The sequence below is a fragment of the Leopardus geoffroyi genome, chromosome C3 (genome assembly GCF_018350155.1).
Source record: "Leopardus geoffroyi isolate Oge1 chromosome C3, O.geoffroyi_Oge1_pat1.0, whole genome shotgun sequence".
Classification (NCBI taxonomy): Eukaryota; Metazoa; Chordata; class Mammalia; order Carnivora; family Felidae; genus Leopardus; species Leopardus geoffroyi.
The window spans coordinates 87,008,075-87,152,253 of record NC_059338.1 but is presented as its reverse complement, the minus strand read 5'-3'; the positions used below and the strand labels follow the sequence as shown (position 1 = coordinate 87,152,253).

Genomic DNA, 144,179 nt, shown 5'->3' with positions numbered 1-144,179 from the left:
TTGCTGATCACAAACGTCACCCTAAGTGTATATTATGCTTTGAGATATTAACTAATGATAGGATGTAGTCATCATAATAATTTTTGAGATGTAAAGAAAATCTTTTCTTTGTGGACCTCTTCAAACATATGCAAAAAAGAAAATATAATATTGAAACTCCATGTGCCTATTGCTCAGCCTCAATGATTATCAGCATTTCGTCAGGACAAAACTTTAAAAAACACTTTCAGGGGCGTCTGGGTGGCTCAGTCGGTTAAATGTCTGACTTCAGCTCAGGTCATGATCTCATGGTTCGTGGGTTCGAGCCCCGCGTCAGGCTCTGTGCTGACAGCTCAGAGCCTGGAGCCTGCTTCTGATTCTGTGTCTCCCTCTCTCTCTGCCCCTCCCCCGCTCACTTTCTGTCTCTCTGTCTCTCTCTCAAAATTAAGTAAACATTAAATTTTTTTTAAAAAAACCGTTTTCATCATTAACTCCCTTTTAAAAATTTCTGCGTTTGTAGGTTTTATAACGTACATGAGCTCTACAGTGTATACAAATATATAGTATATAAATTTACACAAATCAAAAGCGTGTACTCAAAACATTTTCACTCATGAGGACTCATGTAATCAAATGTTGAGAGAAGGCTGCTCCCCGATGCAGTCAGATCTTTTCGACACCCCTTAATGGCTTCTCATTGTTTTTAAGGAAAGCTCTACAAGGATCCACCTAAATCTCTTGCCTCACTCCCCTCCTGCCCTCCTTCGCTCTCTCTACTCTGGCGCCAGGACCAGTTTACGGTGCGGACTTTGTGCAGTGCACATATTGAGCCATGTATCCTTTTGCCGGGGGCCTTTACACATTTTTCCTCTGATTCCCTTCTCAGCTCCAGTTCTACTTTCTTTGGGAATCCTTTCCTTCCTTCCAGCCCAGGCTGACTTTCCTGAAGGTGATCCATTCTCATGGAATTAAATGATTTTCCTGCACTTGTTTCTGTCTGTAATAAATAACTATAGGCTCATTATATAACCATATAGACTCTATGTAATGATAGGCTCCTTTGAATGATGGCTAATGTCTGTCTCTCCCTATAGACTAAAATCCCCAAGAAGGCTTACTCCCTAGTATTTAATGCAGTGCCCAGCATGCGGTAGATAGTCAACAAATTGTGGACTAAATGAAGTCTATCTTATAATGCAAGTTTTAAAAGAGCACAAGGGTGAGAGGTGATCCCTATAGACCAGTTGGTAGATGAATCATCTACCAGTTCAACATTGCAAGAGAAAAGGAACAATGCAAAACAATAACATGAGTTCACAGGCAGTGCGTGGTTAACTGCCAAACAAGAGTAGTGGATGTCAAATGCATCAAGTTCAAAGAGAGAACACTCTCCATGGGGTGGGCTGGGCTGGGCTTCAGACAGTATTATCCTTTGGAATATAAAAGCCACATGTGAACAAACATACTGACATCCTGGAAGCTGCAACTCTTGCTTGTGATACTGTTAATTTCAATTTACAAGAGTCTCCAATTCAACCCTGAAGTCATAATGATAATGTCATCTTCCTAGATCATTTCGACATGAATGAACCTGCCCTTTTCTCAGGCTCTGCCTTCTTTATAGCCTTGGAGATAGAGCTGTGATTTATTAGCAGGAACATCTTTCCTTAGGTCTTGCAACAGTTTCTTCCAGTCTGACTTTTGACTGGGCTCTCACCTGGTATTTGTTGTGGTTTTGTAATAAAGGACTTGTTTTAATATAATCTGGTAAATGGAGAACCAACTTTTGTTATTAATTTAGAAGACTGTAGGCTGATTTGTGAAGCCAAGCCTGACATTCATATGATCTGATTTTCTTTTTGTCCAAGAGAAGCTCTGTTTGCATCTGTTTTAGTTTCAACACACACTTGTTTATTTTTCTTTATAGTTTCTTACTTGTCTCTCATCATTAGAATATAAGCTTCATGAGGGCAAGGGCCTTAACTGTTTGGTCTCTATTAAAACCTCAGCACCTAGGACAGGGCCTGACACAGAACAGGCATGCAATAAATGTTGTGTTTTCAAAATCTCTAGACCTACCCTATGACCCAGCAGTAGCACTGCTAGGAATTAACCCAAGGGATACAGGAGTACTGATGCATAGGGGAACTTGTACCCCAATGTTTATAGCAGCAGTCTCAACAATAGCCAAATTATGGAAAGAGCCTAAATGTCCATCAACTGATGAATGGATAAAAAAATTGTGGTTTATATACACAATGGAGTACTACGTGGCAATGAGAAAGAATGAAATATGGCCCTTTGTAGCAACATGGATGGAACTGGAGAGTGTGATGCTAAGTGAAATAAGCCATGCAGAGAAAGACAGATACCATATGTTTTCACTCTTATGTGGATCCTGAGAAACTTAACAGAAACCCATGGGGGAGGGGAAGGAAAAAAAAAGTTTAGAGAGGGAGGGAGCCAAACCATAAGAGACTCCTAAAAACTGAGAACAAACTGAGGGTTGATGGGGGCTGGGAGGGAGGGGAGGGTAGGTGATGGGTATTGAAGAGGGCATCTTTTGGGATGAGCACTGGGTGTTGTATGGAAACCAATTTGACAATAAATTTCATATATTAAAAAAACAAAAACAAAAACAAAACCCCCAAGAACAAAATCTCTAAAGCTTGTAAGTAACTTGAGGAGAGAGGACATTTTTTTTCTATCCCTTTATTTCTTATGACATTGCCTAATACCACATACTTGTTCATGGTAGGTGCTCAGAGGACATTGGCTAAATGGAATCAAAGAGTTTCTGCTTAGTTATTTGACTGTGGTAGAGAAGAGAAGGAAGGACAGGTGGGAGAGGACTGGCTTTAAAATGGATGGACCTACCATGGAATCAAGTTCCCTTCTCATTCACTGAGTGACCTTGGGTGTATCACAGGGTGTTTCAGCCTCAGTTTACTCATCTGTATAACAGGATTGTTAACACCAGTAGTCCTCGTCCCAGGGCTCTTGTGAGACATTTTGTCTGGGAAAGGTTCTGTAAACAGTGAAATGCCTAGAGATATGAGTTGGGTGGACTCTGGCCAAGGCGATTAGGAAATGCTGGAGATTCCCATAGGGCTCTTGGCAGTGTCCTTGGCCTTCAGACAGACAGTGGCCTCAGAAGCTGAACCTGCTGGGTCCAGATTTCCAGGTCCCTACCTCCCTAAGCTTCTCTTGTCATCACCTTCCCTTCTACCCTGCTCTCCCCTGTGGCCTTTTCCTCCTCCCCCCACCTCCAGTCTCCCTTTATGCTGGCTCATCCAGCCTGTCTGGATTGCCAGATGAAATGTAACTCGATAGCCTGAGTTATCTAGAATTACATTCCAAAAACATCTCTGCACTTCCTCAGGGGAGAAAGGAAAACAGGGACCAGGGCAAAAGAGGGCATAGAGGATACTCTAACCATGTTCTTCTTTTTCTCTTGTGAAATTTGGCTTGTGGTCTCCTAAAGAAATTTCCCCAATCAATGCCAGCCCTGCAGGTGGAATGAGTCTCCTGCTTGGTGTGATTTGAGGGGAAGTTGGAGATCCAGCCCCAATCTCTCTTACTGGCATGGGATTCTCCCATTACCTGCACTTTTGGTTTTGAAGCCAATATATTTTCATTGAAGATCATCATTAACTGTTATCACTTGAGCTCCAATTAGGGTTATGTCAGACTCTAAAGGCCTGGGACACAGAAGACCGAAAAGGCACAATCAGAAAAGGAAACCTTGAAAGGAAAACATGGACAAGAGCCCAGAGTAGCTGAGGGAATATGAAGCCTCATGAACTAAGTTGGAGGAGGATGGAAAAATGGAGATGGGCTATAGGGAGAAAGGGGTGGAGATCTGGTTGTGCCATGGATCTGTGCAGAGTAATTCCACTCTCCCTTTAAAATTTTAAGCCTCAGTGAGCTGGCTCATTATTGTTCAATTATTATTAACTAAGGTTAGTGGAAGTGTGGGTTTGTTTTTTGTTTTTTGTCTTTTGGGGTTTTTTTTGGTTTTTTTTTTTTTTTGCATAAATTTCAGGGTACTCTTTATTTCGTCCAAATGAAAACAGTCCTATTGACGTTTTGGATTTTCACAATATCTCATTATCATTATATCATAGGTTCATTATCATGAAACAATACAGAGAAGAGTGAGAGCTCCCTGAGAATTGCATCTGGCTTCTGTGCCTTATATTCTGTCTTTGTGCCCATGGTCCTGCTCCCTGTCCTGGTCTAGCTCACCTCTATACCTTCTCCTGGTCTTTTCTGTCTCCCTGGAACTCCCTCATTCTCTCTCCACCAGTACCTGTTGGAATCCCTCAAAGCCAAACCCAGACTTTCTCAGCCCATGAAGTTTCTCATGATTTCTGTGCCAGGCTCTGAGCTGTGCTTATGAATTTGCCTCTCATGCACCCATTTTACTCTCTCCGTCAGAGGTGAGAGTGGTGTACTTCCTTTTCCACTCGACTCCCTGCCCCATCCCTCTGGCGGGGTGAGGTGCATAAGAGACTGTCGTCCTCATCTTGTAGGGCCTCAAAGGGTGCTTTGTAATGTCTGTTGAGTTGATGGTAGGCAGCTGGTGCACAATGAATTTCGATAGTGGTTTCAGAAGCTCCAGATGGAAAGCATCCCACTCCCTGTCTGATGACTGAAATCCCCCTTACAACTCATGTAAGGCTTTCATTTCACTTCAAGCAGTGTTTACTTACGAAAAGGGCTACCAGGTTTTTCAGCTCTCCTGGAAGATCTGAATTATAGGTAAACATCCTAATCACAGAGGTCTGAGGTGTTCTATACTGAAACATATACTGTTCATCGGGGCACCTGGGTGGCTCAGTTGGTTAAGCGTCTGACTTCGGCTTAAATCATAAACTCATAGTCTGTGGGTTCGAGCCCTTTGTTGGGCTCGTGCTAACAGCTCAGGGCCTGGAGCCTGCCTCAGAATCTGTGCCTCCCTCTCTCTCTGCCCCTCCCCCACTCACACTTTGTTTCTGTCTCTCTCTCCCAAAAATAAGTAAACATTAAAAACAAACATATACTGTTTATCTAAAAATATACACTGTATTCCATATGCTATGCTGAGAGGTTGTATAGTGTATCAATCAGTCAAGTTCATTTCTGGGACCAGTCCCTCTGGGTTCAAGTAAATTACTTATCTGTACAGTTCCTACCACATAGGATGTTGTCATATTAAAAGGGTTAATGGTTGAGTTTGTAAAGCTGAGTAGAGCAGTGCTGACACACGGTTGGTGCTCAGCCAGTGAGGTTGTTATTGTTGTGGTGGTATTATTGTTATTTTTCCTCTAATCTGAATGTGACTGTGTTCCTTTGGGCAGCCCCTTCTGTCACTTTTTACCCACCTTGAGACCAAATGTAGCACCTTACTGGATTCCCTCCTTCAAATCAAATTGAACTATAGAAGTTTTGGCGAGAAACACAGATTTTACTGAAGAATTACTTGGGGAAATCTGGATCATAATACTGTATATAACCAGCAAAACTTGCAAAAAAATTCTTTTTAAACGTTCCTGTTCTTTCCTGAAAGTTCCTCTCTCAACACTAGCAACCCTATTTCTCCCCTCGCCCCCCCACCCCTCAAAAAATTTTTCCCACCTCTTCTGGTAGCTTGTCCTGCTATCTGGACACATCCTCTTTAGGACTCACCCTTCTTGGAAGACAGATAATCTTTTCCCTTCTCATGTCTAGAATGTTACTTAACAGAAAATGCTATTTATTACCTATGTCAGACTAAGTGTGAATGCTAGATGCCCAGAGTTCCTGGGTGATCCCGACCTATAGAACTCATTCGGGTTACCTACTAAGGTCAGTGGTATGCTGGAGCCGGTTCACATCAGCTCAGAATGCCAACTGTGAGCATCTCTTCCCAGCTCTGCTTGCAGCGATGTTTACACAGGTAACTTGAGATTGGCCTTGGTGGGAGTATTTACACCATGGAAATGGGCGAATGCTATAAACCAGGGCTTTCTGCTGAGAATGGGTTGGTAAACATTTATCAGCACACCACTACTGCTACACCTTTCTCTGGCTCTCACACAAGGCCTCAGGGGAGCCCTGGCTTGGCTTTCTGCCTCCGAGTTCCTGGTATTCTGTAATAGGCAGGGAGTCTAGAGGGCTAAGGAGACTTGTTTTCAGTTCTGTGTGCTCTACCTCATCTGGTCGTCTTCCCTCCTTCTCTTTCTTGGCTTTATCTCTCCTTGTTTTCCCTGGAATCTGAGCTCTTCTTGTTTCCTGGTAAATGAGTCTAGATCACACCTCAGGCTGGTTCAGGGTCTCTCTCTCTCTCTCTCTCTCTCTTTCTTTTTTTTGTCTAAGTTGCTGGCAAGCTACATGTCAGGAGTCTTATCAGTTATGACATAGAGGGTGCAAGATTTGATCACAGGAAGGAGTGGGTTGGTGAGTCCAGAGAACAGGCATGAGTGCAAAGATTTGGGCTTCTAGGAAGTCATGATTTTGCTGTCTGCTGGGCTCTCACTGCAGGCCATGATTCAGTGGTTCTCCACTGTAGCTGCACATCAGAGCCACCTGAAGAGTTAAAAACTCCCAGTGCTCAAGTATAGTCCCAGCCAATTAAATCAGATGGACCCACGTGTCACTGTGCCTCTTCAGATCTAGATGAGATTGAGGGCCCAGGCTCCTCCCTCTTACTATTAATTTTATATTCTTTTTTTTTTTATTTTATTTATTTTAAAAAAAAAATTTTTTTTTTCAACGTTTATTTATTTTTGGGACAGAGAGAGACAGAGCATGAACGGGGGAGGGGCAGAGAGAGAGGGAGACACAGAATCGGAAACAGGCTCCAGGCTCTGAGCCATCAGCCCAGAGCCCGACGCGGGGCTCGAACTCACGGACTGCGAGATTGTGACCTGGCTGAAGTCGGACGCTTAACCGACTGCGCCACCCAGGCGCCCCTTAATTTTATATTCTGATGGCCACTTCTGTTCCTGAAGCCCTGCCTCTGCTGTGTTGGTTTGGTTTAGGAATCATCTTACCAGCCTACAGGATCTTCTCTGTACATCTGAGAAGTACATCTGAAGCTTCAAAGTACATCTGAATACCACTCTCTCAGGGAAGCCTTCCTTAATTCTCCAGACCAGGTCAGGTCTTTTTGTTACATATATATATATATATATATATATATATATATATATATATATTTGTTACATATATATATATATATATACACGCACATATATATATGTTATATATATATATCATATATTATATACATATATATCATATATATGTATGATATATATGATATATATGTATATAATATGTATATGTATGATATATATGATATATATGTATATATGTGTATATATATATACATCTATCTATATCTATGTATCTATCTATATCTATATATCTCACTCTGCACTTTTCACTTTTCTGCACTATATATATCACTCTGTACTTTTCCTTCATAGCAGTTAAATCAGTTTGTGATTCAATATTTAGTTTTGCATTATTTGATTGATTAGACTGTACACTCTATGAGGGCAGAGATTATGTTTCTTTTTTCCCAACACTTAGGCCAAGTGCTTAGACCCTCATGCTTGACACACAGTAGGTGCTCAGTGGATAATTGTTGAATGTCAGAGAGGTATGTGTGGGAGAGAAAAAGACTGGGCCTTAGGAAGGGGCTGCAACAAGGAACAGAAAGGCCAATCCAGATGTCTCAACGTAATGTCTTTGGTTGCTTCTCCTTTCTCTGAAGACCAGACCTCTATGCTTCCCTGTCTACTTAGTAGGTAAGAGGAGGCCACCAGACAGCTGCTTAATTTACATCACTTCCATTTAAGAGACCAACTCAGACTGAGTTAGACTCTGTTAGTCCCAGTTCCCAGGTGAAAGAATGTGTTAGCTGCAGTTGGTTCAGGGGTCCAATCCTGGTCCAGTCAATACTGGTGAGGGGCTGGAGTATGAGGTATGCTGGTAAGTGGTATGCCTAAGGAGTCACATAAACTGGGCAGCTACCCCAAAATATGTCCCCCATAGCCTATACATAGAGTCACTGTCAAAAATAAAAATTAACCTGCAAAATGTGCTAAAAAGAGAGAAGAGACAGGTGGGGCCAGGTAGCTCAGTGAAAGCAAAGAATCCTCACCAAGCAATAGGGGAATGGGTTGTTAGCTTGTCTCCCTGGATCAGATTTTTAGACTCTAATCCCAAGGGCCTGAAAAGGCCAAACATTCCCAAGACTGATTTCCTGGCTGGCTTTGGATGTCTCATGCCAGTGGAGGGGAGAAAATCAGATGGACCAGTGCCCAGTCTGCAGAGAGGAGCTGGCTGGCTCCGGTATGGGTTGGCATTATCCAGATCTCCTCTGACTAACATGGAGTTGTTGACAATGAGGGAGGGAAGAAATTCCTAAAAGAGAGAGACAGGGAGCCCGAAGAGGCATGGAGCTCTCAGGATGAGAGTCTGCCATGGAACGAACCTCCTGGGCCATGGGTGTCCCTACTACTCTGTGAGCTCTGAGAGAGCAGGGATCTGTCCCTGTTCCTGATTCTATAAATGACAACTTATGAGGCCAGAAGATATAACAGCAGACACAACACGAGCTCTGCCATCATGGGACATAGTCTAATGGGGGAGAGAGAGACAAAATCAAGTTGTTATAGGACAGTGTGGTTGGTGACTGATCTGAGAGGCAGCAGGTGCTGAAGAGGCACAGGGATGGGGGAGAAGGCTCCCTGGAAGAGGTGATATTTAAGTTGGAACAAAATGCATTGGATTTTTCCAGGTGAATGTGGGTCATGGTGGGGAGAGGAGTGAGGAATGGGATTTCAGGCTGAGGAAATAGTATTTACAAAAGCCTACAGATGAAAGGAGCATGGTGTCATGCAGAAATTACAAGTTGTTCAGAAGTCCGGAGCACTGACCAACGGGCCTTCCTGCCGTGGTGCTATGTGTGTTGTGCTATTCTCTCATCGTGTCATGGATGGGAACCTACAAATGGAAGGCATCCCAAATATCATGGGCTTTGGTTTCTATGAGCACAGAGCATGAGGGAGTCACATCTCAGTTACTTCCTCTGTAAACTGCCTCGACAAAGGCAGTTTTCCATTTTCAAATGGCAAGGAGTATCACTGCTTCTCTTGGGCTCCTCTGAGTGCTGTGCTGGAGGCTGCACTGTCAACACGCTTTGGATGGTTGAGTTGTTCATTTGACCAGATCTGTTTTGTAGAGCTATTCTCACGTCCTGCCCTGGTGTGTACCTGACCTGCTCATCAGTGCCCCTGGTGGTGCTAATGCCATGGCCTTCTTTCTGTCCCCACAACCTGCCCAAAACTACTTCTGGTGGTTCTGAAAATCTAGGTGCACGGAGCTTCACTTCTCTGGGTACGGGGGGTAGTCCATTCTGTCATTGGTGACTGTGGATCAGCAGGGTTGGTTGGCAGGGTGGGTCTCCCCTCTCTCCTGCTGCTCTGGGCATGCCACCCCTGGAGCTGCAGGACAGACGTAGAGAGGGCCAAGATGGAAGAAGACAACCTTCTCTGCTCTGGGAAGTGCACTCTTTGTCAACGCTGAGGAAGTAATTGTGTTCTTTGCTAGAATCTCATCATCTCCCCGGGCTCCAGTTTCCTTATCTATAAAACAGGGAGATTAGATAGATGCCCTTTGACTTGTTTCCTGACCTCCTGCTCAAGAGTCCAGGAGGCAGCCTGGGCACAGGGAAGGGAGGCACATGGGTAGGGTGGGCTGACAGGAAGGCTATGTGTAGGCCAGGATGGTCCTCAAGTCACAAGAATCAGAGTAATTGAGGGAAGCAGAGCGAGCCCCAGCTGCTCCTTCTAGATGGAACATGAGCTCTTCAGTTTTCCATGGTCTCCTCCACAGGTTCCCCCCTCCCCAGACACCCCCTCCCCGCCATGCCTCCTTTGTTCCATCTGGCCTCCATGGTTGAGGCTCTACAGTTGATTCTCTGGCTCCAATTTCCTCCCTGATGTCCTTGCCATTCCCTCTCCCAGCTTCCTCATCGTCTGACTCCGGGAACTTTTCCAAGCCCTCTGAATCATAATGGCTACCTACACTTGTTGAGCAACTTACATCTGTTTTGTCTGGTACTGCACTAAGATTTTCCGTACTTTATATCATGGGGTCCTTATGAAATACCCTCTCCCCATCTTTGCGTGGCTGGTTTGTTTCCATCATCGGCTATCAGCTCATTTGTTTCTCCTAATGTTTCACCACCCCCCTTCCCCCATCAATTTCCCTTATACTATCCTGTTTTATTTTCTTTGTAGCATTTCTTATGGAATTTATCCTACACATTTCTTTATTGCTTATCACTCTTCCCTAGGATGTAAACCCCCCAAGAGCAGTGACCACGAATGTTTTGCTCACCACTGCCCCGCCCCCACCCCCAGCATCTAGCAGAGCACCTGGCATATACTAGGCATTCGTCAACATTCGTTCAGTGACTCAATGCCATCATCACCATTTCAAATATGAGAAAATTGAAGCAGAGAGAGGCTGAGTAACTTGCAGTTAATACAATAGCAGAGCTGGGGTTCAAACCCAAGCTGCCTGTCTCCCAAACAGACACCCTAACCCTGATGCATTACTGGCCTCATAGTGCTGTGACCTTTCCCTGTCAGATTTCTTCTTCCGGACTAAAATGAGTCAGATTACTTTTCTGCTCGGCATGCTACCTAATTGGTGCTGGGCCTTATTTTTCTTAACATGGAACACTATCTCCCTGAGCTGTGCCTCTCATCTCTCCCTGCCCCCCTCTGTGTAAATAGTCCCTGGCAAGGCCGAGCGGTTTTGCCATGGGCCTGGAAAGGGCAGGAACCAACACCATGTCTATCTCTCCAGAAACCTTTCAAGAGGGCTTCAAATTTGCCATCACGTTGGGTCTTCCCTCCTTAGATATGGTGGTGCTGAAGATGAATAGGAAAAGATAGGCATTTGAGTCCTTGAAAAATAGAGAAGAAAAGAGTGAAAATCCAGAGCCCATTTCTCTTGGTCGTTTTTAGAGGAAAATGTAAAAATAGAAAAACTTGTTCTGCTAAAGAGCTATTTAAGGACAAAAGTGCAACAGGATCACGTATAGAATTGGGTAAGGGAGGCAACCACAGAACATGGAAGCCCGTCCCAGTTCTGGGAAGAATCAGAGGAAAGGGCTGTGTGTAGTTCTGTCCTTTCTCACGTTTGGTATTTCTGGCATATAAATAAAGAGGGGGTTAGAAGGGAAGAGACGGGAATAAGGAAAGAATGCAGGCTCCCAAAAGATACTGAAATGAGATTTATGAAATCCTGACTGCAACCCCAGAAGTGTTTGTGCCTCAGAAAATCCTAGACCTATCCCAGTACAGCGGGATCCATCGCTGGGACCTCAGAACCGACGTGGGAAGGAAGCTCCGTGTTTCTTGGGCACCTCCCACCATGTCTTCTACTTATGAGTCCTCTGTCCCCGACACATTCAGGCCTGATACGTGCTTTACATGAGCCATGATTGAAACAGGCTTCTTTATTTCAAAATCCCATCCCCACTGAAACATGAAATCCCTTAAATAAGAGCAAATAAAATCCAAGGGAAGTCTGATTTAGAAATGGGTACTCCCACGCGTTTTTACCCCAATTTCTCTTTTGCTAAGACAAATTCCTTTAAAAAATAAAATCTCAAGAAGCTATATGGTTTGAAAGCAAAATGAGCCATGGGATTGTTTTAACTGAAAGTCTGCCGGAGACAGTGGAGGCCTGGCCCATCACTCACTCTTCGGTGTTGCTGCCCGAACTCAGCTTGGGCACAGGCTGTGAGCTCCTCAGTGCCTGTGGCTGGCAAAGGGTGTCTTTTAGACCCTGGGAGTGTAAACCGTGCACTGGAGGAGATTGGGTAGACACAGGAGGCACCCTAGAGAAAGATGATTCTCCAAAGAACTTCTTGGAACATTTTTCAAGCTCAGGGAAATACTCTCCACGGACAAGATGAAGGAATTGCAGGAAGCTGTTCTTTGTATTGTGGAACATGCCTGGGAGGACAGGGAGCCAGAGGATAAACTGGCATATCCTCCCAAAGTTTGCTCTTTAGGATTTGGGAAATTTACCTGCTTTTTGTTAAAATAAATATAAATGTATAGTATAGAGCAGAAGGCAAAATCACGTGGACTTTTAAGGTAAGAGACGTCTTCAAAAACAGGCACTGGGGCTTTGCCTCTCCCAGGGGTCACCAGCTTCCATGGCTTTACGCTCTTCTGCAGCTCGAGGCCGCTGGCGTGTTTGAGAAGTGTTAACACAATGGACGACATTGGTGTCTCTGGGGAAAAAAAGTGTCTGTCAGAATGGGAACCGTTAATCGGCGTGGGCCAGAGGGGAAGGGGCTGGCAGCATCCAACCAGGGATTTTCCTGATGTGAGGGTGGTGCCCCAGTCTTTCCCAGGCTACAGCCATCAAATATTTAAACTACATATATGTTTATTTTTTTCTTCAAAAAACTGCCTTTGTTCTGACTTCTTACTCTCCCAGCAACCTCCTGTTGTAATTTGGTCGTCCCTGTCATTTTCCTGCAGGGATAGCAGTGACGGCATCTGGTTTTCTTGGCAGTTACATTTCTCACTGTAAATCAGTGGTTTCAACCAGGGACATTTCTGGCAACATTTGGCAATAACTGGAGACATTTTTGGTTGTCACGATGGGGGGAGGGACGTGATACTGGCATCTGGTGAGTAGAGGCCAGGGAGGCTGCGAAACATCTCACAATACCCCCATCACAGGCCGGCCCAAATGTCAATAGGTTGATAGCGCAGAGGTTGAGAAACCCTGCTGTAAATGATAAATGGTTATCTCTCCCTCCATCTCTTGTAAGCTTAGCTTGAATTGAATTCAAGTTAGCTTGAATTCGCTGCTGAGACACTAAACAACTCTCGGTGTGATATAAGCATGTCTCTTAGCCTGTCAGGCTGGAGACCAACACCTGGACTCTGCCACGACTCACCAGTTAGAGCTCTGGGCCTCTCCCTTGTCTCCCTTGACTTAAAAGTTCTTTCAACTGCCTGTTTTAAAGCACTTTTATTTTTCTGTCACTTCCAAAAAATTTAGTGAGTGAAGTATGAACACACGTTGCAAACTTCCAGACAACAGATAGGCAACCACTGTCTCTTATACATTTGCATTCCCACAATGCAGAAAAAATTTTAAAACATTCGTAAGATCACACTCTGTTCTATTATGAAACTTGCATCCTTCATTTATCCTTGTGTCTATGACTAGATGAAGAGATTCGCCGCCTTCTTTCTAACTTTGCACATGGTGGTATTCTCTAGTATGGATACATTCGGCTCATCTCACCATTTCTTGATGGATGGGCATTTTGGTTGTTTACAGTTTTCTGCTACTGTACACATCTGTGTGAGCATTTTGTCCATACGTTTCTGTGCAAGGATGCATTTACGCATATATCCTTGTGGAGTCGCACGTTGAGGCTTTGAATTCCTTCCAGCTGCCCCCTACAGGAGTTTAAGCTGGGTCATACTCCAACCAGTGGTGAAGGAGCGCGTCTCTGTCCTCACATCCTCAGCCTCACTGGATTTTCTCCGCCTTCAGGAATTTTGCCAATCTGACGAGTGAAAAACGGAAGCATGAGGTTGCTATTTCAATGGTAACCAGGGAGCTTTCCTACGCATAGGACCATTTGCATGCCTCTTGTATTCAGAAGCCCTCAGTTCATGAGAAAGAATAGGACTCACTTGTCCGGTTAGACTGCCAGGGATCTAGGTGTTAGGAAGACTAAAAATGTCCGTTAGTTGTCTGACTCCTAAAATAGCCTGGCTCTAGGGAAGCAGGGGCAGGGAAAGGATTTCTGTCTGTGTCTGGACCCTGGGCTCTGCCTCAGCCTCGATCTGGCTGGAGTAGGATGACACATGGGAAGAATTGAGGGGAGACTTTAGGGTCCCAAACCTCTGGACAAGTGGAAGTAACTTCAAATTCCCTGCCTTCCAGAACATCCCTCCCCATCGAGGAAGAGCTCACACCTGTGATTGGTTCTACTTTCTGCGGTCTTGGGTGATTGCCTTTTACCTGCTTCTCCACTCACTGCATTTGTGTTGTGTTGTAGCCAGCCATCGACATTTTTGTCCCTGATCTTGACCAGAAGCCCTTGGAGTTATTCGTCTCTCTGTCTCAAGGCCTCACACCGTGTCTTGTGGTACTTGTAGCTGCTCCATAGCTATTAGTGGGATGGGTGTTTTTCTCTCTCCACCTACAACCTCTTTGACTAGAGGTTCTCAGAGTCACTGGTTTTGTTTTGTTTTTTGAAAGCATACAGATCTTGATTAAAAAGACAGCATTCGCTGTCTGAAAATAGACACCCAGAGGGGTTTTACAAACACCCTCAGAGAAAAAAATATATCGGAAAGGATGGTTGTGTGTGTGTGCATATTCATGTGTATGCTTGTATCCATGTACACATGTGTATGGACATTTGCACACATGGATAGATAGATTTATGTTTAAATACATTAAGTTTTGGCCTTTTAATATTTCTATTATAGTAATAGTACATATTCTCTGATTTAAGAATTCAAGTAGTATAGTAGGGTGTATGGAAAATTAAAAAGCTTTCTGTTCTCCTCTCAACCCACCACTCCATTTCCTAGAGGGACACATTACCCCACCTCCTGATATGAATTTTTACAAATTAATGTTATGGCTACAACCATAAACCTATATGTTATTATACTCTTATTTTTTTAAGTTTTCTTTCTTTATTTTGAGAGAGACAGAGACAATGTGAGTGGGGAAGGAGCAGAGAGGGAGAGAGAGAGAATCCAAAGCAGGCTCTGCTCTGCCTGTGTAGAGCCTGATGTGGGGCTCCATCTCACAAAGTGTGAGATCATGACCTGAGCCAAAACCAAGAGTCAGACACTTAACCAACTGAGCCACCCAGGCACCCCTATACCTTTATTCTTTGATCTGTCAATATTATTTTAACAACTGGACAATATCTTGTGGCATCTTAACAATTGTAGCTGAAATTTAGCACAGTTATATGACCTGCTTCTCTCTCTCTCTTTCTTTCTTTCTTTCTTTCTTTCTTTCTTTCTTTCTTTCTTTCTTTCTTTCTTTCTTTTTCTCCCTTCCTTCCTCTCTCCCTTCCTTCCTTCCTAGACAAAGAGAGCATGAGCAGGGGAGGGGCAGATAGAGAGGGAGACACAGAATCCCAAATAGGCTACATGCCTTCAGTGTGCAGAGCCCGATGTGGGGCTCAAACTCACGAATCGTGAGATCATTACCTGAGCCAAAATCAAGAGTCGGATGCTTAACTGACTGAGCCACCCAGACACCCCATACTTCCTACTACTTCTATTTTTTTTCTCCTTTCTCTGCCACAATTTTTTTTTTTTTTCAGAGACACTTCTTGATGGTTGCCATCCACACCACAGCCAGACTCAGGAAGACAACTCTCTGAAAGCAGGCAAATTCCTGGCAGGCCAGATCATTAGGTAGAAATTTTACTGGGTTCCCATTTCCCTCTTCCCAAGAAGAGTAGTTTTTGCTTGATATATTGTACTTCTGGTGGAAGATGATCTAACCCAAAATGTCTTCTTCATCGGACTGTTGACAACAAATCAAATTCCACCCTTAGGCATGCAAGCTCTCAGCTTCATTGAAATAATTTTCCTTTATTTATATACTATCATTCATTTGCCCATGTAACCAGCTCCTACTAATGATATACTCTGCTTCCCCTCCATAGGTTTTCTAAAATATAAAAATATTTTAAGAGAGGGAGGTTTGGCACTTTAAAAAGTTTCTAAAAAAAAAAAAGCAACCTAAAAGTACTGATCAAGAATCACATTAGAGGGACAGCTGGGTGTCTCAGTCAGTTAAGGGTCCGACTTCGGCACAGGACATGATCTCATGGTTCATGAGTTCGAGCCCCATGTCGGGCTCTGCGCTGACAACTCAGAGCCTGGAGCCTGCTTTGGGTTCTGTGTCTCCCTCTCTCTCTGACCCTCCCCCGCTCTCTCTCTCTCTTTCTCTCTCTCTCTCTCTCAAAGATGAAATAAACATTAAAATTTTTTTAAAAAGTAGATTCTACAGATACTCAAGTTGAATAGATAAAAGCACCATGGTCAGAGACATGAAGGCATAAAGTTTTAGAGCAGTTAATTTTGGATCACAAGACAGAATTTAAAGATGCTGACAGATGTTCCAAAGTGGTTATTTGTTAGGGGTTATTAAGAATCATTTCTCCTTTGACGACACAGCCGGAGCTATGAGACAGAGCCATAGGTATAGCAAAGGGCGTATGCAGGGTGCTCTGAGCAAGCTCTACCATTATTAGCTGAGTGATTTGGGGCAGGTTATTCAGCCTTTCTGTGCCTTGGTTCCGTGTGCGTCCTTGTAAATATAAAGGAAATAATGAGTTTAACAACAGTGCTTGGCACAAAATAAGCTGCTATGTTTATTAATATTGTTATTGTTCTTATTACCTTTGAGGCAATTAACACCAACAGTCTATTTTATGTAAGATTCAGAACAGGCTGGACTAGACCCGAGAATTAGTTGAACTTGGCTGTATAGTAGTATAGTGATAGGGTATTTAAGTTACTTCTCTGAGCTTTGTTCTAACATTTATTATATTGTTGCAAGAAGAAGCTGAGATTAATAAAAAGGATGCATTATTCCATGAATGGACAGCAGCTCTATATTTGGTTAGAAAGTATATTAATTCAGAGATAGGATGCACATCCCTATTTCTCAGTGTTAGAGGTGTCAAGATGCTGGATGTATTAACAAATGCGCCTATCGTGACTACTCAGAACTCAGAGAGTCTAAGTGGAATTAATGAGTCTTGGAAAGTCATGGGTTGTCATCCTAAACTTTTCAAGTGGTGGATGACCCAAACACATCCCATATATCCTATTCATTGAACATGAATTACTTTGTCACATTCTTTCAGATACATACCCACCTGAGAGAGTAGCTCTGTAGAAGCATCACCCATGGGTCAGGTGTGATGGATCCAGCCTAGGACTCTGTGGAGAGGTTGGCAGAGGTGGGTGGGGGGGGGTTGGAGTAAGAGAAAGGAACTAGAACTGGGGAGGGGTGGGAGAGAAGGAGGAGATAGGATTCCTGGGACCTTTATTTTATTTATTTATTTTTTTTAAACTTTTTTTCAACGTTTATTTATTTTTGGGACAGAGAGAGACAGAGCATGAACGGGGGAGGGGCAGAGAGAGAGGGAGACACAGAATCGGAAACAGGCTCCAGGCTCCGAGCCATCAGTCCAGAGCCTGACGCGGGGCTCGAACTCACGGACCGCGAGATCGTGACCTGGCTGAAGTCGGACGCTTAACCGACTGCGCCACCCAGGCGCCCCCTGGGACCTTTATTTTTAATCTCATCTGAGGAGGAAGGAGGCGGGTGGAATGTAAAATGATTGGAGCAGAATGTAAGGTTTCTTTAGACTCAGAAGTAACCAGAAAACCTGTGAACTCAAAACTAAGATATGACAGTTCCTATACAAGTTGGCATCAGATAATTTAAATTTTTGCTCTTACATTTTACTGTTGTTTTTCCTTTTTATTGATCATCCAATTAAAGTTGACTCATTATAGAAAACTATAGAAAAGTTACTAAAAGGAAAAAATTTATAACCTTACCATGTAGACAAGCCTTGCAAACTGTCTGATAGTTTGTTTCCAGCTTCTGTTCTAATATAAACATTTTTTATCTGTTTGTGATCACTTTTTTTGCATAACATTATGTCACTACATTTTCCTATAGCTTTATGATCTCTTTGTGAACATTATTTTTAATGGCTGCCTAATATTCCATCGTATCAATGAGACATGTTTTACTCAGTTATTTCCTTAGTGTTGAACCTCAAGTTGCTTCCAATTTTTTTCCTGGTTATAAATAACATTAACATGGGTATTTTTATACATAAATTGTTGTCCATATTTCCCATTGCTTGCTTAAAAGATGCTTAGAGTGGAATTACTGGGTCAAAGGGAATCCAGAGTAATTTTCAGAAAACTTATACCAATTTGTGCTCTCAGCTGGTTTTTATAAAGCATGGGAATTTTACAGGCTCTATTTATGTGTCTCCTCAGATTCTCAGCTCCCAACTGCATCTCTCCTTCCAAAATCACTCAAACCCTGCTCCTTTCTTCCCTTGCTTTCCCTGCCCTGCCTGGGAGACATTTCGGAGTCATTGTCCTCCTACAACATAAAGCTTGGCTCCTACTGATTTCTTAAAGCTTGGGATTATGGTATATTTTCTCACATTCCCTAAGGACCTCCAGATGCAGCCAGTGAAGAAGGAGGGAGGGTTCTCATGACCCTGAAGCTTGTATACATATAGTTGTCCTAATTTTGCAAACTTTCTCTCCTTACTTTCAAGTTCATCTGAGAAGTAGTCAAAGGTCACAAAAGAATGAGAATGCTGTCTTTCCTCCCTTCCATACCTCTTTCCCTCCCTCCTTCCTTCTTTTCCTTCCTTTTTTCATTTATTCATTCACACACTGATTATCTATTAGATGCTGCGTACCCTGCTGGATGCTGAGGTTAAGAGACAGATGAGAACAGATGTCACTCAGAGTTCCTAGTTATAGCCCAGAATCTGACTTGAGCTAAACTTATTTATAAAAGGGATGTGTCAGAAGGATACTGGTCACTTCTCAGAGTTGATGGGGAGCTGGAGAGCAGGGTTAGGCACCAGGCAGGGATCAAGGAAGCCAGGCTGCTAAGAACACAGCCAAGGGCTCACCAGGGACAGTCTGCTGGTTACGACTCACTGCCAGCACCACTCTGCTGGGCAGCTGACACCAATGTCTGGAGCGTGAATAAACTCTGAGTGAGCCTGCGCCTTTGTTTTCCTCCCTCTGATTGGGTAAGGCCGGGTCATGTGGTTATAACTTCAAGGGAGGGTCTGTCTGGCTCTCTTGGCTTTTGCAGGGGGAGTCAAAGGCCCTGCCTTTCACCAATTCTCACTCAATGGAGGATCTTCCCAAAATAACAAGAGAGTATTCAGATTCTGGAAATTACCTCCTTCTTCTCCCTCCACACACACACACAGATAGGTGTCAATATCTCAGGTCTTTGCCATCATATGACTTGTTGTTTAGTTGGAGAAGCAGAAAAGTAAATCGATGACTGTAATACAACAGGAATGACGGGTGCCACATTCCTCAATCCAGGTGGGGAAAGAGAAAACTGAACAGGTAAGAGATAATAAGGAGATAGGACTTGGAGATTCATTGAAAGTGGGAAGCATTGGAGAGCAAAGGAAAATAGATATGACACCCAGATTTTGGGACTAAGTAAGGCAATGGACGGTGGAGTGAATCAGCAAACTGGAGAACACAGGTTTTGAAGGGAAGATTGAGTGTTTGGTTTTATACTTTCTGAGTCCAAGAAAGCCCAAGTGAAAATGTCTAAAGGCCGCTGGAGGCAGGTTTATTTATTGATTCGACAGATATTTATTTTATTTTATTTAAAAAAAAAATTTTTTTTTTCAACGTTTATTTTTTATTTTTGGGACAGAGAGAGACAGAGCATGAATAGGGGAGGGGCAGAGAGAGAGGGAGACACAGAATCGGAAACAGGCTCCAGGCTCTGAGCCATCAGCCCAGAGCCTGACGCGGGGCTCGAACTCACGGACCGCGAGATCGTGACCTGGCTGAAGTCGGACGCTTAACCGACTGCGCCACCCAGGCGCCCCTCAACACGGTTATGTTCCAGGCACTATTTCAGGTACTGGAGATGCAGCAGACAACAAGAGGTAACCATCCTTGCTCCACAGAGCTTATGTTTTGGGGGAGCTCAGGTCAGAAGCACAGGAGAACAGAAGAGCTGGATGTCTAGATTTGGGGTTCATCCACACAGGGGTGGTAATGGACACGTTGGGCATGAATGGGACAACCATCCATGTATAATGTAGAATGTAGGATGTAGAATGGAAGAGAAGAGGGCCTTGGACAGAACATGGGACACGTAGGACTTAGGGAGGACGAAGAAACAACAAAGGAGTATGAGAAGGAGCCACCATCTTCCATCTGTGGCCTCTCTAGTTCTGAAAGCTGTGGCTGGGATCTGCTTGAAATATTTTAAAGGAGAGACATGCAAGGGTCCTGGTGCTTCTGGACAATAGATGGTGTGGGGCAGACTCTTGTGAGTTGCTGTGGTCCTTGCATGGATTTCAATATCAGCCTGTTCCCGCTCTCCCTCCCTCCTCCTTTCCCCCAAACTGTGTTTTGCAGAGACAGTCTCCTCATCTCTTCAGCAGCAGATGATCTGATCTTTAGCAACACCTCATCAATCATGAGCAAAAACCCTCTTCCTGCCTCAGGGATCACAGTTTTATAATGTGGCAAGTAGCTGGGGAGGTCCCAACAGAAGATGGCAAACCTCGTGGAATGTGAAGCTGTCTTTATAACCTCCCATTTTGGATTTCCTCTTGGCTGCATTCATATCAACTTATCTCTCTCCATACCCCCAGAGTACTTGGTGTACCAGTTCTGGAACTACTGGTATTTATTGCTGTGCTGAGGAGTCCCATTGCATAAGTTCTCCTGAAAGAGGACATTGTCCTGATCACTTTGACATCCCTGCCCTGGGGAGCTGCAGACTGAAAATGGACCTAACCTTCCCCTCTGCTACCATTCAGACTTCTGGCATCTTAAAATTGGAAAGGTGTTTGGGGGTTGTATTAGTCAAGGCTCTCCAGAGAAATAGAACCAATAGGATGTGCACACACACACACACACACACTTTTTTTTTTTTAAAGCAATTTTCTCCTGCAATTGTGGAGGCCTGGTAAGTCCAAAATGAATCTGCAGGGTAGGTTCGGCTGCAGGCAGGAGACCCAGAGATGAGGTGCAGTTCAAGTCCAAAGGTTGTCTGTTGGCAGAATTCCCTCTTGCCCAGGGTAAGTCAATCTTTGTCTATTCAGGCCTTCAGTGGATTGGATGAGGCCCATCTAAATGGTGGAGGGCAATCTGTTTTATTTAAAGCCCACAGATTATATGTCCAAAATCCCCTTACAGAAACATCCGGAAGAATGTTTCACCACATACCTGGGCAGTGTGACCAGCCAAGTTGACACATGAAATTAACCATCATAGGAGTCATTGAGTCCAGCCCCCTCGCCTAATGGATGGGGAAACAGGGATCAGGGAGGTCCAGTGATGTGCTTGGAGTCATGCAGCGATTCAGTGGAGGGGGCAGCACGGAAATGCAGGCCCCCTGGCTGCAGTCTTGCACGCCCGTACAGCACCATTCACTGGGACATCTCCCCACTGGGGCTGAGGGGAAATAACAAGGAGATTGCTTGTTGCTTCGGCACCAAGTAAAGGAAGTCTCACCACAGCGTTATTCAAACGTGTTAGACTGGCTTGTTTATAGAGTTGCAGCGTGTGTTTTACAGGAGAGCTCTTTGGAAAGCTCAGTGTGTGTCTTTCGGGATCTGTCAGCTTGGTACCTCAGTCCAAATGCCAGGAAATTAAGTAACTGAAACCTGAGAGTGTTTTTCTGAAATGAATGCTTTTAATCAAGCCATAAATCGCCTCTGCAGTGTATATCCCATTGTCTCCCTTATTTTCAAGGGGAATTTTACAGTACAGTTTTGAGCCATATACCTTGATACATACCTGTTGGGTGATGAATAATGTAAAATCGGTCTTGACTTTCAGCCCAAGTTGGGAAGACAGGGTGTGATTCTCTACCACAGTCCTGACTCATCTTCTGAATGGTGAATCTAAGTTCTGCCTCTTTCTCCATGTAACCTACCAGACACCTGCTTCTTTACTAGAACCTGCCATTCCCCATCCCACTCTGGGAGCATACCAAGCCAGAAGGAGTGTAGTCCCTAAGTCAATGAAGGTGAGTGGACTGAGAAGTACAGGGTCTGTCTATGCCCTTGTGGAAGAGCTGAACTTAGAAGCAACAACAACTGTGTCATATAATGATAATAGCCACCTTTCATTGAGGAACTAATAGGTATCAGCCACTGTGCTAAGTATTTTCTATTTATATGTTGACAGGTTCCAATCTCTCCTTTGCCTTTATGGGCAATTGTGAAAATGGGTTCTCAGAATCAGGGGAAGTTTTTTCACTGAAGCAGAGCAGAATGCCCAGGACACAACCCAAAATGGTGTTAATACAACATATTAGAGATATGAATCATGGGTTGGCCAAGGGGGGCTGTAAATATGGTGTTGAACTGGAGGAATCTATGAGAAGCATTTTCTGAGCCATGCTGGGCTAAAGGCCCTTCATTTGTGAATTGTGTTGGCATCCTTTGTAGAAGAGACTTTCTGGAAAATAGTAGAGGGACTCAACTTTACTGTGTATGTCCTAATCCAAAGTAATACACTCATAAAGTACCCAGAGATGTGGCTCCCTGCTCCAAGTCATGGAAAGAACAATCACAGGAGCTTGGAGTAAATGTAACAATAATTAATATTGTTGACTCAATTAGGGATGCTTTGGGTTGTGAGTGGTATTTGATCAACAGTAAATGAAATACTCAAGCATTTATTATCTCACTTAAGAACTCTGGAGGAAGGCATTCTGAAGTTGGTTTATCAGCTCTAGGGTCTCATCAAGAATCTAGGGTCATTTAACATTTTGCTTCTCTATCTTTAGCTTTTGAACATTGCCTTCATGCTTGCCACTTCATGGTCACAGGATGGCTACCACAGCTCCAGGCATGACATCTGAATTCAAGGAAGAAGGATGAGAGATAGAGTATGTGTTTACATGTGTGGGGTGGGAGCACTTATGTGTATTATCTCATTGCTGTCCCCTTATAGGAAAGCAAAAAATTTTCCGGAAGCTCCCAGATGACTTCTTTTAATTTCTCATTGGCCAGAATTTGGCCATTGGTCAGATGAACATTCCCAGGCGCAAGAGGGTCTGGGAAGGTGAATCTGGAAGAGAGGATTAGGATCATCATGACCATATCAGATCAATTTTAATTCATAGCCTGGGGCAAGCACAGTGCTTTCTTGAACAAAACTGGGGTTTTGTTCCCCACAAGGGGAGTGTCTGTGTGGAGATATCTTCCATAATAATAGTTAGAATCATCTCATTAAATCCTCACAATAATCTTTGTATTGGTGATTATTGCTATCCCCATTTCACCACAAGGAAGCTGAGAGTTAGAAGGTGATGATTTGTCTGAGGTCACACAGGATATCAGGATGTCCTTATGGGGTGTCTTCATGTCCTTCAGGGCCAGCCTCTATACTTCCTCTGCACTCCTCTTAGTGCCTATGTAGCTTGGCAAGCACTCACTCAAAGCTTGCTGGTTGAATAATGGAATGATGGCACATCCACTTAAATTAGAGGGTCATGTATTAGGATCATATACTGGGAATATGGGATCATCAGACTTTTGTTTCACTGGAGAGAGAAGTTGCTTCCCTTGAGGAAGATCCCCTGGGCTTCAGAGAAATAACTAGATAAGGACCTTCCTTGGGAAGGGGTTTCTGACCATACACAGAGGCTCTGAGAGAGGCTCCTAGATCCTGAGGCCATTCTGTATTTGCTACTGCTGACTTCCCCAATGGTCCCCATGGTGTGAGGGGTACAGTTTCCTGGTGTGATCCACAACTCTGGAGAGTCTCTGTTTCATTTGAGGGAAACTGTCCTGCAGTAGAGGAGTTGACTTCCTCTGGGTCCTTCCTGAGAAGAGAATTAGAATAAATCAGAATGAGAACCAACTTTTCAAGAAGAAGAGTATTTTATTGGGCAAAAAGCATAGATGTTGGCAGCAGAAAGATCTGGATCAAATTAAGGTTGTCCAAGTATAGAATAGAATGTCAATGAGATTGAGATCTCCTTATTACCCAAGCACTTAAACATTTAACCCATTATTCAGCAACCACCAACACCAACCAAATCAGCCAACAGTTATTGAGTACTAATTCTAAGCAACTCTGTCTTTTACTGAATATTTATTTTGTGCTGGACACCGTGCTATGCATGAACTTTCTCACTTGATTCTTTACAGGATGCCAAGAAGTAGATACTATTGTTATAGATATTTTACAGATGAGAAGACGGAGGTTAAAAGAGGCCAAGAAAACTAGCCAAAGTCAGTTGGTGATGGAGATGGGGTTTGACGCCAGATTTCTTGTCATGGCTGTATTGTTAATCAGCAGCACACGTGGTTCTCTGAAATGGACCCTTACATGGATAAGGATTGCATAAGATAGTGGTTCCCAGGCGTTCCTATGTCTTATCAGTTATTCTGTCAAACACCAGGAGCCTATCATGACAGATCCAAAAAGTCCAGTTTCCCCAAGGACTTTCATATCTTTATAGACATTAGAAAATATATTCAAAAGAAGATAAAATACTATGCCTTATTGAGGCAAACTCTATTGCTATGCTTTAAAACACAAATGAAAAGAATAATTGCATTGGTAGTTGAAAATGGTGATAACAGTGAATGTGAAGGTTGCTACTCTCTGTGCTCCCCTCCTTGCACAGCTCAGAGCCCATGGTCTGCTGTGGCGGCCACCCCCTTGCACCTTCACCCCCTGTTAAATTCAGCTGATTAAGCTCCAGCTCTCCTCTGGTTCTTTACCTGCATCAAATAGCTGAACAAGCCTGGAGGAAAGCACTCAGTATGTTGACCAACCTCAACTTAAATTGGGGACCCTAATTTTTAAGAGGGCCCTCAGGCATCCATAGTCATTCTACTGTATTTCTCTGGTCACTTTCCATCCCATTCACCCAGAGGGCTATTTTGCCACTTCCCCCTCCAATCTCAAACACCCCCTTTCTCACTCTCTGAGAAAATAGAACAATTGCAAGAGAACTTCCTCTTCCTTCCATTACCAAACCTATGACCTCCTGGCCATTGTCCCCATGTGCTCCGCCTTTGCTCCCTATGGTCCTTGCTTCTTGGCCCAGGTGCAGCCTTGCAGTCATGCATTGACACCTGCTCCCATCACCTTCTCCAGAATGTAGCCTTTCCAATCATTTTCTCTTCCTGCTAGATCACCACATTTCCCTCTCCCTTCCAGATGATTTCCTTCACCATATATATACACCATAACATATAGCATCTTAAAAAAGAAAAAAACTATCTCCCTTGACTCATCATCTGTCTCTTGCTACGTTTCTATTCTTCCCTGAACAAAAATCATGGGAATAGGTGTTTACCTCCACTGGCTCCATTTCTGCTCTTCCCATTCTCCTTTTTCCTCCATGGTGAAGATAGGCTATTGCCAAGTAAAAGGTGAATGATCATGATGCTTTAATATAGTGAGAAAAACTACAGAGGAATAGAAGCGATGAACTTGGGCTAGTTTAGCCTGAGTGGTTCCAGAGGTCTCATGAGGCAGTGACTTCTGACTGTGTTCCAGCCAGTGATGGCATAGGATGTGGCCAGTCATAACCATACTTAAGAAAGGTTTTTAATTGCTCTTCCTCATTTCTTTTTTAAACGGTAAGAATAGCATGCATGAGTCCTTAAAATCTATATACGACATACACACACATGCACACACACATGCACACACAATTCAAATAATAATAATATAAAGCCACCCTTTATGTTACCAAAAGCCAGGTAAAAAAATAAGACATTGCCAGCATCTCTGAGTCACCCCATACACTTGCAATATACTCCTTCCTTTCTAGGGCTGATAGCTATCTGGGTTTTTTTTTTTTTTTTAATATAATAACTTCCTTGGTTTTCTTTCTGAGTTATATCACTTAGGCATGAACCCTTTAAACAATACAGTTTGGTTTTTCCTGTTTTAAAACTTTCTATGAGTTGAGTTGCATTCTTTTTATCTCATTTATTTTTATTTTATTTTATTTTTTTAATGTTTATTTATTTTTGAAGGAGAGAGAGAGCATGAGCAGGGGATGGGCAGAGAGAGAGGGAGACACAGAATCCCAAGCAGGCTCCAGGCTCTGAGCTATCAGCACAGAGCCCAATGTGGGGCTCAAACTCACAAGCCATGAGATCATGACCTGAGCCGAAGTCAGACACTTAACCAACTGAGTCACTCAGGCACCCCTGTATCTTATTTATTTTAAATGTTTAGCATTATGATCGTGGTGTTTTTCCGTGTTGTCTCTGATAGTCTATTCATTTTCATTGCTGCCCATTATCCCATTGTGTCAATATACTCCAGTGTGTTATCTATTCTACTATTGATGAACACTGGGTTGTTTTCAGTCTGGGGCCATTATGAACATTCTTATATATGTTTTGTGGTACATGTGTACTACATTTCCTCTGTGGTAGGTCTTAGAAATGAAATTGCTGGATTATGTGTTATGAGAATCCACAGCTTAGCTAGTAGTGCCAACTTTCCCCCATTCTTTCTGTCTTGAAACTACTCTTTTAAGAGTATTTTCTATCTTTTTTTAAATGTTTATTTATTTATTTTGAGAGAGAGAGAGCGAGCATGAGTGGGGGAGGGTGAGAGAGAGAGAGAGAGAGAGAGAGAGAGAGAGAGAGAATCCCAAGCATGGAGTACCATGCAGGCCTCCATCTCACGACCACGAGATCGTGACCTGAGCTGAAATCAAGAATTGGTAGCTTAACCAACTGAGCCACCCAAGTGCCCCTAGAGTATTTTCAATCTTAAAACACTCTCTTCAGGATCACCAGCTGCCTCCACATTGCCAAATCTATTCTGAGTCTTCATCTTGACCTATTAGCAGCTTTTGACACAAACACATCCTTCACCTGGACTCCGGATGATTCTTTTGCCTATTTGCTGGACTAATGTCCTGCTCCCAACCTGTAAAGTCTCACGTGGGAATGCCAGGCTAGTATTGTCCAGTCTTCCAATTATTCCAGGAAGCTAGAAGCCTTATATTTGAGTGAAATTTCTCAATTTTTAATGTTGGAAATGAATTTACAAAATTTTAAAAACACTACCCAGGTCAAACAAAATGTATCTGTTGGCCAAGAACCTCTTTGAAATGATTGGAAGAAGGAGACAGAGAAGAAGTGGTCAGACAGGTAGGAGGAGAACCAGGAGATTTTAGTGTCATTAAAATCAAGGGAATGGAGAGTTTCTAGGAGGAGGCTATGAGCACGAGTCAAATATGAGAGGGAAGTTGAGTCAGCTAAGGTCTAAAGATTTACCAGTGGATCTCTTTTTTAGGGGGACACTGGGGATTGAAGAAAGAATGGACTCAGTGGCATTTGGGGCATGCACAATCCAAACTGCAGTGTGTTTAGGGGTAAATGGGTATCAAGGTAAGGAAGACATCAAAATGTCTGTATCAGGATGTTTTCAGCTATAAACAATAGAGAACCTTACTTAAAGTGCCTTTAAAAATTAGGGATAGTTATTAACTCCTATAACAAAAGTCCTAAAAAAGGGGCCATTTCTGGATTGGTTAATTCTATGGCTCCATATTATTATTGTCGACCCAGATTTTGCCTGCCTTTTGGCTTTGCTACCCTTAGTGCATATCACTCAATCCAACTGACATCCACGTTACAAGATGGACACCACTTTCAGAAAACACATCCATATACACCAATAGTCAGAATCAGAAATCCAGTGTCTCTTCCTCTTCTCTTCCTTCCAGTGTGTCTTTCTAGGAGCTAAGATATTTTTTTCCATAAGTTACTTCTCTCTATATCTCATTGGTCAGAATTATGGCATGTGCCCATGGCTAAACCAAGACTGGCAAGGGCAATAAGATCCCCCTGACATGCTTGGACCAATCCTGACTCCTAGCTTGGGCCTGCCCCCCGCCCCTGGCCATCTGGGGGCAGATACCTGGAAATCAGCTACTGTGTTCAGGGAAGGGGAACATGGCTACTGTGTAGATGAGTCCTCTTAAGGTCCTCATAGGACCTTCAGGAGGCAGTGCCATATTCCAAGGGAATGATTTTCATAGCACTTGCTGAACTTGGGGAAGAGCTATTTTGAAGTCGGAATACGTTTTGTCTCCTTCAGCTCACACCATTTGTTATGGTAGGGTGGCCTCCCCCACCTTTTTATCAGGCTAATTCTGGGAGAACTTAGCATAAGCAAATAGCCCATTTTATTTTATTTAAAAATTGGCTTTTAAAGTCCATACTCACATGTGTTTTATCCCCTTGAATTGTCTGTGGATGGTGGTTGTCTGATCGAAATGTTCTTCCTAGTGATTCAGTCTTGGTTGGTGGGGGGGGGGGCGGGGGAGGTTGGGGAGAATGATATGTCTACCATGGGGAAGGTCAAATCCAGCCAAGTCAGATGTATTTGTTCCTTTCCAAACTCACAAAGGGAAATGAAAAGCTAGGGACAATTATTTCAGGAGAACCAGTCTCTGAATCCTAGTTCACAAGGAAGAGAAATCCCTTATTTATTTATTTTTAAAGACTGAATTGGTCCCAGGTGTTTTCCACATTTTTTGAAACTCACTAAATAATTTCTCTGCTGCTGACAGAGCCACCCTGTCATTTTAGTTTAGAGGCTTCCTTACCTTCCTTAGATTTGGAACTGATCTCCAGTAGCAATGATTTTTTCTTTGCTCTCTGATTGGGGGTGTTTGTTTTAAAATTCACACCTATGAATCCCAGATCACCTGCACCCTGAACCCCAGGTTGCCTGTACTCTTAATCCCAGGTCAGCTGTACCCCGAACCCCAGATTATCTGTATTTTGCATCCCAGGTCACCTGTATTCTGGGACCACTTCCTGCCTCAACAGGTTTAAAAGATTCTCTAGGCTCAAGCCTTAATGTAGCCCTTGGCCTTTGTCCATGTTGTTCCTCTGCCTAGAGTGTCTTTCCCCTTATTTGGAGGTGCTCTCCTATTCATCCTTTAAGGCCAAATGCATTTGCTCTTTGCACACTCTGCCAAGGCACCTGGCCCAGAGGGTGAGTGGTGCCTGAAATCTGGCCCATGTTCCTCTCACCAAGAGTTGACTCTGTGTCAACCCATAAGTAGGAGCCTCTTTTCTAATTTGTCTCCCTTTCCCAAATTTGTTCAGACCAGCTGAGGCCCTATAGATTGACCTCCGACATTGTCCCCCTGCACTGAGCCCTCCCTGACTGTCAGGCAGAGGATACTTCTCTTCTTGCTCATTCCTGGATCGGAGTCTTCAGGAAGTCGAATGATTTGGCCTGTACTCTTCTGTCTGTCTTATTCATCGTGACATTCCCAGCTCCTAAAATGTGGCCTGGACAGTAAGAGTTTGTTCCATATTTGAAACCTTTGTGTGCGTATCTCTGATTGCTGATGCTGGGACTCAGATGCCTGACTCCCTAAAATCCTGTCTGGTCATATCTTGGCCTGATTGTGACCCCCCATCTCCTCCTCTACTCTGGTATATATGCTTCACTTCTGTGGAGACTCTGTTCTTGAGCTGCCATTAACCTGAGGACTTGAGTTCATACAGACAAGCCCCCTTTGCCTGCAGACACTCAGGATATAGGATGAACATGACCTGGGACATCATAATGCAGATACATGATACAGGAAGCCTTCCCTGACTTCCTTCTTTGTTTTTCCATGAAACCAGTCTGGATCAGATATTTTTTTTTTCTGGGCTCCATAGCACCTGGTGCTTATCTATTATAGTGTTTTATGACCATATATGTAATAGGCACAGACAAAATTCAGATAGTAACTGATACATAACATTGTATTAGTTTAGGTGTACAGCATAATGATTCGATATTTGTATACATTGTGAAATGATCACCACAATAAATGTAGTTAACATCTATCACCTTACATAATAGTTACACAGTTTTTTTTCCCCCTGTGATGAGAACTTCTAAGCTCCACTCTGTTAGCAACTTTCAAATATGCGACACAGTATTGTTAACGATAGTCGCCATGCTTTATGTTACATCTCCATGACTGATTTATTTTTTAAATTTGGAATGACTGCCCCCCTTTTTTGTTTCATGAAGAATCATTAGAGTTGTCCTCTTATTTATGTGAATGTAAAGCTAGTGGGCACCCTTGGTCCAAAGAGCAGAGTGTAGGAGGACGCTTTAGCAAAAGCCGTCTTTTTCCTAAGACACAAAGTTCTGGGGGAAGAGGTGAGACACCTACTTGAGTAATGAGTGGGACCTTCAGGGAGGGAAGGAGTTGATATCTCAACTTCTGAAGTCTTGAGACTGGAAGTTAGGGAGCTCTCACAGAATAGACTGGGATTGCTCTGATCAAAGCTTGCAACAGAAAATGGAAGGGGCAATGTGGCTCTTGAAATAAAATTACCTCAAGCAAGGGGGCATCTAGGCTGGGCCTCCAGCTACATGCAGGATCTGAGGGTTGGTGTGGGAGAGATGGATCAGCACTGTCTTCCAGCTGATGCTGGCAGGTTCTCTAGACCAAGCAACCTGGGCTAGCCCTGGGCCTAGGCTTTGGAGAATAGTGGCTTAGCAGAGGTATGGAAACCATAGAGAGGCACCTGCTCAGAGGGCAGCCCTGTGGGGTGGGCAGGATCCATGAGTGCAGTACTGTGACAGCAGACAAGCACCATCTGTTCAGCTGTGTGGGCTCCGTGGTCCACAGCAACACCGGAAGGAGTGGGAAGTGGAGGGATGGCTTCAGTTCTTCTCTGCTTGATATGGAAAAGGATGGATTCTGCCTGCAAGATTCTGCCTCTTCCCCCCAACCTCTTTAGACTAAGTCATGTCCTGAAAGAGATACCACATTTTCTGCCAATATTGGCATGTGGGGGCTGAGTTACTAACTGGGAAAACAAAAGTACATGCGAGCATTTCACAACCCTAAGTTGATGAAGCAAGTTGTACTGAATAGAGATGTACATATTTATAATTACCTGCATCGGTGTCTTCTTCCTCCACTAGGCTAAGACTTTGGGAAGGCAGGAATCATGTCATTTACATCTCTGAATCCCAGCACCCAGTATGGTTCTTGCCCCTCAGTAGGCACTAAATAAATGTTTGTAGGACTAAGAGTAATTAAGAAATGTTAGCTTGATTTTTGCAGATTTAAAGCCAATGCATTTTAAGGCGGGGAGAATAACAGGAGTGTGCCAGGTGCTTGTAGTGCCAGGCACTGCGTGCCAGGTGCTTGTAGGTCCTACGGAGAATGGAGAGGTGAACCAGCTTTAGTTCTTCTTGACGCAGACTCTCCCTACTAAAGTATGATAATCTTATTTATTACTATAGTAATAAATCAAATTAAATATTATGGAATACAACAGGAGCAATTTATTTCCACCTGGGACTTATGGAAGCCTCCAGGGTTATTTTGAATAGGGCATTATAGGACGAACGTAATTTCAACATGTGGTGAGGAAAGGCATTTCAGGCAAGAAAATGGCCAAGCAAAGACGTGAAGATATTATTATTCAGAGGTATTTAAAGTGTATCTAGGAAGAATGAAAGGCAGGTGGCAGAATGCTATAACCAGATAACTAATAGACCAGTTGGGAGAAAGACTGGAATATCTGTCAGGAAAAGAGGGTGTATCAGTCAAGATAGGCTAAGTTATGCTGTAGTAACAAACAACCCCAAATCTCAGTGGCTTATAATAACAAAGGTTTATTTCTCACCCATATTATATGTATATCTACTGTGGATCACTTGGAGGCTTGGCATCCTGTCAACTCAGGATGCCAGAGAAGTCACCGATTTGGGTGTAGGTAATCAATGAGGCAGAAGGAAAGTGAACTTTGGAGAGTATCATCTGGTAATGTCTCCTGGAATATGTCACTTCAGGTTGCAACTGCTTGTCTGGAACTGGTCAAATGACTCTACTGCCCACAAGGGGGCCAGGAAGTACATTCCTCATGAACCCAGAAGGTGGAGAGCCAAAAATATCCAGTAAGCAGCACTAATGTTTACCCTGGATTACAAGAGGGTAGGGTCATGGGCCTAAAATTCCTTCTCTGTTGGTGGGGTGGTAATGGTGGAAGGTTTGTGTGTGTCGAGAAGATACAGTGCGCAAGTGTATGTGAGGGGAGAGGGAGGCTTGTCTCCTTTTTTAATTTTTACTTTTTAAAGATTTTACAGTTTCTTACTATGTTATATTTTTGTACCAATGCTAAGCAATACACCTGACTTCAGTTTCCTCATCATGGCCGTTCCTCATCTGAACTTACATACTATTTTCAGCTTTCCCTCCCTCCCTCCTTTCTTACTTTCTTCTCTCCCTTCTTTTCTTCCTTCCTTCAATTATTTATTTCAAACGAACCTTTTATTTTGGCATAATTTTATTTTATTTTTATTTATTTATTTATTTTTTAATATATGAAATTTATTGTCAAACTGGTTTCCATACAACACCCAGTGCTCATCCCAAAAGGTGATTTGGCATAATTTTAGATTTATAGGAAAGTTGCAAAGATAGTACAGAGAATCCCCATGTACCTCTTACTCAGTTTCAGTTTCCCCTAATGTTGTCATCTTACAATTCTGTGGTACTTCTTTAGGTTTTAAACCCACCAAGGACTCTATCTTGCAAGATCTATTATTTCCCTGTGTCTCTCAGAAAACTGTGGCTGTTGGTGGTCCTAACTTGAAGGTTAAGCATGTCTTCTGTTGACTGCAGACATGTCTAGGCTTGTCCAGAGGCCAGTAAGGCCCATCTTCCATGGGTCAGTGAATAGGAGGGATTGAGGGGCCCTTTGGGAATGAGAGAGAGGGAGGTGGAGGTGGCCAAACAGTTGACTCAAAGGCCACGGGTTGGTGTTGGAAGGAAGGAGGCTTCTGAGCTCAGCAGGAAGTATGTGGTTCAAGAGCTTTCTCTCTCTCCTGGCTCTTTGACCAGGGGGAGGGAGATTGTTGTATGACAGAGTCAGAATCTGACCCCGTGAAAAGCAGTGAGCACAAAGACTGTGAAGCAGAACTCAGTGGGGCACGGAAGTGGTGTGGGTGAGAGGACGCTATGCATCTGAGAATCAACAGGAGGAGAGTGGCCTGAACAGAGGGCCAGACCAGCCTGCATCTGGATGGAGAAGGAGTTTCAGGGCCATTACTTTGTCAGGAGACAGACCCCATAGGAGAGCCCCGAAGACAATGTTCTCTAGCTCACATGAGCACGTTCTTGAGGGCAGTCTGGGAAAGAGCTGGGTGGAGGTGGCAGTTTCAAGGAGTCACAAATTTCCCCCCCAAATTTTGTGTTACTGTTGTCGCCATTGGAACCCTGTTGCACTCTCAAGGCAGATTGGCTGGGCAAATATGAGTGACATGCATGTTGGAGTCTGGATGTTTGGTAATATTGTTGACTCACTGCCCATTACCCTTTCACGTAAGGGAAAGTCCCCAGAGGCCAGGGCCCAAAGAGGTGAGTGTTTCCTTAGCCTGTGCTCCTCAAAGATATAAGTCACTCACTTGAGACAGTTGGGCACCAACTGGAGGCCAGGAATACACACCAATGGTCTGACCCCAATGCTCTCTGACTGAGAAGAGGGGCTTTCATGTGGGAAGGGAACACCAGGCCCACCCAAAGGAGGAGCTCAGGAGATGGGGAGGTTTCGTGAACACCACCCTCAGGAATGAAAACAGAGATCCAGAGTTTCCAGGGACTTTCAGGGACTATCCCAGGGAGGAGTCAAAATTGGGTGAAATTTTGTATATTTTAGAAGATTATCTGTATTGTTGTCTGTTGCTTAGTGAAGCTGTGGGTTTGTCTTTGGGAGCAGCAAGGGGTCGGGACACAAACCCATTCTCAGGAGAAGGTAAATGTGTAGGGTTAACTGTGGCACAGCAGTGTGAAAGAAAGAAGTTACTATCTGAATAAAAAAACGTCTGTGCCTATTACATATATGGTTATAAAAAACTATAATAGATAAACACCAGGTGCTATGGAGCCCAGAAGAATGTGGCTATTGAAATTAGCTATGACCATTTATTGTTTACTGTCTGTCGGCCACTATGCAGTTGGAAAGTGCTTCACATGTGTTACCTAACAATGCTAGGAGCTGGATATTGATATTTTCTCATTTGGTTGATATAGGAACTGAGGTTTGGAGAAAACATTGAGTCACTTGTTTAAGGTCACACAGCTCATAGATATTGGAGTGAGAATTTAAATCCAGCCAATGGTACATAATGTTTAGTAGCTGTTTGACTCTCCTGCAGGATACTAAGTCTTGGGCTCAGCGAGGTCAACTCCCTCCTGATAGTTCTGGCTGAATGGATCAACTGAACTTTCAGCCATTTGACACTTACATTTAATTGATCCTGAGGCTCTGCTACATGCTGTGGGGCCCCCACAGGGTACGAAGAATTACTTTCTCTCAGATACAGGGTAATTAAGGAAATAACTCATTTGCAAGAAACTGTAATAACTCACATGGGATTGCTGGGAGTTTTGTTCTGTGGGCCCATGTGTGTGAGGCTATGTGTGAGTGTGCACATGTGTGTGTAATGGGAGAGGGTGCGGGAAGAGAAGGCAACACTATGGGGGAGGGGAGGTGATGTGGCTCTAGCACCTGGTTCAGAGGGCACACACAGGGAACTCAGTGTCCTGCCTGGATGGTGAGATAAGAGGATTCTATGAGCGATGGTGATGTTCAAAGTCAAGTGGCAGCACACTAGAATATCTTGGGAACTTTTAAAAATACCAATGCCTGGGCCCTGCCTGAAGAGACTGATTTAATTGGGCCAAGTGGGGGATTGGAGATAGACAAGTAGTTTCTAGACGTCTCCTTTGAGATTCTAATGAATATCTGGACTGAGAAGTGGGCAAATGCATGCTTCTTAGCATCTCCTGGGCTCTCCCTGCTTTGAATCCAAGCCACAGATCTTTCAACAGACTTCTTGGTGCCGGGCCTCCTTGTTCTCCCTTTCGTGTGACTGCGAGGTCAGATGACCACGTGTGTGCCTGCAAGGAGAGGCCACCACCTGTTGCTGTAAATCTGGTGCAATTTCATCATCTCTTTGCCCCATGTATTTTCAGTATCTCATAACTACATCTGGATGGATAATCTGTTGTTTTCTGCCTTGTAGCAGCTTGTGCAGTCACAAGGGGATGTGTGCTGGGGCTTTTGCCCTGTAAATATAGACTGGGTGAGTTTATTTATAGGAAATTACGAAGATTACCTTTGATTGTTATTGGCCAGAGAAGGTTTTCATGTATCTCATCTGTCCTTAATTTGTTGTTGGGACAAGACTTTCAAATAAATCACTTTTGTAAAGGCCAAGTAAATTCTAACTACTTTAGAGAAAATTCCCTATGTGGCAGCTTCAGTGAGGTCTGAGGGAATGGTCAGAAATCCTCCCAGAGCAATGAGAAAGATGGAAAAGCTGGGAGAGAAGAGCTTTGTCAATGTCTTTGACAATGCATGAAGGCAGTTGTCCTCAATCTTGGCGGTATGTCAGAATCTTCCAGGGGGTTTAAAAGCAAAAACAAAGACAACAAAAAGCCCAAACCTCAGGCTGTACCCTGGAATAATTGAATAAGGGTTTCTGGGACATAGGAGCTGACATCAATATTTTTTAAAGCCTCAGATGATTTCAATGTACAGCCAGGGTTAAGCACTGTGTGAAGGGATAAGAGAGGTTTAACGAATAAGAGGGTGCCCCTGTGAGTTGCAAGGAAGAAAGAAGAGTAAGAAGTCAAGGTTAGAGAATAGTCACATACTGCAGCTTTGGAATGTAATAGTTAAGTCCAGCCAGCTCCAAGAACTCAGCTTAGTCTTAAGAAACTGATGGCCCATCTCCAACCATCCTTGCAACCCCCAGGTCACGAGTCATTTGCATCACGAGGCCTGGGGTACATGTGACGGCTGATGATGAGAGCAACACCTCACTTCTGTGCCCCTTGGCCCCGGGGAGAGGGGCGAGGAGACTTCAAGATCATTCTGATTCTTTATGCAGCCAGTCACCCAAATGGATGACTGTCAGAGGGTTGGGAAAGTGCTGTGGGGTGGGGAGGGTATGGCTGAGAGAGCACTGGCAGACGGATCAAGGGACACAGACAAGGCACAAGTCCATCATCCAAGGCCCTAGTGAACAGGTATAGTCCGTTTGGTCAGGATGTAAGCAATCACCCAGGGACACTTTTAAAAGATGTTTTATTTTGACATAATTTCAAAGGTACAAAAGAGTTGCAAGATTCTCCTCTAAAGAACCACCCCCCACCCCCGACCTTCAGCTCAGATTCACTGCTTGTTAACTTATAACCACATTTACTTTATCACTCCCCCTCTCTGTCTAGATGCACACATATTTTTTCTGAACCTTTGCCCCTAAACACTTCAGCACATATTTCCTACGAACAAGGACATTTTCTCATTATAACCACAGAACTGTGGAAATAAAGGAAGACCCACCAAATGAGAAAAGCAAAGGCTCTTTATTCTGGCTATAGCAAGGGAGTTGGCCACCATCACTTGAATTTTGGCAGAGACTCAAAGGTAGGCAGAGGAATGGGAAAGCTTTATCGGAGACACAGCAGAAGGCTTCAGGTGTGCCCTGACTGGAGGCTGTGGGCACGAGGAAGGTGGAGATGGGCTAACGAGACATGGAGGACCTGTGTGGTTGGTCAGCGGAGCATGTTTGACTTTCCCTGCTTGGTCCTAAGTTGGAAGCAGGGACAAAAATCAGGGAAGCTGTCAGGTGTGAATCAAGTCCTCACCCTTTGGGGGCCAATGGTTACAGAAGTTATTGTTGGGTTTTCTGGATTGTCACTGGAGATGGCAATCTGGCTTCCTGCAAGTCTGGCTTCTAGGGCTGTTGCTGAAGATAAGGGGCTGGTTTCCCAGGCAGGTGGCTGCAGGCTGTCAATTGGAGTTCTATTTTTATTATTATTTTTTATTTTTTAACATTTATTTATTTTTGAGACAGAGAGAGACAGAGCATGAACGGGGGAGGGTCAGAGAGAGAGAGGGAGACACAGAATCTGAAACAGGTTCCAGGCTCTGAGCTGTCAGCACAGAGCCCGACGCGGGGCTTGAACTCACGAACCGCGAGATCATGACCTGAGCTGAAGTTGGATGCTTAACTGACTGAGCCACCCAGGCGCCCCTCAGAGTTCTATTTTTACATACAGTCTGGCCACTCTCCATTTGTATATTCAGTCTCACAATATAATGATTAGCTTCAGATTTAACTTTGGGTAAAACACTGTTATCTAGAATACACTCCAATATGCCAATAAGTTCCACAAAGAAAGAGTGGTCCTAATTATGGCCATTTAGTTGTAAATCTGTGTTTAATCCATTAACAAATAATTGATACCTAGCATATTTTAAAATAGAGCAAAATCTACAAGATACTGTAGAATTTCTTCATTCTGATAACTGTAGTGTAATTATATAATAGAAAGTAATTCCATAAGGGAATGTCCTGTTTTTTGGACATTTTGGATGTGCACAATGAAGTGTTCACAGGTAGAGGGGCCTGACATCTCAATTAAGTCACGAATGGTTCAGATAGGACAGCATGAGAGAAAGCTGATAATACATCAAAATGTAATCAAAAGTGAATCTGGATAAAGAGTGCACGGGAGTTCTTCCTACTTTTCTTACAACTTTTTGTAAGTTTAAAATTATATCGAAGTAAGAATTACACAGGCACATGTACACGTACAGGCATAACCAGGCAAATTGAATCTAAAATTCAATGTGAACATCGAATGCTAAAATTCAGGGTGATTGTTATCTTGGATGGCAAGAGTGGAATTGGAAGTAAATGGTGACAAGAAGGGAGAATTATGGAGTTTTCACGGGAAATCTCGATGTTCTATTTCTTAATCAGCATGCTGATTAACAAAAGTATCATTCACTTGATGAAATTTCATTAAGTTGTACATTGATGATCAGTATGTATGCGTTGCCATGTTTTCTGTATATATGTTATCCTTTAACATAAAGTTCAAGAAAAATACTACCAAGAGATGAAAAGTAGAATACACTCCGTATTCAAATTTTCTCAGTTGCCCTAGTCATATCCTTACTGGCGATTTCCCCTCCTAGTCCAAAATGCAACAGAAGATGATGCGTTGCATTTAGTGGTCATGCCTCTTTAATCCTCTCTAATCTGGAAGAGCTCCTCAGCTCTTTTTTTATCTTTCACAACACTGACTTTTTAGAAGTATACAGGCAGTTGTTTGTGGTGGGGAGACCCTTGAAGACACACGTGTCCCTGCTGACGGTGAAAATGTGTCCACGGCCAGAGGCCCTCCAGGTCTTGCTCCTTAGTCCTGTCCTGGAGACTCCAGGAATTGCTTGGGTTTCTGCAGCTGAGGTAACCAGCTAATGAGCCCTTTATCGAGGACATGGAAAGTCACGTCTCCAGGCAGGGCAGAGGAGAAGCTTGTAAACAGAGATTGGTACCCACGGTCATGTCCTTTAGCAGCTAATCCTTTGCAAGGCCAACAGCGTTTGTGAAATATGTTTTGGTTCCGTTTGCGGAAATATGTTCTTTCACTAGCTCAGCCTCCCTCTGCACTTTGCCTACATAGACACTGGGTTTTCCCCCTCTTCTAACCTCTCCCCTCCGTCTCCTCCTCGCTCCGGTTTCCCATCTCTGCAAAGATGCCAGAAACATTTTCCAGGCCCTGAGGGGAGAAGGTCAGGGTGCTGTTCCTGCAGGATGGGGTACAGTGGCAGCCATTTGTCCCAGGACAGTTGAAATTGGTGCGCACGTGCGTGCGTTTGTGTGTGTGTGTGTGTGTGTGTGTGTGTGTGTGTGTTTGAAGAACATCGAAGGTCTTGTTTAGGGCCTGAATAGCTTTGAGGGCAGGCCTGCCACTCTGAAAACATTCACCCCTCAGTCACTCCCAGCTGCTGTCAAAGAGTGATTTCTGGATCTGTCAACAGCCTGGATGGTAGTTAAAATTCCCTCTATCTTCATCCCTGCTAATACATTGAGCAATAACAAGCTTTTATTTATAGGGAATTGGACTAAAATAAGTGTGCTCTGTGTAGCCGTAAGATTATGGTCTTTGGTGTTTGATTGTCTGGCTTAACTCTTTTCTTTGACATCTCACCATGTGTCCCTGAACCAATTGCTCAACTTCAGGTTCCTGAGAAGTGAAATTGGGTGATATTAGTTCTTTCACAGTGTCACAGTAAGGATTAAATGTCATGATAAACGATGGCATTTAGCACAGTGGTTGGCAAATAATAGGCCCTCGTCAAACGTTAATTGTTATCATTACTTTGCTTATCACTTAAGTGGAAAGTTAAAACCCCTTTGCTAAAACTTATTTTCCATGGCCATTGTGGAAAGAATGTTTTGCTGTCACTGAGGTATGGATTTAAATCCTGGCTGTGCCCATCACTGGCTAGATGACCTTGGGCAAGTGACACTTCTCTGAGTCTCAGTGTCTCCCATATGGAATAGGAATAATGTCTTCCTTGCAAATAGGTCATATCTACCAAGAGAACCCAGCGCAGTGCTTGGTGCAGAGTGGATGCTTAATAAAGGTAACTGCTCGTTATTTTCTTCCTTCCTCTCCCCACTGCCCCCACATCAGCTGAGTCTCATTTCTCAAACAGGAAGGAGAACAGCTATTTTGACTTGTGTCAGGGTAGTGACCGGGCTAGAATTCCTTAGGTTCATCATTATTGGAGTTATTTACCACTTAATAAGCGTCTACGGGGGTCTAAAAGGCTCTCACCAGGACCAACGTCTTGCAGTTTTTCTTTAGGCCCAGCCAAGGGAAATAACGGGAAATGGGGAAAATTAGTTTTTTGTGCCTTGTTCCTGACTTTCTTTCCTTGTGATGCCTCCAGCCTGGGGGTCCGGAGTCTTATGCTTTCCTTTGGTCCAGCAGGGGCTTCCCACCAGATTCCTCTCCTTCCTTAAGAAACCCCCATCTCCTAGATCATTCCCTTCTTATCACCCTACTTAAATTACTGGTCTTTTGCAGTATCCTCTAGGACCTATGAGAAAATGGGTAAGCTAAGCCACGAGGCTCATTTGAGCTAAACGGTAGTGGGTAATTGTTGATTAATATGTTGATTTTGTTTTCAGGGTATTGTATTTTAAACAGAGGCCTTTAATCTTGGGTTCCTAGTTATTTTAGGATTAGAGACTTTTCCAGGTTTGTACTCCTCATTTTCCTGTGAAGGTCAAGACCCCACAGTTAACAGCAGAATGTGGGTCAGAAGTCAGGTTTTCTGATTTCTAGTCCAGATTTCTTCCTGCGAGAACAGAGTCACTATGGGAATCTTTGGTTCCAAGGTAGGTGAGCTGGGAAAAGAACTTTGGTCAGCTGGGCTGATGTAGTACCTCCTTCTTGATGAGCGAGGGCCAAGGGCTGTGACGTGCCTTGAACTTGAACCACCCACCAAAACTTTGCCAAGAATCAGCCAGTAACAGCTTGGAGGGATGAGTGTCAGACTTCCATTTTTTAATTTAATTTTTGAGGTGGTTTTATTTTCTGGATTAAAAAAGAAAACAACTTTTATTCATTTGCACAGGGAAAAATAAATAGATTCTAAGTTACCGGAAAGGTCATTTTTATTCCAAAATCTAGACATATTCAATTACACCCTCATTAAGAATGAAATCTCCCCTCCCCAGTAACTAAGTTTTTCTCAGGGGCTCCACTGTGGTACCTGTGACTCCTCTGAGCCTCTATGTGTGCCTGGCACCGAGAGGGGGCCATGCATTGCTTTAAACCCTCTCAACTCACTGCCAGTGAGCCTAAAGCTTCAATCACTTGGTGCCCCGAGGGATTGCATCTTTGCTGAAGGCTAATAATAAAATCATCACCTATTAGTGCAGTGGTGAGGCAGTGGGAAGGGTCCCTAGGGTATGGGAGATGGGAAGGGTAGGTTTTTTTTTTTTTTTTTCAACGTTTATTTATTTTGGGGACAGAGAGAGACAGAGCATGAATGGGGGAGGGGCAGAGAGAGAGGGAGACACAGAATCGGAAACAGGCTCCAGGCTCTGAGCCATCAGCCCAGAGCCCGACGCGGGGCTCGAACTCACGGACCGGACCTCGAGATCGTGACCTGGCTGAAGTCGGACGCCCAACCGACTGCGCCACCCAGGCGCCCCTTTTTTTTTTCAACGTTTATTTATTTTGGGGACAGAGAGAGACAGAGCATGAATGGGGGAGGGGCAGAGAGAGAGGGAGACACAGAATCGGAAACAAGAAGGGTAGGTTTTGATGGAAGGGATGGGTTGGTTAAAAAAAGAAAGAAGGGAAAGGAGAAAACACTTCTAGAACTTAAGTTATTTCCTGAATAAGCCACTTGTGGGTGGGGAACCTTAGTTTGCGGAACAAGCGAGGAATGGAAGGGCAGTATGAAGAACAAAGGCCAAGGAAGAGAGAGGTCTTACTAAGAACAAAGTTGAGAGAAGGCAGCCAAAGTGAATTTCACCCACTTCCGGAGTTTGCTGGCATTGCCTCCATGGTTGAAAGCTCCAGGCTCCTCCCTCTGAGACCCGTCAAATGCCCCCTTCCATAGTATTTGTTTTTGGGGCCGGCTGTGGGAAGAGATGAATAGTACACCAACTTAACTTGCAGAGATCTTTTTCCCTCTTTTCCTTGTTCCCAAATAAACCTTCAAGCAAGAAAGAACACACAGACCTTGACCCGATTCATGTCTCACCAAAGCAGGACTGTGGGAGTCCAGTGCCTATAAATCAGCTTCCCTCTCTGAACTCCTCAAAGAAAATCTTCCCCAAGGCAGTCGCCTCATGCCAGACTTCACACACACCGACCAGCCCTTTGAAATTCTGTCTGCAGATAATGGCAGTTACAGCCGGCCTGTCTTATTGAGAGAATCGTGTTGGCTGCGATATAATCCAGAAGAATCCCCAAGGTGGCTGATGAGATTTGCCTTTTGGAGGAAAAAATATAACAAGGACTATATTGCATTTAACATTGTAGTTTAAAGACGTCTTTAGTCTTGCAGCCCTAGATATTTCAAGTTTCTAAAATTAGGCAGGTGATTGTCTTCAAGCTCAATTTAGAAGTGAACTGGGGGTTAGTGAGGATTCAAGTACCATCTCCTCTACTGGGTTTTTTATTGATGTGGGCTTTTCTTTTTTTTTTTTTTTTTTTTTTAATTTTTTTTTTTTCAACGTTTATTTATTTTTGGGACAGAGAGAGACAGAGCATGAACGGGGGAGGGGCAGAGAGAGAGGGAGACACAGAACCGGAAACAGGCTCCAGGCTCTGAGCCATCAGCCCAGAGCCCGACGCGGGGCTCGAACTCACGGACCGCGAGATCATGACCTGGCTGAAGTCGGACGCCTAACCGACTGCGCCACCCAGGCGCCCCAGATGTGGGCTTTTCTTAACCTTGGGGTCCAGCCAGACTTCAGGCTACAAATAGCTAACACTGGATTGTCAGGGGCTCAAGTCAAGGCCAGTTTGGGGACACAGGGTGAGGGAAAGTCTAAGTATATATGTCTGTTAGCTCTCTGAGTTGTGTATCCAAATCATCGTTTTAGTCCATGATATCAGAATCACCTGGATGCTTGCTTAAAATGTTTGCTTAAAATATTACCAGGCTGTACCCAGTCTGACTGGTTCAGAAATTTGGGGGAAAGGTGACAGCCTGGAACTTTACATTTTATATAATTTCTCCATGTGACTCTAACGCACATCAAGGGTTGCTTTTATAAGATTCAACTCCTAAAAATTTGAATACCTGTTTACAACCTAAATTTCAAATTCTTGGGAGAGAAAAACCATGATTGGTTTCATGTTCCAATGATCTTTTGCTGAACAACAAATTACCCCCAAATTGTTTAAAAAACAATTCTATCTCATGATGTATGGGTAAGGAATTTAGGCAGGGCTCAGCTGATGGGGCTGATAGCAGGCTGAAGGATCCACTTCCAGACAGCACATTCCCATGACCAGCAGGTTGTTCCTAGTTGTTAGCTGGGAGTTCAGCCAGATCACCAATGGAGAGACCTCAGTCTCTTTCATATGGGTCTCTCCATGGGGCTGTTTGGCTTCCCCACAATACAGTCGCTGGGTTCTAAGAGCAAATGCTTCGAGGGACTAAGATGGAAGCTGCCAGCTTCTTCTGACATAGTGTTAGATGTCAGACAGCGTCACTCTACCATATACTGTAAGTCAAGAAATTAACTACTCCCAGCCCAGATTCAAGCATAGAATGAAACACACCTCCCCCACGATGATGTGAAGAATAGCATGTGCATAGAGAGAGGAAAGAAATCAAGGGTGCGCATCTTTGAAGACTTTTCTACTATACCTTGCTTGGCTCAGTTGTTGGCTCCTGCACCAATAAATCATGGACACAGGGATGGGGACATGATACAGATTTAGTCACTGGGGGCTCAACCTGGCATACTGAGGAGGGCACCCATTAAAACAGGCACTCTAAGGGATGTCTGAAGATTATAGAATCTTATAGATTATCTAGCTTGAGCATTTACTCAAATTAGGAACTGCCCTTAGGCATTGGCTATCCTTTCCATAAGGCACCCTGTTCCATTTTCAGACAGTTATAGCTATTTAAACCTGATTCTGGTTCTCTGTAATACCCATCTATTATCCATTAGAATAACACTCAACTATGGATTGTTTTTTTAGACTGCAAGTTTCTCCATCAGGCTTAAACTCTTTAAGGCCTGGGCCTGTGTATTTTATGTATACAGCCTCAGTCCCTGGCATACAGTAAGTGCTAAGTATATGCATGTTGAATGTTCTTGAATGAATAAAAACATTTACTTTCCCCATCTACATAGATAGAGTTGAGTTTGAGTTTGATGTGGATATTGAGTTCCTATCTAATAGTTCATTATTGCTCCCATATTTTTTTTTAAGCAAAAATCATCTGAAGTAATTTATGGTTAAAATGTAGGTGATAAATCAAGTGAACACTGTCCTAAATATTGGCAACTGAAGCTAAATTCTTTAAAATCATAGGGAAAAATTTATCATTTTGGAGCCAGGGTTGAAACAGCCATAAACAAAAGCATTATGTGCTTTGTTGTTGTTTAATTTAAAGGAAAGTCAGCAAACTGTACCCCCCACCCACCCTGGGCCAAATCCTGCTTGCTACTTGCTTTTGTAAGTAAAGTTTTATTGAAATACAGCCATGCCCATTTGTTTCCTTATTGTCTATGACTACTTTTGTGCTTCAACAGAGGAGTTGAGTAGTTGTGGCAAACTATGTATTCTCTCAAAGCCTAAAATATTTACTATCTGGCCTTTCACAGAAAAAGTTTGCTAACCTCTGATAAAGGGCTTGTTTTACTCCATTTGGTGTCATGAGAAAAATGCCATAAACTGGGTGACTAATAAGCAACAAACATTTATTTTTCACTTTCTGGAGGCTGGAAGTCTGAGATTAGGGTGACAGTGTAGTTGGTTTAGGGCTGTCTTCCGGGTCGTAGATTCTTACTGTATCCACATAAGATGAAAACTGGGCTAGGCAGTGATATGGGGTCTCTTTTATAAGACAATCCCATTCATAAGGGCTCCACCCTTAGGACCTAATTACCTCCCAAATGCCTCACCTTCTAATATTATCACATTGGGCATTAGGATTTCAACATGTAAATTTTGCAGGTGGGGGTAGGGACAAACATTCAGACCATTCTAGGGCTCTTCATGACCCTTTGATTTTGGTTATTTTACTTGGCAACTTTGAAGGAGTCTCCACATTTCACATTTCCAGACTTTTTTTTCCCAGCCAAAAAGAACTCTTCTCCAGCTTGTCCATGGTGGGGTCTCTAGTAATGCTGAACTTTCAGGTAAAAACAAAGTAATGGGATTTTAAAAAATTGCTTAACTTGGACAATTAATAAGGGTAGATCATGAACCAGCATAAGGAGCAGAAGCCTTTTAACTTAAGAGAATGGTTTTGGGACCCATCCAATTAAACCCTGTAATAGACATTTATTGTTTTTTGGTTGTCTAGGTTGCATTTCTCCTTTCTTTGGGTAATAGCAACTTATTTTTTTTTATTTTTTTTAGAGTTTATTTATTTTTGAGAGAGAAAAAGAGAGAGAATGAGGGGCAGAGAGAGAGAGAGGGAGACACAGAATCCGAAGCAGGCTTCAGGCTCTGAGCTGTTAGCACAGAGCCTGACGCAGGGCTTGACCTCAGGAATGGCGAGATCATGACCTAGGCTGAAGTTGGATGCTTAACCAACTGAGCCACCCAGGCACCCCAATAGCAACTTATTGACTTCCGGGTAATTATCTCTTTCCACTAAGTGCTGTCTTGGTTGAGTCAAAGTACCTCACCTTACCCTACCCAAAGTTAGATATATGACTCAAGCTAGGGCTCTTTGACCCAAAGATGAACAGAATGTTGAAATTGATGCATCCTAGTAATGGTGGCCTACAAGACATCCTTCTCTTTCTGTTGCCTAGGGTCCTGGGGATGCTCTGGTCCCTGCCAGATTTACCAAGCTTTCCTTTAATTCTGTGAACCACCTGTATTCTTTCAACACTTCCCTGTCTAATTAAAATTAGTCAAATTCTGTTTCTTACAACCAAAGACCCTAAATGATACAAATAGACAAATAATAAAAATTATATGAGAAAAAGAAATGTTCCAATAAATGCAAATCGAAATAAGTCTTTATAGCCTGTAAAATTAACAGAGATTCAAACAATTGTATCAAGGATGTAGTGAGATACATGTTCATGCAAACTTTCTCTGAGATTGTTAATTGGTGTTTCCTTTCTGGCAATTATTTTTTTATAATATGTGTCAAGAGAATTGAAAAAGTTCATGTCTTTTGACCTGGCAATTCTGCCTCTAGGCACTTGTGCCAATAAAAGAACAAGATATGGAGGTACAGATTTATGTAGAAAGTGTTCAATGTTGTTTATAGTAACAAGAAATAGGAATTTACTTAAATTCAATATATTAGGAGGATGGTTAAGTAAATGAAGGAGGTGATATTATGTAATAATTTAAAAAGTATGAACTCTGGAGTTGGTCAACCTGGATTTAAGTCCTATTCTGCATCTGACCAGCTGTGCAACCTTGGACCAATTGCTTAGATTTTCATCTGTAAAATGTAAACAAATGATTTTATCTAATTGTGGTTGCCAGCCTTCCAAGATGGTCCCCGTTGATAACTGCTTCCTGGTATTCATGTCCTTCCGTAGTTCCTTCTCACATTGGAGAGGCTGACCTGTGTAACCAGTAAGGTATTGTGAAAATGACAGAATGTGGTTTCTGAGTCCAGGCCATAAAAGACATGTGGCTTCCATCTTGCTCTGTTTTGGATTACTTGCTCTGGGGAAATTGAATTGCCATGTTGGGAGGGCACTTAAGCAGACCTCTGGAAAGGTCCGTGTGACAAGGAACTGAGGCCTCCTGCCAAAAGCCATGTGAGTGAGCCATCTTGGAAGTGGATCCTTCAGTCTTGATGAAACTTTCAGATAAAACATGCTGGATAACTGGTTGACATCTTGATGGCAATTTCACAAGAGACCTCTAGCCAGAACCACTCAACTGAGCTACTCTCAAATCCCTGGCTGTGAAGTAACAAACGTTTATTGTTGTTCCAAGCTACTAAGTTTTGGAGCAATTTGTTATACAGCAATAAATAACAGGTCATTTAACTTCCCCGAGCCTCAGTTAATTCATTTGATAAATGGGGACAATACTGCCTGCCCTAGCTTTTTGTGCAGAACAAATATGATTAGTGAAGAATTACAGGTCTACCATTATTATCTGAAATCTTAGGAACAAGATATGTTTGGGTATTAAGAATTTTTCAGCTTTTATTAAAGTGATAAGATGCATTATTTTTAAATTTTTTTTAATGTTTATTTATTTCTGAGACAGAGAGAAAGCACACCCACACATGTGTGGGGGAGGGGCAGAGAGAGAGGGAGACACAGAGTCTGAAGAAGGCTCCAGGCTCTGAGCTGTCACAGATGTCCACAGAGCCCCACACGGGGCTCGAACCCACAAACTGCAAGGTCATGACCTGAGCCAAAGTCAGTCACTCAACCAACTGAGCTACCCAGGCACCCCAAGATGCATTATATACTATATTCTGAAACAACCCATTGGGGTCTGATTCAGCACCTCATAATCCAACAGTGATATTCTGGCATGAAAATGTATGAGTATGCACCTGAAATGGAGAAATGAAGACTAAAAATAGCCTCATGTCAGTTTTTCCTGTCAGGATTTGCTGCCAAATGAATTCACTGCCAATATACAAAAAGGAACAGAGAGGCAGAATTGGTTTTCAGAGCTTTTTGGATTTCAGAAATGTGGTAGGAGACTGTGGATTTCTATGTTTTTTATCATCTAGGTTGATTTCTTTCCAAACACTAGCTCCCTATCTTACATAGTTGGTCTCTGGTTATTTTTCACCCATTTATTTAGATTAATGAGGAAGAGACCAAGGTGGCTTCCATCACTCTTTGGAAGTCCAAGGGGTGGTAGGTTGAAGCACTGGAAAAACCAGAGTTCCAACAAGAGCATCTCTCCCCTTATGAATTTAGTTCTCATTTCTGGGTGAACACCTGATAGTCATGACCCCAGAGGAGATCAGTGAATCATCCAGTCATGGGGTTTAGAGATGATTCAGCAAGATTGAAGTGGTATCAGGAGTGCTTTTGGCTGAAGATCTGGAAGGTACTGATTACACATCCAATTATGTAACTAGTCCTGAGGCTCACATTGTGGTACAACCTGATTCTCACCCAAACTAAGCATGAGACAGGGCCCTCACCTGGTAGGGCATGATTTCCTGGTAGATCCCAGGCCCTGGGAGTCCAGGGAGATTGTTCCTGCCAAGATAGTTCTCTTTTCTCTCTGTAGAGAATGGAAGATGGACTGAGAGTCAGCCCTGTCCATTTTAACCCTCTCAACATCGTCCTCTTTCTCTGAGGCAAGGCCAGGGGTGATTTTGGGGAACCAGAAACAATTCCCTTGTCATATCTTCTTGAAGTGTTGTCTTCAAAACAGGTCTATGAGTGGTATTGGAGGAGGGCTTCACTGTGCTGAATCAATTCCTAATGTCCAACATTCAATAATTAGAGACTCATTCAATTAAGACTTATTCCCTAGTTCTCATAGGTAGAATAATGTACTAGAACTAGAAGTCATGAGCTTGGGTTCAAACCCCATTTCTGCTGCTGACCATGAACTTGGCCAAGTCATTTTATCTTCCTGAGCTTCATTTTTATCAATCAAGTAGGGGGGAAAAGGAAGGGACTCTATTAACTTTAATATTCTATAATTATCTTTGGGAATCTATGTGTGAATCCCTTATGTGAACTCTCCATTCATCCCACAAATATTTGTTAAATACTTATGGTATGTTTTATTCTAGGCATTGAAGATATACTGTCTTGGCTGCTAATTTATATCCTAATATGATAAGGCAGAAAACACATAAATCTTAAAAGAAAAAGTAGAGGTTGTGATAAGTGCTACAAGTAAAATAAAGCAAGAGACTAGAGAGTGAATGTGGTGTGGTGTGAGGGAGTACTCATGACTACACTAGGCAGTGGTCAGGGAAGGATTCTTAGAGGGAGCTGAGATTTGAGAAGGAACCTGATTATCACTCGATAGTATTTGTTGAATGTATGAATGAACAAGAAGGAGATAGTCATGGGAATATTTGGAGGAAGAACGTTCCAGGCAGAGGAAACAGTCAGTGGTAAAGATCCTGAGTTGAGAATGACCTTGGCATATTTGAAGACTAGAAAGAAAGAGGTGGGGCTGAAACATAGTGAGTAGAGTGTCACTATGAAGTCAGCAAGAAAGCCAAGGTAACCAGGGTCTTGAAGGTTTTATTCTGAATGCTAAGGGAACCATTGGCAGAGTGACATAATCTGATTTACACTTTAAAAATATCATTCTGCAATGTGATACCAGTTCCCACCCACCAGAATGGCTAACATGAAAAAGAAAGACAATATCAAGTATTGTTAAAGATGTGTAGCAGCTGGAATTCTCATACACTGCTGGTGGAAGCAGAGACTGGTATGACAAGTTTGGAAACTGGCCATATCTATAAAGCTGAACATATCTACACCCCATGACCCAGCAATTTCATTCCTAGTTACATACTCAACAGATAGGTAAACATATGTTCACCAAAAGGTATGTACGAGAAAGTTTATAATAGCTTCAAGTGGGAAACTACATAAATGCCCATCAAGAGTAAAACAGAAACGTGGATTGTAATATCGTTGTATGGCTGAGTATTATAAGCAACAAGAATGAACAAACTATAACTACACATAACCACATGGATGCATTTCACAAAGTTAATGTTGAGCAAAAGAAGCTGTACTGAAGAGTTCAAACTATCTATTCCCATTTATATAAACTTCTTAAACAGGCACAATTAATCTGTGTTAGAAGTCCAAATAGTAGTTCTTTTTGGAGAGTCTAATGACTGGTAGAGTTGTGAAGGGGCCTTTTGGGGTGCTGTAATGTCCTGTTTCCTGACCTGGAAGCTGGTTATATGAGTGTGTTTGGTGGCTTTCTCTAGTCATCCCTTTATTCTTGCTTCCCCAGACTAAAAGGATGTTGAGCCTAGAGGGGTGGAGTGAAGAATGTGGGAGGGTATTTTTTGCTGGCCATCATAGAGCAATGTCTTCTTTTCCCTTTACAGTTGCGATTTTCTTCTTCTTATTTTTTTTAAATGTTTATTTTTGAGAGACAGAGACAGAGTGCGAGCAGGGGAGGGGCAGAGAGAGAGGGAGACACAGAATCTGAAGCAGGCTCCAGGCTCTGAGCTGTCAGCATAGAGCCCAATGCGGGGCTCGAACTCATCAGCTGTGAGATCATGACCTGAGCTGAAGTTGGACACTCAACCGACTGAGCCACCCAGGTGCCCTGCGATTTTTTTTATTAATTTTTTTAATGTTTATTTATTTTTGAGAGAGAGAGAGTGTGCACACGAGAGGGGGGGTGGGGAGGGGCAGAGAGAGAGACACACACAGAATCCAAAGCAGACTCCATGCTCTGAGCTGTCAGCACAGAGCCTGACGTGGGGCTTGAACCCACAAACTGTGAGATCATGATGTCAGTGGAAGTCGGACACCCAGGTGCCCCGATGTGATTTTCTTCTTTTTAAAAAATGTTTATTTATTTATTTTGAGAGAGAAGTGCTAGTGTGCGATCAATCAAGTAGGGGGAGAGGAAGAGAGAATCCCAAGCACCTTCTGGGCTGTCAGTGTAGAATCCAACACGAGGCTCAATCTCACAGTTAGATCATGACTGAGCTGAAATCAAGAGTCAGATGCTTAATTGACGGAGCCACCCCAATGCCCCAACTGTTGTGATTTTCTCAAGAGTGTTTGGCAGATGAGATTCATTCATTTTATAGGCAAGGACATTGTTGCTTAGTGACCTGCCTGAGGAATCCATCTCTCTACAGGGAGAGCCAAACCTCAAATCCAGGTCCTCAGATGTTTTTTCATGAAGCCCACTGCTGTTTCTGTTTCTCCATGTTGTCTCTCTGGATTGGACCAACTGGTCACCCAGGCCTCCTTCCAACTCTCTGACTCAGAAATGTTACATTTGCATTTGAGAATTTGAATCTTGAAACTAATCTAAGAAAGTACAGTGCTTCGACCATTATGTTTATTTATGGAGTCTTATATCTAATTATTTTTCAAAGCAATGTTTTTAATTAAGGAGATAAAAATATTATAAGTTAAAAAAAAGAGGTGGAGAGATCTGTTAAACTTTGGGGGAAGAAATGATGGTTTTCATCATTAGATTTTCTCAGCCCCACTGCACGGACATATGGAATTGTGTGTGACACATTTTTGCTTTAACCACAAAATTTCATGAATTTTCAGTCACTGAATAATGAAATGAATCATCATTCTAGATGAAAAGGAGGCAATTTTGAGGGCAAAAAAATATTTCCCTGAAGACATTTTGAGAAACTAAGGCCTTGACCACATTCATCAGGACTGAGCCCTTCTGGGATAAGTGTACTGTGCCTTTGGCATGGAAGAGCAGGTCACGGTGTCCCCATCGGATGAGGAGCTGGTGGCCAGGTATCTGAGATCTATTTAGTCTCTTTTTCTATGTATCTACAGCTATAGCTAATAGGTAAACATTCTTTGTTAATAGGCAAGTAAGAGTTTTCTTTTTGGCCAGTTGAACTGGGACTGTGGGGCAGCAAGGAGAATAGCACTTACTGAGTGCCTATTGGGTGGGTCCTCCACTACCATTTTATTTGTTACCTATTCTGGTGGAGGCTATTTATTCTTCCACATACAAAGACCTCATAGGTATGGAAGTGAAGCTTGAATTTTTTAAGGTGGGAGACCATTGAAGGGGTTTAAGCAAGAAAGACATCTGGCCAGGTTTATCTTTCAGAAAGATAAATGGATCTATTGATTTTCCCCAAGCCCGCTAGGATTGCCCTTAGCAGGGGATGGGGAGCTAGAAGAGGAGACTTTGGAGCCAAGAAGAGTGGTTAGGGGGCCTGTTGTATAGTCTGGTGAGAGATCATTGCATCCCTATGCAATACACCCATGAAGCTTTGCCACCTTCTCCCCCCCCATCCTTTCTGCTACCATTGTTATTTACAATGTCATTGTAAATTTAAATTTTAAGTGTCACTGACATTCAAAATGTCACTGTACACTTTACTTCTACATCTGTTATTACCCCCAGCGTTCATAGTGGCTACTGTTGCTTTAGACATTTATAAGGTCATCTCAGGTGCTTCCCCCTCATCAAGCCCTGAGAATGAGGAAAATATCATAATGCCTAAAATATAATTTGGCAACTATGTCCTAGTGGGGTAAGTGGTTTGCCTGGGGTCTTCTTTCACGTGGGAGGATTTAGAGGGTGACCGCTTAGGATTTTGTGTCTCATCATTATGTCCAGGGAGGAGATGGGTTACGGGCAAATGCCCACTGTCCTCTGTGACGGGCACAGACATGTGAAGACTTATAAACTGTTACATTAGTCGCCATACCTCATCATCCTTCCTGGCGATAGGAATAGCCTGCCATCTAAACTTTCTGGACTTCTCCATGCTTCCACTGGTTGCCGGCAGAGTGATCTTACAACACTCACCTGGATAAAGACCACTGTGCCCTCCCATGCCAGTCAACCACTTCCCCATATTTCTCCCCTTCTCCTGTGTCATTCCCCAAACTTACCTTCTCTCTCTTTTATGCTCATCCTAAATGCCTGGATTGCCATTCATTCAATTCATTCATTCATTCATTCATTCATTCATTCATTCATTCAACAAATCTTTGTTGATTGCCTTCTCTGTGTCAGGTACCAGGGAAACAGACGTGAACAGGGCAGCCATTCTCCATTCTCAGGGATCTTCCATTTGGGTGGGGATGTCAACTAAATAAACTCAGGAAAGCAAGTAAGACAATAAATAATTATGATTAAAAGGTATGAAGGGAAGAAATAAGGAGCGCAAGAGGACAATGCAGTGGGTGGGATGGGGGCTAGGTTAGGGTGGTCAGGAAGGGTGCTGAGGAGGTGTGAGAAGCTTCTTGTGTTAACTGAGCTGGGTAATGCAGGTTCAGTGCTTAGTAAATGGGCAAATCCATTAACAGCTTTAGTTTACTCTTCAGATAAGTAAGCCAAATCAATCTATACTCCAAGTGGGGATTAATTCTGTTTTTTCTTTTTTTCTCAAATACTCGACAAAAGATAAATGTCTCAGAGACTCTGCTAATGAATTCTGCTATTTTTGTCCTTGGTCTTATCTTGAGCATAGATGTCTCTGCATTGCTTCCCTCCCAATCCCTTTTGGAAGGTTCTGATTTTGCAGTTGTCCTGAGGTGGCCCTCTTGTCTCTGAATGTGCACAGTGCTGATGGGACTGTTGGGGAAACTACAAAGACAGCCTCTGATTCTGAATAGGACAGAATTTCCTGTCTGTATCTTTCTAACTTAGAAACACCTCACATTATTGAATCCCTGTCTGTGTCCTCAAAGCACCATTTTCCTGGACAGCTGGCTTGTTATGGGAGCATTACTGGGGAATTCTGGATTGCATGCCCTGGAATTCTAATTAAATCAAATAAGTGAAATCAGGAGGAAGAGAGACTCATGGATGTCTTTAGGGAAAGCAAAAAACCAAATTCCCCACATGAAGAGAATAGCGTGGCATTTGAACAGGAGCCTAGAATTCCTATAAGATTGCGTGAAAGCTGACATTTCAGAAAACAGACTTCCTTCTCCCCAGCATCCTTAGCATCGGATTCACTCTCATGACATCACCCCAAAGGCTTATGTTGGCAAGATCAAAAATAGGACATTATGGGTGACACTGTGCTAACAGATTAGTTCTCTCAGATAACTTCTTATGCCCGACCCTAATTCCTTCTTTTTTCTTTTACTATTTATTTATTTATTTTGAGAGGGAGAGCAGAAGAGGAGCAGAAAGGGGTAGAAAGGCTGGAGAATCCCAAACAGGCTCTGTGCTGTCAGTGTGGAACTTGATGTGGGGCTTGATCTCATGAATCATGAGATCAGGACCTGTGCCGAAATCAAGAGTTGGACGCTAAGCTGACTGAGCTCCCCTGCAACCCCCCTCCCCCACCAACCAATTCCTTCTTGATTGGCATTTGGAAGGTATCGTTCACCCTGTACTCTTGGGAAGCTGCTCAGAAGCTGTGTCTTGTGCACATTAGTCTCAGAGTCCATACAATGTTTGCTAGTCCCTGTGAAATGGTTGGATTTAGCTTATGCATGTTCACTGAGTGTCTTTGCAGTGCCAGGCCCTGTGGGGCTGCAGTGGGGGATACAGAGATGAAAGACACAGTCCCTTCCCAGGAGGTGCTCCTGATGAGATGGGGGGAGAGGAGGAGTCCGTGCCACATGGCTCCACCTGGGTTGAGGGGGTGGTGGTGGTGAGGGCTCATCAAGGATGTCTTCTTGTGGGAGATGGTATCTGAAACAGGCTGAATTGTGTCTCCCCACAAATGCATGACCACCTGGAACCCAGAACGTGACCTTATTTGGAAATAGGGTCTTTCAAGATGTAATGAAGGAAGGGATCAAGATGAGATCAAACTAATTTAGAGTGCGTCCTAAATCCAATAAGAGACAGAGGAGGACTTACACAGAAGGAAGCCATGTGATGCTGGAAGCAGAGACTGGGGTGAAATGCAGCTAAAAACTAGGGAATGGCAGTTTGCCTGATAATTAACTCCTTCTTTCCACCCAGAGCAGCCCATATACTCCAGTGATGTTTAGGGCCCTTTCACTTGTGCACCTGCTCATTCATTCTGCAGGCATGTCATCACTGTTTGTGTGCCAAGTACTGCCTGAACCTAGAGGTTCATAGGGACCAAGACTCTGTCTGCTCCTATGAAGAGCTTTCCTTCCAGTTCCTTTAACAAGTCTCTACGGTGCTATGATGTAGAAGGAGCTGGAATAAAGGGAGGGGGAGTGCAGAGGTGGGTAGAAAGGTTGGAGAAGGCTCCACAGAGGAGGTGAAGGCTGAGTAAGAGTTCACGAGGCAGGGCAGGGGAAGGCGTCATGGCAGAGGGAATGACGTGTGCAGAGGCACAGAGACATGGACAAGCATGGCATGTTGGAGGGGGGCAGTGTTGTGTCAGACATCCTGAGAAGGATAAAGGAAGTAAAACCAGTCATAGTCCTTGTCCTCTGGGACATCGCAGATTTTTGTTATAGGTGGCGAAGGTAAATTCAGCCACTTTCTTCCTGCCAACACTGTTTTCTCTGCTGGCTCCTCTCCAGCTCACTGATTTATGTTGGGACAGGGTGTTTGATATTTTTGTTAGCGTTTTCTTGCATAGCCCTTGTTCTGTCCACTTCATTTCCATCCCCCTCCCTTTTTGCCTGTTGCAATGATTAGTCAGGCTATCTGACATTTTTTACTTACAATGTTTTAGTTTAACTGCTGCTGGCTAAATATATTTTGACTTCAGCTCTGGATTGTGACTCTCTCCTTAGCCAGTGAGATGCACAAGCCTCATGCTAAAACCTCTTTCTTTTTGGACTGTGATTTCCTTAGCAGATTGCAAAGGGTCCCTTATGGCAGAAGGGCATTTCCTAACTCAGCTCAGATATGGGGTTTGGCCAGGCGGACGCCCAGGTATGTAAATGCACCTGCCACAGAGACCTCTTACTGGACGCACAAAGCGGCCTGCCGTGTGTGTCCCAATGTGTTTGGCCCTGGTGCCATCTTTCTTTATACATTCCAGGGGACAACTTACTTAGTGCTTCTGTGCCCCAGTGAGACTCATACAAGCTCCAAGTAGCCGCAGATGCCAGCAGCTTATTAAATTTTGGATTAAGATGAAGGGAGAGAAAGCTGAGGCATTAGCAAGTCTCTGACAGAAGGAATTTTGGAGGCTGCAGGAGTTTACAGATGGCAAGACTCTCACTACCAATTCCAGACAAACAGGACCCTCTAGGAGAAGCTCTCATCCTCTAGGCCTGACATAGGTAGGCCATGCTACATCTTCCCCAAGGTGGGAGAGAGAAAGAGGATAAAGGAAGGACACAGTGATCCCTTAGCAGAGGATCTGAGATGCTTGAACTAGGGCCTATCCACACTGACCTCTGAGTTTGAGGTGGATTTTAGAGACAGTGTAGATTCAGCAGCCTCATTCTTTTATCCATTCATGCTATATTTATTGAGGACCTACAATACATGTAGGCAATGCCAAGTCCAGCCCTGGGAATGCGGAAGAGATTGGACAGATATGAGCCTGGAGGGGAAGATAGTGATCAACTAATTACAAGTAGGATGAGGGTCTCAAAGAGGATGTATAGGGACAATGGAGACATTTAATAGGAGAGAGAGCTGACCCAGGCAAGGGTGAGGTGCATGGAAGTCCTCTGATGCAGTGATTTTTAATCTGGCCAGTAAGGTATGACTTGAAATTATGTCAGGTGAAGAGGTGAGAGATGTGTGTATTAGACCAGAGCAAAGACCCAGAGGCAAGAGAGAGGAGGGGAAATAATAAAGGCAGAGGCAGTGGTGGGCACTGTGGGGAGCAGCAAAAGGCAAGGTCAGAGACATGGATGGGTGCTGGGCAGCAGAAAGCCCTAGAGGCTAGATAAAGGATGGGGGGCTCTGTTCAAAGGTCTCTGGGAAGCTGTAAAGTCATTTAAGCAGGAGAGGAACATGAACAGTTTGTGTTTTTAAAAGATTAACCTGGCTGTTGTTTGGAGGGGACCCTGTGGGTGTGGTATCTGGGCCAAGCGTGTTTGGGTGGAGAGCACAGCAAGTGTGAACACAGACAGTGGAAACGATGTGTGAGCCTGGAGGCCAGTGTGGCTGATGCTGAGTTGGGGGACACGGTGCGGAGTGAGAGTAGGGGGGCAGCAGTGTGGGGTCGCAGAGCAATCTTGCAGGTGTCTGAAAGTTGTCTGAGAAAGCTGGGACGGCTTTGGAGAGTTTTTTTTTTTTTTTTTAATTAAAGACATTTTTTAAATTAAGTTTTCTACTTAAAAATTTTTTCTAACTTTTATTTATTGTTGAGAGGCAGAGAGAGACAGAGTGTTAGTGGGGGAGGAACAGAGAGAGAGAGGGAGACCCAGAACCCAAAGCAGGCTCCAAGCTCTGAGCTGTCAGCACAGAGCCTGATGCGGGACCTGATGCCACCCAATAGCATAGAGGATTGAACTCACGAGCCATGAGATCATGACCTGAGCCAAAGTCGGATGCTTAACCAACTGAGCCACCCAGGTGCCCCAACTTTTCTACTTTAATTCCAGTATAAGCTTTGCAGAATTTTAAACAAGGGAAGGATCTATTCTCACTTATAAATTTGTGAAAGATGCTCCAAGCTGATGGGTTGAGGGAGATTTGGGGGCAAAGGTGGAAGCAGAGGCACCAGTGATGAGTTCAGATGAGAGAAGGTGGCAGCTTGGACCATAGTAAGAGCTGTGGCTGGTGAGGCGACTGGGCTCTGTCACACCTGAAACAGATGGAGTTGGGTGTGAGAGACAAGAGCCAAGAGTAGCATCCAAGGCTTTGGGCCTGAGAAACTGGGACACAGGTGTTTCCCTCTCCCAGGATGGGGAAGCCTATCACGGGAGGAAAAAGTGTTCTTGAACATGTTTACATTGAGGTATTTCACACCCAAGTGGAAACATGGAGCAAGCTGTAGAGTCTGGAACTGGAGAACACTGGGAAGTCAGCAGCACATAGCTGGAATGATAAGCCCTACACTGGGGCGGGGGGGGGGGGTGTCTCTTACCTTGGGAGTGAGGGTAGATGCACAAAAGGTGTAAGGGCTGAGCACCGGAGTGCACCTCCATTTATTAGTTGGGAAAGAAAGAGAGAAGAATGAACTGCACGCAGTAGGAAGAGACAGTGAATGGTGTCCCAGAGGTGGAGTGAGGAACACATTTCCAGATGGAGAGAGAGTCATCTGTGTTGAATGGTCAAGTCAGATGAGAAATCAAAATGGACCTCCATTTAGGCACTGGAGGCATCACTGGAAGAGGTGGGATTGAGGGCCTGAATAGAGAGGTTCAAAGAGAATAGGTTATAGTAAGAGGCCAGCCAACTGCTAAGGTGACAGTGATCATGATCAAGAGTAGGGGCTGATAATCTGGGCCAGGTGTCTGGACCACAGCCAAGTGGTCTGGGGAGCAGAGCAGAGCTTCAGACCCCAGCAGGAAAAACTGAAGGGCAAAAAATACAAATTATGAAGAAAGGGTAAGTCCAGAACATGAGCCTGAAGAGCAGGGTAGGAGGAAGGCTCCAGCTTGGAGTCACTCTGGTGCCAGGTTCAGGGCAGTGAGACCCATTCCAGATGCTTCCATTGCTAGAGAGAAGACTTTACCTATGCTATTGGGTGGCGACAGGGCTGGCCAGAACATGCTGGGAAGCGGGTCAGCACACGAATGTTTCAGTACCTGCAGCCGAGCAGGACAGTGGTTCTTGTTTTTTTTTATTTGTTTAATTTTTAAAACGCTTATTTATTTATTTATTTATTTATTTATTTATTTATTTTTAAGAGAGAGAAAGCGAGAGAGAGCAGGGGAGGGGCAGAGAGAGAGAATCCCAAGCAGGCTCCACACTGTCAGCACAGAGCCTGACAAGGGGCTCGATCCCACAAACTGTGAGATCATGACCTGAGCCGAAACCAAGAGTTGGTCACTTCATGGACTAAGCCACCCAAGTGCCCAGGATGGTGGTTCTTAATCCTGACTGCACATTTCAATGATCTAGGCTCCACCTGAGAATCCCTGTCTGTCCCTCGGGAATGCGGCTCAGCCCCATTTTCAAACAGCTTCCCAGGTGATTATAATGTGTCACCATCTTCAGTTTATTCTTGAGCTTGGGATTGAGCCAGCTTGGGAAGAACTTTGAGATAAAAAGGGCTAGGGGATATTCAGCCCTGGCATGGAGAGGGCAATAATTGCTGGAATCTGTGAAGGAATTTGTTGGCTTGCCTCGGAAGAGCAATTCTCATAACATTTACCAAAATGAAAATCCTGATTAATTCTGCAGGTTTATAGCTCCCCAGAGGCTGGAGGAAAACATCCTTTGGCACTAGAAACAAACTTTATTCTGGCAGCATAGATAATTTTGCAAACCCTAGAAACTGAATTGACATATTTCCCTGGAATCCCAATGTACTACATCCATAGAATGCAAAGAAACAGGGTCACGGTCAATGTCTCACACTGCCACCTGGACCACCTGCTTCTAGGGACTCTTCCAGGTCTCTCAGCCCTTTAGTTCTGGATTTCCATGATGATCTGGGCAGATGTAGTTTTGGTCAGCCCAGCAGTTCTTCCTTTGGGGAAACTGCCTCTATCTCATCATGTGCAGTGGATAGACTGTCAGTGATAACAGTTAACATGACCTCAGCCTGTAGGGACATGATCTGGGATTACACAGTAGCACAAGCCCTGGAAACAGTGATTGACTCAAGAGGAAGCCATGGAATTAAAAAACGCCCAATTAGGATTATTTTCAGGATTAATATATGGATGATGGTCAAGTTCTGTCTTGAAGATGCAAAGTTAGAAAATGTGAGTCTGAGTTTATCAGTTACCATTGTCTTCATAATTTGTGGATCAAGAAACTTGTTTGTAGAATGAAATCTAGTAGAGATGAGGTAGAGAAGGAGGGGAAGTGAGGAGAAAGAGAAAGGGGGAGAGAGAGAGAGAGAGTTGCGGTGTGGACAGAGAGTTCTGGCAACAATATGTCTGGTTTCAGGCCTCCGGGCTCTGGAGCTTTCAGTCCTGTGGGCACTCCCTGCATCCTTTTAGGGTTAAGCTCCTTGGAATTGGGTTTCTGTCCCTTGCAACAGAAAGCATCTTGACTAAGACCAATAGTTTCTCGCCGACTTCATGAGAAGGTGGGAGTGTGAGGTATGCACTGGAGAGTGAGGCAGGCGTGATCAAAGAGTTTGTGAGGAAGCTGTCCCTGGGATGTCCAGGTATCCGTCTCAGGGTCGTAGCAGTCAAAGGAGGCCAAGTCCTCGATGTTGCAATCTGTGGTCAGCCGCCGCCCACCCGTTACATAGATCTTGTTCCCCATCACCGTGGCCCCATGGTGCATCCTGCGGTCTTTCATGTCCGCACACTTGACAAATTTGTTGGATTGAGGGTCATAAGCAAGAATCCTCCTCGTGTAACCTGAAAACCAAATGGCATATCGGCAAGCTCAGTGTTGCTCACTTGGGAATGGAAGGCTGCAGTCTGGAAACATGTCTGATCTCTGCCATTGCCCAGTATCAAGGCTGCACTCTGAACTAAGGTGTAGTATGCTTTGGTAACCTGCCCAAGGTGTGGGCACAGCTGGGGTTTGGACTCCAATCTGTCTGATTCTGGCCCCTGAATCCTTAGCCTCAAGTTAAGGCAGCATTATATTAGGAGCAGCCTCCTGATTCCAGTGGCTTTCTCAGCCTCAATGTCATTTTTGTTTCTTTTACACACTCCCCACCTTCCCCAAGAGCCTTAACAATCCAGAGAAAGAGACTTTGGGAATTCAGGAATGATTTCCACGACAGCCCTACCTGGTCCCTACCAGTCCCCACTTTTAAGATCCCCATTTTACAGATGTGCAAATGGAGGTACAGAAAAAAAAGATTAATAAATTGCCAGAGAGGATACAGCCAGTGGCAGAGTCAGGATTTGAACCCAGGTCTGACCCTAAAACCAGTCCTCTTAACCAAGACACTATACTGCAATTGCAGAGAACTTATCTCTTAATGGCTGTTATTATGAACAGTAGCAAACATTATTTTAGTATTTGCCATGTACCCGGGAGAGTGCTAAGTGCTTTAGATATATGAACACATTTTATTATCACAACAATTCTGTGAAATAGGTATTATTTCATTCCCTGTTTATAGATAAAGACAGGGAAAAACTTCTGGATGAGAAAAAAACTTTGCCAAGTCGTCCACACTCCCCTAGTTGGATGGATATGCTTTTAACAGCACTGTTTTGTAGAACAACATCTGTCTATTAGTGACCCGTTTTCCACGGGAGATGCCAAGTTTGTGTCCAGCCTCACGATCCTCTGTTCAAACTCACCTCCCACGATGACAATACGCTCCCCCAACACCACTGCAGGGGCGCACACATTCTTGATCATTCTTGTCTCCATTTTGAACCATGTGTTTCTGGAAATGTGGTAAACCTGAGGGAGAAATATAATCATGGTGCTGCATTGTAAAGGGATATATATTTTTAAAAAGATAGAAGTAGTAGTTAAGAGAGTGAAATAGCAGTGATTTTTTTCACTTTTTCCTAGTTTTTGAAATGTAGGTAGGTATAATACCTATTATACCAAGCAATATTGATATATTGGTATATACTAAGCAATACTGATATATTGCTATCAATAAGATATAATTAAATAACAGAAAGAATATATTACTAGAAATTGGTCTTTATGTGAGCCCATGAGATCCTTGGCTATGTGTCTATAGAATGGACCAAGAGTTAGGCATTGTAGTATGTGTTTTCTTACCTTGCTTGGAACATTTTTTTTTCTTTTAATGGGAAATGAAGCAACTTGGGTATTCATAAAACCAATGATTTTTCAATCATTTCTATTTCCGGCTCATGTTTAGGTTTCTAAATGTTCCAGTGTATCAGAGAGGGCCTTAGAGCCAAGAATACATTTGGGGCTAGGAGAGGAAGGCTTTCGAACAGTTTGTGCCTGAAAGTCATTAGAATCAGAGAGGAAGTATGAGAAAAGAAAAAAAGAGCATAGAGGTGGGGCAGGACTCCTTGGCCATGCTCTGAAATAGAGTCACAAATCATGATTTCCAGAACATGTTCCCCTCAGTTTAAATAAAGTTCAAATATCAAATATAAATTAATTCAATGTTAGCAAAATTTAACAGAAGAGATTTAGGATGGACTCATATAAGAAAAGAAGGGGCAAAACATTTACCTACAGAAGAAAATGGCAATTCTTTCTATATGAAGTATAATTCTTTGCTGGCAATTCTTTCTATATAAAATATAATTGCCACCATATGAAAGACTCTATGTTTTGTTAGTTCACCAAATTTGGTCTTCACAATCATCCTGTGAAGTAGGTACCATTACTTGCCTCCGTTTTTTTCAGATTAGATTGAGGCTTAGAGGGGTTAAGTGACATGTCCAAAGTCACACAGCTAGAGTGAGTGGAACAGCTAGTCTGGTTGACCCCACCCAGAGTCCATGTTCTTAACCACCACACTCATGGCTCTGCCTGGGGCCATGTAAGTGTTGCCTTTCTTGATGGAGCCTTTGAGACTGGAGACCTCTTAAGGTCTCTGTCAGTTCTTGAAGTTGGTGAAGCATAGAGGAGGCCATGTGCTAAAGACAGAGGCAGTCTTGATGGCTGTTAAGCCTCATGGTTTCATCTGAAAATACGTAGGTGATACTTTGGAAAGTAGGATCCTTGGAGCAAAAGCAAACACTGAATGAGTAACTGCCTCCTGACTTTCTGTTCTCTGTCAGCTTGGGGTATGGTTTCAAAGATAGATTAAACAGTTGCTCATAATCCTCATAATACCCCTAGAGAGGCTGGGGCAAGGATAACAAAAGATGGTCTTTGACCTGTGGAGGAAGTGATGTTATGGTGAAGGATTTGCTTAATGCCCTCCAGAAACAGAGGTAGAAAGAAGGCCAGGGAGAAAGGTACACATACCCACACAAAGTGCACAGTAACCCCACTGCAGTATAGTTCCTCAAAGAATGCATGCCCGCAGAAGAACCATCCATTAAAGAAAACTCTGAATCTGTGCCAGAAAATCCAACCTATTCCATCAAGCAACCCCCAGCATTGATTTTACACTCTATTTGAATGAATAAAAATTTCGTATCAAAGTTAATGCTAGGTAGACAATAAAGGTTTCCATGAATACTTTTTCCCTTTCCCCCTTCTCACTACTGCAGTATAAAAGGATCACTCATTTGTTAGTGGATTTTTTTCTGCCTTTGCAAGAGTCTTGCTTGATGGTACTATGCATTTTTTGACGTGCCAGCTTAAAAGCTTTTCTGAGCCTTGTATTTATTCTTAGGAAATCAATAACAATTTTGCAATGTGAAATACTTAGCATAGTTGTTGACTTTATTTTGAAAAATATTTTTTAAAAGAGGGAGAGGCTCTAGCTTTACATAGAAGCACTTTGTTACATCTGAATTGTGTGGCCAGAGCTTGGTGGAGAGCAAAACATGTCTCTCCTGGCTCAAATAAATCAGTGGGATTTGGAACAGACTCAGAATCTGCCTAGATGGTCAGGGAGGAGCTGAAAATATGGGCTGGAGAAGTGAAGGCAAGAAAAAAACAGAAATTAAATTGGAGATTTTCACTTTTCTCCATCTCCACTGGCACCAACTTAGCCCAAGCCACCAGTCACCCTGGCCTGGACCTCTAGAACAGTCCCCACCTCTCCTGCTGTTGTCCACTTAGACCAGTCCTGTCTCCCCAAGCCATCTAAAGGGAACTTCTAAAAATGTAAATATGATTACTTCAGCCACACTGTTACTCTCAGGCTACAACCCCAATTCCTTGACAAGGTCCAGAAAGCTGGCCAGGTCAGCCTCATCTGCACAAACACCCATCCCCTAAGAATGTTCCAGAATTTCTATAGTAGGGGGGCTCAGGGGCAGCAGTCTGGGTGGAGAGCACATGAGGGCTAACCCCCCCAGCCCTGCCTGGCATACCACCTTTCTCCTCCTGCTCTGTGTTGCAGCTACATTCTCAGGCTTTCAGTGTCTCCAGGCCAAGGGCTGTGCCCCTTTCTGCTTCAGGGCCTTTGAGCAGCTGCTCCCTTGCCCAGCTTCACCACCTTGCCCTCCACAGAGGACTCTGCCTCTGCTTAGAGAAGCTTCCCGTCTCCATCCATGTCAGATCCTTCCATCCACCCAGTGGTTCTCCCTCTTCATTTACTCCCCTTCTCTCTTGGCTCTCTGTTCAAGTCAGCAGACCAACCTCGAAAGTCACACCATCCCCGATTCCTTCTAGACTGGTTTAAGGAACTCCCCATGCTCTTAAAGCACCCCTCCATTTTGCACCTGAATTGCAATTGTCCAGCAAGCTCCTGGAGTGTAAGTGCACTTTCTTCCTCATGCCCACATTCCCAGGGCTCTTACCATGGCTGGGGCTCAATATAGCTCTTGAATAAAATAAATACTAGGAATTTCCATATCTTTAAAGATAGGCTCATTATTCAAGTTTTTCATATCATTAGGTAAACTGCAGAGATTAGAACTTGCATGAAACACTTCATATTCTGACATTTTGGCCTCTGTTAATAATACTTCTAAGAGAGCTTGCTAGTGATATTAGCATCTACTTATCATTTAAGGCAAGGTTCCCCAACGTGGCTGCAACTGAGAATCTCCTGGAGATGTCTCTGATGTGTAAATGTCAGGACCCCACACAAAGAGATTTTGATTCCGCTGATTTGAGGTTGGGTTCCCAGGGATTTGGTAATGGACTGTGGACCAATGCTTGGGAATCTTACAAGGCCTTGCTGAATTGTTAGAAGCATCTGCGAAATTCCTATAGAATTTCACTATCAGACATTCAGTGTGTTCTAGCTTGGACTTTTAGATATACTAATTTTTTCCTCCAATGAAGATAAACTCTTTGTGTACAGGGATTGTATTTGATTTCCTTTGTATGTGTTAATCTTATACAACAAGAATTCATAAATGGATGAAATCTTGCTGAATTTAAACTTTCTTCTTTCCTTCCTCCCTTCCATCCTTCCTTTCCTCCCTCCTTTACGCTTCCCCTGCAAATGATAATGTGTATATATGTATTATATGTATGCATGCATGTACTCATGCATGCATGTATACACATGTGTATATGCATGCATGTATATACATGTGTGTATGTATGTGTATATATGCATATGTGTATAAGTATGTGTGTGCATGCACTTGTGTGTATGTGTGGGTATACACTCATGCACTTACATGATGGGAAGGACCAGTCATTTACCTGGATAAGGCGCACAGGATTCTGCATGATGTCCTCTCCCCCAAAAAGGTAGAGTCTTTGGTCTTTCACAGCAACTGCAGGGTGGAGAACCCCCACTGGCATGCTGGCCATACTCTCCCAGATGTTCAAGATGCTGTTGTATCTCTCCATGGAGCCCATGACCTCCTGCCCTTCTCCAATCCCCCCAATGGAAAAGATGAAGTTCTTATGGGTAGTGCTTTTATGCGAGTAGCGGGCGACCAGCATGGGCTGCCCCAGCCTCCACTGATTGAGCTTCAGGGAGTAGATGTAGATGTTGTGGCTGGGCATGTTCTTCCCTGTGCCGACAGCCATGCCTCCCAGCACATAGATGCTGCGGTGCAAAGTGACAGCTGAGGCCTTGTACAGCCGGGTCGGGAGTTTGGCAAGATTCTGCCACTGGCCGGTCTGTCTGTTGTACAGCAGAACATCCCTGGTGGTCTGCTGGCTGTCCTTCCTTCCACCCAAGAGGACGAGGAAATCTTGGTAAGAGGTTCTTGGGGGGACATGCCATGGAGGTTGGAGGTCTGGGGCACTGGTGGCACTGTTCAAAGCAAACATCTGCCTCTTGGCTGTCTCCAGGATGGTCTGGCATGAGGGCGAGGACTGAAGGAGGGCATTGTTGGCGATGAAATGGTGGAAGAAGGCCGGGTGGATGTACTGAAGCCTGACTTGCTTGAACAGCTCCTGCACGTGTCGTTTCCGGGCCTGGAGGTCATGCTTGACCCAAACCATGAGGGCCTCAAACACCTTTTCCTCCTCCGCACAGAGCCCGTCGTCCCCCAGATAGTCTCTCAATTCCAAGACGCAGAGCTCCTTCAGGTCTGCCGATGCAGCCACCTCTGGAAAACACGTCAGGGCTACCTCCCTGGCTTTCTTCTTGAGGCTCTCACAACTTAAGATTTCAGAGAGTCTGATCATGCCCAGGCAGTTGCCGGGGGTCAGCTGGCTCTGGAGGTAGGAGGAGCAGGCCTCCAGAAGCTTGGGATACTGTAGCATGGAGGCTGCCTCCATCAAGGGCAGGACGTTCTCAGCCGTGATGTGCACCTCCCCAGTGTACACATACGAGATGATCTGGTCCAGAGTTGGGGGGTCGATGCCCCTCAGCTGGACTTTGGGCTCGCTTCTCTCCCGGAAGTTGCTGCAGAACATGGCCCTGAAGTAGGGGCTGCTGGAGGCCAGCACACTTCGGTGGCAGGGGACCTCCCAGGTCCCAGTACAGATGCTCACATCAGTCAGCATCCTGTTTTGCCTTAAGCCATTGAGCTGCCTCAGTAAGTCAGAGGAGAAGTCATGGTCTTTGAAGAGCAACTCATCTGGCAACTCCTCATCCATTCTACAAGGTGGGGAAGAGGTCCCAAGGGGAAGCATGTGCTGAAGTGTTTAACTGTGTTGGCTCCAAGACTTACAGCATCTATGTCTATTCACCAAGATGCTTGTGGATAACGCCAAGAATGTTGCTTAGTGAAGATTGGAAAGAGAGGCCACCTACACCCAAGACCTCACAGCCAACACCTCTCTTTTTGGTTGTGATTACTCTCAAAGGTAATAGGCAAACAGCATCTTCAGATAATCTGAGAAAAATGAAAAAGAACCACCAATGTTGTTGGAAGTTACTTGATTGTCAGGGGCTTAATTAAATGTGAGCCTGAAGCAAAGTGACAGTCCATGCATTTGACCAGCCGAATTCTGTGAGCTTCTCAGCATATGTGTTATTTAGTTAACCCATCTAAGCATCTTTCTGGGTGTTAGTCATTCCCAAAGGATGTCATTCTGGGGGCGTGGCCCTCGGGTAACTAGACAGTACTAAAGGATGAAAATGGGCCTTTGCAACTTATTTTTTAAAACATGATTTCACACAGTCTTTGGGGTTTTGTTTTAAACATGTGATAAACAGAAAGCAGAGACCAAACAGTACCCTGGGCAGGGTTTACTGGATGACATCTGGCAGTCTACCCACAGAAGAATTAAACATTAGAGATATTTACCTTCATTTGCTGCAGTGACATCCACTGATGATGCCTGGTCCGGCTGGTCCCTCCGGAGAGCTTCCACCTCTGGATCCAAGTGAGACCATAAACCCAAGCCTTTCCTTCAGTTGGCAGATGATTTGTCCTGGGAGAGTTCTGGATTTGTTTATGCTAACGGTACTTTCACAGTTTTCTAGAACTTCGGGAAAGAAGCACTGGGCAGGGAGACAGTGTATACATTCCAGGGCTAAGAATAGTTGCATATGTACTTTCCACTGTTATGACATGTGACTTTTCAGTTGCCTTTTGCAGCAACCCGAGGGACTGTGGGGCCGGCGCATGCCCACATGCCTTGTTTCCTTGGCAAGTGTTTACGTCGTCATAAATAGATCTGGAGGAACAGCTTCTCTTAGAGAAGACTTTGCTGCCCACTTGGACACATCCTGAGTCCCTTGTCCTAAAAGTGCCTGGGAATTCTAGATGTTTGTAAACAGGTTGCTGTGACCTGGGGAGAGTCACTGGAGATAGTTTGGGGCAAGCTGAAGGTGGTGGATGGCCTTAAGGAAGCTGGAACATGGGCCCAAGAGTACTGGTCGGTGGGTTTCTTATTTCCCATTGTCTGTTAGCAGGATTGTTGGAGAGGGCTATGATTTCCTCCTGCAGGCTCCGAGGTGATGGAATCTGTGACAAAAGTTGTTTTTAATATTTGTGGGGCACCCCGGAGTCTCCAGACTCTGGAAAACACAAAACTTTGTTGGTTTTCTGTTTTCTCCCATCAGGGAGTCTTGAGCTGGATGCAGGAGGCAAGGCACATCTCTCCAGGGTGTGCCAGAGAGGGAGGGGAAGGGAGGAGGGAGGAAAAGGAATAAGCAAGAAGAGAAGGAAGGAGGCAGAGAAGGGGGAGAAAGGGAGGGAGGGAGAAGAAAAAAGAAAGAGAGGAGGAGGCAGCCCCCAAATGTAAGAATCAGAGCCACAATGGACAGCTAAGGAACCACAAGGTTGATGCCAGCTCTGTCCTGCCTCTGCCCCCAGGGAGATACTGATTTGACTGCACCAGCAGTGAGTGGCAGGGGAGCCTGGTTTTCTCAGTCTTGCTCACACTGTGGCAACAGCCTCTCCATATTGACTTTTTCCTTTGCTCCCAGTCTCTCTTCCTCTAATACAATCACCTTGAATAACCAGCAGAGTAACCCCGAGGAAGGCAAACTGGAATCTGCCAGCCCCCTGCATCATGCCTTTCAGTGGCTCCCCGTGTTGGCAGGATGAAGCCCAGACTTTAGCAGGAATCAGATTGGTCTGCTGCCTCCCTGGAGAACCATCTCCTGCTGCGTCTCTCTCCCACGTACATTTTTTATTCTAGCTCTAGTAGACGAAGTGCAGATCTTTATATGTGCCCGGTCTCTGTTGGGGAGGCTGGGCGGGCCTGGCCTTTAGGGTACCACAGAGCATGGTGGAAGGAGGGGTATCTCTCCTTGTTAGTTGCAGATCACAGAGTGGATCCTACCCCGAAGAGTCTAGAAGATCAAGGTCAGGCAAGTAAAACCAGAACATGTCATTAGGGCCAGACGCCCAGAGGCCAGAACTAGGAGCAGAACACCTGAGCCAAGGGGGTCAGAGACCCATCGCGGTACATGCAGGGAGCTGGAGAGAAGAGCGGTTTAATAGCTATCAGAGCTGGTGGTTATTTCTGCACTTCTGAGCCAAGCCGGCGATATGACAGGCGAGTAGCCAAATTCCTTAAAAGGTCCGAGTGCCCTCTGTTTTGTGCTTCTGTGCCTTTGCTTGCTCTTCCCTTTGCCATCTCTTCCACTTTCACCTCTGAACTCCTAAGTCATCCTTCAAAATTTGATTTGTAGATCAGCCTCTCTGAAAGTCTTCCTTGACCCTCTCACATCATTAATTCCCCAGCCTTCTGTGTTATTTCCATTCCTATTGCATACTTCTAACATTACATGCCTCATTCCCTCAGTGCAGTCACGTTTACCTGACTGTGCCCCCCGTCTTAGAGTGGCAGTGTCTGGACAGCAAGAACCTTGTCTCAGTCGTCTCTCTATCCCTAGTGCCTAGCACGGTGGCTGACACATAGTGGGTAACTTATGTATAGTTCTTGAATTGAGCATAGCAGAATGGAGACTAGGGAAAGAGGGGGAGCACTGTTAGGTGGACTTCATACCCCTCCCCCGTCACCATACAGGTGTAGCAGGGCCTTCCACGTGCAGCTTGGCACATGTCCATTAGACCGCAATGTAAACAGTGCTCTGGAGCCATCTGGATGTCCCTCATTTCAATAAAATCCAATAACATGATAAAGAGAAAAGTAAAATAACTGCTTTATACCACAGAGCAAGAATTATGAAGCTCAAGGTTGGGAGCTGATCTTCCCAACCCCGTGCTAGTGCTTTAGTCCTTGGCCTCAGAGTCAGCACAAGGGAAAGATAACTTTTTATTGCTCTGAAATACCTGCATTATTTCTCTTCCAGCTAGTGATCAAGCCAAGGGTTTGTTGTGAGGGCAATAGGTAGGGATTTCTGGGAGTGAACAAATACGGCGCCATCCATGGCAAGCATCTTGGAGCTTCCTCTGTGTTCCCTAATTAATTAGAATTTCTGGAATCCAGCCCTGTCAAGAGTTCAAATGAGCCCTGGTGTGCCGTATCAAGGTCTGACCAACTTTAATAAATCCTTTGGATCCTAAGGTTTAGAAAAAAATAGGCCCATTCCATTGGCCTGGCCTACTAAGAGAATTCTGACTCTGCATTAAACGTCTGGAAAAGTCAGATTGAGTCTTGGTATTAACCTCATAGCAAACACACACAAATAACCCAAGTCCAATCCAAAAAGCATATCTACCACCCACATGTAACCCCAACCAACCCACTTTCAATTCATGAATCTATTTGTCTCTGAGAGTTCTATACTTTTTGTCTTAACTTTGTGTCTTGACTTTCTCTGGAACACATCTTAGTTTAGGGTCTGAACATATGGAAACCTAAAATAAATGAGGACATTCAGCTCCTTGCCCCTCCTTTTGATGGAAGTCAGTACCATAACGAGTCAAGATGCAGGCTTTGGGGGCAGAAAGACTCGGGAGAATCAACATTTCTTCTCAGCATCCGTATGGTCTTGGGCAAGTGATTTATAGTCTTCCAGCCTTAGTTTATCATCTGTTAAATGGGGATAACCAACCTTGTCACAAAGAAATAATGTATGGGAAGCATCCAGTAAAGTGGCTGGCATAGTGTGTAGGTTCACAGTAAATCATGCTTAGTATCATATTGTTACTCAGAAAATAATCTCATTAGATTCCTGTAGGTCTTGGTGCCTAGTTTTCAACATCTAATTTGATCTCCTTTCACTCTACCTCTTTCCTTTGCCTTGAACAGTTTGCTATGCTCCTCATTATCTACTCAGCCTTCAGGAATCCTGGATTTGTTCCAGTCCAGGTTCTGGCATGAACTGACTGTGTGTCTTTGGACAAGTCACTTAACCTCTCTGTACTTACTTTCTCACCTGGCTGTGATGGTATGGGCCAGGTGACATCTGAACCCTGCCTTTTCCAGTTCACCCTGTGGTTTGTGTCCTGATGTGGCCAGAGAAGAAACTGTTAGAGGTGGTGCCTCAGCAAAGGGACCTCCTCTGAGCTTCCGTACATCTCTGGCCTGAAGCCAGAAGCTCTGGCCTCAACGCCAGTCAGGCTGCCAGCTGGTATTCTTTATTATTTTGCCTTTTTAAGTAAATTCATAAAGCCTTCAGTTTCCTCATAGAGTTTTGCATTGACAATACAGGGCACTTTGCCTCAGGAGGCCTCTCTCCTGTCTGGGTGCCCTGGGCCTGGATTCCTGTGGAGAGGCAGGCTGATTCGAGTCAGCTACAGATCTGACAACTACAGTCTAGGAGGCCACAAAATGTGCTCCATCATGCCCAGGCCTCCTAACACCCTCTGGGGTCAGGCATCACTTTTACCAGCAAACCCTCGCTGTGGCAGTGCCCAGGAGCTGGGCTGCAAGAATGCACAAACGTGCATTTAAAGGCTTTGTGACAGCTTCTTGGTGACTGGAAGGCTGTCTCTGCTGGCACCAGAATATTTCCTGTTGCCACAGTCTGCAGATGAAGAGCAAAATGAGGTTTCGGTGAACTGGATCATTAAAAGCTGTAGGAAGGAACTTGACTCTTGCTATATGATTAAAAACTTTTCTGTGAATGTGAGTGCCTGTCTATCAGTGTCTGTATCTATCTGGCTGGATGTGTTTTTTTAAACCAGCTTGTGGAAAGCTGAACAGGGACTTTGTACTCCAGACAATGGCCAGAAGAGGATCTGCTCCCTGATCCCAAGGTTGCCATGACGACTGCCCTTTGAGAGCTACAAGTGCAACACTACTTTTACTAGGCCAGCAGTGCAAATGACTGCATCCACAACTCTTCCTCCACCCTGCCCTACCACCAGAAAATATATTTTTTCCCCCTGGGAGGTCAGAGACGAAGTCAGGGCTGTTGGTGGCTTATTGGTATATAACCCAGCTGTCTGCCCTGCCTTTTCCCCACAAACTGAAGTCTGACCTCACACAACATTTATGCCACAGATCAGCTTTCTGGGCTCTAAGTCAAATTGGGAAGAAAGAAATGTGATCAAGGATGCATTCTTACTCTCCCATTTTAGCACTGTGAGTCACAAAGAATAATACACTGCCTTGGCCTCTCTGCTCCCCAGGGCAGGTGCCCCCTGATGGTGAGAGAGGCATTTAGGCAGGAACATTACTCCCTCCAGGCTCCTCAGCCACGGTTTTGATTTGCTGCTGTGGTATAGAAGAAGGTGGGTGACCTGCAGAGGGAGGGTGAACTTTATTCCCTTAGAGGTAGGATTAATTAGGATCCCTAAGGGAAATGTAAATTGAGCAAGGTAAGGGTCTAATTAACTGAAGGTCCATTCATCTATCTGTCTGTCCATTTATCCATCCATCTGTCTGTCCATTTATCCATCCATCCATCCATCTATCCATCCATCCATCCAACATCCATCCATCCATCCAACATCCATCTATCCAACAATCTATCTAGTAAGACAGTAGGGAGACAAACAAGTCCCTGCCTTTGTGGAGCTTGAGTCAGTATAGAAGACAGATGAATAAGTAATTTAAATGTTCTAAGTGTTCTGAAGGAAAGCCTTACCCAGCCTTCCTCCTTCCCACCTCATGCACCACCCACCATGAATTCTAAGACCCCATAAATGGAGAAATTAAACATATATCTTTGAAAAGCTCTCATATCAGGCAAAATCGGTTTCCATCTCTCTCCTGTACCTCCTCGGGGGCAAGGATAAGTCTTAACTCCCTGCCTGCTTTTTAGGAAAGGTAGAGAAATATATATATATAATGGAATTGGTTGACAGAGACTGACGCTGGAGACTTTTTGCTTACTTTTGACTTTTTCAGACTATTTATATTTTTACTAGTGGCTTTCTTTTAATTTTTTCCAAAAACATTTTTTAACGTATGTTTTTCTGGTGATCATAAGTAAAAACAAAATAATGCTTGTTGACTCCCTGCTAGGTAGGAAAAAGAATCTGAAACCCATTTACTTCTTTCTTCCTGGCTTTTGTAAAGATGACCCGGAATTTAAGGCCCTGATTATTATCACCAAATTACTTTATATTCTATATCTTATCTTTTATGAATGGCTTTACTATTTGCTTTTGCATCCTATTTATAACAATTATTTAGACTTAGCTCTGTGTTTGGCTGGTTTACATTTTCACTGCCAGTTCCCCAATTTTTAAATGTTTAATTCTGACTCATATTTTGATCAACTTGAGTTCATTAACTTGCAATAGTTTTTTAGAGAGAATATGAGAGAGGTGCATTTTTCCAAATCCTTCCTTATCAAAGATTCTCTTTTCATTTCCTATCATCTACAAGCAACAACTTGGCTAGGTATATCATAGTCTAGGATCAAATATTTTTTTCTTCAAAAATTTCTGAAAACCACCCATTTTATTCTGGGAAGTCTACAGAGCTAGGGAGTAGAAACTTGATAATTGACTAATTTATATCTTTTTTTGTTTTTTAAACTCTTTTCTTCATCCTTTTAGTTAAAAAATGTTGCCGGGATATGCCCAGGTATATGTCCTTTTTAAAGCATATAAAATATAGCTGTTGATTTGCCTATAAATCATAGGCATTGATTTGTATACTTTGGCCTTCACTCAGCATAGGAAAATTTTCTTTATTTATATCATTGATTATTACTTCAATTGCATTTTGGTTTCTTCATGTACAACACCTATATATTTTTAAACGTGGCTTCCTCATGTAAATTTGTATCTCTTTAAATATTTACTTGCTTGTTCTTTTCCCTTACATTCTAGAACACATCCCAGATTTACCCTTTGTACTGTTGGTGTGCTTTTCACAGGGTTACTTTTTCTCTTTACTCGTCCTAATGCAGATTTGAAATATGTTATTGCATTTTTATTGCTCCAAAATAATCTCATGGCTCTTCTAGCTTTCTTTGTGGTTAACTTTGATCTTTATGGATTTCTGCCTATTTTACAGAAGAATGTCATTTTTCTTTCTATTGATGCTGAAGTTTTTGAAAACATTTCTTCTGGATATATACTTGGGTCTTCAGAATGGTGTTGTTTTCCTTTGTTCTGCAGTGTTTTTCCATAGTTTGCCTCTTTTCTTTATTCATTTTTTTAGTTAAAAAGACATAATTCTTTTATTTTATATTGCAATAAAAGAAATTAACATTACAGAAATGGAAGACTAGAAAGGGGAATTGAAGAATGCCGCTTGAAGAACAATTGAAGAAAAATTTCCTGGGCTGAGTAACGGCCAAAGTATACAAACCAATGGCCATATTTTATAGGCAAATCAACATCTTGTCTAGTCAGCCATTTTATCAAGGCACATGATCAATGGGGTAATACAATGGAAATGATGGCTATTGTGCCTTGTTTTACTTAATCATACATTAAACAGACCTGGAAATTAATGGAACTATTACTCTTAAATCCTATTTACATTGTATATTCCCAAAGATTAAGTTTTACTTCAAAAAGTAAGTGTTAATATTATTTTCATGTAGTATGGGAAAATACAAATAGGTTTAAATTACTGGGTGTTTAGAAGTGAGGAGTTTTACCTACTAATTCATCTTTGAATGAGAAGATTTATCCAGACTCAGTGATGGCCAACCAACAGGCTATATGTAGCTTGCTCCTGGAACCACTATCCATCCCTTTGGGTGCTACCAGAATATCCTTCTTATACTACCAGTTGGAGGGATGGCTGATTGTTCTTCCCACTCCCTCACTCCATTCTGAAGAATCTAGTGGCATCCATGTAGTTTGGCACTGCTGGATTGGGGTGTGATTTTATATCTCTACTGTATGAGAAACTGTAACCCTCAACTGTCTAACAAATATCTGCAGTAGGCTCTCCCAGTCATCCCCACAGCTTTTAAAACTTTATTTATACTGACTCCATTCCACCTTCAGGATCCAAAGGGACTCCTGGCAGGGACACTCCCCACCATTTTCCGCCTTTTACCCTGTTGCTTGTTTGAGAGTTGCCATCTGTGTACAGATAGGGAAAGATTTTTTGTGGTGTGTGTGTGTGTGTGTGCACAAACAAATGCACATGTGTGTATAAAACTGTACTCTGGCTGTTGTAAAAAAAATATCACCCCAACAGTAGAGGATAACCAGCTAGTTTTAAAACTAGAAGAGAGTTTTAGATCAATGTGTGTCTCAGTGTCTATGAGTCAAGGAGCAGGAATGTGGAAGAAATATCTTCTTGCTGACTTTCAGAGAATTAGGTTTCTTCTCTTCCACAGAATAAAGCATGAATAGATCAATCACTATTTCTCTCAAGTCAACTGCATCTGCTTCTGATATCAGGTTGGTTCTAATACTGGGTTGTAAGCAATCCTAGTCTTCCAAGATGTGGTAAATGTTCACCATTCCTTGTAAATCATTTTTGATGGGAAATAGAGGCTATAGGAGAGATACCGTTTTCTATTAACTTTATACATTGTTCTTGAGGTTTCAGTCCTCAGAGCCTACCAGAGGTTCGGGAGCCCCTGAGGTAGAGGCTTCCCTGTCACCTCTTTACTTTCTTCTACACCTGAATAATCAAATGGTAGAAAAAAAGTGTAGGCAAAGACAAACATGGTTGATTTGGCAACCCCCATTCCTAGGAAAGCTTGCCCATGTCCCCAAGGCTTTGAGTAAGGAAGTAGAGAGTATCTCGTGTTTTCCATTCCAATGGGCAGGCCAGCACAGGCCATGGAGTCTCAGACATGAGGACATGAGTTGGAGGTTGGAGAGTTGGCTATTTAAACTCCTTATAACACCTAGTGCATTGTCAGTTGTCCAAAAACATTGCACAATATTGGTAGTAATAATAGCAATCAGAAACCTGCCATTCCACTTGGGAGATGTGCACATTATTCCTATTGTCCTCTCCAGAATTCTCTTCAACACAAATGCCGGAAGGGGAACTTTCTCTCCTTGTGGCTCCCAAAGTAGATCATACAATGGATGTGGGGGGTGGTAACTGGTGACGTGACTCAGATTCCCAATTGTTATGGATGTTCCTCCAGAAATGCTTGTGTAAGAACAGCACTAAGGATGACCTTTTCTGATATCAGGAGAGCTACCAGGGCATGCTAATTGATTCTTTCATTCCAACACAAAACTATTGAACACCTACTACACACCTACTGTATTCCCTGCTCATGGAATGCATTTGGAGAGACACACAAAGATCTCATTTTTACCAGACCATACACTAGCCCTCTCTTCTGCTTGAAAAACATTCCCTCTCATGAGACAACAATTAGAAGGAAAATGAAGGGGAAAAGAAAAAAAGGTTGTTCTGGAAGGTGTTATCAAAATTTGAATTATCCCTAGAAAGCATGTTCCAGTCCTGTGATTAGTTTGTCAGATAAGCGGGTTGGGGTCTGAGAAGGGGCACCTTGGACAGGTAAATAGAACATGACAGACATGGGATATGGTGATGTATTAAGGTGGTGCTTTCCTTGGAATGATGTTTCTGAGATGTTGGGGGATTTCTTGACAGAGAGCTACTCAGACTTGGGATTAACCACTGACAGGACAGAGGGAACTTGTTTGCTTCCCACCTGTGCCTGAGGTTATTCGAGAAACTTTGAAAAGGTCCTCCTGCCCGTGCATCATGCAAGGTGCTCAGATGTTCTGATTTAGGAGGAACAGACCTTTCCCACTTGGCGTTTTCCCACAAGCTTTCTTCATGTGGTTTCCAAAGGCCCTATTTCCCTCAACTTTCCCCCTCACTATCTCCACATCTCATTTTCTCCTATTGTTCAGCAGAGTCATTTTTGTTTGCAAAACCATAGCTCATGAGAAACGTATCTAGACTTCACTGGTTTAGCCACCAGATTCCAGCCTGTCTCCTTTCTTTCTTTGGGGACAAGGAGAGAGCAGAGAGCCCCATATGCTGCGTGGGGGGTATGGTTTTTCTGGGCCCATTTTCTTATGGAACTGAGTCAGTAATCCACCATGGCCATTTTTCTAACCTGTGTAAGGGGGCAGAATTATTTCTTTTTGGCTGTTAGATAAAGGGAGAAAAGCAGTCTTTGAACAGACCTAACACTACCCCTTCAACCAAGTGCTGCCGACTCGCGAGTTAGGGACCTATGAGCACTTTTCATTTGGTGTGTTATTAACCCTCAGGATAATCCTGTGAGGCGGGTTTCATCAAGCCAAGTTTTCAGCACAGGTATGGCCCAAATATTCACAAGACGTACTTGTGCTAAAATATTTTTTTGTTCTATGAAATTCAAATTTAAGTATGTATCCTATATTTCTATTTATCTTTTTGTTGCTTCTTATTTTTGTTTCTGTTTCTAATGCATCCTGTATTTTTTATTACAATTTTTAAACGTTTATTTATTTTTGAGAGAGGGAGAGGGAGAGAATAAGTTGGGGAAGCGCAGAGAGAGAGGGAGACACAGAATCTGAAACAGGCTCCAGGTTCTGAGCTGTCAGCACAGAGCCCAGTGCAGGGCTCGAACCCGTGAACCGTGAGATCGTGACCTGAGTTGAAGTCGGACTCTTAACCGACTGAGCCACCCAGGTGCCCCTGGATCCTGTATTTTTTATTTGCTAAAGCTGGCAACCCTCCATTACACACTACAGGTAAGGTTATGTGACCTGCTCAGGGTGCTTTGATAAGTGTTAACTTCTTGCTCCTGTCCTTTCCTATCTCCACTATTCAAGCAGTTGAAAGAGGAAGAGGAAAGAAAGAAAATATTATTTAAAGTGAATGAATGTACTCCGGCTTTCTGCCCATTTGCCATTCCATTAGACATTTTCAGCTCTTGTCAGAAGCTCCCCGGCAGCACTAAATTCAGTAGAGGGCACAGTGATGATCTGATACTTTGGCTGAATCCTGACCAGAAATTTGACCTTTGTGAAAGGGGCAGGGCAGAGCAGAGAGCTCAGAGGCCTTGGCATCCAAGGCTGTGAATACCTGCCCTGGCTTTGGCACAGACTCAGCTTATGAACCAGACCACCTCTGTCAATTCTTTTGTGAGTTTTAGTTTCCTTCTTGAAAATTGAGATTGGGACTGCCGACCGTCATTCTTCAGGACATGTCATACAGCATCTGATACCAGATAGGCCTGGGTTTAAATCCCAGCTCTGCCACTTACTAGCTGTGTGACCTGGGGTAAGCAGCTAGATCTATGTGTGCCTTGGTTTCCTCATCTATAAATTGGAGATAATGCTAGTGCAAAACAGAATTAAGGCTGTGTGGTTTTGAGGCAAGGCTTACTGATTAATTCTTTCATTCACACAAACACTTAATTGACCACCTAGTCAACTCCTCGTATCAACAATTCTGATTAAGGGCTATGAATGAATGCCTAGCTCTGTTCTAGGAGCAATGAAGGATAGTTGCAGAAAACCGGATTGATGCCCTGAAGAGCCAGTGATCCCATAGGAGGAGACCAGTTGTACCCAGGTGAAACAACAAGACAATAAAATCAAGGGTGTGATGATTCAGTGCAGATTCAGGCTGGATGCTAAGGAGGCATGAATAGCACCAGTAATGTCTTGTGCTTTTATACTGACTTCAGTTTATCAAGGGCATTTACAGACATTTGAGGTGAGCTGAAGACTGGCCAGAATGAGGAGGGGATGGGTGCCGGAACCTTCTAGGAGGAGGAGCTTCTTGAAGAAGTAATAGGTTTGGGTGGAAAGATGGCATCTCTGATGGCACAAATCCAAAGGGCAGAGGCAGGGGAGATGGTGACACCCAGCAGGACAGCAGTGGAGCTGAGTTGGGGCTACCAGGAGACTGGGGCTGGGGCCTTTGTACTTGCTGTTCCCTCTGCTGGAATATTTTTCCCTCAAGTATTATGCTGGCTGCTCAACGTCCAGGATCCGGCTTGGATATTATTCCAGACCCTTCTCTGACCACCTGAAGTAGCCTGCATTTCCTTACCTGTCTCTCTAGGTCACATAACCCTGTTTTATTTGTTTTATTACACTTTTTGCTTTATGGAGTTATTCTATTTGTAATGTTTCATTGTTTATTCTCTGTCTCCCTTAACAGAATGAAAGCGTCATGACAACAAGAACATTGGGCATGTAGAAGGTGCCCAATAAGTATTTGTTGGAGGAATATATGAGCAGGTAGATGGAGACCTCAGAGTGCTAACCTTAGGAATTAGAAGTTCATAGAAAATGATGAGGTTCAATAAAACCTATAGCAGTATTCTGTATGTCCCAGAAGGACCCTTTTGTGACAAGAATCAGTGAATGGTTCTTCTCTTTCCTCTTTGCTTAAAAGGAGTCCAGAGGGTGATGGGCATGTCTAGGAGTGTCCGTGGATGAAAATGGAGGCTGGGTTTCAGAGCTTCCTCAACCTGTGTTAGGCAGTGGTGCTCACTTGGCTTCACATTAGAGTCCCTGGGAAAATTTTTAAGTGCCCAATTCCCAGGCTGCACCCCAGCCTAAGTCCAATAAAATCCAAATCTTCAGGGGTGGAGTCCAGGCAGCGGGATTCTGTAAGCTTGCCAGATTCCACTGCACAGCCAAGGGTGGGAACCATTATGCCAGACAATGCTCACATCTCTTATGGACTTCAGACATGATTAACTGGCGTATCTTATTCATAGTGAAAATAAAGTAGGAATCAATAACTTTTCTTCCTCAGAGGCACCCTGCTTCATGGTAAAGTGCAGCCAGCTGAGTTCTTGGGTGCATTTCTATATTTGATGACCTGTTTGGAATTAGCCAGACATTTCCCTGCACTGGGGTGGACCAGTTCTGGGCAGATCTCCATGCCATCCTGATGAAACCTTATTTCGGGGTTGGTTGTTGGCAGGCCTGAGCTGGCCTCTGTTCTGCTGGCCCCATCAGCAGGCTCATTCCCAGCATCCACTTTCGCTGCCCTTATGGTTGTCACATCACCCATGTCCTCAGCAATCCTGTGGACCTACAGTGACTTAACGTGGTTGGTATTATTTACATGTCACACGGAGATGCCAAGCTGACGTCACCAGCAAGTCTCATGCTCCTGCTCCCCAGCTGGCCCAGGTCAAGGGCCTGTAGAAGGTCTTCCTCTTGGAAAGGGACTTGTGAAACTCGTTTACTCTTGGAACTTGCATTTGAGACCTGTTTTGCTGGGTGTCATCTCTTCCCCCATCTCTGTATGCCAGTGTCTACGATAATCTTCTTGGGCTCCATATGCAATGCAACCTCTGATGAAATCGAACATCTGGGCAATTATCTCTGGACGTGTTTCTAATTGGACTAATTGGAATAGAATTACTAGAGCTGCAGAGAGACCTGCTGCTCCTGTCTGGACCTCTAAATGCCAAACAAAAGAAGCAACCAAGTAGTAATTCAGATGGTGGATGCCTCGGGCAGTTCAAGACCCATTTTCCTCATTAGCCAAATCTCTGTTGCCCTCTTTCCCCTCTCCTCTTCAACATTTGCTTCCTAGTGTGATATAATTTTCATGAATCACATCCATGTGTCTTGTTTTGGAAACTATGAGTAACTGCTGTAAACATAGCATTGCATCTCCCTACATTTGAGTACCCTGAGATTTATAGTGCTTGTGGTGGCTAATACATAAATTAGGCCTTCATTTAATAAACATGTCAAATGAGTCATTTGTAAACAAATCTTTATTAAGCACCTACTATGCGTCAACCACTGTTCTAGTCACTAAGGCTATAGGTAGAAGGCAGACAATAGATAATGCAGAACAAATAAATCAATAGAGATGAGATGATTTGAGATAATGATAAGTGCTATAAAGGTGGCAACATGACTGAGAAGGGAAAGACTATTTCACATTTAGTGGTCAGGGCAGGCAAGGTGGTTAGAGGTATAGAGAATTACTATGTGTGTTGGACTGGAAAACTAGGTAAGATGTGGCCCTTGGTCTCAGCTGGAGATATGGGTAAAGAGAACGATAAAGAATAATGCAGTATGTGCTCTGATGGAACTGTGTGAAAGGGAGAGCTTGGAGAGAGTAGCTAACTGCATGGGGAGAGGGGCAAGCAGGGCAAGGGGTGATGCTTGAGCCACAGCTGAAAGAGAAAATAGACTGGAGAAAGGGAGGAAGGAAATTGTGTTGGTAGTTCACCAATTCAACCACTTTTATTGAGCATCTACTATGTGTCAGGCATTGTTCTAGGTGCTGGGATTACATGGTAAACAACAGAGAGACAGTCCCTGACGCCCTAGAATTTATCTTCTGATGGTGGGGGCAGTGGGGGTAGACAATGAATAAGTAAAGAGATAAGATACTTTCAGATGGTGACAATTGCTATGAAGATAATACAGGATAAAGTTAAAGGGAGATTTGGGGCATGTTCTGAGGGGTGTGGTGGAGATGGGGCTTGATAGGTTGGCCAGTGTAAGCCTCTTGAGGGAGTGACATGTGTGATGATGTTGGATCATGGAGTGGTCTGGGAGAAGGGGAGTTCTAGGCAGAGGGAACTATGGTGCAGAAGTCTTGAGTCTGGAATAAGGGTGACAAGTTTGAGGAACAGAAAAAGCCCAGCACAGTCAGTGACTGGTAAGTGGGGAGGGAGGTGTATGCCTGAAGGACTCAGAGGTGAAGCAACTGGGGAAGTAGGAGACCAGTTATGAAGCTATATTGTAGGGGTCTAGGCTGGAGAGGATGGAGGCTTGACCTGGATTGACATCTATAGAGGTGGTGAGTCATGGAAACTTTAAGACGTTTGGAGACAGAGAGCTAGCAGAACTTCTGATAAATGGTCCTTGAGGATTGAGGAATAGAAGGAATCAAAGATGACTGTGGTTTGACCAGCTGACTGGCTGGGGGTGGTTACTGAGGGAAATGCAAGAAAGGAACTGGTTTTGTGGGGGAAATGAAGATTTTTCTTTGGATGCATTTAGTCTTAGATGCTAATTGGACATCCTAGTGGAGGAGAAGCAGCCCTGATAAAGGCTTGTGGTCTGAGTGGCCAAACCTTCACTGGGGACAGTGTGGGAGAGAGGTATCATTAGGGAAAGCAGTGCCAGCTGTGGGGTGGGAAATAGCCTGGAGGAGGATGTGATGGGAGGTAGTGGGGGGTGTCTGTCATGTTAGTCCAGGTGGGAAAGGGTGGGAGGCATGAATCTATTTGGCATCCACACCTTGGATTTGCCTCATCGTGCAAGAGACTGCTTCGTGATTCCATTTCAGGGTTGGCTACCCCAGCACAGATGGGGTGACTTGGTTAGACAACCAAACAGCAGGAGTGTAGGGAGCTCTTGGCATGGGTCCATGTCTGTGCTAAGGGCTTCTGATACTTTATTTCATTTAATGTGCACCAAGATCCTATAAGGTAGGTATGGCTCCTCCACTTATTTGTAAATGTAGTTATCATGCTGTTGTTTTTCATAAGCTCAAAATGACTGAATAAGTGACCTCTAAAAACATCTCTTGTTAGCAGGGAGAGCTTCCCTGTTTGTCCTGGAGGTGGTATTGTTCTCATGTATGAAGGCTTTTTAGCTTTTGGTCCTTAAGTGTGGGAGCTTCTGAACTATCACCATGCCCATTTAAAGATGAAGAAGCTGGGTCTCAGGAGAGCAAAGTGGTTTTCCAAAGTGACATGGCCTATGAGTGGAGCTGCCTGAAGCCTCTCCCTGGTCTTTCCTTCTCCTATTAATCACTGTGTGGAGGGTTAGGTATTGGGATATGTGGGAGGTGATGACAGTGACTTAGAGGTCTTTGACCTAAAAAAAAGCCTGTGTGATCATCATAGACAAATCAGTGTTTCAGAAGGAGGAAAAGATGTGTGCATCTTTTGCAAGATGGACCTTCAGAGTTGTCATTGATTCTTTTTATTTTAATCGCAACACACTTTTATTTAGTCTTTCCAAAGCTTTCAATTTAATGTTTATAGAAACAAGAAGTCCTTTTTTTTTTTTTTACTATCTAATTAAATTATGTAATTACCATAGTGAGAACAATAGATATGAACAAATTTGGGAACAAATACAGGGCACTCTTGCCAAATGCATGATCTACCATAAAACAAAGGACTTCCTATTCAATCCTGTGCCAGCCACCAGCCTTCAGAGTCTCCAGGACATCCACAAAATAAATTCCCTAGAGAGCATGGGGCACGTTGGTTAATCTGGCAAATAGGTTAAATGAGATTCAGTTAAAAGAGCTGCTACTGGTAGAAATACATATACAGTGCATATTTTTTTGTGCAGACATGTGAATGAAATACTTTTATGGAAGTGATTATGCTTTTCTTTTATCTTCTGGCTCAACCTTTTGCAAAGACTGGTTCCAGTTTCAACTGGTCCAGTAGGATTTCAAAAACAATAGCTTTGATTTTGTTTTCAGTTCAATAAAAAAAAAAAAAATCAATACTTGGGTTGGGTTCAGAGTTCAGTCAATTCGTGTGTCCATTTTGGTTTGTGAGTCATATTATCCTGGCCCACATTACAGTGAGGAATGATTCAGAATCAGTGCTTTTTGTCTTCTAGCTAAGAGTCTAAAAATGCCTCAGGCCTTTTTTGTCGTAAGACATCCTTGTTCTAAGCAATCCTGAAGTGACACTTATTGGGGACCAAAAATCATTAACAGGAAGAGAATGGCATAAGAACCCACGATTTCTTGATTTTGACACTGAAGGTGGTTGTCTTGCTCTCCATTTCCCCTTCATGGTATCAGTATTGGTTGAACACATTTTGGATTCATTGAAAGTTTGTTACCTTAGGAACAGAACACATCGGTATTTCTGACTTAGTCACAAAAGAGTCACGGAGCATTCTCTTCAAAACCTAAGGACAATTCCATGGGTGCCTGGTAGTGGAGGAGGTCAGAGGACCACTCAGCCATGGTCTACCCTTTCTTCCCAGACCTGGGCCAAACTTGGCCGTTCAGAATGGAAATACAACCAGCGGCACATGCAGGGGCACTGTATGGTTTGCTTTGATTCTCCCCATGGATCCTTTCTCTAGGAGCTTCCCTCCCACTATCTTGCCTCCTTGTGCTGTTCTTAAGGTGTCCAAATCCCCTTTTTTAGTGTGAACTATATGGTCCTGGATGAAAATTGACATAGTATGAACTTGTATGTAATTTAGTATAGATACAGATGGATCTATGTCTGTGTCTAAATCTATATCTATGTCATATGTCTATATATATATGGTACAAATATAGATATGTGTGTATACACATTTATATTTCCTAGCTCTGTCCACTGAGTGGGCTTAGAAGTAATGACACCCCAGTAGCAATGAGCACACCTAGTGCTCAGATCTTGGTTTCTAAAACCATTCTCCCATAAACAGAACCAGAGCTCCTTGGAGAAATGGCAGATTCTAGGGCTGGGAAAGGGAATATGCAAGATGAATGTGGAGCACCTAGCAATGCCAAAAGTTCAAGAAGTACTAAAAAAGCAAAGTGAGGGGGGTATGTCAAAGGGACACAGGAACCAACTGAAAGAACTCCCAATAGAAAAAGCTGGAACATTTTGAGTAACAAAATAAATAATATAGTATTGGATTTGTACCCAAAGTACAAAATAAATATTCCTAAGCCTATACTGATATAAATAAATTATTGAATAAATAAATAAAGGGAGAGAACAGACAAACCTCCTGAACAGAAGAATCCCAAATAATTTATGTAGATACTTCTCACTCAAAGAGGTGGAGCATAATTTCCTACCTCTTAAGTGTGGGCCATCACACTGACTTTCTTTTAATGAGCACAGTGGAGATACCTGACAAACTGCCTGAGCCAGATGGTCAACGTCAACGTCAACAGTGATAAGTCATGTTGATAGCATGTACCTTTGATATGATGTGGTAGGAATGGCACTTTCCCTCTGTGATCTTCCTCCCCAAATTCCCAGTCTATTCATGAGAAAAAAAAATCAGACAAACCGAAACTGAGGAACATTCTGCCTGCCCAGTACTCCCCCTAAACTGTCAAGCTCAACAAAAACAAGGGAAGTCTGGGGAACTGTCGCAGTCTAGAGGAGCTTAAGGGGCATGAAGACTAAATGTAATGTGATAGTCTCATGGCAATCTAGTACAGAAAAATGACATTAGGTAAAAACTACAGAAATGTGAATAAAGCTTTATTCAATTATAATGTATCCATGTTAGTTCATCAGTCATGACAAATGTTCCATATTAATGTTAGCACTATGAGACACTGGGAGTGGGGTATATGGGAACTCTGTAATATACTCACACCTTTTTCTGTAAGCCTAAAATGTACAGAAATAAAAATAAAATAAAAAGTTTATTTTGAGAGATCGCCCCAACCCCTGTTGCCACTTCTTTTCTTTCTCCTGAGCCTATGTTTCCCAACATATTAGTCTGCATCCTGTGCCTTGGTCATGCAATAAATTGCAGTGACACTAACAGGCAGCCTTCACATCTCTCTGAATTCAATGTGGTAGCTCTTGCTTGTTGGCATCAAGAGTTGAATACCACTTCTGGTTTTCCAGCACCCTTGTTTCTTGGCTTATCTAGTTTCTCGGGGCTTATCTGAGGCATTTTTATTGGCTATAATATGTCTGAGAAATAGTTGGTTTGCAGCTTAGTGGAGACTTGTGCATTGTCTCTTGCTGCTGGAGGAGACAGACTGCATTCCTAGGTCAGGGACACATTGCCCTCCACGTGAGGATGGCAGAATCTTCCGGGGCTGTCACATCTAATTCTGATGACGCTGACATCTTCCTGAAGGCAGCCTGGGTAGCCCTCTTCTGCTTCCTTGTGCTTCTTCACCATCTATCTCCTTGAATGTGATAAAACCTCTGTTTCATCTTCTGGAGCATTATTCCCATCTCCTTTTTCCTCTTAATCTTTGCTTTCAAGTATTCTCCTAAGAATAGATTTGCAACGGGGCACCTGGGTGACTCAGTTCGTTGGGTGTCTTACTCAGGTCGTGATCTCACAGTTCGTGGGTTTGAGCCCCACGTCGGGCTCTGTGCTGACAGCTCAGAGCCTGGAGCCTGCTTCGATTCTGTGTCTCCCTCTCTCTCTGCCCCTCGCCTGCTCACACTCTGTCTCCCTCTCTCTCTCAAAAATAAACATAAAAAAAATGTTTAAAAAATATTTAAAAAAAAGAATAGATTTGCGAGGATTGATTATATGGCGGTATAAGGTACCAAGAGGGGCAGAACTTAAAGTGCTTAGAATTAGAAGCTGATAACAAGGCATTCTGTCTAGGGAAGATCTCTTGAATGTCCCCTCTTAGGTAAAAGGGGTTACTTACCGTTCCAGGACCACTCCATATGGTAGCTGTGCAAATTAGCAGGAAGTACCCTCTCTAGGCAGCAGCTAGCTACCTCTTTAGTTTCAACCCTGCAGGCAAAATCTGATGGGGAAATTAGGACTGGATTTCAGGTCCCAAACGTCTCCTCAGCCAGTCACCCTTGTGCAGTAGACAGCATGAACAATTATTCATTATGACCCTGAATGTATGGTAGGTAATAATCCATTGCAGGGAAGAGTGTTCAGGATAACCACTTCTTATGTGAGTACCTGGAATCAGGGTTCAAATTGTCTTGGGAGTCCTCTGGAAGAAAGGGGTTAAGACCCATGCCAAGTGGAGTGCTGGACTTGGCTCCTATTGGTTCATGAGGTTTAATTATTAACTTTACAGGAGTTTTATGAGTTAGTTATTAAGCCTAGTGATTATTAAAAATTAAAGTATACAAACTTGCAATTAAATTATATTGATACAAATGTAGTGAAAACCCAAAATTTATTACTTCCTAATTATTTGCTATATTTTACTATCATCTATGCTCTTGAAGTTATTTACATCTATCGTATCTGTATGGTGGAGATAATACATACTGGTGTGCTACCACTCATCTCCTGACTCTGTTCAGTGACATCATGTCAATAGCTTGAAATTGACCGTGGTGGCCACAGAAATAAGCAAATGCTATAAATCAGCTCCCACTCCCCCAGAAAAGGGAAAAGCAGGGAGATGGGCTGGGACCCACAAATGTTAGGGGTGGGCCTACAGGACGAGAACCACTTGGGACTCCCAGAGATCCTGAGAGGAACTGGGAGGCTGGATCTCCCATGTTGGTTGGTCGGGGACTTCCTTTGCTCCTCAAAGGAACATTAGCTTCTGCAGTGGTTCACTCAAGCAAGCGCCCCCAAGGTCTATGTTTCCATGTCCGGGTGACTCAGGCTGGGTGAGCAGTGTTATGGAGCCCAATGGGGACTGGAACAGAATTTCATGGGGAAAAGTATGGCAGGTTACCACATGAACCCATGGGACCTGCTCCCTTCTGATGCAGCTCCACAGGTGGTGTTCAGACTCCTCCCCATCTATCCAAATATCTGGGGAGGAGCTGTGGCTCAGAAGGGTGAGGGGTGGGGGACAGTGTCACTCAGTGGGAGGGTGACAAGGTAATGTTGCTCTCACCCTCTCTCTTCTAACTTTGTCCTTTCTTTCTCCCCTGAAACCCCTCCACAGGCAAGCCCTGCCTTTTGACAGCTCTGGGAACAGGGGTCTTGGGTAACGGTGAGGTGGGACTTGCGCAGGGCAAGGGTGTGTGGAGAGGAGAAGCAGGAAATTCCTGGTCTGCCATGGGGTGGGGCATTCCTGGGACAGACCAGCTCAGACTTCTCCTGAGGCAGCCCCCAGCAAGCACACAGAAATGGTCTTCTGCTGTGAACAGTGAGCAGCTTTCAGCAGCTACAGGAAGAGGTACCCAATGCCTTGCTCAGCAAAATTTTGGAGAGAGCACTTGTGGACCTGAGCTAGTGTGGCAAAGGGCTCAGGCGTTAGAGTCAGAAGAACGCAGGTTTGAATGCCGGCATTTCCTGTGCGAGAACTTAAGCAAGTAAATGACATTTCCCCTCAGCCTTGCTCAGCCTGTTTCCTCGCCTGTGAAATACCTTCCTCTCCTTTGTGTGTGTGTGATGGCCTTCAACAATCTCCAACAGTGGCTGTTTTTAATAGATCTCCTTTCACTCTGTTGGTTTGTTTTTCTATCCTTACCGTGAGTTCAGAACCCAAGAACTGGTTGTCTTGTTTCTGTTTTTAAAAGCAGCTTTGGCAACAAATAAGTAAACATGAGTATGTTCTATCACTGAGCTTGGCTCTAGAAAACCTTTTTATGTGTTAAAGCTCATAATGACAACAATGACTGCTAGACTGATAAAGCAGCATGTGGAGGACACAGATGTTATCATAACTTCTTAATGTGTCAGTCACCATTTTATAGCCACTAGAAAGGCACACCATGACATATACTTTTATACTGAGAGTTTGGGCTATTTGCTATATGTTGATTGCACCACCAAGTCAATGGCTAAGGCCCCAAACTGATCATGTTCCTCACTCCTTAAACATTTCCAGTGACCCCCATTGCCCAAAGGACCGGGCCCACGCTTGGCAGGCAAAACCATTGCTAATGTGATCCAAATAAACTTTTCAGCAGCTTCATGGCCTGCCTCCCCAACCCTCTCCCTCCTTTCACCGCATCTATGCCCAGGAGAATGGATTTCACCACTTCCTGAACATATCCTGCTCCCTCATGCTTCTGAGCCTCTGCTTTTACCCTTCTTATTTTGTTCCTCTGGAGAACATTCTTCCACATTCTTCAACATCCAGCATTAATACATCTCTGTGAATTATTCCCCAATTCCTTCAGGCAGACCTGTGTGTACCGTCTTTTTGCTAATGGGAAGAGAGCTTTACCTGCCTATATTAACTTACTTACAACATTCTGTTGAATACAGAGGCATCGGTCTACATTACTGGCCTGGGAATGAACTCTCCAGTTTCTTCAACTGATACATGGGAGTAATAGTAACCTTATAGGGCTGTTGAGAGGATTAGACATGAAAGTGTGCTACTGAGCAGTGCCAGACACAAATAATCGCCCAATGAATGATAACTGTAATTATTGGATCAAAGTGTCCATGTTCTCTTGACAGACCCCTCTACGTCTAGTAACTCATGGCTGTGAGACAAACATCTTGAACAGAGATTCTATTGGTGTGGAACCAATCCATTTGAGAGTCAGACCATTGACCTTGATCCTGTTGGCACCATGCCCAGCCTAATTGTATTTGAAGATCAGAGGTAAGGCTCAAGTGGGTCAAATGTCTAGAGAAATAAGAAGAACCATTTATACAAGGTAGCCGTGAATCTTACCCCTAGTTACATTCCACACGGGCACCTCAATTGTTTCCTTACTGCTAGCCTTGATTGTTATCTTTGGTGGTTATTAATTAAAGTTGTTATATGCCTTTCCCACATATGTTTGAATTTCACAAGTCATATACTTCCAGGACAAGAGCCAAAACGAATCAACCCAGTCTTTGGAAAAGCAGCTGATGGGGGCATAATCCACTTTAATTAACATTGAGCATTTGAGATTGAACGCACAGAAGGAACACTGATGAATTGGTTAATTTTGTCTTCCCTGTACCTTAACCATTCCGTCTTTACCCGCCTCTATTTGATACATACTCTTCTGAATGTTTTATTACAAGTATAGTGTTTTCATCAGCTGCGAATTTCATTTGTGCTCAGGAAGCATTCAGGTTGCCATGCTAAAGGAAAGCTGAAAGGCAGCTCAGATACTTGCTAAGCCAGCATTCAGGGTGACCTGCACAAGTGTCTTGAGGCTGCTGCCCTTCACCTAAACAGCTTGGCCTGGCTACAGTATTCAAGCTGGCAAGAAAATAAGCCAGAACTCCTCAGTACTTTTTGTGCTGGAGTCACATTTGCAAATCTGGTTTGAAATGGGCTCTTGACAAAGGTGGCTCCTCCCTGTCCTTCCACTGCTCTGGCTCGCTTCAGTGCAAGAGGGCCACCAGCAGTTTCTGGAAGTCCCCAGACGTGTCTGAGCAAACCGTGTCAGACAGAGACTTCTGATACTTCTCTTGGAACTTTGCCTTTATCCCCTGAAGGTCCACCTGTAGGAGAAATGACGACAGCAGTGAGGACAAGAACATCTATAGGGTGTTCACTATGAATGCAGGTGGGCACTGTTCTGAATACATTACACTCATTTGCTCATGTATGCCTCAACACAACCCTTGGAGGTAGGGGCTATCACTATTATTACTATTATTTTATGGATGGGAAAAGGAAAGCCGAGTCCAGCTCCGGTTACAGAGGTGAATATATATATATATATATATATATATATATATATATATATATATATCCCAGTATAAATTTATTTATGGACACAAAAACTTGAGTTTCAAACGATTTTTATGTATTACAAAATATTTTTCCCTTGAGTTTTTTACAGTCATTTAAAAACGAATCATTCTTAGGTAGCAAGCCTATGTAAAAACAGGCCCGCCTGCAGGTCACAATTTGCTGACTCTTGGTATAGGGTTAAGAAAATTATCAACACAGAGATCTGAAATGAAGCTTTTTTTTTTTCCTTCTTGTACCCTGATCAGCAAGACCATTAATGCCAATCAATAAAATTCAAATCGATACCAATTTGTAGGACTTATTTTCGACCTAATTCATTGAAAGCTTGAAAAACCTGGGTGCTGGAAACGGGCAGAGGACTCAGAAGAAAAACAAATAAGAAGATTGTTCCGCTCCAGATATTCTTAGAACCTAGTGAGGGAGACAATACTGGCAACAGAACAGATGTAAGTACAGAGAGAACACAGTGTGTCTCGTAAAAGAAGCAGAGAGCTCTCTTTAACCAGGAGTTGTGTTCTTTTTATAATTTTTAAAACTTTAGACTCTATCGTGCATTCCAGACAGATCCACAACCCGTCATTCAGCCTTCTGGTTCTTTTTCCTCCTGCCCCAGTTGGAGGGATGAACTAAGAAAGAAGATGAGAGCAGAAGGCAGGGGAATGAAGGATTGTGCCAAGCGGATGCTGAGCAGGAGGGAGACTCCGGCAGGATGTTGCCTGTGCCCCCTCCCCGTCCCCCGACTTGTCCGCTACTTGGCTGGGGGAGGGGGCAGGATGGTGTGGGTCAGTGCGGGGGTGGGATGGGGCACACCGGGGTTCTGTTCTAGTATTATGGGGCTTTGGGGAGATTAGGGTATGGCCAATATATCTGGCTGGGCCTGAAGCATTCCAAGGAGATGCTTAGAGTCTCCTAAACTATTCCAGGACATGTGGCCAATACTAAGATGGGACAGAGCTCTGGTGGGCCCTCCAGAATGTTCCAACCCTCTGGGGTCTTTCAGAATCCCCACCCTGCTCCGTGTTGCACATGCTTCTATGAGCCTCAGAATCTCTTGAGACTTTGGCAGGAGCATGGGGGAATGGGGATGGTTTGCTAAGAGACAGAGAGACAGAGACCGTGGAGATCTGGAGAGACAGTGGAGGAGAGAACTCAGGAGAGTGGCAGAGAGATGGGGAAGGGAAGGAAGGGAGAGCAAGAGAAACAGACAGTAAGCCAGAAGAAAACTATGAACAGTGGAGGGGGAGGAGAAATTCCTGGAATAGAAATAAAAACGAAAGAACGGTCTTGTTGCTAAGTTATATTTAAAAATGGTGTCAGATGTTAAGTATTATTTGTCAAAGCCATGGGCCAGGATTTGGGTTGGGATCTGTCCCCCTTCATTTAACAATTTTTTTTTTTTTTTTTTTTTTTTGAGGGAAGATGTCTGTGGTTTTTCAAGTGCTCAGTTACACTTCATTCTCCAAGGCTTCTCCCACTGCGGTCGAGATGCCATTTCCCCTTCACTTGTCCCTCCTTCCCTCTGTGACCCGTGTGCCAGAGCATCGGTGCTGAATCTCGACAGCTGCTCACAGGCCGTGGGTGCTCATCTCCCTCTTTCTTACAGTCATGCATTCGCAAAGGTGGGCGATATCGCTCCCAACAGGGCAAAAATGCATTCTTAGAGGGTGAAAAGAACCTTAATCTTTTTATGTCAAAGCGCGCGCGTGCACACACACACGCGCGCACGCGCGCGCACATACATACAGAACAGAATCTATAGATGTGTTTACAGAACACAATATATACATACAGAATATGACAGAATATGTGTAAGCAGAACATAAACAGATACAAAGTCCCTCTGTGGTGTTCATGTTTTGGGGGAGTGGCAATTAGGAAAAAACTGGGCCCCAAAAGGCTCCTTAGTGGGACGATTACTACTAATAATTTTAAAAAAGGTTGAGGGACGCCTGGGTGGCTCAGTCGGTTAAGCGTCAGACTTCCGCTCAGGTCGTGATGTTGTGATTCGTGAGTTTGAGCCCCGCATCGGGCTCTGTGCTGACAGCTCGGAACCTGAGGCCTGTTTCAGGATCTCTCTCTCCCTCTCTCTCTCTCTCTCTCTCTCTCTCTCTCTCTCCCCCTCCCCTGCTCGTGCTTTGTCTCTCTCTCTCAAAAGTAAATAAACATTAAAAATTTTTTTTAAAAAGGTTGAGAAATACTGTCTTATACTGATGTGTCTTTTGTGCAAAGCTGTGCTTCTGTGGTGTGTTTAATTAAAGGCCTGGCTGGGGAGCGAGGCAGTCATTTGCTCATTGTCTCTGCTGCTGGGTGACCTCGTCCGTCCCCATCCTTTCAGTGTCTCTGGTTCGTCTTCCTTACAGTGGAGCCGAGCGTGGGCTGCACTCCCCCAGGTCCCCCTGCACAGGCCCGGAGCTCTCTGGAGCCACACATGGCAAAAATAGAAGCAACTATCATTATTGTATTTTTATAAAAAGAAACAGATTGAAGCATGGCACAAGGCCTTCCACAAAGTCTGGGAAGGTGAGGGCTGTCTCTGTTTCACTTTTTCTGTAAATAAACCCTTAAGAAAAACTTTGTTGATGACATCAGCGGTGGCCAAAAGAGAAGTGGTGGCCCACGTGCTGGGAGTGGAGTGTGTCTTACCTCAGCCCTGGTCACGATGATGTGAATTAGTGTCTCCTCATCGGTGCCTGCACCCTTCATGGACTTGTACAGACGGTCAGCAAAATAGCCCTCCTGGTCCCGGGCACACCTCACTGGGCAGGACGAGGGACAAGAGAAGGTGAGGCTTTTACATGTTGTTGAAGAACATGGAGACCCTCCGAAGGAACAGAGCTGGCCCCCCGTATCACCTGGCTGTCCTTGGAGCTGACTCAGTTGTGAGACAGGTGTTTGAAAGGAGCAGACTTCACACTCTAGTGGGATCTGGAAGATTCCCCCAGGTCAGGGCACCTGGGCTCTTCAACCAAGAACTGAGTCAAAACCCCTCTGCTGGTCCCTGAAGACCCTTCAGGGGAGGAGGAACGCTGCGGCCACCCTCAGGCTTTCCCTGCCAAGTTCATGGTTCTTACCAGCAGGAGTAACTTTTCTTATCTGAATGAAATCTCTGATGCTGGCGTTGGGTTCAGAGGGGAAATACAGATTGGCTGGGGACTCTGCTGTAATAAAACTTCAGAATCTCGAAGACTCACTCAACTGGACTGCCGCCAGGATGTGCTAAACATCTTTCCCGCCCTTTGTTTTTCCTCACTGGGTTTGCTCGGTGAGTTTCATCTTGGAATCTTTTCCAAGTGCCCCACAGTCTGAGCTCTCCATCTGGGATGCGGCCTCATGAAATGTTTGATGCTGTCTACAGGCCACCTTCCTGTGTTCTTGCTAGCTGCTCTTTTCTGGTCCTCCCCTTGCCTGCCAGCTTTGATCTAATCCACAGATTAGTGAAGCACAGTGCCTCTCTACTCCTGGGGAGAAATCATTGTTCCTCTCCCCTCCTCCCATGCTTAGGGGGGCCCATCAGGACAAACACTTTGGGGAAACGAACCACTTACTCTTTGGGTGTTGGCATTTACCTAGAACACTTAACATTTTTGATGTTAGTGATTGATAGCAAGTAATACATTGAGCGTAAGTGTGGGATGTGCATCCTTGATATGTCCTGGGATGGGAACTCTTGTTTTCTATGTAATTGCCTATATGATTGATGCTTCTGAGAATTGGAAGGGAACAGGATTAGGGAAGTAGCATCTAGGTTGGGGGTCTGTCTCTTTTATAGGCCATGTGGAAGCCACCAGAGTTTCAGGAGAACAGAAAAGCCCAGCCCCAGGTGTCTGACCTCTTTATCCTGAGAACAATCCAAAAAGCTGCTGGATTGGTGGTGGTTGGTGGGGGGAGCCTGTCAATTTGGGGAGTGGCATACTTGAGACTCACTTAAGACCCCCTCCAAGGCAGGACACATTGATGCTGAAATGCCTAATGTCCGTGTGTTCCAACCCTTCTCCCCTAGGTGTCTTCTCCCCTAACATTCCTTCTTCCTGATGTCCTGGGAAGAGAATTCTCAGCTTTTCTATTGTATGCAATCTATGCCTGGTGAATAAGGTCTGTTGTTAGCTGCCGAAGGAATCCCTCAAGAGTCTGGATGGGGCTAGCCAGGGAAAATGTGGGCATATACCCTGTGGTATCTGGAAGGCAGGATAGCCAGCCATCATGAGGAAAAGACAATCCCTTGGGGAGCTTGTAAAAGTGCGGCTTCTGGGCTCCATTCTTGGAGATTCTAATAGGGAGCCTGAGATGGGGCCCAGGAATCTGTATTTTCACACACCTCTCTATAGGTGATTCTGGTGCAGGTGGGCCCTGGAGCCCACTGGAAAAGTGCTGCCCCAGAGCATGCAAGTGGTAGGAGTCATTTGGTCTCAAATTTAACCGTAAACCGGCATCTTTATGAGTCAGGTATGAGTGGGGGTGGGAAGTGTCTCGAAAATACAACTGTAAAGTCATGCTCTACAGCTTGTGTGGTTTATACTTAAGGTCGTTTCTAATCACTTTGAAGTTTCCTACCACCAGAGCATACCTAAGTCCTGCATTTTATGTTCCCCGTCTCCAGGGATGTGGCCCTTCCTTCCTCTGTACCCTCCTCACTCTGGTTGTTTTTGTTTTTATCTTTACTGTAACCTAATCTGCTGATTTGTTTGTTTCCACCATGGACTTGAAACTTCCTAAGAGCAAGAACTGGACCTATTTACCTCTGATCCCCTCACCAAGCGCAACCCCCAGCCCGGGTAGGTGCTAACTAAATATTAAACAATTGAATGGCTTTGTTACTGTTAATAATATTGACAGTGGTTTATCATCGTTGGTATAATCTTCTGACTGAACTCTGGTATTTTCCTGATTCTTTGCACTGCCAGCACAGAAAGGGAGAATTTGGAGCCTTTGAATCAGGCTGTTAGTGGATCTCTCCATTTACTTAAGAGACTCATCTTTTAAGTCCCAAGGACAGTCGTCCATGTATGTCCAGTTGGGGTCAGGAGTGACACTAGGGATGTTTAGGCCTCTCTACATCATGGTAGAGGTCCAATTAGTAGAGGCCCTGCTAATTTGAATGCAAAATGAGGACGGACTAAAAAAAATCAATTGCTGACATTATTTAAAAAAATTTTTTAAAGCCCCCACAAAAAGCAAAACAAAAAGTTTGGCAGATAGAGCACATTTTTTAACTTCCAGGACTACTTTTTCAATTCTTCCTCTTCCGGGGACCCGTCTTTCCATTTCTTGTGCTATTTGAGATGGTGCCCTCGACTCCTCACCACAGGAGAGTATGGACAATGGACAATGGCTTCATTCCGGGGCTTGCAGAAAGGAAGAAAGGAGCCTGCCAGACACAGCCCCATGCCCGTCTCTCCGCTCTTTCCTGCCTATGGGCAACACCTGGAGAGAAGGTGCTGGTGTGCTCGCTTGGCACAATAAAGATCTGGTCTCCCTCCCCACTCTTTCTCAAGAGACCTCATTCATTCTAAATGTTGAAGGGAATCAAGTGGAAAAGAACACCCTCGAGCCATCAGGCATATGCAAAAACTTGTTCATAGGTTGGAAACCTGGCTGAACCACATATGGCTCCCTGAGACTAGACAATGCTGCAGCCTGTTGACAGATGCTCTTCTCGTCGACCCACGATCTTAATGAGACTGTAGTGGATGCCATGATGCATCGCCCAGAGGCCCTCTTTGGGACCAATGCACTCATTCCATCTGCGGCCTACTGGCTGCTCACAGCTGAGTCCCTCCCCAGGAATGGCCCTCCAAGGCCCTGCCTTACCCACCATTGCAAATGCTCCGGGGTTGTGGCCAGCATCCACCGGTTGCTTGGTGTGTGGTTTAAATACCTTGCCCCCTTGCCTCCTGGCTCCAGGGCTCCATGGGGGACCAGCAAAGCCCCCGCCCTCCATTACAGCTGCGTCATGCTTACTGTCTCCCTTACCCAATGCTGCTGAGGTGTGTTGTTCCCGAACTATTCCCTAAAGTCTTCCCACATGCAAACCTCCGACTCCGAGCCTGATTCCAGGGAGCCCACCCTAAGTCAGGGACTCTGCTAGGTTTACTTTACCAAGAGTTAAGTAGGCCTTCTGCACGTCTCCTGACGTTTCTGCTTCAATGGCCTCTTCAATGTCTTTGTTGATGAGCTGGAAGGACAATCAAAGGCCAGCCATTATCACAGGTCTTGCTCTTGGCTTTGGCACTCCTGGGGTCACTTCTCTACAAAAAGCACTAAACTCTTCCAGATTTGGTCACGTGACTTTAAGGAACCTATCCTGCTCCGTGCCTTACATTTGAGTGGGGGCTCTTATGGCTGATGACTTTTGACCCCTAATGGATTTGATCCCTTCCTTGGATCAGGACAATTCCCTTGGCCTCAGTTTCCTCACCTGTGAAATTGGGAGTGGAAGAACAATGAATATATATTGTAAAATAATTCTTTACATCTCTATAATAGTTTAGTTTCCAATGTGTTCTTAAAATTCTTTTCATTTCCAATTCTCTAGGAGGTTGTGGTTATTAATCATCTTACCCACACTTTTCTCATCTCCCATGTCCTGGGACTGGGGACTCAGCCACCCACAGTTTGGGTGACATAAGTGGTACAGGCTGTGAAGTTCACGGTAAGGACTTGGTCCAACGTTTTTGATAGAATGGGGCTGCGTGGGCTGGAAGCCAGGGGGCTGACCATGTCAAAACGTCACTTTCCTTCACTCTGGGGGTGATTCTAAATGATCCTATATTCACCACTGGCTCACATATCACTCTGCACAGCATTACACGCTGGGTTTCTTTCCAAATATTTACAGAAGCTGAAGTTCAGAGTGTATTGTGACAATGCTTAATGCAAGTACCACCTGGGCCAAACTCAGGGCAGGCAAATAAAAGAAAGGAGAACTCTTTGTTGGGTTTGGGGAAGTGCAGTTAAGCATTAAGAATACAGAAACTTCTTTCTTAGAAGTTATTTTTTGAGGCTATGACACAACGGTGGTTCCATAAATAGTTGGGGCCTTTGAGGACACACCAGTCAGAGTGTATGTAGTTTATTCTGAAAACACTAGTAAACAAAATATCCTTTGTGATGCAAGCACAATTCATGTGGGGGGGAGAGAGGTCGAGATGTAATGAGGTTTCTCGGTCTCCTTGTCGTGGTTTGACACCTAGAGGTCTGGTGTGGGTAAGGGACGTAGACGGTGGGGATTGGCTGGGGGCTTTCAGTTCTGTCCCTTCCTTAGTTGCTCCTGGCCTCTCTTGGGTTTGATGTGGGAGCTGGTGTTTCGAAAGGGACTGGTACCACTTTCCCATGAACAGCGTTCTTGTTCTGTAGGCTGAGATTGCATTTCAAGAGGACATCTTGTTCACACGGGTCTGCGTTTACTAAAAAGATAATCCTCACTTTAAACCGCTTTCTGTTTCTATTGTTAGTGCTGGGACAGCATTGCCAGGTTTCTGCTTTCTCAGTCTTTTTGCCACACAACTCCAGGGGGCACTGTTCACATTGCCCCCTCTTCTCTATCAACCTCCTGCCCACATTCCCCTCCTGGTAGCTACCAAGGCACCTCCAGGGGCTCCAGAGAACACAAATGGAAAACAATCGACTGGCCCAAGTGAATCTCCTTTGCAAATGGCAGGCTTTTCACTTCAGTTCCCGGAACACTTAATTCTTAGGGGGCTCTTTAGACAGATCAGGTTTTCTGATCTTAGTACAAAAAACATCACTGGGGTAGATTCCACACAAGCCTCAAAGGCCTCTCGTTACCAGGTAGCGTTGACCGTAGGGAGATTACTAGAAGAATAGGGGAGACATTTCTTTCTTTCAAAACCTATTCACCCATAGTGACAGCATTCTCATAGCAGAATCCTATGCCCTCTGGGTTTGGCCACAGAAGGTACAGGACTGGAGGCTCTGGAACAAGCTCAGGAACACATAGAGGACAGGAGAGAAGTGGTGACTGATGCGGTGGGGACACAGTGTGCCCGCCCTGTGGGTATGTGTACCTACAATTCATACTAAGCCCTGCGTAGGGAACTTCCTTCAGCTTTATAGCTGCACAAGCCTTTCATGTTTGGTCACCTTCGGGACGGTGATATTCCTGCCTGGTGTAGCAGGGCCTCAAACGCAGTTTCTTGGTGAGGATTTCTGGGAGCGTTAGTAGTTAAGACTCAAGCTTAGAGGGCAAAACCCTAACGTTTTCATGCCAAAAATAAAAATTCATCTCTATGCCAGGGCAAGCTACGCAACGTAATAGACTCCCATGATCTCATGCTAGCGGTTTATTGCTTTTAGCCAGAGACCCTTGTGAAAACTTATGAACTAGGGCCATGAGATCAGGGTGAACTCACAAAAATCAGTGATAAGAATCAAAACAGATGGTGTTCTGGGGAAGTTTTGGGAACAGAGGAACAGGTAGCATTTTAGAGCTAGTTTCATGTAAAGTCACTAAATCAGTAAATTATTTTATTGTCCATTTGGGCTTTGTTGGTTCACATAAGGAGACAACTAACAGTTGCTGGTGTTTACTGAACGCCTATGGCATGCCAGCACTTTATTTTTAGCACTTTATTTCTATTAATTCATTAATCTTTACTAACCCTATGAAGTCAGTACCATCGTTATCCCTGTTTGGCAGTTGGGGAAACTGAGGTCCGGAATCCTTAATGACTTGCTCTGGCTCATAGAGCTAGTGGTCTAGAGCAGGCCTTTGCGATTTTAACAGGCACCAGAATCACCGGAAAGACTTGTTGAAACATACACTCTAGGACTCCATCTGATTCAGTAGGTCCAGGGTGGGGGCTGAGAATTCCCTCTCTCTCTTTTTTTAAGTTTATTTATTTTGAGGGAGAGACAGCAGGGGAGGGGCAGAGTGAGAGGCTGAAAGAGAGAATCCCAAACAGACTCTGCACTGTTAGCATGGAGCCTAATGTGGGGGTCGAACCTACCAACCGTGACATCATGACCTGAGCCGAAATCAAGAGTTGGACTCTTAACCAACTGAACCACCCAGGTGCCTCTCTCTCTCTCTCTCTCTCTCTCTCTTTAAATAAGAGAATTCTCATTTTTAACATGTTCGCAAGTGATACTGATGCTGCTATTTGGGGATTAATTTTGAGAACAATTGGCCTGGAGAATATCCTTGTAGGTCGTTAGCAGTTCATGTATACACACACACACACACACACACGCACACACGCACACATGCACGCTAACATGTATGTGTGTTTCCACAGTGATCACCAATGGCAGCCATCCCCAGAAACTCCAATCATGGCCCCAGCCACGTGGGAAGAGGGTGTAGGTCATGGAGAAGTCTTCCAGCTCAGAGTCTACCCCGTGTTCCAGGAGCAGAGGCCAGAGGAACGCAGGGTCAGCTGGCTTTGATCATGACTCTGGGCATGATTTGAAAGCAAAAGGCCCTCCAGGCTTATATACAGTAATGATAAAATTCCCAAGCTTTATTGTCTTTTCATCTGCTGGCAACACATAGGAAATGCTATTTCAAGTGAGGAGTGGCCAGCTCCCGCCGAGGTAGAAGCTCGGGCTGGGGAATCTTGCTGTTCTCATCCACTTTCTGCTACCGGCTTGCTGTGTGGTCCTGATAAGTTACAGATGGCGCCTTACTCATAACAGACTTTCCTTGTCCAGCAGTTGTAGGTAACAATGGCTGCTTAGCCGACATTACCGTTACAGGATTGTTGTGAAATTGGAATGAGATACAGGGCACAGAAGTGCTTTGAATAGTTAAAAGCACTCTACAAATATAAAATAGGAGACCAAAAAAATCTGATACTCCACAAAAGGCTTCTTGCAATGAAAGACTGATTTTCAAGGAAGGACTCACCACTAAATGCTTTGAAGTAACTAACTCATCTTGTTGGCTTAAGATTATCATCAGATAAAAAATAATTGTAAACAGCAATTTATACACATCTTTTCAGGAGTATCTCTGAGGTATATCTCATCTGTCTTGGGAGTGGTAGGCACTCTGTTAACCCAACTGTAAACTGGAATAATAGTAAGAGAGAACATTTGTGTGCTTACCACACGCCAGGTACTATTCTGAGCCTTTTACATTTATTATTTAACTTTTTTTTTAATGTTTATTTTTGAGAGAAAGAGAGAGACAGAGCATGAGTAGGGGAGGGGCGGAGAGAGAGGGAGACACAGAATCGTAAGCAGGCTCCAGTCTCCGAGCTGTCAGCACAGAGCCCGACGCGGGGCCCCGAACTCATCATGAACAGTGAAATCGTGACCTGAGCTCAAGTCAGACGCTTAACCGACTGAGCCATTGGGGCTCCTCTATATCATTTAACTCTTGAAAGAAGCCCAAGAGGGTGTGACGATGAAGATTATTGTCCCATTTTACAAATGAGGACAGAGAGTCTGCCAGTGATAGGACATGGATTTGAACCTGGATGTTGACTCTAGGGCTTTGCTCTTCAGCTTGACACTCCTCTGTTTTCCTAGCCTCTGCTGTTAAGCAGGGGTTCCCAACCTTGGAACTACATTTGGGGCTGGATAAGCCTTTGTTGCGGGGCTGTCCTGTGCATTGTAGGATGTATAATAGCCTTGACCTACTAGAAGCTCTTAGCGTTGCCTCCCCAACACCCAAGGTGACAACCCAAATGTTTCCAGACATTACCAATTATTCCTTGAGGTGGGGAAGAAGCAAAATCATCTCTGATTAAGAGCTGCTGTTGTAAAACACCCCCACAGTTCCTTATCCATGATCTGGACTTCTTTTGGAAATAGTAGTTTTGGTGTGAACTCCATTGCCCTGGTGCTTGTTTACTTACAATCTGGTAGGCTTGAAAGGTGGCCCGTAATTGCTTGTGGCTCCTCTTGGCCAAGACTTCATTGAAGGCAAGCTCATCAGTGCCCCAGCGGTCCTCCCCTGCCTGCAGGACAAATGCAAACATTTTGGAAAAGCCTTTTGCGTAAAAGACTGAATATACTGTTCTATGACCAGGCCTTGCTTACAGGCAGTTAGAAAATATGCACTGAATAGAAGTCAAATCGATCAACTAAGCACTATACCTGAGAGTTTACTTCACACATCTATTTATAATATTTATACCTTCCTTGTTCCAAAATGGACCTGAAGCAGTAAACTCTGAAATGCAAGAATAGGAACAATTCTTTTTTTTTTCTTTAATTTTTATTTATTTTTGAGAGAGAGAGAGGGAGAGAGAGAGACAGACTGTGAGCCAGGGAGGGGCAGAGAGAGAGCGAGACAGAACCCGGAGCAGGCTCCAGGCTCTGAGCTGTCAGCACAGAGCCCGGCGCGGGGCTCGAACCCACAAACCGTGAGATCATGACCTGAGCCAAAGTCGGACACTTAACCGACTGAGCCACCAAGGCGCCCCAAGAATAGGAACAATTCTTACAGGTTCACAAAGACTGTATATATTGAAAATATTTTAAAGATCATACTTATTTCTCAAGAAACTCCCATTTGCATGAAACAGAGGAATATTTGTTGAAAATAGTGCTAAGAAACTTTAAAAAGGACAAAGAATTGGCAGGGACTGGTGCATCTGCACACTTACATCATACAGATCCTTGGCATCCCGACCAGCTAGATCTCTGTCCACCTCATCTCCTTCATCACGATTAGCCTAGAAAAATTGACACGTTGTTATTAACTTGAGTTCCCACTTGACCACAGAAAACAAAAAGAGAAAGTCCTGGAAAGCTGGGGGTGATTTCAGAAGGGTGGTCTGGAGGAGATGGAACCTGGCAAAGTGGCAGTGTTGCTCTTTGCTGCCATCTTTAGGCACAACTGATAAACAGGGTAGCTTCTGAAACAACACTTGAGTTTTTCTCGTAGAAACCAGGGTGGCTCATAAACCCCACTGACCTCTAAGCAGGCTGAAAGCAACCTCGTGATGTTCCCTAGGGTGACTCCATTGGAAAGCTAATAGTGATCCTTTCAAAATATCTTACTTCACCTCTCGGGGGTTCCCAGTGCTGAAGAACCCTGAAACTTGGTCATGGAAGGTTCTGAATTCTAACCTGAGCCCTGTGCAGCCAGCGGAATCCTGAGTGGTCCAACCCTTATATGAATGACCCCCTTCCCTTGAGTGCGGCTAAGACCTGTGAATATAAGCTGTCACTCCCACGATGTTATGTTATGTTAATATAAAAAGGAGATTTTACAGGTGCAGTTAAGGTCTGTAATTAGTTGCGTTGATCAAAGGAGATATTCCCCTTGGTGGGCTTGATCTTACCTGTAGCAGGGACACCAGAATTTTCTTTAGGGTTCCACTTGTATCAGCTTTGACATCTGATTCAAGGCTCCTGTCAAACACTTTCGAAGAAGAAAAAGGGAGGAGAGAAAGCAGATGATTTCATTTCCCAGAAGTATTTTGAAAGGAACATTCTTTATCCAAAGTCAGAACAAAAGGTCACTTACACCTTTGGTAGGCTTCTTTAATGGCCATGATCTCCTAGGAAGGGTAATAAAACAAAAATCAATACTCCAAGGTGGGGTTGATCAGTAGGAGACACAGAGATACACAGGGAAGTGGCCAGAACCTGTCTCCAGACACAGGATGCCTCCATGACTTCCTCCAAAGAGAGCCATCCGATGGCTCAGGGCCTAGGCCTGGGGCGGGTCCCTGGAGGTGTGAAGAAGCCCCCGGGTGCAAACATCTCAAACCACACACCAAACACACGCATACATTCTCCTTAGTTAAAAGCAAAACTACCCCAGCTAAGCTAATGTCTTATTTGCTGCCTCCTCACTCCGTCTCACGCTCCCATCTCTACTCAGGTGGCTAATGTCACACAGTGGGTATCTTCCCAAGCATTTGTCCTTGCATTTGTATACAGATAGGTGTGCTACTGAAAACATATAGAATTGTTTTGTGTATGTGTTTCCAAAGTGGAATACTGTATGTGTTGTTCTTGGACTTATTTTTTCACTCAGTAACGTGTCTTGGGGATCCAGCTACGCTTATCCGTAGTCACCTAGTGTTTTTTAGGTGGATACAAAACGTCCCGGCCTACGGCAAGCCACAGTTTATTTAGTGAGCCTCGGATGGATGTACATTCAGGTTGCTTCCAATTTTTTCCCTACTTGACACAAGGCTTCATGCAGTAAACAATGTGCTGCGTGCAGGGCTGCAAGTTTCTCTCTGGGGTGTGTACTGGGAAGATGTGCTTTGTGTTTCAATGACTCAGGCTGAGTGGCCCCGTCAGGAGCTGCCTCAGTTTACATTTAGGTCAGCAGTGTCTAGGAGCAGGTGTTCCCCAGATGTTCACTGGCAAACTGTTTAAGAGTTAGCAGCAGGCCAGGGAAAAGGCAGTGGGGACAGTGGGATGGGGGGAGCCTGGGGGGCCGGAGGATGTGGGAGTTGGTGGGGGCTGACCACTTGTGTCCATGAAGCTCTTTCTGTTCTTCTCCTTCTAACCCACTTCCAGGATGTGCCTGAACCCAAGGCCTGCTCTCTCCCTACTTTTCTTTTTATTGTCAGATCGATTTGATTGTGGGGGAGAAAAAGAGCTTGTTTGTTGTTTGAGAGCAGGGCTCGAAAGAAACTAGGCTGAGGGGGAACCACATGTGGTCAAGTGAGATTAGAAAAATAATGATCAGAACCTTCTTGCCAAGGCAGCCTGCCAATTACCCTAATATTGGACGTCTCCTGGCTGGGACTGTGGAGCTTCTGGAAGGTGGGGGACCTCGACCGGGAACCCTGTATAACTGCAGGACCGGACTGATAACATCCTCCTTCACTGACCCTTCCTGAACAAAAACTCCTTGAAATGGAGGGTTTTTATTATCTTGTGGAAAGAAAAGAAGTCCAGGGATGCTGAGGAAAGGGGTTCAGGGGCTTGGAGAAATGTGCTGGACCCCACAGACTGAGCAGAAGGAACCAACCCAAGGTCATCTACATGCAAGGCTTTTAAAGTATTGTTTTAGCATCAGAGATCTGTTGAAGTTTTTCCTTGCTGTTGGCTCCAAACACTGCTTCTGTTTCCTACCTGGAGGCCTCAAGGATGTTGGGGACTTTCTGGCTTTTTCCTTGCTGGACTTCCCCCATTCTACATGATGAGTGGTTGCAGCAGAGAGTGGGGGTCTCCAAATAATGATTTGTGGACCCTCTCTACTCGTGATGAATTCCTTGGCCCTCGTGGCTTCTGGAACCAAAGATGAATGAGCTTCGACTAAAGCCTTAACAAAGGCTCTTTTCAGCTCCTGAAATGGCAGCATGTGCCCAGGGACAGGCGGAGAGGTCTGCTGATAGAAGTAGATGGAAACCTCCAGGAAGGTGCTGGCAGCCACGAGAGGTGTTCACGGGGATCCCCTCTGCACCAACTGCTTCCCTGCCTCTTTATGGTCCTTTTTGTACTCTATGCTAGATGACAGCCATGGACAAGGCAGCTGCACAAACACGCTTAGCCCATTTATTGCATTATTTGTGCCGAAGACCTGCAAAGTCAGGCTGGGTGGAGGAAAGCAGAATCTTGCCTCCTGCATACAAAACTATGCATTCCTTTCAGAAATACAAAATCTGCGTTGACACAGCTGTTCTGGAAGGATCTATTCTGTCAAGCCAGAGGCGGAAACACGAAGACTGACAGCTGGAAGATTGGAAGAGGGATCTCTCCTGCACGTGCCAAACAGACATGTTTCTGTCCAGACACTTGCTCACCTCACGAATGGAATGTGAGGTGTAGTTTTCCTTCTGGCTGCTGCAATCCTCTCTGATGGGCATCTGGATGCTCCTTCAGGGGCTGGGGCTGAGGGCTTGGCTGGCACTCACCTTATTGGTTCTTGTGCACAGGACCTCGATGATCACTGCCTCATCTGTGCCCAGACCCTTCATGGCCTTTTGCAGCTGGCGGGCATCGTACTCGCTGGGGCGGTCCAGGAGGGCCAAGGCTGTCTTCTCAAAGCTTCCACTCAGTTCGCTCTTGAACACCTCCTCCAGGTCCTGGAGGAAGATAGCGGGAGCCCTGACTGGGGAATGGCCCAAAGCAGAGGACAGGCTTCCCGCTGCATGGCCTCAGGGTCAACAGGAAGATTGCCAAGGACACATGGGGAAGGGGAGTAAGCTGGGCAGAGCTCTAGTGACATGAGTGACCTGCTCTGGAGGACAGTCGTCACTGTGACTTCCTCTGGGACTGGCAGAGAGGCAGAGAAGATCCCTTGCTCAGGGCTGGAGACCCCCAAGATGAATCACAATAACAAACAGCATTTGCTGGATAGTTTAGGGTTCAGAGAGCCTTCTCGCTGAACTCCAGAATAGCCCTGGCAGGAGAGGGGAGAGGTATTGGCATCATTTCTATTTACTGAAAAATGAAGGACTCAAAAAAATGAAGGACTCCCCCCCCAAACACTTGTGCGACTAGAAAGGCCTGAAACATGAGTTTGTTGTCTCTGGGGGATCAGATCATTTGTCATCCAAATTTAAATGGTTCTTGTTTTGTTTTAGAGAGAGAGTGAGTGGAGGAGAGGGGCAGAAGGAGAATCTCAAGCAGGCTCCACGCTCAGCTTGGAGCCCAACGTAGGGCTTGATCCCACACCCTGGGATCATGACCTGAGCCAAAATCAAGAGTGAGATGCTCAACTGACTGAGCCACCCAGGCCCCCCTGAGGTGGTTTTGAGAGTGAATGGAGGAAATAATAAACTAGCAGTAATTACAGCGGCATAACACGAATAAACGAGGGCCACCCTGGGCAAACCAGATGTGTAGTCACTTTGGTTAACTTGTTAAATCTGGACAGGGACACACGTGGGAAAGCACTCAGGTAGGGAGAAGAAATGAAATACATTAAGGAAGAAATGAAGTATATGAAATGCCCGCTGGTGTCTGTTTTTAGCAAGTGTCCATCTTCAAGGATGTTTTTTGGGAGGTGCGGTCTTATAGGTGAACTGCCTGCTCCTACCTGTGTATCTCTGACATGATGGGTTAGTGACAAAAGGGACAAAAATTGGTGTTCAGTCTAACTAGTGTCGCCAATGTCCCAACTTTAGTGAAGGACCTTGAAGAGGGAACCTCGTGTCCAGATGTGGGTCAGACTGGGGACTCATGGAGCAGTTAGCAGCTTAGGAACTCAAATTACATCACGGAGTAGGTGTGGCCCCTCAGCAATGTGGCATGATGGCTAATGACACGATCACAGCAGCCGTGTGACCTTGGAAATGTACTTTAACCAATTGTCAGTTTCCTTCTCTGAAAAATGGGGGTCTGATGAGACTCACCTCTTTTTTTTTTAATGTTTATTTTTTGAGAGAGAGAGAGAGAAAGACAGAGCACGAGCAGGGGAGGGGCAGAGAGGGACGGAGACACAGAATCCAAAGCAGGCTCCAGGCTCTGAGCTGTCAGCACAGAGCCCAACTCTGGGCTTCAACCGACAAACCGTGAGATCATGACCTGAGGGGAAGTCCAACGCTCAACCGACTGAGCCACCCAGGCACCCCAATAGACTCAACTCAGGGTTGTTGGGAGAATTAACTGAGACAATCCATGTAAAGCCCAAGCCTGGAACACTTTAAATGTTCAGTAAGTGGGTATTACTATTATTCCACCCTGAAAGGAACTTTCTAAGAGAAGGCTAATCAACTGTTTCTTTTATGAACCTCTGAGCTCTGAGCCTGGGAAAAAAACCCGGAAGATTTTGCCTAATGAGTGGGGTTTGCAGTCTTATGTGGGGGCCGTGGTATCACTGCCTCTGTCTTCAGGCAGCTGCTCCATCTAACACTGCATCCTCTAAAGGCAGGACTTTGGTCAGTACTCTACAGTGTGGACCCATCCAAAGACTGGAAATGTTTTTTTTTCAGGTCAGATGGGCATTGCGTAGAACTTCAGAGAAGAGAAACCCCAGCTGCCTACTCTTACAAGCCACAAGCATGAAAACAGATCCTTGTGTGTTTACATTCTGTTTGGACACAGAAGCTGGCTCAGGATATCTCAGCTGTAATCCCGGTTTTCCGGCTCACTAGCGGTGTCACCTTGGGATGCGAGTTCTCTTTGGAGCTCGGTTGCCATGGGGACTTTGATTTGTCTGTTTCTAACATCTTTGAGCTTCAGATGTGATTCTAGACCACCTCCTTGGCAGTCTCAACTGTCTGAAACAGCCACGAACTGGAAAGTAAGCAAAGATTGGCACGTGTTGGTATTGCAAAGTTTGGTGCTAGAGCATGCCTACTTTATCTTTAGCAGAGCGCCTAAGTCCTCACCTCGAACTCATTTACTCTGCTTTACACTCAAGTTTAAGAAGCCTGTATCTGACTTTCCATGTCAGTAGGGTGGGGGTACACATAGCACTTGAGAGGCTGCTACAGTTAGGCGTGCTGACAAGCATAAAAGTTCAACGTCATTCAATTCAATTCCATGCAGCTGAGCTGAAGATTCACAGACTTTGATCAATGTCATCAAGGAATGACACTGACAAGCCTGATTCTGAAGAGAGAAGCAGAAAAACTATAAAAGTGCAGCCATGTGGGCCATTTAGTGTAGAAATAAATAGCTCCTCTCGTGGCAATGAGTTCTTCAGGAGTGGACATTGGCCCTGGAGTCAGAAGACTGGGATGGGAGTGTTGGTTCTTTTTGTTACTAAGTGTGTGATTTTGCTTGAGTCATGGAAACAGAGGAGCTCCAGGTTTCTTGTCTATAAAATGGAAACAATCGTACCTAGGATAGCTTCCCTTTACTGATATGTGCTGCCGTTAGCCTGTTCGATTCTCTCAGCAACCTGAGAATTACATTTCATTCTGTATGTGAGGACACGAAGGCCTAAAGAGATTATTGTCTGCCCAACGTCAAATAAGTAAGAAAACCCATCTCTATATCTATTTATACATGGAGGGATTGAAACTGTAAAGGTTTTATAAACATGTATTAGAATACAGCATGATAATTAATATTCATTTTGCACACTGATAATTCTAATGACAGTAAAAGGTGGTTAAATTGTAGGGGCACCTGGGTGGCTCAGTCGGTTAAGCATCCGACTCTTGATTTCAGCTCAGGTCATGATCTCATGGTTCATGAGTTCAAGCCTCCCATCAGGCTCTGTGCTGACAGTGTGGAGCCTGCTTAGGATCTCTCTCTCCCTCTCTTTCTGCCCCTCCCCTGCTCTCTCTCCTTCTCTCTGTGTCTCAAAAAAAAAAAAAAACCCTAAAAAAAAAGAAAAGGTTAAATTGTGTTCATCTTATATTAATAAAGAAAATAGAAAGCCTACTGCATACTTAAAAAAATCGATACATAACAGCATCAACAACAAAACAAATGAAAGAAAAGACACATAAAGAAAGAAAAAGGTGGTCATGCTTAATGAAATGGAGGTTTTTTTCAGTGTTCTATAACAATCACTTATGAAGAACATATCATTCTTGAAGACAGATGGATAAATGAAGAATTCTTGTATAAAGACCTACCTTTATACAAGGTGAAAACTGATTTTCAGTTATTGGCCTATCTGTAAGTTAGTATGTAGAATTATCAATGGGAAAATGACAGAGGGATTACTAGTAAAAGGAAGTCAGTTTTCAAAAGGAGTTAAAGAATACTGATTATATAGGCTATGAAGTTAACAAGGCAATTTCAGTTTTTCTGAATGCTCTTGAGCTAACTGATTAAAGCTTTAAAGATATTCTCTGCTGCCTTGGGAAGGTAGAGAAAGCAGAGACCTCCAAGGCCAAGGCTGTGTGCCCGTTTTCAAGGACGCTTGGAATCACCTTGCCATACGTTGTCTTGTACTTTTGCTTTATTTGTTGCCTCTCATCCGATGTCCTGCTTGATAAGATTTCAATGATGGCTGCTTCATCAGTTCCTAAAGTGCAGGAGAAAGAGACAAGGCCAAGAGTGAACAAGAAAGAAGATTTTGCTCAATTCCAAGGAAGCTGGGGCATTGGTTAGAGGCTTCAGTGGAGCCTAGATGCATCCCTTAGCTTTAATATCTCGTGGAGAAGTGTGTTCTTTTCACTCACTTGACAAATATCCATGGAGGCCTCACATGGCATGAAGCACAGTGCTAGACATTGCAGTGGAAAGAGAAACGAGTATGGCCTTAATTTCACTCCCAGTATTCAAGAGAAATGAAAACAAATGGCCACACAAAACTTGCACACAAATGTTTGTTGCTTCATCATTCATAGTAGCTGAAAGGTTTCTAACAACCTGAATGTCCATCAGTGAACAAACAGATAAACAAATGTGGTATATCCATACAACGGATTATTACGTGGCCAGAAAAATGAATGAAGTCCTGATACATGCTACAGTTTGAATGAACCTTGAAACATTATGCTAAGTGAAAGAATCCAGTCACAGAAGAACACATATATATATTATTCCATTCATATGAAAGTCAAGAATAGGGAAATCTATAAAGATAGAAAGGAGATTAGTGTCTGGGGATGGGCTGGGTAGGGAGGTGACAGCTAAAGAGTAGGAGGCTTCTTTTTTGAGGTGATGAAAATGTTCAAAGTTGACTGCAATGATGATTTCACATATCTGTGAGTATATTAAAAACCATTGAATTGTACATTTTAAATGGGTGAATTGTATGGGATGTGAATTTACACCTCAATAAAACTGAAAAATCTGAAAAAAAAAAAAGTATGGTCTGTTCCTTGGCCTCCAGGTACTTAAAACTGAGTAGAAGAGAATAAAATATAGGCCCGCATTGCTACAATATGAAGCCCACCCTTAAACTTGTCAATGTCAAGAGAGAAGTCCAAATTGGGACCATGATGGGTAATTGTCTCTTTAAGCTCCTGACTGTTACATTAAAATTTTTTTTATATTTATTTATTTTTGAGAGAGCATGAACAGGGGTGGGGAGAGAGGGAGAGAGAGAGAGAGAGAGAGAGAGAGAGAGAGAGAGAGAGAGAGAATCTGAAGCAGACTCCACGCCATCAGCACAGAGCCCCATGTAAGACTCAAACCCGTGAACCACAAGATCATGACCTGAGCCGAAGTCAGACACTCAACCAACTGAGCCACCCAGGTGCTCCCTGACTCTTACATTTTTAGATTACACTCTTTCTAAAAAGTTTTTTCCTCTGATGTTCCAAAAGTACCACATGCTCATTGTAGGCAATTTGATCAGTATCAAAAACTATAATGAATAAGAAATAAGGGGAGAATATCCTTTTTAAGAACATGGAGACAGGATTGGAAAGCTGATCCAGGGATTGCAGGTGTGGGAATGAGAAAGTCTATTTAGCCAGCAAACCCTGAATTAGATTCTTCAGCCTGGATTCAAGTAATTCTTCTACCCTTATGGACTATATGGCATTGACTGTATATACCATTGACCCTTGAATAATACGAGGATTGGGGTGCCAAGTCTCATTGAAGTACAATATTCATGTATAACTTTTGAGTCCCCCAGAACTTTAGTACTCAAGTAATAGTCTACTATTAACCAGAAGCCTTAGTGATAACATAAAGTCAATTAACACATCTTTGTATGTTTTGTGTATCATATATTATTATAGTAAACTAGAGAAAAGCAAATGTTACTGAGAAAATCATAAGGAAAATACATTTACAGTACTGTACTGTAAAATTCTGCATATAAGTGGACCTGTGTTGTTCAAGGGTCAAACCTGTTTTGTTCAAAGGTCAACTATATATAGATATCACTGAGTCATTAAACCCATGATTTTGCTGATATTTTGTAAAGGGCAGGGGTTGAATGAGTAGATTAACTCAGTAGTGCTCAGGTTGACAAAAATCATGGAAGGTGGTAGCTGAATGATTGGGGTTTGAAAGCCTGCTACAGAATGTAGACCTTTGGCAACAAAGGCACAGGGAGAGTGCCATGTGAGGACGGAGGACTGGAGAGATGCATCCATAAACCAAGGAACTCCTGAGGCCACCAGAAGCAGGGTAGAAGCCTGGAACAGGTCCTTCCTAGTGCCTTCAGGGGGGAGTATAGCCTACTGACTTCTTGACTTGAGACTCTGGCTTTCAGAACTGGGAGACAATAAATTTCTGCTGTTTTTAGCCACCTGGTATGTGGTACTTCGTTATGGCAGCCCTAGGAAGCTAACGTACCCATTATCCTCAGCAATGTCTCAAGACTTCAAGAAGGTCTTCACAGCCAGAGTCTGGAGAATCCTGCATTGGCCTTTTCCCAGCCCTACTCCTAATGGCCGCTCCCTGTGACTAACTAGCATGTGCTTGGTCATTTTTGATTGGAACTGACTTAGTTGAACTTGCGTGATCGCTCCTACCCAGCTGAGAGCTCAGAATCCCCAAGAAACAAGAGATGGTAGATGCATTTCATAGAAGAGTTGGGAGGAAGAAAAATCTGGGTCATGGGTGTGGGGAAACTGTGGAAGGGGGACATAACTACAGACAGAGGGACGGGAACAAAGAGACTCCCCTTATTTCTTTGCTGGTGAAGGCTTGAGGTGTTCTACCCCTGCCTCGACCCTGGTATCAGTCCTCACGGCAGTATTTGGGGAGACAGGGATAAGAGAGCTGCGTGCTTGTCCTGGCACAGCCATGAACTTTGTGTCCTCAGACTATTCACTTAGTCTCAGGGATTAGTTCCACCTTTATAATTCTGGGAAGACCTAGCTGTTTGATTCCAAATGGAGAAATAGAAAATTCTAGGATGAGCTCACCTATAAGAACAGCAGTGATTAATTGCCTGCCTCGTTCTGGTTCATTTCCAGCACTGTTATTTATGTTGTTCCTCTTAATTTTTTCCTGCTGTTTCAGCTTTACGAGGGATATCCAATTACTTCCTCTGTGACATTTTTTTTTTTTTTAAACTTTTGAGTGCCAGAAATCTCACCTCAGAAGGGGTTTCTTTTTCTGGTAAAAATCTCTTGAATCGGTCCCTTTCTTTCTGTGAGGGCTGCTCCTGCCCAGGTCCAGGGCCTCTGCATCTCAGGTCTGGATTCTTACAGGTGTCATCCCTAAAAGGAGCCTTCCTGCTTCCCAGGTGGCCCATTCGCTATATTGTGCCAGCCAGAATCTGGGGCTCATCCCTGGCTCACTCTTTCCCCTCACCCCATTCCAATTAGTTACCACTAAAACCTCACTATTCTACTTCCTTGATATCTCTCAGACCGACCCTTTTCTCTCCACCCTCACCTCTGTCACATTGCTCAGCAGAACTACTGATATCCAAATGGGGTTCCTGCATTATACACACCTTTCCAGCCGGCATGCACTGTCCCTAGAATGTGCTTGCTTATGGGCAGCTCACCTGTATCAAAGCTTGTAATAAAGGGCCCTACAAATCCAGAACAGAGTCTCAAGTCTTCAGTGGGGCGTATGAGGCCTCTTAGAGCAGCTCCTACTTGCCTCTCAAAGTCCTGTCCCTCCCACTCATGCTCTTTTGGGTTCTCCATAAAGCACGTGCAGCTCCTAGAACAGGCAACACTTTTCTTTCTCACCTCTGGCTCTTCCTTCTACCTGGAACACCTTTATCTTTGATCCTCACCTTCACTCCATTCCTCGTTCAGGACTCAACTCACTGGACTTTTCTGGAACGGAGGAGTCACTCCACCTTCTATGTCCCTCACATGGTCTGTTCTCCGTCCCATTTCTGCCATGCCACACTGCAAGTCCCATGGGACAGAGGAGGGATTTGCTCACTGCTGTATCCACATAGAAGCCTCTCAAAGTTCATCAGATGACTTGTTGAATGAATGGATATTTAAATTCATGCATATAAATGTGAATGATTGAATGAGTGGAGACGTTCGCATAGCATCATGACAGAACCTTGTCTCTGCATTCGCGTAAGCTGCGCCTGCTGCTTGGACCAATAGGAAATCTACTCTGATGCCAGAGTCAACCCATAGCAGGATAATTCAGGAAAATTGAATTAAAATTTTAAAAGTAATGTTTTTTAGATTTTCCTTCCTGGAATGCATTAGAAAGTGAGACCGGAGACCAACACCGTCCTGGGATGGCTTAGCATCACCCAGGAGGTTGGGGGGAGAGCCTGGAAATGACTAGATTTCCCTCAAGCTCTTTGAATCTGGTCTCAGGTTTTTGCTGGGAGCCCTTCCCACTACCCGACCAAGAAGCGATTTACTGAACAATGACCTCATTTTACATTTCACAATATGTGTGTCATATAAGCAGTCTGTGCTGCTGAACGGTTTCCTGTAAACATTTACAATGGTTTGAGGCACTGGGGCCAGTCCCCAGTAGTTCTGGGAAAGACTTTTTAGAAAACAAGAAGGAACCTCTGCCCCAACTGTACATTGGACACTGCAGAGTAATTATACAGTAGAGGTCAGGCCCAGGGCGATAATTAGCCTTGGGGGTGCCAGAGGGCCTCCTCGCTTTTGCTCTCCCAGCAATTTTCTGGGAGGAGACAGAGCTGAGTTTCAGCAGGATGGAGGCCGCTGGGTGTGAAATGCCCTCCGCTTCACACCGGGGGCCCATGTGCCACGTGAGTGATCTGAGTGGTGTGCGGGCGGCGGTGGGGGGGGGGGTCTCTGCTTTCCCCAGAGGCCCCTCATGCCAGCCCCAGGGGCCTGGCTGAGCTGCGGAGGGGGGAAGGCTGTGGGCTTCCCAGTCCCTCAGTGTCTCCTTTGAAAATGGGAGTGCAGGGAAGGCAGGGGAAGCAACGAGTGGGGGAGGATCTTGCGTGACAGGGAGGGTACTCGTCTACTGCGTTAGTTTCCTGAGGCTCCTATAATAATTACCACAAACCCTGTGACTTAAAACAGCAATATATTCCCTCACAATTCGGAGGCCAAACGTGTGAAATCATGTCGGCCACACTCCCACCAGAGGCTCCGGGGTCAAATCTGTGCCTTGCCTGTTCTAACATCCGGAGGCTGCAGACAGTCCTTTGCTCAGCGTCTGGAACATTGCTCCACTCTCTGCTTCTGCTTCACGCGGCCTCTTCCTGAGTGTTTGCTTCTGCCTCTCTTCCTCTCTTTCCTTTTAAAAATTTTATTTATTTATTTAAGTAATCTCTGTACCCTGTGTGGGGCTTGAACTCAGAACTCCGAGATCAAGAGTCTCGTGCTCCACTGACTGAGCCAGCCAGGTGACCCTCTCCTGTCTCCTTTAAGGACATTAGTCAATGGATTTAGGGCCCACCCAGGTAATCCAGCTTCATCCTTTCTCAAGTCCTTAACTTAATTACATCTGCCAAGATCCTTTTCTCAGTTAAGGTCACATTCACAGGTTCTGGGTGGATATATCTTTGGGGGGAGCACCATTCACCCTGGTACACTCTCAGTAATAAAGAGCTAAGGCCACTCCGGGGGTGGGGGTGCTCTTTGCTGCCCATACTGATCTAATTGGCTTTGTGGGGATTTTGGATCTGAGCTTATCCTTTAAAAGGAGCAGATTAGCATGTAATGAGGGCCAGAGTCGTGCTGAGACTGTGCTGCCTTCTGCCTCAGCACCTGTCTGCAAGGAGGCATTATTAGCCCATTCTGCAGTTGAAATGGGGCACCAGTAGGTAGCAGAGCAGGGGCTCAAACCCAGGTCCAAAGTTCATTCCCATGCCTGGTGAGGGGAAAGGGAACTGGGCTCAGGGTTACCAGATCCCAGTTCTAGGTCTGGTTCCACTCCGGTGTGGCTTGAGAAGCATTAAGCTCTGTGGCTCTCAGATGGACTAGACCTTGCTCCCAAAGCGTGGTCTCAGGATCTACAGCATCAGCATCACCTGGGAGCTTACTGGAAATGTAGGATCTCAGAAACCACTCGGAGCTACCAGTCAGAATCTGCGTGTTAACATCCTGGCGACTCAAAAGCACGTTACATTTTAGGAAGTCATGAACTAGAACTAAGGTAATCTTCATGGCAACTTTTCCTTCAGAGAGACTGTTTCTGTGTTTCTTTGAGGGAGAATGACAAGCATCCTTTTACATTTCAGAAAGGATAATGGGTGTTGGGTCCATACGCTGTCAGGTTTAAGGCATTCTCTTCAGAGAATAACCTCTGAGCTTCAGCATTCTCTGTTAAGTTGTTATAATACAACTTTATAAGGTTGTTGAAAGGGTTACACGAGGTGATGTGTTTGCAGTGCCCAGCTTAGCACGTGGCACATAGAAGGTGCTCTACAGCAGTAATCAATCAGCACAACAGTGGTCCCACCTTCAAGCCACATCCAAAAGGGAGAAGAAAACACCGGGTGGCTTTGGCATTCAGTAGGTACTCTATGTTGAATGCACTGAGTGGCTGAAAGCACAGGGACGTATCATTAACTGCAGCTGAGTTATTCCCACACCCACTTTGTTCCTGTCTCCAACCCACATCCAGGTGTCAGGACCTCACTTGAGAGGCAGCAGGGAAGCACCTGTGAGGCTGGCTCAGCCACTCAGTAAAACTCAGAACTATAAACATCCTGCCACTTCCAGGCAGACACGGCTCCCGGCAGCTGTTGTCCAAATACAACATGAGCCAGGTCAGGATATGAACAAGAAGCAGCTTCTCTCTGCTGAGCTTTTCTCTGATGCCCCCCCAAACCAAGCAAGCTAGTTGTCATCCTTCATTTCCAGCTCCCTCTCCCTCTGGTTTATTCCCAAACACTTACTATATAGAAATCCCTTTTACCACGCTCCTACAGGGTCTTCTCCAGCCCCAGCTCCCTTGGGACTTCTCCAACATTTCTTGGGCAAGACAGACTATTCTACATTCAGATAGTTCCTTATGTTGAAGCGAAATATGTCTTCTTCGAACTTAGTTCTTTCTGTGGAGTCTCAAAGAATTTATGGTCATATTTGTTCTACCACAAGTACCCATTCCTAGGAAAGTAAATCTTCACCGATTTACTTCTAAGTAAAAATCTAGCACTTGTTTTTGCAAAACAATATGCCAAGTGAAAGAAGCCAGACACAAAAAGGTCACATACTGCATGATTCCCTTTAGATGAAATGTCCAGAATAGGCAAATCCATAGAGACAGAAAGTAGATTATGATTGCCTGGGCCTGAAGGGAGTGGGGAGTGGGGAGTGGATGCTACTAGAAATAGGGTTTCGTTTGGGGGCAGTGAAAATGTTCTGGAATTAATAATGATTGTTATCGATCCTGTGAATATACTAAAGCCCAGATTTCTGGGACTAGGAAATTTTTCATCTGTGATCTCCTTGGGTCTCAGAGCCTCTCTTCATGGTCTTATTCCTAGATGCTCTTCCCTTCATCTTACCTTGTTACTGGGGTTACCTTATTCCTGATCTCTTTCTCAGTCTCCTATTCTTGGCTATGCACTTACCTGAGGCATTGATGTAAATAGTTTCCCTGGCCTTGACCCTTGATTCTTGACCTCGGCCACTGTTTTATGTTTACTCGATCTACTTCTAGATGACATTCCAGATCCCTAATCCAGCTTTCATCAGACCTAATTCCCTACCACCTCTCATGAGAGGGACCAGAGAGACGTGGATGACATTAGGATTGCATAACTACACTTCTCATGAAGTTTCCTCCACCTTAAGGTCAGATGCAATGTCATAGTATCCAGTTTTTAACTATCCTATTGGACCTTGAAAAGCATTAGGATCTGATTATAGTTTGGGTATCTTTTACAAAGAGAACCCTAGAGGTAATTAACTTGGGTTAGTTCGGAATGTACAAGATCAGTGGGAGGTCATCTTCCTAAGATCATGGGAAAGTTGGACAAGAGATCAAATATAATCAACTTCAAAAGTAAATTTAAAAACAAAATAGATTCCATACCCATTCCTTTGCAGGCTTCGTTCAGCATTTTGGCATCCTGATCCACATCAAAACCTTGATGACTTCTTGCTTTGGCCTGGAGAAAATAATTGAAAAGGTGAGTGGACAATATGGGCATTCTTGAATTATCTCTGGCTGATGTTGGCAGCTATTTAGAAGATGAAGAAGTCATCCAAATGAGGGACCAGCTGCCACTTTATACATAGGTACATGCGGAAATCAGCTTGGGAAACTCTGGCCCCAGAGAGACGACTGGTACTCCTTGGAGCCAGCTGGCCTTGGATGACCACTGAGAATGGGCCTCTCTGTTCATAAGGACAATCAGCCTGGCCATCTCTGGGTTGAGACATTTTGACATCAAGCCTACCTTTGTGTGACTGCCTCTGAAACAGAGAATAATACAGTGGGCCAATGTCCTGGAATGCTGGATCTACCCTCTTGTCATGAGACACAAGTGTGTCTAGGGAGTAAGTGTTGCCAGGCTGAGGGTTCTAAGATTTTATGACAGATCCATCCATTTGGTGACCTGGGCTAAAGCTTTGCCATCCACACAACGAGAGACATAACATTTAGTTTGCCAGAGACACCTACCGACCAGAAATAGCAGAGTTGCTGGTTTTTACTGTTCCTCGGGGAGAGAAAGTTCTGTTCGTATACTAAGTTAGGGTTTCTCCTTTTACTTCAGTCATTGGTATAATAGATGCACTAATTTGTCCACAGCTACCTAAGTCTATGTTATTATTATCTGCTTACAATTTTTCTTTCAGCTCACTTAGCTGGGTTTTACTTAAAGTTATTTTTAAAAGGAAATTTTCTATTAGCACTAAAATGGAAAAACAATATTGGTTGCCTAAACAAAAGCAACATAAAAATAAATGCATCACTATTAAAAATTTAAAGATGTGAGGTTAATTGCAGTGACACAACTATTAGCTTTGAACCTACCCTGTGTTTTTGCAATTCTTTGCCTTTCCTCACAGAGATTATCTTTGATGACACGTGTCACTTATTTCCCACCCTTCAATGAAGGAGTGATCATGCTGCTGTCTACACCACCTACCCAATTCCCCTCTCCCGCCTTTCGTTTTCCTTGGCCCCCATTGGGAAGGCATAATAAACCACATAAAGCACAGTAGACATATTGTACTTATTTGTCTGGCATTGCTATTCCTTTGGTGGGGGGGCTTCCCTTTCCCCCATTTTATATGTTTTCATGGGGGCTGTCAGTCATGAGGCTTGAGCCTCCTTGTCCCGCCCTTGGGTGGGCACAAACCCTGCCACTCTGGCAACTGTGACTGGTTCAGGAGTAGGAGTATAATCCAAGCAGTATCAGAGTCTTTTCTTTGGTTGATATTGAGATAGAGAAAGAGATGTCTTCTGACTGGGCTTGTTCAGCTGAAAGAGTGAGTCTAGGCCTGCTGGTTGCCATTTTATCCTCTGCATGAAGGGACATGAGTTCAGAGTGAAGCAAGGCAGAGACAAAAAGAGTGGAAATATGGAGAGAGAAAGAGAGACTGAATACCACTGTATAAATCCTCGGACGCAGCAATGCCTGTTTCCTAGCTCTTCCCATTTTCATTAATAAACTACGACTTTCTCGAAGTTAGTAAGTTGGGTTTCTGCCCTTGCAACCAAAAGTGTTCTGAGTAATATCCACAGAATAGAGGAGGGCTGACTTCTAGGCCTTTCTTAATAGAGATTCATGTAATCCTAGAGCCAAAGGGATCTTCTAGGGCCGCCAGTCATCTCTCTGCCTTATGGGATCCCTCCATTACACAGCCCATCTTGAAGTATCTCTTTCTGAAGCATGCTGGGAAGGGGACTTACATCTCTTGAGCACCTGCCACATGCCAGACAATTTCTTCGTTTACAGACCTTTCTTCATTATTAACCCAGAAGAGTAGCCATTAGGAGTCTAAACTTACAGAGAAGGACATCAGGCAGGTTAAGTAAGGAAGGTGTCTGAACACTTGCGGATATAGGCAAGCCCAGCATGGTTTGCCTCCTAAAGCCCATGCTCTCAGTCCCATGCACCATCCTGCCTCGTGCTCTAAGTAGGATGGGGGCCTTTATGTTCAGCATTTTTTTCTTTCCAAATCTCTTGTGTGGTGTGAGAAAGCTATCTGGTGCCGCTGAAGGCTTGCTGGCAGGACCATCGACAGAATTTTCAGGGCTCAATGCAAAATAAAAATGTAGGGTCCTTGTTCCAAATGGATTTAGAACTTCAAGATGGTGACATCAGAGCGTTAAAGCAAGCTCGAGGCCTTTCTGAGTGCTGGGTCTGTGCACCTGCACAGGCTGACACTATGGAGCCCGTCCTGCCTGTTGATCAAGTTCTCTGAGTGTGGGAGAGTGGCAAACGGCAATCTCAGAAGAGTGAATGGTGTCTTTGCTTTTCATTAGAAGGATTTTGTGGAAGGTTCGGGGAGTGAGGTGCCATTGGACCAGAGCAGCACACATCTCCTCTTAATAAGCTGTTCATAAACCGTTCTGATGTCATTTGAGCCTCATCAGGGCAAAGAATCTGGTGGGACACTTATATTTGCCCCACCTCACATAAATTGAAACAGAGGCACAGGGCTCTGTGAATAGCTAGGGAGGTTGTGCCCTGGCTGAGGGGCAGGGGGGCTGGAGTCCAGCTGGGATTACATTTGCTAAGCCAGCAGGGCTGCTTCTCCCCCAGAGAGACACATTTTTTCCTCAGTTGCACAGAGATGCAGCCAGGACTTGCAGAAGCCCTGTGGAGACTTGCTTAAGATCCCCTGGCCAGGTGATGGCTGCAGGGGAGCCAGGGGTAGACTCGTTCTGTCAAGTATGAAGAGACACTTCCGTCCTTCGTCCCCTTACTATTTTAGTGAGGTAGGTCCTTGATACAAAAATAGAGTTAGAGGAGCCAAAAATAAAGGGGGGGGGACCCTCTGAACATATCTAGTTTATCCAAGGCCAAAAGATGAAGTGTCATTTAGTCCCCAAATAACAGTGATATCGGGGGGGTGGGGGTGGGGAGGGCAGTGGGAGAATGTTGAACTACACGTTAGGAACAAAGATGACGTGGAGACAACTTTTTCTTTTTTGCTTAACTGAACATGCAGCATTGAGCTAGTGAGACCCTGTTGGACTTCCAACCTATAGAACTATAAGGCAATACGTTTATGTCATCTTTAAAAAATTCAGTGTACAAGTCTGCATCCGACACACTTCAATCTGCCATCAAGGCAGGTGGAAGTTAGGAGTTCCCAGGTTCCTTCTAAGGACCACTCTTAGCCATGTTGGTTATCTTTCCTAATCCAAAGAGTTTTGTTCCTCATAACAGCAGGCTATTTGATGTCAGAATAAAGAGATCACATGATGGGACTTATTTAAAGGCAGGGAGGGAGGCGAGAAAATAGGCTGTTAGGAATTTCCCCCTCTGCGTGGCTGGGACTGCCTCCACAAAGGACATATTATTCATCAGTGCCACCCAGTGTTGATGCAAGGGGTGTCCTTGGCTTGTTCTAATGAGCTGGGTAACCATCTTCTCTGGAATGTATACGGAGTGGACATTCCACCGTTCATTGTTCATTGTTAGAGATCCAGGCAGCTGACTTTGGGACCTCAGGCCCATTTGCCCATCAGATTTCATTTTGGAAACCTGAGGCCATGGAGCAGAACTTCCACATAAAGCAGGTCTGCAGGAATATGAGTCAGGCACAAAATGGGGGTACAGGGGACTCCAGTATGAGGACAGATAGGACTGTGATGATTTGAGCAAATACACAATGTTCCACTTGCTTTCAACTTTAGGCAAAATAGAGGCAGAACAACATTCCTTTTTTGTTTTCTTTTGATTTGTTGTTTAACAGCATTTACACTGACACTCAAGGGACACATTAAAAAGACAAGATGTCAGATGTTAATAAAAATGATTATAGAAGTCTGGGCTTTGAGCCCACATGAATCCAAGTTTGAATGTGGTTCTATCCCTTAGCAGCCATGTGAACTTGAGCCAATAACCTCTAAGTGATCATTTCCTCACCTGTGAAATGGGGACAATGTCTGCCTTGTAAGATTTGAGGCTTATGCGAGATAACATTTCAAAGGCCAGATAGATAAGGAGCCACAGAACTGCTAATTTTTCCCTCTGCTTCTTTGGGCCATCTCTTGTTTTTTTGCCTTACAGTGAGGTTAGGTTTTCAATTCTGCATATTTCCACTTGACAAGTTTGAAAGATTTACATCTATCTATCTATCTATCTATCTATCTATCTATCAATCTATATCTGAGAGATGTCTTCCAAACTTGAAATTGTAAGATGTAGATCTATCTCCAGTGCTCCAAACTGTATTTGAATCCCAGAATAATTGCTATTACTCATGTGACCTTCGGCAAGTTTGGGAGCCCCTCTGTGCTGTGGTTTTGTCATGGCAAAATGTGGCCAATAATAGTGTCCACTCATAGGTCTCTTACGAGAATTTAAATGAAGTCATTCATACCAAACATCTAAATGAAGCCTAGCAGAGAGCATGTGCTTAAAAAAATGTAAAGGATTAATAATGGAAGGCAGATCAGCAAAGAACCTTCTAGAGTATTTGAAACCGTCTCCTGCTCACAGGGTTTCTACCTTGTAAATGGTACTCTAAGGATCGGTTTTTCATTGATCACCGGCAGTTTGGATCTAAAGCTCCAGACACATATTTCACACCAGGCAGTGAAGTGGTTCACAATTCAGGCTGCACGGAGTCAGGTGACCTGGGATGACACCCAACACCACATTTTGTTAACTGCCTCATTTGATTAGTGTAATAATTGGCACCTCATGGAGTGTGAGGATCTCACTGAGATACAGCCCGGGTGGGTCACTTGCCAATGTACCAGTCAGGCTCACAATGGGAGCGAATACCATGAACTCTACAAGAGGCACTGCCTGGTGCAAAAATGAGCTGGGGACTTTCAGTCTTGTTTTTGCTTCCTTCCTTCCTTCCAGCATGTCTACATGTCACTTCTCTGTGTCTCCATGTTCCTGCATCTTAAACAAGGAAATGAATGATCCATTTTTCTGGAAGGAGGAGTTATACAAAATGAACTGAGATGCTATGAGCCTGGAAGCAGAATGAATGCCGAAAACACCCACTCTGTGAAATGACTCAGAGACAGGCCAACTTCAGCACATCGAGTGCCTAGGAGGGAGGTTGGCTGTTGTACCAAGTCAGATACCACGTCCCCTACCCTGCCCCACCAGCCACAAGGGCCAGAGTGGTGACACAGACAGCTGACCAAAGGCTTCTCTCCTGGTCCAGGTCAAGGAAAGCTTAACTCTTGGGATCAAAGGGAACATTTTAAGAAAATCTTCCTCCAGCTTGCAGCAAACTCTGGGGATGGAGTTTGTGAAAATTTAGCTGAGGGATATGATTGGCAGACTGTTGCTATGTATTACGTGGTAACCAGGATGTTCCAGGACCCAGCCTTAAGCACACTCCTATTTAAGGCCACTCCCACTCATCAGTCCTGGTGACCTGATGTATTTGGAGAGCATCAAGACTGGGAAATAAGAATATACTTCTCACAAGAGACATGGGAATTAATTAAAAAGCAATACACCACAGGCAAATTAGAATCTCCTCTGAATGGTTCCTCTTCTCTGCCCGCTTCCTTCTTCTTTCCTCCTCTTTTTTTCCTCCCTCCCCTTCCTTCAACAGACAAGTAGTGAGGGTCTGCTGTGGGGCCAGCACTGCCCTGGTGAGGGGGACTTGATCAATGAAGCGCAGGTCTTGTCCCCAGGGAAGTAAACATGCAAGCAGATCAATGACAATTCCATTTATAATGGGGCATGCATGTTGGGTGCAAATCGCTGAGAGGAAGAAGGGGAATTTTTAGGGAGAAGTTGACATCTGTGCTCGTTCATGAAATATGAGTTAGGCAAGCATAATACATACGTATGTACATACACACATATATACGTACATACATACATACGTACACACATAAGGAGGGGTGACCTGCCACTGAACTACTGCAGAACGGACATGATTGATCTAAACAATACACAACGATGTAATGTGGACTTGGGAGTGGGACCTACAGCGTTCAGTTATGCTTTGCTCCTTACTGGTTGTACGACCTCTGCCCCAGGCAAGCTGACCCATCTCTCTGAGCCTTTGTTGTCTCAGGTTTAAAGTCAAGGTGCACCTGTGCATGGGCAGCGTGAGGTTTGGATGCAGTCGTGTTGGGGATGTAGTGCCAGGTTACAGTGAGCACTTGGTTGGTGGCACGTAGGAGGTGCTCAGTGACATAAGGATGTAGGGGTCATTTGTAAGCCCTGAAGTATTATCAAAATGTAACGGGAGTGGCATTTTGTTTGTTCTTTCCAGTGCAGTTCCCCAGAAGCCCTGGCTTGCTGCAATTTGCTCGGTAAATATTTGAAAGTGGTTGCTTGGTATCCAGGCTCTGAGACAGGAGGGCTCTCAGGAAGCGCTGGAGAGCAGAGGGCTCATTGTTACACTGATCTCAATGGTGTTGCTTTTGGAGCCAACATGAAATCAGGAGGAGGCTGAGGAGATTAAAAATGAGAGCCAGGATTAGAACCAGGAGGTGGCCTGGGCATTTTAAACAGGAGCAAGGTGGAGGCAGGCAAGGGTTGTGCCCGGGAGAGCCTCAGACATGCCTGAATTCTCCCCAACATAAGCAGTGACCGTTGCCCCTGCTAGTTAATGGTACCTTGAGCCAGTGCTGGTGATTTGGGCTAAATCTGCATAGATTTTAGTCGTTAGAGAGTTAGGGAAACTGAGGTCCAGTTCGGGAAAGAGACTTCTTCGTGGTCACGTTGGTATCCATCCCCCCAAAGATGTCTACCCTTGAACCTGGCATGATGCTATTTTTCTCTCCTTACCCTTTCTAAGCGTCTCTTTTCCATCTGAAAGATAACAAGGTCTTGGGGGTTGTTACAAGGATATGCATCAAACATACTTGGCAGGAAGCTGGGCACATGGTGAGTGTTCAGTGTTATTTTTATTACTTCCTTCCATCTTGACCTGATTCCTATGGAGTGTTGAATGAGCCCCTGACATGTTGCTTTGTGTGGCACCTTTAAAATAACTGATTACATAATTTTGTCCTAAATCAGAAACCATTTTGTACTTAACAGATAAGTAGTAAGCTGGGCCAAGCGTTGAAGAGAAATTTAAGGGATTAACACGTAAAATTGAGAATGACAGCAAAATACAAAGTACCTACTATGTGCCAGGCACTGGCCCAAACAACTGAATCCTCACAAAAACTCTATGAGGTAAGTATTATTACCTCCTATTTTGCAGTTGACAAAACCAAAAAACAGAAAGGTTAATAAGTTATCTGAATCACACAGTTATTAACTGATGGAATTCAAACCTACACAATCTGGATCCAGAAATTCCACCATTGGCTTCTCATTAACTAATTTTTTTGTCTCTTTCAAAATTATCATTTTTAAATTTAATGGTAGAAAATCTCAGTCCAACCCTCAGAATGCTAGTATTTTATAGATACACCGGCTAAGACCTGTGATTTGTCCACTGATCAGGGAAGCCAAGGACCCCTTGCATAGCTGTGAGATCAGGAAATGTTCTTGATGAGACAATAGGAAGTGAAGTGGAAAATGAAGGCCAGCTACCACTATTTGCAAGGCAAAATGGATAGCCTCTCCCTGTGAGCAGAGCATATGTGCAGGAAAGGCACTGTTGTCAAATTCTGCTCTCAGTATCTTTTTGAGTCAAATGGAATCATGTGTTCTGCTTTTCATCTGTGAACTAAGACTAATACCTATGTAGCAAAATCTTGGGAAGATGAAATAAGACAATGTGATTCATTACAGCATTATTCACAATAGCCAATACAGGGAAATAACCTAAGTGTCCATCAACAGATGAATGGATAAAGAAGACGTGGTGCACACACACACACACACACACACACACACTTACACTTACACACAAAATGAATATCAAGCCAACTTACAGAAACAGAGACTAGAATGGGGGTGGGGGAGAGGGGAGATGTTGATCAAAGTGTACAAATTTCCAGTTATAAAATGAATACATTCTGGGAGCCTAATGTACAGCATAGTGATTATAGTAATAATACTGTACTATATACTTGAAAATTACTAAGAGAGTAGATCTTAAATGTTCTTACCACAAAAAGATGGTAGTTAAATGGTAGTTATGCATAATGCAGGCGTTAGCTAAGGTTATAGTGGTAATCATTTTGCAATATGTAAGTGTCTCACATCAACACACTGTTTGCCTTATATTTATGTGATGTTGTATGTCAATTATATCTCAACAAAGCCATATGAAAAGATATTGTGAGGGTTCTGGGCAGGGAGATTTCATTATGATGATCCAGAGCTGGCAGGGGAGAAATTGGCTTTTCTGCCCTTCTCTAGCAGGCTGTCAGGACACCTCCTCCTTTTCCTCCTTCCTTCCCCATCTTACCTCAAACCTTCCTGTTCCCTGTTTACTAAAACATCTTGCCCTTTGAGTAGTGGAGAGATCATAGCTAAGGGACTGTGGTGTGCCAAGGGGTTGAAATTTAGCAGAGGCAGTCTGAAGACAGAAAAGCATGAGGCCAGAAGGATGATCAAGGTTTCCAGCATGTTTATTCTTAGGGGTGACTGCTTTCCAGCCTGATAAACCGTCACATGTTTTCATAGGTAAAATTTCATTTCTCCCTACCTGCCGGAATCTGGGCAAAATGACTGCAGATTTACCTTATTAGGAAGGGTCCATGAATGTTCAGTGGGGGAAGAAGAGGAGGGGTACTATAAGCAGGCTCCTCACTGTAACTTCCCGAGTCCTCAGAGGGCCAAGGGGTTTGGGGGTTGACAGCACAGGTCTCATGCTCCTCCATTTCTTAAACACCTGGTTGCCCACTGTTGAGTCCACTGGCAACAGTGGAGAATGTATCTACTTAAGGGAATTTGCTGAAGCTGTATCTCCTCTCTGAAACCACTTATGACCCTCTTGGGAAGGATTGAGGACTTTCTGCCAGTTGGGCCTAAGGTGGCCAACTGATTGCCCAAGACTCAGGATTTCCTAGGATGTGAGATTTTCAGTGCTAAGACTGTGATGTTTCCAGGCTAATCAGGATGGTTGGTCACCCAAGCTGGAGCTGACTTTGAAAGCTTTCAAGAGACAATTGTGTGCATCTCTTCCCAACTCTGTGTTCAGTGAGGCCATGTTGGTAACTTGAAATCAGCTGTGATTTCATATTTATACTATGGAAATTGGCTCATGGCACAAATTGGGTTTTTGTCCTCCCCCGCCCCAAGAGCTGGTTGTGAAACATTTTCTGGCACACCAGTTTCTTTTTTGTGCTTATACTCCATTCTAGAGACTTCTATCAGATCTTCTTAAGATACATTATTATATTTATTCACTAATTTATCTCCCTCCCTAGGTTGTAAACCTCTTGGAACCAAGAACCATGTCATATTCCTTGTCATATCCAGCACCTATCATAATGCCTGGCACATTAAAGGCACTTGGTAAATGTTTACATATTGATGGAAGCTCATTTGAATTCTCTGCAGCTATAGGGTATTTCTCTTCCCTTCTAGAGGCGGAAGAATCTTCTTCCTTTGTATGTTACAGAATATGCCACATCTCTTTTCCTTTGCATCCTGGCCTTACTCTAGTTTGTATCAATGTCAGGGGTCAGTGGCAAGAGTGGAGACAGAAGAGGGGGAGAGTGGAGTTATCCAGTTAGACATCTTGAACTGATAATGATGTCAAGCCTCCTAGGGTAATGAAGCAGAGAGAATGATAAAAGGAACAGTAAACTTAATCAGGACACCTGGGAGAGCTCAACTGGACCTCACTTGGAGGCTTAACAAGAAACACAAATGAAAGTGAATGCCTAACGCTTTTAGGTCTGGAATAGTTTGAGCTAAATAGAATTTGATGCTCTTAGACTTAAGACCTATGGAGGAAATAGTGGACTCTGAGGAAGATGCCCTGAACACAGATGGATAGCTTTTCAACCCTGGATACACATCAGAATCATTTGAGATAGTTTTTTTTTTTTTTTTAATTATTTGAGAAAGAGAGAAAAAGCAGGGGAGGGTGCAGAGAGAGAGAGAGAGAGAGAGAGAGAGAGAGAGAGAATCTTAAGCAGGCTCCATGTTCAGTGTGGAAGCTGATGTGGGGTTCAATTCCATGACCCTAGGATCATAACCTGAGCTGAAATCAAGAGTCAGACACTCAACAGACTGAGCTACCCAGGCGCCCTGAGATGTTTTAAAATAGACAAATGACTGAGTCCCAACCTGATCCTATTAAATCAGAATCTCTGATATAAGTATTTGCAAAACTTACTAGATAATTCCAACGTGAAGCCAGGGTTAAGACCCACTGGTCTGACAGAAATTAGAAACTTTCCCATTGACATCCCAATGAATCAGAAAGACAACTTAAAAATGTGCTGAGGCTTTACACAAATAAGAAATCCTAGACTTTATTAAAGGAGCAAAAGATAAAGGGAAGAGGTTTATCATAGATTCTGAGGGTAGAAATTCAACCCAGGGTTTTCAAAATGGGTGACATGGAACACTGACTGTATTAAAGCCTGTTGGACTTTCAACTGAAAAAGGAATTCTTTTTAAAATTCTCTCTCAGTTCATCATATTAAGTCATTCTTTGCCTCGTGATAGTATGTCTTTCACACTCTTTCAACCCAGAGATTGGCAAACTATGGGCTATGGTCAAATTCTGGCCCATCATCTGTTTTTATAAATAAAGTTTTACTGGAACATAGCCAACCTACTCATATACATTTAGTCAAAGGCTGCTTTCACACTTCAGTGGCAGAGTTGAATAGTTGTAACAGAGGTTGTGTGGCACACAAAGGCTGAGATAATTATTTTCCCAACCCCTTCTCTTCTTTATGCAAATAGATTTTTTTAATCAGAAAACAGATGACAGAATCTGAGCCTTCAGCTGGCAGTAGTATTTAGTTAGAATTTAATATAGTCTTTTTGCCTTCATTTAGTTATCCACATTTATATCAACTGATAATTGATTTTCCATTTATGATACTAACATCAAGTTTCTTTTTAAGATTAATTTTTTATGTCAAAAATGAGTGAATTTAAAGAAAAGAGATAATAGAGCTATTAGCAGCATAGACAGCATATGTGTTTGGCAACATTCATGAAAGTCATATTTAAATCTGAAGTTTGGGAAACAATGAATGTATCCAGTCCCCTCATTTTACAGGTAAACTGAGGCCTAATTGTTGAGTCATCTGCACAGGGTCACTTACTTGCTTATGGAAAAATCTGGAGGCCTCCCTCTCAGGACAATGTTCTTTTACCTCTCACTGGTTACTCATTTGTACTTTGAAACTAATTAGCATGAATGCAAAGTATTGTACTATTCATGAATTCAGAAACAGAAAGATTCTGGCAACATTTCCACGGGCATGTTTAGTAGACATTGATGGGCAATTTGAAACACAACAGAGGGGCCATTCACATCTTTAAACATGAATCTTGGGTGATAGTGGCATATTGTTTCATTAAGTTGATTGTTTCTTAGGCATGGTTTCCTTGGAACAATACATTTGACTTTTTTTTAAGTCTTGCTTTTTTTTGTTGTTTTAAATCAAAATCTACTTAAATGCTTATAGAGCAAAAAGGAGACTACTAATTAGAAAAAATATGTATATTGCATTGTACTCTGTGGGGTCTATTTAAGCACAGTTTCAATCATATAAGAGTATTTGGTATTTCACCATGTCCTTATTGTTCTATTAGCATTCTCCATGGTCATAGCAAAGCTGATTCCTCCATTCTTAGATCGTCTGCCCACTTGGACCCTTTCAGAGATCTGTTAATCAAGGAGGTCGACAGGATAGCCAGTCAGTGTGTAGGAAGCCTGAGAGTTCTAGCTAACCTTAAAAGGTGATAAGAACACATAGAACTGTTACACTATTGATCTATCCTTTCAGAGATGCAATTTTAAAGTGACACATACGAGGGGCACCTTGGTGGCTCAGTCGGTTAAGCATCTGACTTCGACTCAGGTCATAATCTCATAGTTTGTGGGTTCAAGCCCCACATCAGGGCTGTGTTGACAGCTCAGCACCTGGAGCCTGCTTTGGATTTTGTGTGTCTCTCTATCCCTCCTCTGTTCACGCTGTCTGTCTTTCTCTCAAAATAAATAAACATTTAAAAAATTTTTAAAAAAAGTGACATGTATGAAATATGTGTTTGGCCATCATTCTAAATGGATAGGAATATTTGCATCATTTGGCAAATAAGTCTGAAAATAGAAAAAACATCCACTTGAATCAGATCTTGATATGATTTACATATGTATGCTGACTGTGTATTCTTGAAAAATGAGTGAAACTTTTCAGGTTAAAATAAATGACCTGTCTTCTAAACGTGGGATTATCTATATGTTGGCATTTTGAGAACACTTTTAATGAAGATTGATATTGTTAGATCATTTTCCAGAAAGACAAACTTTCTCAGGCTATGCTTTCTGCGTTATACATTGAGTTGGTGTGAGTTGAATTGGCATTATGCATTGAGTTCGTGTGATACACTGAGTTGGTCACCTATCAAAAGGTGACTAGAAGGTGGGGACCTGACCTTAAGGAGATCTGACCTTAAGACTCTCCAACATCTAGCGCCCTAAGGTGGTGGGCACCATCATTTCTGAAGGTACTGACAATATATTCAGAAGTACAAACAATGTGACTGGCCCACCATGCACTGAGCTCTGATATAGGGAGACTATATGGGGCAGTCCTTTCAGGGGCTACACTCAGAGGAGAGGTGAACAAATGGACTCATGATTGTTTCAATCAGTGACTTTCCATTGAGCACTGCTCATCTGGGCAGGAAAACTTAGCTCAGCTCAATGGCCTCAGTGCTGGATATTTCTGTAGAGAAGCCTTTCTCACTCTGGCCATCAGAGTTACTTATGGATTAACCGTCTTTTGGGGGGAAACCGCTGCCTCTCGCCTGCTGTTGTCACTACCAGGAGGACAAGGGTCAATCTTGAAGATGGATTGGCTCTACCCTGTGATAAGAAAGGCAATCAGTGTGAGGGAGTATCTAGGCCAGAGGGGCAGGAATACATGGTTGCTGGTAGAAGTTCAGTCAGATAAAGACATTATGGGGTCATCTCCTGCCCTATTGCCTTGCTTTCCCTAAGGTCTGTGTCTCAGAAGCAATTCTGTCTCTCTGGGGACATTTGGCAGTATCTAGAGACATTTTTTGTAGTCATAGGTAAGGGAGTGCTACTTATCTCTAATCCTAGAGATCAGCGATTCCTCTAAACCATCATAGAAGGCACAGAACATCCCCTCACAGAAGAATTTTCTGGTTCCAATATCAATAGTGCCAAGATCTAACATGATGAGTGTCTACCACCCTGGCCTAATGACTGCAACAATGCTATAAACATGTTTCTTTAAAAGGTCTTGAGAAGGCTGGGCTTCTGGTGCAAATGGCACATAGGTACTGACAAAGGCAAGGTCCCCAGTGACAAAGAGCAAATTGCTGTGGTTACATAAAAGGGAGGATTAGAAGTGGACCATGATGTCTTTCTTCCTTTAATTTTATTTCAAAGAAACTAGATGACAAATCTGAAAGGTAACTAGGTAACTAGGGGGAAGAATCTGACTTGAAGTTGGTCATCATCCTGTCATCATCCTCTGTTCTTTGTCTGCATCACAGTTGTAGGCTTCACAGCCTCAGCTGGCAGGGGCCTCATCAGGCAGCCTCAGCTGACTCATTCTTAGGGGCCCTTTAGTATTGTGGTGGGCTGGACAGCTCAGAGTTTCTACTAGAGGTGGAATTACATGCCCTGTATGGAAACAAGATCGCATCCTGGGGGAAAGTGACTGCTTTGAGGTTGTCCACAGATTGTTTTGGGAGTCAGAGACCTCTAAAGAGTGTTAAAACTCCAGATATCCAATTACTGCTGTATTGCATCAATGAAAATGAACTTGGAGGATAAGGTGATTGTGGGGAGATGATGGTCATTCCTCAAGCATGAAAGGAACCATGCCTTCAAGAGTTATGAAAAATGAAGCACTTTTCTCATTAGAAAAGAACTATCCATTTCCTTCTTCTATTGCCAAAGGCCGTTTTTCTGCCAATTCAATGAGAGTATAAACTTGGGATTCATTGCTTGCAGGAAAAAAAGAAGCAAGTGGACTCTGGGGTCCTCAAGAGTCAATGATAAGTGGGTAGACGGAATTGGAAAGAGAAAATACTGGGGGCTGAGCTGGGTCATTACAGCATTGAATGGTGCTGTGTAAAAGGCATAGCCAACAGTATGTGGACAAGTTTTGATTTGCTAAAAAGGAAACAAGGTAAAATAGCTAAATTTGCTTTGAGCAAATTTCTGTCTCCATCAGAATCAAAACAATGAATGTTATTCTTTCCCCTGGTAAGAGTTTAAATATGCATTGGATCCAATCCTATTAATTACTTCTTTAAAATTCTTTTAAACATTTTAATCTTCCTTTTCATTTCCACCACAACCATCCAAACCCCCATTACAGGAAGGGTGAATTATTTGACTGCCTTTCTATCTTATCTTTGAGTCATCATTCCCTTTCTATTTCAGTCCATCCAATATGGCAACAGACACAGCAGTAGTAATATTAATAAAAATCATAGTTATAAGAAAGCAATATGATAAAGCAATATCCCTAAACCCCAAGGATTGGTAAAGCCAACCTCTGCCACAGTGACAGTTCAAGGATTAGGTACATGACCCAAGTCAATCAGAATTTTCCCCTGACATGTGATAGAAACTTAGGGGGGAAAAAAACCTCTTTTCCTTGATGTTGTTAACGTGGAGCTACATGAGGCCATGGCCCTCTCTGTGGTGCCCAAACTATCTGTGGCCATGCCTCCCTCTCACCAACAACTTTTGCCTCCCACACCACTGGGGAAAAAGAAAAGGTTCATTTTCAGTGGGAGAGAATGAGCCCAACATGTAGAAAGAAGGAGAGAGAGCGAGAGAGTGAGATTGAGGAAGAATGTGCTAGTTGACAAGATGATATCTCCAGCCCCAGGGATGAATCACGATTCATGGCTGTCCTCTTCCCCTTGGCCAGTGATTGGTCTAGGGACAGGCTTTTGACCAACTCTGACTAATGAGATGGGATGTGATGCCTGCTTGGGGGCTTTCCAAAAAGATTATTCTGAGTGATAGGGGAGTGGTAAGAAGAAACGTACTTTTTTCTCTGTCCCCTTCCCTCTTACTTGTGATCCTATCACGTGTGATCATGAATTTAAACACAGACCACTATCTTGTACCCATGAGGGGAGCTGCTGCGAACACATCAAGGGTGGCAGAATGGAAAGGTAGACATGGCATGGGTCCTTAATGATGTGACTGAACCACTCAACCAACACTGGAATCCCCTCCTTTCAGACTTCGTGTGAAGGCTAATAATTAAATGTCTTTGTTACTTAAGCCACTCTTAGTCTTGTAGTCTACTACTTGTACTCACATACTGACTTGAAAACAAAACAACTATGAATTTGTACTCCTCCAATTACCTCAAGTGCAGCCTTCTCTCTTGAGTTTCAGATCCAGCTACCTGCTAGGTGTTAAACCCAGGTGTCCCACGGATATCTCAAACTCAGCAGATCCCAAAGCCAAATTCATCCTCGCATTGAGTAAACTTCCAGTTTGTTCTATTCCCAGGATGCACCCCATTCACCTGGGTACATAAGCCAGGTACCCGAATCACTCTGTAGTCCTCCTTGTCCCTCACCTACCTGTCCACTTAGCCAGTTACATCTATTTGACCTTCCCATCAGTCCTCTTCTCTCTGATCCCACTGCCACTGTTTAAGTTGGGAACACAGGCTCATCATCTTTCTCCAGGGCCACTGCCTCCTAAGTGTTTTATTTGCCTTTGGTCAGGAATCTCTCCAAAACTTTCTCTACTAGCTTCTAGCATGGTCCATCCAAAGTGCATCTCTGACCTTGTCATTCCCTTGTCTGAGATTAGTTATGGCTCCCCTATTGCCTAAGATACTAGTTCTCAAAGTGTAGCCCCTGGACCAGCAGCATTAGCATCATCAGGTAACTTGTGAGAAATGTAAAATTTGGGGCCCTGCTCTACTGAATCAGACACTCTGCAGATAGGGCCCAGCTCTCTGTTTAAACAAACCTTCCAAAGGAATCTGATGTACGTCGTTTAGAAAACACTACTGGCCTAAAGCAAAAAAACCCAATTTCCTTGGTGTAGTAGGTTGAATAGTATGCTCCCCGAATGCATGTCTACTTGGAACCTCAGAATGTGACCTTACTTGGAAATAGAGTTTTTGCTGATGTAATTAGTTAAGAATCATGGGTGAGATCATCCTGGATTTAGAATGGCTCCTAAATCCAGTGACTGGGGTCCTTAGAAGAAGAGAAATAGAGGGGAGGGCCATGGGAACATGGGAACATGAGATTGGGACTCTCCTGCCCTCAGCCAAGGACTGCAATGCCTGGGGCCACCAGAGGCTGAAAGAGGCAAGAAAGAATTCTTCCCTACAGTCTTCAGAGGAAACGGTGGCCCTGCTAACACCTTGATTTTAAATCCCTAGACACCAGAACATTGAAAGAATACATTTCCATTGCTTTCAGCCACCCAGTCTGTGGTCCTTTGCATATTAGCCCTAGGATACCAATACACTTTGCATAGCAAACAAGGGCCTTTAGGACACCCCTGTGCATCGCTGATCAGTGATCTATCAAAAATATGCGTGGTGTGCCTGTTATGTGTCAAGCCCCAGTGATGGAGCCGTGATGAGCGGTGGCAGTGCAGGCCCTGCAGAAGCTCCCGACCAGGGGGAGGGGCTAGCAGCTGCACAGGCAGGTGATGTTTGACGGATTCAGTGCTCTGCAGGGCAAGAGCCTTCTTGTACCTCTCTGCACCTACTCTGGCACCGTAAAGATTGCCCTTCTGCACCTTAGGAAGCCTCTCCCACTCCTTCCTCCCACACAGAATCACTCTCTCCCCTAAGTTTTGGACGTGTTTCTATTAGTGCAATCGTTGCACATCGTTGTAATCGTTTACTTGTTTGCCTCCCTTGCTAGACTGTGAGCCATTCAGAGGGCATGGACTGTGCTCTTTTATTCCTCTTTTTATCAGTGGTGCCTCAAACAGCACCTGGCTCATGGGAGTTTCTTTAAAAAAAATGTGTTGAACTGATAGCGAGGATGAAGAGTGGTTTCCTTCCTCTGTTGGCAGAGGGACTCGAGCTTACTTTTCTCCATGCAATGCTAGGATGAGTTGTGGGAGAGACTGCAGCCTGGGGTCAGTGGAAGGGGCAGAATGGGGCAGTTCCCTGGACTGCTTTTGGTGTCAAAGGCCCTGGAGGAGGGTGTGGGACTAAGTAGGCTTTAACAGCCATCATCCGGGCATCTCTGCAGGCTGAGTGATGGGAATGGTTCAGTCAAAGCTGGGGCACAGCTCCAGCCTACGCCTGTGAGAGGCTTTTGCTTCAAAGTTGATTTTCTTTCTTTCTTTTTTTCCCCAAAGTTTATGTATTTATTTTGAGAAGGAGCGAGGAGCGGGGGAGGGGCAGAGAGAGAGAGAGAGAGAGAGAGAGAGAGAAAGAGAGAGATTCCCAAGCAGGCCCCACACTATCAGCACAGAGCCCAATGTGGGGCTCGATCTCATGAGCTGTGAGATATGACCTGAGCCAAAATCAAGAGTCAGATGCTTAACTGATTGAGCCACCCAGGTGCCCCTCAACACTGATTTTTAAACTTGAGTGTACATCAGAATCACCCGGAAGGCTTGTTCAGGTGCAGTTGCTGGGCCTTCGCCCCAGAGGTTCTGATTCCATAGATCTGGAGTGGGGCCTGATAATTTGCATTCCTAACAGATCCTATGTTATTCCAGTGATGGCCTGGGGGCCACATTTGGGCACATCCCTGCACTAGAGGAACACGTGACATAAGACCCATGGTTCTCCACTTTGGGTACATTAGAAATTAGTTGTGGAGTTTTTAAAAAGTACAGATACAGCAGAACCTTACACATTGGTCGGGGCAGGGGGTGTAACTGGTCATAGGGATTTGGACTCCAAATGAGTAAAACATTGGTTTGAGTAAGCCTTTCCCGTAAAACATAATGAACTGATGAGGTGATCACACGTTTATTGAGCATTTGCTATGTGCCAGGGTTTGTGTCAGTAATGGGGATACAGAGATGAACAAGACACTGTCCTACCCCCAGTGAGCCATCAGTCCAGTCTGGGGAGGATGTGTGAACAGCTAGTTCTAAAATCCTGTGGGAGGGGAGTGATGACATTGTACACAGAGTAGCATGGAAACACTAAAGAGGAGCATCAGATCTAGGGGAAGAGGAGGAAGCTCAGGATCGGGGGTAAAGAGGAGATAATGGTCCAGTTCAACAGATTTAGAAATCCCAGTAGGTTAGCATCTAGTTGGTATAATGTGAAGAATTTCTACCTAAATCCAAATGCATGCTTCACCTCTCCTTGGTCAAATTACCTCATCTCTCCGTGCTTCACTTTCCCCAGATTGCAAAGGGGATAATAATCCTGTCTCCCTCACAGAGTTGTGTGGACCAAAGGACCAAAAGGACATGTGTACATGGGGGTCTTGGTAGAGTGAAGGGCTCAGAGTTCGTGCACACAGCCCGGGCCCCCAGAGCAGCTCACAGTCTAGCAAGCACTTGAGAAATGTCAGTTATCCTCATCATCCTTCCAGAAGGCCCCCTTGAAGCCTCCAGTTATGCCCACCATCACTGGGAATTTGAGTTCTGGCTGCTGTACAGCAGGGCAAGCATCTGCCTGATTCCATCCCCTACACCAAGTGGCCAACCGCCCCGCCCAGGCTCCTACAGCGTTAAAGCTCTTGTGTCAGTTTTTCAGTTTGCAAGTTCTTCCTTCCATTGGTATATTTGTCCTTGGCAAACTTTCCCCCCACCTTTAAGTGACTTTAAAATGGGGGCGCCTGGGTGGCTCAGTCGGTTAAGCATCCGACTTCGGCTCAGGTCATGATCTCACAGTTCATGAGTTTGAGCCCCACATCGGGCTCTGTGCTGACAGCTCAGAGCCTGGAGCCTGTTTCAGATTCTGTGTCTCCCTCTCTCTCTGCCCCTCCCCCATTCATGCTCTGTCTCTCTCTGTCTCAAAAACAAATAAACGTTAAAAAAAATTTAAATGACTTTCAAATGACTGCTTTTTATCTTCCAGAGACAAGAAACCCCTAAAGCCAACATTGTGTGTGATTGTGTCTCAAACGCAGCCAACTTTGAGTGGGAGGCTTGTTTTTAAAGGAAGAAGGTATGCTTAAGTGCATGTCCTGTTTTGACATCAGAGGTCCTTTTTGTTTCCTTCTATACCCACGGTGGTGGTCAGGACTAATTTGGGGGGATAAATGATTTCCTGATAGGAGAGGTAGGACTATGTGGTCTTAGTTTCTTTCGTGGTTTCTTTAGGGTTTGAGAATCACACTTCAATGCACACTTTTGGTTAAAGCCATACTTACTTTATCCCAAACTCCCAGTCACATTTTCACTTCCCTCCAGAGCCTACCTTCTTTTCCCAGGCATCTGGACCTATTCCCACCTCGTGTGTGGCTCCTGGGTGTTCCTAATCCACCTGCCTCGGAGCTTGCCTGTTCATCTGCTCCAAGTCCCAAACTGTTTTCCATTTTAGACAATATTTACATTGGCTAAATATTGGCACAAGCAAGTCATAAAATGTGGCATGCTCACAAACACCATGGCAGATCGCTGAGCAGATGTTCTAACATTTACAAGTCGGTTTTCACTTATGGACATTTATAATGACACCTGCTTTCCTTGGCGGTATGCTGATCTGTTCTTGTAAGAATAGTGTTATGCTCCAGTTCCGCGTTTCTCAAACACAGCTGCACATTTGGAACCACCTGGGGAGCATTTGCAAATCCCAGTGCCCAGACCAACCACCAGACTAAGTAATTCAGACTCTCTGGGGGTAGAACTCAGGATTCAGTGTTTTTTAAAACTCCCCCGGTGATTCCAATGTGCGGCCAACTGTGAGCACTCATTCCCCAGTTGAGTGCTTCTCAGACTGTACTGTGCATAAGAATCACTTGACGATCTTGCTAAAACGCAGATCTGATTCGGTAGGTCTTCAGGAGCTTTGGGTTCTGCATTTCTAACAAGCACCCAGACCATGTAGATGCTACTACTAGTTCAGAGACCACACTTGGAGTAGCAAGGCAAGTCGTGCCTAGTGCCTTGAAAATAATTTTCCAGAAATCATTTGTCCTCTTGAGTTTGTCCATGGCTCCCTCCCTATTGCTCTGCCCATACGCCACAGCCACACTCCAATGGCGAAGGGATTTCACTATTGATTTCAATTTTCTATTTTCCTCCAGGTAACGATTCTTCTGAAAACAACCCACACAAGAGAAGAGTCATCTAGCTAAATCTGAGCAGATTTTCCTGTGGATCTTACTTTTCTGTCTATGCACAAAGCTCACTGAGCACAAGGTCATGTCCTCTAGGCTAAGCAAACTCTTTGAATATTGCTTGATTAGCAAATGATAGTAATCGCGATTATTACTGCTCCAAATAGGTTAGTCACAAACACGATGTCTTCAGTTGAAAAGAATCATTAATGATTGCAAAGGGATTGGGGGAAAGCGCAAAACAAAAAAGTAAATTTTCAATCCTCAGAATTGGCTAGGAAGCCCTCTGTATCACAGCACCTTGGAAAATGTAATTTCCTGGCCAATATCCTACTGGCTTTGGAGTATTGTTTGTCAAGCATCTGTCTGGGCATCCTGGTCTGTGGACATATCCTTGGGACTTTGTAACTTTCCTAGTAGGCTTTTAAAATATGTATTTACTGCTGGTAATAACTTAAAAACTAAATATAAAGCATATTGAGTCATTAGGATGACCAAGGCTAGCACATGATTTCAACGCCTGCATTTGTGTTTCTATTTATGAATGTGTATATGCCGAATAGCCATATTTTAATTGTTGCAAGCAAATGATAAAAGAACAGAGAACAGAGGGAGGTTTAATACAAAAATCACACATTTTAGCCAAGAGAAGGCCCGATTGTTTTATAGGGAGTCTTACAAACAAAAGTTTCTCAGTTTTGGATAGAGAAACATAATAGTAGAACTAAGAAATCATGCACCACATCATATTTTAGACATGCTGCAACACAGAAGAAACCACATTATAGCCATCAGGACCATTTTAACATTGAGTGTAGTCATTTAATCCCGGCAAAATAACATCATCTATTATGCTAAATCAATAACATGCATCTATTTGCACATTAGCAACTTGTATTTTACTAGTATTTAATTTTATATATTTGTTTTGGTTATGTAACTGCTTCAAAACTACCAGCATTGTAGTTTGAAGCTTGTACATGTTCAAGTAACTTTCTAATACGAGTAATTCAAGTCATTACCAGGACAGTTTTCTGTCCAAAAAAGCTTTGCATTTACTTATTTTGAAACATAGTCTTAGAACATATTCATTCCTTGTGCAATGTTAAATTCCATTAGTATTTTCTAAAATGTCCTACTGGCCATGCTCTCCATTGTAAGGCACTGTTAAGGGGACACCGATGGGAATGGAAACTGAGCTCCTAGATTACATTTTTACATTAGCTACAAACATTGAAACAGACGTTTGTGTGGGGAAAGATTTCTTTGCTTGGAAGTAATGCCTGATGATGACATTTTCAGGCCAGAGGATTGTGGAGGATCCACTGTGACAAGTCATTGGTGAATAATACTGGGCCCACGAGAGAGCCCAGTCATACCTATGATTTGGAGGGAAAATCAGTGCTTACAGGCTGTTGGGCCTCTGGCTCTCCATTCCCTGGTGCGTGGCTGAGAGGCTTCACGGCTGCCGAGGGTTGGATGTCCCCTTTGGGCAAATGTTGACTACCTTCTGAGAGGGAGTAAGACTGGCTCTGAAGATTCAAAAAAGAGATACATAAAAATGCTAGACCACTCACACAAGCCAGAGGCCCCATGGGGTTGACATTCAAAAGATGAAAATGTCCTCCTGAACTGCTATGGCAGGGACCACTTATTCCTGAGGCCCTCTGTGGCTATCAGGAATATCTTAAAAGTAGGCTTCAGGGGCAGCTGGGTAGCTCAGTTGGTTAAGCGCCCGACTCTCAGTTTCAGCTTAGGTCACGATCTCACGGTTTCATGAGTTCGAGCCCTGCACTGGGCTCCTGCTGACAGTGCAGAGCCTGCTTGGGATTCTGTCTCCCTCTCTCTGTCTCTCTCCCACTCACGCTGTCTTTGCCTCTCTCAAAATAAATAAATAAACTTTAAAAAAAAGTAGGCTTCAGTTTCTCTGAAAGATATACTGAATGTAAGGCTCATAATCTTGACTAGCAAGAAAATGTTATCTACAGAAGATTTTAAATATAACACCTCCCCAAAGAAGATATTTGTAGGCTTGCAACCATTGAGTGCAAATTTCGTTTATAGCAAAGGGAAAAAAACCTTCATAAACAAAGCGATAGTTTACAGAACATTTTTGAATTTTTTTTGTTTTTGCTTCTAGTTTACATACAATAAGTCATTTCTTGCCAGGGGAAGCTACAGTTGGTACAGTAAAACCTCATTAAAATTTTTATTGCAACAGTTTTAGATATACATTTTTCAATGTAAAAAAAAAATCACAATTTAACTCAGACCTGCCTTGTGTGTCGTTGGTTTCAAATGGTAGTATTTTAGTCTATTTTTAGTCATTAATAGTTTATAGACACAGTATTCACATGAGCGTAGACATTTCAGAATAAAAACCTAAATATTAAGTCCGTTCCTTGGATATCTGCAAATATCTGAATATTTGATGCTGCTTAGAACTAATACTGCTTAGAAATAATATTTTCACTTTTCAGTCCAAGTTATATGGCCTTGGCCTCATAGGAGTACTTTTGCCTTGGTTTACGGATATTTGTAACATGAACCTGTCTTCCCCACAAAACCCTTATGGGCAGAGCCTACCAGATTTTATGCAACTTTGCTACAACTAACAGCTTTAATCATACATTCCACAAACACGTATTAACCATTTGCTCTCTGTGGGGCACTGTTTACTATCTTGTTTTAAATACTTCTCTTTAGCCTCTCCTAAGAGATTTTTGACCAATGGAGAAAAAAATATATTCCAAATGCATTTTAAAAGCATGGTATGCTGTTGTGAAAACCAACGGTAAGGAGTAATCACAATGGTATAGTGCAAAATTATTAATCATGATTTCACAGTTTAAATTTCTCCACATGCTAACTAAAATGAAAACTTTGTTTGATTCCCAAAAGGCAATAAATACTTACATGACGATTGCCCATTTTCGTTTTTCTAAGCTAGTTGTTCTGTATTTCATTAAGAGATCAGGTCTCCTTCAGGCCAAGTTTATAATAGTTTTCCCAGGGCGTAATATCTCTTGTGTTTAATAAGTAACTTTTGGCATTGAATTTGAATACATTATTGGGGATGGGTAGGGAGTGGTGATAGCTACAAATGAGCTTAAGCTTCCCAAGCTACTTTGTAGACCATCTTTTTAAAATAAAATATTTATTAACACATCAAGTATGGGCTTTTTAAGTTGAATAGAGAGCTGCTTTTCGACTAAAGGGCTAAACCTGTCTCACTTCTGGATTATTGAAAGGGTCATAATTTGTTTATTTTGGGTGTTTATTTAAAATTTTATAGCTTGTAATAATAAAAGCATTAACCAAACAAGACTGAAAAATCTTACCGTTTTACTAATACCACCATTATTATTACACAGAATCTTTTTTACACAGAATCTTTTTGAGGGCAACATTGAGTTATGTTAACATCATCTTTATAATCTAGCTGGTTTTTGAATTAAAAAGTAATATGTGCAGATGGTAGGTTTTTTTCTAATAGTGTGAAAAGGAAACCTACTGACTTCCCAGGCCCTCCTCCTGGTGGCTTCTTCTGAGTCCTTCCAGAAATTGTTTGCATACACAGCCATGTCTGCCTGTCTATTTACCTTTCTTTCTTTCTTTCTTTCTTTCTTTCTTTCTTTCTTTCTTCCTTCCTTCCTTCCTTCCTTTTTTCTTTCTTCCTTCCTTCCTTCCTTCCTTCCTTCCTTCCTTCCTTCCTTTTTTTCTTTCTTTCTTTCTTTCTTTCTTTCTTTCTTTCTTTCTTTCTTTCTTTCTTCCTTTCTTTCTTTCTCTGGACTGTGTTTTTTTGTTTGGTTTTGTTTTGCTTTGTTGTCAGCACATGGGTTTATACAATGCATTCTTTTCCATGCCTTGTATGCTTCATATACTAAAGACATAATATGACACGGACACATTTCTTTTTCAGTGACCACATAGTAGTTTACCATGAATACAAACCAAACCTTACATCATCAGTCCACTATTCAAGGTCATTTTGTGTTTTTTGTGTATTTTCATTTATACATCTTTGCCTGTGTGTGCGTGTTTATCTATAGAATAAAATCTAAAGATGTAATTGCTGGACAAAGAGTAAATGCATTTACAATTCTGACGGATCTTGCCCAGCTGTCCTCTGCACAGGTATTGAAACATTGAACTAGTCTCAAAGTCCAGCTAACCCATGAGCCTGACTTCATTTTTTAAAATTAATTAATTTAATTATTTTGTGAGACTGACTTTTTTATTTTTATTTTTTTTAAATGTTTATTTATTTTTGAGAGAGACAGAGACAGAATGCGAATGGGTTAGGGGCAGAGAGAGGGGAAGACACAGAACCCGAAGCAGGCTCCAGGCTCCGAGCTGTCAGCACAGAGCCCAACGCGGGGCTCGAACTCACCAGCTGTGAGATCATGACCTGAACCGAAGTCAGACGTTCAACAGACTGAGCCACCCAGGCACCCCAGAGACTGACTTTCTAAAGACAAAATGTATATCCCCCTAAAATAATATGCCAGTGTCCATATTTTTCTACATACTGGCCACACTAAATATTATGAGACTTTTTCATTTCTTCCAATTTCAAAGATGAAAAATGGTTATCTCAGTGTTTAATGTACATTCCTTTCTTTTGATATTCTTTTTGTTTCTACATAGCATCATTTTAATTTTTTTCTGTAAATTTTTACTTAAATTCTAGTTAGCTAGCATATAGTGTAATACTGTTTTCAGGAGCAGAATTTAGTCATTGATCACTACATTCTTTTGATATTCTTGATATTATATATCACTTCCCTTAAAAGTCATTTGCATGAATTTTTCTGTGGTCTGCTTATGTCCTTTATTTTTATTTTGAGTTATAAGTCTTTTCGTTATTTATTTATAACATTTTATAATAAGATCTAGGCCTTTGTCAATTGTAACAATTATTTCCCCCCAATTTGTTGTTCGTCTTTTGTTTCTGTTTGAGTGTGTTTTGTGCATATATGTGTGAGTGCAAAAAGCATTAGTTTTTATGGATGTATTGACTTGCTTAGAAAAACATCTCTACATTGAGATGATCAAAATTTCTTGTACATTTTCTTCAAGTTTTTTTAATGGCTTCTTTTTTAAAGGCTTACATCTTTGATCCATTGTAATTGACTTGATGTAGAATAAGGAAAGAATGGATTCAGATTTAGTTTTGGTTATTCAAGAAAGCCTAGATAGTTATTAAATAATTCATCGTTCCTCATCTAGCCCAAGATTCCATCTTTATTTATTTTTTTCAAGATTCCATTTTTTTATGCTAAATTCCCATATAATATAGTGTTAAAAATTCTGGTAGGTTTATTAAATTCTGATTGTATATATTTATACTTTTGTTCTTTCACCTTTATCTATTGAGTGCCTTGGATGTGCTAATTGGTAGGACTATAATGGGGAGCAAGATAGATTTGAATTTTCTCTTCCTAGAATATAGTCCAATGGAGGAGCTATTCAAAAAACAAACCATTACAACATATTGTACAGCCTGTGAAGAAAATCAACAGGATGCTATGATAGAGGATAGTGTGTGTGTGTGTGTGTGTGTGTGTGTGTGTGTGTGTGTGTGTAATTTACTTTAAAGAGAGGTAAGGCTCTTCAAGGAGATAACATTTAAGCTGTGAACAAAAGGATGAGAAGGAACCCATCATTTGAAAAGAGAGTGTTCTAAATCAGATGCTCGTAGTTTACGCTGAGGATCAGAAATAAGAAAGAGCTTTGCTAATTGCAGGAAAAGAGAGATGGTGAGTGAGGCTGGATTCTACAATGTGCCAGGTGGGAGGACGGGTGCAGGAGGCGAACAAGACAAAACCCTCCTCCAGGAATTTGCAGTGAATGTGGGGGGAGGGGAATGACAAGAAGACATGAATTAGCAACTTAGACTTTGACCATTCTCTATGATTTTGGCCTTGAAGTGTCTAATTTGGGCTCTGTAGCCCAAATTGGGACTCCCAGCCCCAGACTTTTCAGGGACAAGTTGTCTTGCTCCATATCTCTCTGCTGGTTTGGAACCACCCTCTGCGTCACTAACCCTTCCTAGAGTGCTTGATCAGTGAAGTCTCCCTCCCTCCCTTCCTCCCTTACCCCAGGCTGTCAAAGCTCAAAGTTCAGGAGGAACAGGGCAATTTCATGTGCAATGATCGAAGTGGAGATAAGTTCTGTTTAGGGCTCACAGGAACTGGTACAGTAGAGATATAGTTTATGGCCCCAGGGAGGTGAGATAGAAAGCTTAGAAGCCAAGGTGAGAAGTTGACAGACCCTTTTAGTTTTCTAGAATGCCACCACTATAGCCACCTCTTGATAATTTCACTTTGCCCATGGTCAAGTTTGGATCTGACTGGAACAGAGCTGTTCTAGTGTCATCTTCTTTCTGCTTCCCCAGCTGGATGGGCCCACAGGAAGGTGGCTGGAATAATTCCCAGCAAGAGCAGCAGGAGGAAGGAAAGGGAATTCCCTGTGACCCCAGGTCATTTCTGGGAGGTCGTCATGGTTGGGGGCCCAGCGGGAAAGGAGGGAATCTGCCTGGGAAAGAAGAGTAAGCAGACATTTTAGGAGAGAGGGCACAGAACAGTGAGGGAAGGGTTTTCGTTTGTTTGTTTGTTTTACTATCATCTTACAGATTTAGTGATTCCAAATTATTACAGGTGCCTCATATTTTTCTCTACTAGACCTCTACTAGGTCTGTTCATTTACATCTCTTGAACTTTGGTGGTTTTCTTTTTTTTTTTTTTTTAATGTTTATTTATTTGTGAGACAGAGAGAGACACAGCATGAGCAGGGAAGGGGCAGAGAGAGAGGGAGACACAGAATGTGAAGCAGGCTCCAGGCTCTGAGCGGTCAGCACAGAGCCCGACGCGGGGCTTGAACTCACGAACTGTGAGATCGTGACCTGAGCCGAAGTCGGACGCTTAACCCACTGAGCCACCCAGGCACCCTGAACTTTGGTGGTTTTCAAAGTGGTGATGTCAGCCAAAGTTCTAATCTCCTTCTAACCTTATGGGTCTCCATAGCAAGTCATAGATCCGTCTTGTCCAAGAAAGTCTCTCCTTCTGTATCACCCACCAAGGTTAAGTTTCTAACACTTCTTAACAATGTCATTTATGGGACACCTGGGTGGTTCAGTCGGTTGAGTGTCTGACTCGTGATTTCAGCTCAGGTCATGATCTCACAGTTCATGAGATCGAGCCCCACGTGAGGCTCCATGCTGACAGCATGGACGGAGCCTGCTTGGGATTCTCTCTCTCTCCCTCTCTCTCCGCCCTCCCCCCTCAAAATAAATAAATGAACATTTTTTTAAAAAAGGTCATTTATAGGGGCACCTGCGTGGCTCTGTCGTTTAAGCATCTGACTTCGGCTTAGGTCATGATCTCGCGGTTTGTGGGTTCGAGCCCTGTGTGGGGCTCTGGGCTGATGGCTCAGAGCCTGGAGCCTGCTTCCAATTCTGTGCTCCCTCTCTCTCTGCCCCTCCCCTGCTCATACTCTGTCTCTTTCTCTATCTCAAAAATAAACACTTTTTTAAAAATGTCATTTATATATTTGTCATGGGTTAAATTGTATCCCCCAAAAAGCAAGTTGAGATCCTAATCCTCAGTACCTATAACTTTATTTGGAAATAGAGTCTTGGCTGATGTAAGCGAGTTAAGACGAACCCTTTAGGGTGGGCCTAAACCCATTATAACTGGCGTCCTTATAAGAAGAGGAACACACGGGGGCGCCTGTGTGGCTCAGTTGGTTAAGCGACCGACTTCGGCTCAGGGCATGATCTCACAGTTTGTGAGTTTGAGCCCCACATGGGGCTGTGTGCTGACAGCTCAGAGCCTGGAGCCTGCTTGGGATTCTGTGCCTCCCTCTCTCTCTGTCCCTCCCCTACTCATGCTCTCTCTCTGTCTCTCAAAAAATAAATAAATGTTAAAAAAAAAAAAAAAGACCCTGAAAGTAACACATTGTCCAGCAAGCATAAAGACAAACATCTCAAGGTATAAAAAGCCTTCTTAACTCAGTGACTGGCTAACCTGTACTTGCGCATTTGCCACGGGCAGGATACCGTGCTAAGCTAAGGACATGTGGACAATGTAGGACATAGGTCTTATGTTCTAGTAGGGGAAATAAAACATCCATGGAAGAAAAAAATGCCTCAATTTGATAGAGCATTTTGTGGCAGAAGCACCATGGCACTGAGAGAGCAAAGACCTGGGTCTAGGGTGGTCTCTGTTACAAC

General features: G+C 43.8%; 2 protein-coding genes and 3 long non-coding RNA genes across 8 annotated transcripts; 3 read left to right on the top strand and 2 right to left on the bottom strand.

The window, feature by feature from the left end:
* Positions 1 to 58,277: 58,277 nt before the first annotated feature.
* Positions 58,278 to 66,515, bottom strand: KLHL38 (kelch like family member 38). Its single transcript, XM_045453747.1, has 4 exons — positions 66,207 to 66,515; positions 64,201 to 65,792; positions 60,282 to 60,387; positions 58,278 to 59,378 (listed from the first exon to the last, which is right to left on the bottom strand). Exons 2-4 carry the CDS (start codon positions 65,587 to 65,589, stop codon positions 59,089 to 59,091), a joined length of 1,785 nt encoding a protein of 594 aa, XP_045309703.1. The 5' UTR covers positions 65,590 to 65,792; positions 66,207 to 66,515; the 3' UTR covers positions 58,278 to 59,088.
* A 19,583-nt stretch (positions 66,516 to 86,098) lies between these two features.
* On the top strand, positions 86,099 to 106,781 carry LOC123585500. Its single transcript, XR_006706242.1, has 2 exons — positions 86,099 to 87,783; positions 105,693 to 106,781. It is a non-coding gene; the product is annotated as an uncharacterized LOC123585500 (long non-coding RNA).
* On the bottom strand, positions 88,036 to 138,978 carry ANXA13 (annexin A13). Of its 3 annotated transcripts, XM_045453743.1 has the most exons (12): positions 138,860 to 138,978; positions 137,353 to 137,475; positions 115,531 to 115,606; positions 107,592 to 107,686; positions 103,671 to 103,841; positions 101,318 to 101,351; positions 101,133 to 101,212; positions 100,452 to 100,520; positions 99,699 to 99,800; positions 94,975 to 95,050; positions 91,522 to 91,634; positions 88,036 to 88,622 (listed from the first exon to the last, which is right to left on the bottom strand). In XM_045453743.1, the coding sequence occupies exons 1-12, from the start codon at positions 138,872 to 138,874 to the stop codon at positions 88,503 to 88,505; spliced, it is 1,074 nt and encodes a 357-aa protein (XP_045309699.1). In that variant the 5' UTR covers positions 138,875 to 138,978; the 3' UTR covers positions 88,036 to 88,502. The 3 variants fall into 3 exon arrangements, with proteins under 3 accessions (XP_045309699.1, XP_045309700.1, XP_045309701.1); XM_045453744.1 differs by lacking the exon at positions 137,353 to 137,475 and having other exon boundaries at positions 138,860 to 138,906; XM_045453745.1 differs by lacking the exon at positions 138,860 to 138,978 and having other exon boundaries at positions 137,323 to 137,407.
* Positions 110,405 to 115,308, top strand: LOC123585498. 2 transcript variants are annotated; one of them, XR_006706240.1, is made up of 4 exons: positions 110,405 to 112,285; positions 113,463 to 113,643; positions 114,115 to 114,259; positions 115,156 to 115,308. It is a non-coding gene; the product is annotated as an uncharacterized LOC123585498 (long non-coding RNA). The 2 variants fall into 2 exon arrangements; XR_006706239.1 differs by lacking the exon at positions 114,115 to 114,259 and having other exon boundaries at positions 111,765 to 112,285; positions 115,156 to 115,307.
* On the top strand, positions 115,543 to 136,589 carry LOC123585499. The gene is made up of 3 exons (XR_006706241.1): positions 115,543 to 115,627; positions 134,740 to 134,829; positions 135,911 to 136,589. It is a non-coding gene; the product is annotated as an uncharacterized LOC123585499 (long non-coding RNA).
* Positions 138,979 to 144,179: the final 5,201 nt, after the last annotated feature.

Bases quoted from the DNA above. Each gene is read 5' to 3' on its own strand.
- KLHL38 (XM_045453747.1), bottom strand. From the start codon at position 65,589: ATGCTTCCCCTTGGGACCTCTTCCCCACCTTGTAGAATGGATGAGGAG. The intron at 60,388-64,200 runs GTAAATGACTGG...TTTCTCCCTCAG, and splicing joins ATCCTGTGCGCCTTATCCAG to GTTTACCACATTTCCAGAAA. The intron at 59,379-60,281 runs GTGAGTTTGAAC...TTTGGTTTTCAG, and splicing joins GCGTATTGTCATCGTGGGAG to GTTACACGAGGAGGATTCTT.
- ANXA13 (XM_045453743.1), bottom strand. The intron at 100,521-101,132 runs GTAAGATCAAGC...CAATTTTTCTAG, and splicing joins TTCTGGTGTCCCTGCTACAG to GCTAATCGTGATGAAGGAGA. The intron at 95,051-99,698 runs GTAAGTAAACAA...TTGTCCTTCCAG, and splicing joins CCTTTCAAGCCTACCAGATT to CTCATCAACAAAGACATTGA.